Source organism: Ambystoma mexicanum, chromosome 8 (genome assembly GCF_040938575.1).
Source record: "Ambystoma mexicanum isolate Mex_15411 chromosome 8, UKY_AmexF1_1, whole genome shotgun sequence".
Lineage (NCBI taxonomy): Eukaryota > Metazoa > Chordata > Amphibia > Caudata > Ambystomatidae > Ambystoma > Ambystoma mexicanum.
Window position 1 is genome coordinate 918104770 of NC_090929.1, and position 144179 is coordinate 918248948.

A 144179-nucleotide genomic window follows, 5' to 3' on the forward strand; every position below is an offset into this window, starting at 1 on the left:
CCCCTCTCCCATCCCCCATCATGGAAAACTGACCCTTCAATGTGCATTAATGGTCTGGTATGGCACCACGGTATACTATGCCCTGTGGCTTTGGAACACTCTAATTTGCTGTGGGTGGTGAACAGTGGCTCCTCCCTTTTCGTGCCATGTTAATATTCTAATATTATATAGGGACTCATCACAGGCAGAAAATCCACTGAAATACTGCCCATCGCAATTGTTGTTACTGCCACTTGGCCTGGCGGTATTACCGCTGGATTACAAGTGGTGATGGCAGTGTAAATTGCAATTCTTTTGCAGTCCATTGGACTCAATGGGGCATTTTTGATGAAATTACTGCAGAAGTAATTCTGCTGTGGTAAAGGCACCAAAAAAGGGTGGACATTCCACGGATTTACCTCCAGCTCAGATCTGGAGTTAAGTCCTACAACTTTCCACCCAACTCACAGTTGGGCGGTGTGATAATACGGAGGTAATGCTATTACAGCTGCATTTTTACTGCCCCACCCAACTTGTGATGTGGCCTCTTTATTCTCCATCTTTGTGAGTTTCATATAATTGTCTGCATACACTTCCACCCCTTCATGTATCCATTGGACAGTAACTGTGTGTCCCTGGAAAAAACCTCATAATGCAAAATGCACCAAACAACCCCCCTCTTCTACTGACACAACCCTTGAGAGAGAAAGAGCATGTGTCATTGCCTCTCTTTCGCCCCACCATTCTCATATGGTCAAACCATACATTACTTGACCCCATGCCATGTCTGTCCCAGTTGCCATATTCGAACATTTAAGCATTAAACACTTCTCCTTTGATGCTAACTTCTTCATAATTGCTCCTACCAGCTGCAAACTAAAAACAAAGTACACATAAAACCAAAAAACAAAAATCGTACGCTTCAAAAATATAGTTTATCCAATCTCTTTCTTCCTCCTGCTACTTCAACTTATTGCAACTTCTTCAGACCATTCACAGGTCTTTTGTAAAGGCAGAAGAAAGATAAAAATGTCACAGTAAACTGAGCAATACTTCTCATCAATTGGCCCCACTCTCTTCTCCTGCGAGGGGAGCGCCAGCCTTGGCCCAGCGGACATCTGTAAGATGAATCCATGGTTGCCTCTTGGCCACCTTCACTGCTGCTGGGGTTCAGTGAAGTGCAGCTCCTTCCAGGACCTTGTGAAGTTGCAGATGAAGACATTGTTACTGGGATGAAGAGGAAGCTGTGTTGCAAAAGGCTCTGTTTCTTGTCCTGATTGCGTGTCTGTACTTGATGCTGAGTAGGCAGGTCTGCCTTGATGTGGTTGAATCTGGTGTGAGATGTATTTGAGAGATTTTGTGAGCTCATTTTAAATACTCCTTGAATATACCTCCCAGGAGTTCTGCCGTGCAATTAGCATCCAAAATTGTATGTACAGGTGTGAGAGGGGCATGCATTCTCCTGCCTGTGACATTTTTGTCTGGAGTTAAATGGTCTGGAGTTAAATGGTGATCTTCACCAGGGGAAATGCATAGTACAAAAAAATCAAGAGGCAGTCAATAGAGCCAGTTCTTGCCAAGTGTGTCTGGCAACTTGGCAATGCTTTCTTTAAGCAGGCCATTGAGGTGCTCAAAAAGTCAGTTGGCTTGGGAATGGTGTGCAGGGCACAATTTCTGCTTGATGCCTAGTAAGAAGCTTACCTCCTTAAAATGATGATTGGCAAAGTACTGTCAAGTGTCAGACCTCAACACGTCGCATATTCCCCACTTTGGGGAATACATAAAGTACTAAAAATGTGGCTGAAGATTTTGCATCATTATGAGCACATGGGCCAGACTCAAGCCAACATGAAAAAGACATGCAATAACGTTCATGGATAGCTCAGAGAGGAAGGATTATTCAAGAGAAACACGTTTTTTGTCTTGGAAGCAAGACAACACAGAGCAACACAGTTTTGAATCCCGATCTCACACTTAGAAACCACTCGCTGGAATTAAGCACACTATAAAATAACAATTATAATAATTATAATTAACTGTAAGAGCCACATCAATCCTGAATATTTACATAGTCAATACGCAAATGCCCGAATGGCAACTCCAGGCATGGTAATGTTGTATTAACAGTTTTGAGTGTGTTACCCATTGCAATCCTCTGGCATGCCACACAATTATTTATAAACTCAGTTACCAGTTATTTTAAATTGTGCACAAACCATTGTTCATTCATCTCTGGAACAACATGCTCTTTTGAGACATGTTCTGGCTAATGCAGCTGATCCAATGCCATTTTAAGCAGCCCCTGCGGCACCACCGGTTTCCCTGTACTGTTCTGTTACCACACCCAATCTGTGGGTGACAGTGAGCAGCCCTTCCTTTTCCACAACTCCTGCTCCTGCTGGGGTGCACCAATCTGTACCAATCACTTGGACAATGGGAAATGTATTGAATGCCTCTGCAAGTGTGGAGTGCTGCCTTTTTTAAAAGGCATGAATAGTGTTGTGTGTAGTGCCAAATGTGTTGCTTCTTTGTTGCGGAACAGCTTTGTCATTGCCTTTTGACATTAAATATGTGCCGTTGGTATGGATGGTGCATTGTATTACCACCGATTCTGCTAGGAGGTGCAGTACATCCATTAGTTGAGACAATAATTCTGCATGTTGCGCTGGGGAGCCATCGCTCCTCCGGAACTTCCTCCTTTTCCATTGGGAAAATCCTGAGTGCAAAGTGGGTGTGACATATCTGGTATCTGAGTATATGTTGACACCTTGCACTTCTGAACATTCTATGGCATTATCAGAGCTGGCAACTCAGCCACCTGTGCTGAACAATTTAGTGGCAACCTCATCTTAAATGTTCCTTCATGATTTCAAACCACTGCTGCACTCATATGTCGACAGCCGGTGCTTAAATCTACTGTTGATGACCCACCAATGAAGAGCATTTCTCCTCCTTCTATGGTCTCTTCATGTACTGTAGGGTAGCCCTAAAACGTATCCAGGTATGATGCATAATCGTGCACATACTTGCCTACCTCTGCTGGCGGTGCTATGAATGTCACTTGGTTGACAGCCCAACACCTTACTACCTCAGTTGATGGATTAGACAACAATATCACCTTGTACCCTGATGCTCTCTAAGTTGTTAATGAGGACTTTGATTTTTGTAGTATTTCAAAAAGCAAATGCTCCACATGGAGAGTGACTGCACAGCCTATGGTTTTTGATGCAGATTTCTCGATGGCAAATGCTGCTGCAGGATGACGTGTTTGCATGGGAAATGGCCAGGCATTACTAGGCCTAGGAGATCACTGCAATAGGCCAAAGGCTTGTGCCCTTGTGACTTCTTTTGAGTGAGGACAACCGTAATCACTGAGCCATCAGAATGCAAAAACCAAAATAATTTCTCTTTGTAGTATAGGGTTGCTAAATCTGGTGCGTGTGCTAACGCTTCCTTGAGTTTTAAAAATGAGCCAATCATTTCAGATGTCCATTTTATGGGGTCCTTTACCTTCTGCACTTCTTTAAGTCCCTGAAGGAGGGGCTTTGTAAATGTGGAATAGTCAAAGACCCAGGCCTTGCAATAATTGCACACACCTAAGAACTGCTGCACCTACATCTGCTAGTGTTTGGCTGTGGTGTGCTGGTTTGTATTGCATCTGCTATCTCTGGAGTAATCTTCCTGTTGTCTACTGATATTATCTGTCGTAGGTACACTAATTCTTTTTTTGGCAGTACTGCAATTTCTCCTTGTCCACCTTGTACCCTTTCTCTGCTAGTAATGCCATAAGTGTAGCAGAAACATTGTGGCACTGGTCCTCCATTGTTCTGCACACCAGGAGGTCATACACGTAATAAATGACTGCACTGTGCATTTGCAACTTACTTATGTCCATCTGGATCACACTGGGCTACTCACAATACCCTTGAGGCAAACAAGTGTGTTGGAACCTGGTCACAAAATACATGAACACAGTGAGATATTGTGAACCTTGGTGCAATGGGATAGAAAAGAACACATTCTTCAAATCAATAACTGTAAAACCTGCCAATTGTGAAGGGATGTTACATAATATGGTGGGTGGATTTGGTATGAGTGGAAACTCTGCTTCCACTACATTCTTCAGAGGGCAGAGATCTTGAATGTACCTCCACGTCCCTCCCTTTGACTTCTTGACAGGGTAAATGGCCATATTACATGGAGATGTGTATTAGGTCCTGTCACCATAGTGCAAGGAGTGTGTTATATATACCCTTGGCAGCTTCTTGCGATAGTGGTATTATTTAATGCTGGGCAGCAGTTCCCCTTCCTTCAAATTTATGCGGACCACCCAATCTCCCTTCAGCAACCCTACATCATGGTACCTTTTTCAAATCATCCTTCAGGTGAGCTAATAATGTGCTCGCTATCTGCATCCTCTCAGAGACCTGTCTCTCCTTTATGTTCACCTGATATGGGATGCATATCTGAACTACTAGCTCCCCCTCCTCGTCATCTTCTAAAAACAGTTGTTTATCTGTCAGGTCTTTCCATTACAACAACCCCAGAAAATCCCCCTCTGTCCATTATTTTGTTCAACATGGGAAATTTGGATGCTCACGTGTCGACCAAATATGAGAAATAATTTTGTTCAATCTTAACTGCTACCTCGAGTTGCTTGTCAGGTCTTCAATTACTGAAAGGATTGGGCACATATGTGTCTTCTGTTCTTTGGCTTATTGGGCATTTTGGCCATGTACTGGAAATGTGAATGGGTTACCTCCAAATACGGTTACTCCTGTGTATTATGGCACTGTGATTTGAGCTAACAATGTGTTGTCCTCCTGGGAATACATTTGTGATTGAGCCTATAAAGTGTTCTGTGGTACTGCCGCCTGCGGCTGGGTGTTTGCCTGCAGGGTATGGGCAACTATGAGCCCTGGAGGTTGCATTGTCTGTGTGAGGGGCACCTGCTATGTTGGCATCTGTGCTTGTAATGGCTGCATCTAGAATTGTGTGGGGTGTATCTGTGGCTGCATGGGTCGAACAGATACCTCGGTTCCCCTTTGGCCATACTGCTGCTGTTGTCAGTGTGAGCACGTGTGTTCAAATTTTCCACTTTGCCCAAAAAACATGGTGCTCCAAACCTGGGTCCCTCTCCTCCATTTCCATGTCCCTTACCCTCTGTGAGTATTCTCTGCCCTGTTGGTAATACCCATCTGTGGGCAATACCCCCCCTTGTTGATAATATCCTTGTTGATGAAATCCTCCCTGCTGTTAGAACCATCCTCCTTACTGTGGATATTTTCCTCCCGGTTGCACGCCCCCTCCAGGATCCCCCCTTGTTGGGGTGGGGTGCTACTTCAAGCTGTTCTGGAAAAAATATTTGTAAGCATCCTTTTTTCCCTCCAATTTCGCCTCTGCCTTAACTGCATTATCTGCCATGTCTTTCACCCTTCCCTGTTTCCACTTCCAAAAATTTACAATGTTCATCTATATCTCTGGCCACCCCTTGCTTCAATCCCAACCACCTTCTCTAGAGATGTTTGCAAATCCGAGGGGATGTTAGGCCCCGAGTACTATGTGATAATATATGGGTATGTTCATGTCCCATTCCTGTCGTGTCTCTAATTTCCACATCTCCTGTATTTGTTGTATGTATTTTGCATTGTCTTCATCTGGTTTCATTTTGCATGCCAAAATGGCCTGCATGTCTGATGTGTCTGGGTACATAGTCCTTAATACTTTCCACACGTGTGCGTGACAGTTATTGTAAGGTGCACCATCATGAATGTTACTACTCAATTTTACTTTGGCACAACCTGGTTGGTCCCATATTTTGTCCCCTCACTCACTCACTAAAGCTGCAAATAGGCTGTCCATATTGCTGATCATCAGGGTAATCCCTTCTGTCTCTTTCTCAAGAGTATATGTCCATTTGCCTGTCCATGCTACAAAGGATGGCAAGCTATGCATCAAATTGTCTCTGTCCATGCTCTGCCATGGTACATACTGCACTCCTTTGCTGCTTTTCTGCAACAGGGGCAGCAGGGTTTGCAGCACTGGGGCAGCACCACCACCCTTTGCAGCGCTAGTCACCACCATTCTACCTGTCCTGTTTCGGAGGGTCTGGCACCAGTCCTACTGCTCTCCCAAAGTATCTCCCTTTCTTTCTCCTTCTCTCTCTTTTTCTTTCCTCTGCCTTCCCTCTTCCACCATTTTGTTTTCTTTGTCTTTGTCCAATTCCCGCTTGTCACACATCCCCCCCTGTCAGGCCCTGCTCATCCACCCTCGTCACTCAGGGTTTGCTTTGGACCCAAGAGAGCCCTCTTCCTCCTCCTCCGAAGTCTTTTTATCTGATTTGAACATTATATTTCTGGACATCCCGCCACCCAGTGATCCGCCGCCCCTCGGTCCTTGTGCTCTTCCCAGACTGCCTACTCCATCTAATCATCTGCTGCTTTGAACACAGTTTTTAACTGCCTCTGTACACTTTTCTTTATGTCAACTATGTACTTCTTGCTACTTGCTGCTGTTCTCTCAGTAGTATTGCTTATAGCCTCTGGCTTTCCCTTCCCTGTTTCTGTCTTATCCATACTTGGCCCTTAGGGAGGGGGCTCTGCGGTGGGCGGCATCACTGTGTCTCTAACTTTCCCCACCTTTTTGGCGGGTTCCACTTTTTTCTCTTCACATAGCTTCCATGGGCCTAAAATATTTTGCCTACTCTTCAATTTGGTGCCTTTATATGTAATTTGAAAACATTTTGTGTATTATGTCACTATCAAATATTCCTTCCCCTGACCATTCTCGAAAACACTGCCCTACTGAGTTCTGCACCCGTTGGCGCAATTTATTACACAGGTGGTCCAGGGGGGTTGTCCATAATCCCATTAAATCCCATTTTTCCCATGCATGTTCACTCCAACTCAACTACCCCACTCATGAGTTCTTCCCTCCTGCCCTCGTGAAATGTGGCTTCCCTCCTAATTCATATATATAAATAAAAAGCCTAATCACAATTGCTTCACTTGCACAGGGCTCCAAATCATGAACAAACAATAAACATTACACACAACCATATATTCACAATCAACACTCCATTTCCCCCACACACACTATAGCTCCCACGTACCTCATACCCACTCCATCCCTCCACCCATTCACACCTTCAATCCAATACCAATTACAAAAAACACATCTCAATGGCCCTCTTCACAGGCCCACACAATTCTAGCTTCCAATTAATCTATTATTTTCTACAACCACTTCACCCTTCTACTTGGGCCACCAAACTAATTAGTCACTAAACACAACAATTTACAGCAATACTCTTGTGCCAGCCCTTCCACCCATGCTGACACAACATACCACAAGTTTTATAATCTACTGCATGCGCTCCTGAACAATAATGAATACTTCTCTCAATTCCCCCTTCTCTCAATCCCAATACAAAAAGGGAAAATGGTGCAACTATACAATCGCCTGCACTACGCACTACATCTAATGGAAGTCTGCCACTGTCTACGCAATCATCTATCCTACTATTGATGTGCCCACGAGACACCCTCTCGCTATTAGAGGGGTGGAACTAATATCTACAACTATTACAGCCGATCGTCCTCCCCCTGTAGGATGTGTCCTATGCACCATAAAAACCGACACTGCATGCGTGAATTCGCAGTATTGAGCATTCATGCAAGGGAACACTCACATGCTTTAGCGATCCCCAATTACTCTCAGTGCTGAGTCTTTCCCATGGCGTGCAGCTCCCCTTGAGCGCATATGGTGCTCGGGACGAGGCAGACCTTTGCAAACTCGACGTCTGCAGGTGCTCCTCATTAGTGCGTTTCAAACTGATCTCAGCCCGCCTTCCCCGTGCCCCCAGGAATGCAGCAAGAATACCCTCAGCTCATGGAGGGCACTGAGGATTTTGCTTGAGCCTCCACAATGTACAAGGGGACCTCTGCCAGAACTAATCCCAAAGAAGAAAAGGTAATTAAAAAAAATGAGTGTACACCAAGCAAGAAGCAATGCAAATGTATTGAACCCAAACAGCTGGGAGACACGGTTCACAGAGCTCTGTGGAACTGAACTGAATGAAATGAGCTCGAAGGACCGCTCTCTGCAGCTGAACGTTTTATACACAAATTGCAGCATTACTGTACAACATTTTAGTTACATTTGTAGGGCAGGTTACAGGGGCTGATTGATGAACCTACGTCAGGCCCCTATAGGAATATGTACCTTATGTAACCCTTATTGGGTGAAACATTTCTTGGACCAAATTCACATTGCCTCCCCACTTGACATCACAAATGTTCACACACCACCCCATAATTATGTGATGATGCCTATCAGTCAAAAAACACTTATTTGCCATTGGTTGGCAATGCCCAATATACAAATGTATAAACTGCTGCATACTGATTGGACAGAACATCTTGAGATGGCAAGGGGCAAGACATTCACACCGAGTTTGACAAATGATGTGCCACGCGGACATCAGTGAGAGCACTTTACAATGTTGCACCCTAGGGACACTGATTATCTCCCTGTCACATGCCCCACCACCCTACCCCAGCGCTCTGGCCACCCAGCTCTGCTTGTCACACATAGCTGCCAAATATAGTATAAAAAAATATACTGCACCATGTCTGGATTGTAATTAACTGTATTTGATTTCCATTTCTCTGCCAGTTTTTCTCGGACACTCAGGTGCCAAGCTCATTGGCCTCAAAATTATCTCTTAAAGCGATTTTGGAACATTTTTGCACAGTCTTTCCTGTGAATGTTCAAAAAATACATACTGCTGTCACCAAAACCTGCAGCCGTTTTATTATGAGCTGTCTGCAGAAATTTGTTCCTAGCATGGAACTACCAAAAGATGGATTCTCTACTGTTCCCTTGTTGCACAAAACCCCCCTTACTGTGTTACCCCCCTAAGGCGCCATACACCCTCACCCACTGCCCATGCTGTGCAAATGACCCCATTAGTATGACAAATCACCCATCCCCTTCCATGGCATTCCCCTGTGGGACTTATCATGCTGTGCCTGCTTCCATGTTATAACACACTACACTATGCCTATGCAACCTGTGCCGCGTTCAATGACATTCCCACTCCCAATGTCACCCACCTTGTCATTCTCGATGTCACCACACTACTTGCACAACTGGTACGTCTGCCCTTTTGGCAGTGTTGAACCTGGACCCTTACAACAGCTCAATGCCAAAGTTGACCTCTCATACACATTAATGACGCAATATTTAAACTTCTCCATTACAAAATTCACTATCTGCCAGTGTCTCCTTGGTATATGTAGGAAAACGTATGTGTACCTGGGTAATTGATGCGAGTGCCGGGTAAATGCATATTTATCAGCCAACACTATTTGCTTGGTCAATGATTTTTATACTTTTGGGTGAATTTGTCTGCAGGATGAATTGGTTTCTGCTTTTTCAGATCTTAGGTTCCTGATATAAGCAGAGCATCTGTGAGTTTGTTTATGTTTGTTTTTAGTGATTTTCTTTCACCATTTTTTTTTCTCATTTGTCATCGCTTAAAGCAATCCCTTTTGTTACATTAGTCTTGTTATACTAGAAAAGATAAAACCAGAAAATACAACAGTGTCAGACTGGGCCATAAAATTGTCTAGGGCACCAATCAAAAAGTGTCCCTCTGTAGCAAATGGCGATTCATTCCTTTTGTGATGCTGTTTGAATAGTAACCAAGAGGGAGTTTTGGGACAAAATGTGATGCAAATTTTGCATTTGAATAAATATTTATTTGCTCAGCAACACTGGTCAAAACTTCTAGCACATAGTGAAGTAAATCATCAAACTGGCCCACATTGTTTGCTTATTTATATAGTGCACAAAGCCCTGAGGTATCTAGGCACTTAAATTTAAGAGATTAGTTTCAGTGCTTGAGGTTACAGAAAAGGAAGTATAAGAGGTGAATTACAACATCGTGGAACGTGCAAAGGGAATACATCACATGCAAAGTGCAAAAGAGAAGTCCATGGTGATCACATCCATTGAGCCTGACCCCATGTTGCAGGGCGGCAGCAGCACACAGATGTAAAGTCAAATCAATGGGCAAATACACAGTGCCTACCTCCTGTTGCAAGGGTGCAGCAGCACACAGATGCAAAAGTCCAGCATTGGGCAAATACATGGTTCCTACCCCATGTTGCAGGGCGGCAGAAACACACAGATGCGAAAGTCCAGCAATGGGCAAATACATGATGCTTACCCCATGTTACAGGGCGGCAGCAGCACACAGATGCTAATGTCCAACAATGGGAAAATACATGGTTCCTACCCCATATGCAGGGCGGCAACAGCACAGAGATGCAAACTTCAATCAGTGGGCAAATACACAGTGCCTACCTCCTGTTGCAAGGGTGCAGCAGCACACAGATGCAAAAGTCCAGCATTGGGCAAATACATGGTTCCTACCCCATGTTGCAGGGCGGCAGAAACACACAGATGCGAAAGTCCAGCAATGGGCAAATACATGATGCTTACCCCATGTTACAGGGCGGCAGCAGCACACAGATGCTAATGTCCAACAATGGGAAAATACATGGTTCCTACCCCATATGTAGGGCGGCAGCAGCACACAGATGTAAAGTCAAATCAGTGGGCAAATACACAGTGCCTACCTCCTGTTGCAAGGGTGCAGCAGCACACAGATGCAAAAGTCCAGCATTGGGCAAATACATGGTTCCTACCCCATGTTGCAGGGCGGCAGAAACACACAGATGCGAAAGTCCAGCAATGGGCAAATACATGATGCTTACCTCATGTTGCAGGGTGTCAGCAGCACACAGATGTGAAAGTCAAACAATGGGCAAATACATGGCTCCTACCCCATATGCAGGGCGGCAACAGCACAGAGATGCAAACTTCAATCAGTGGACAAATACATGGTGCCAACCTCATGTTGCAGGGTGGCAGCAGCACACAGATGTGAATGTCAAATCAGTGGGCAAATATGTGGTGCCTACCCCATGTTGCAGGGTGGCAGCAGCACGCAGATGCGAACTTGAAATCAGTGGGCAAATACATGGCGCTTACCCCATATGCTGGGTGGCAACAGCACACAGATGTGAACATCAAATTAGTGGGCAAATACATGGTGCCAACCCCATGTTGCAGGGTGGCAGCAGAACACAGATGCAAAAGTCAAATCAGTGGGCAAATACGTGGTGCCTACCCCATGTTGCAGGGTGGCAGCAGCATGCAAATGCAAAACATTTTTGGGGGGCACTATAGGCTTGGAAGAATGGGATGCAGGGAGGGGTAGGACATCAGGGCAAGAAAGGGGGGGTGGGTGGCACACAGCATCAAAGGCAACTAGAGGTTCAAGGGGGGCACACACAGCACCACCAGCAACTGGGGTGGTTTGGGGGGGCACACACAGCACTACAGGCAAACAGGGGGTTGGGGGACACACAGTACCACAGGCGACCAGCCGGGGGCAAGGGGCAAACACAGCACCACAGACTACCATGGGAGAGTGGGGGGCACACACAGCACCACGAGTGACCTGGGGTAGAGGTGGGGGCATAGACTGCACCACAGGTGACCAGGGGAGCGGGGGGCACACACAGCACCACAGGTGACCAGGGGGAGGGTGGGCAGCACACACAGCATGACGGGGCGACCGGGCGGGTGGGTGTCACACACAGCACCACGGGCGACCAGGGGGGATGGGAGCACACACAGCACCGCAGGCAATCGCGGTTGGGGGGGGCACATTGTCCCAAAAAGTGGCCCACTTGGACCAAAAAAACGGGCCCACATCAGCATTTTGCGTTTTTGGTTCAGCCATGGGCCTATTGCCCTATAGGCCAGTGGGAGGCTACTATCAATATGATTTGTTAGGATTTCACTTTGCTACGACGTCAGGTGTGGACGGCAAATCCATTGAGGTGGGGTGTTCTCATTTCTGATTCATCTATGCTTTGCCTGAGCTTCGTACAGCAATGCTCATATCCTGATGCATATGATTATGTTCTACGTTGTTTCCATCTCAGTTAGATATAGGCATACCATATGCAACGTGAAAAAAAGCAACATTTCCTACGAAGGACCCCACATTAGTGATCATCTGAGATACACCAACGGTGGGAGGGAAGAGAGCCTGCAAACATAAGAAAGCTTCTGACTCACCAATTGTGTGTTTTTTGGGAATCAATGCATGTATAAATATCAGGTTCAAGGGCATCTTCTTATTTTTGTTGAGCTGACGGGCATGCAGAGATACACCTCCTGAATGGATCTCACCATAGAGTGGTAATAAGAACCTTGTTCCTTTGCATATTTCAGGTCACGTGAAAGTTGTAAACCGAGTATAGATGTGAACTAGTCTTTGTGGGCTGGACCATCAGACTGCATACACTACACGGTCTGCATCATCCATTTAGTGTAACCAGGCACAAACAATACAGGTAAGCAGTCTGTGAGCAGGGGCATGGGAGCTAGAGGCTTAAAGTGCCTTAGCTGAGCTCCCATAATGCCCTACCCAGACGTTCACAGGCCAAGGCGATTCAATAAGCCTGTTTGTGGTATTTCTGGCTCACCTATGTTAGTGTAGGCCGGACTCAAATGTTTTTCCCTGCCAGATATGCAGTGGAATTCACAGATAACAAGTTCAGAATGGAATACAGTTAGGAAGGAACAAACACACGTTACCATGCACATATTGCAATTTTCCTAACGAATTACCTCTAGACATATTATAATTAAAAATGTAGAATAAATAGCAAACATAGATGGGTCAGTTTTTAAATCAACTCAATGGGCCTCATTACGACCCAGGCGGTAAGGGGTTTACGGCAGCGTAAACAGCGCCGACCCTTACCGCCTGAGTACGAGGTCCCTTAGCGCCATGGCGGACTTAACACCTGCTTTTAGCAGGTGTTAAAATCCATGGCGCTAAGGGACCATGGAGTTAATTACGCCACCGTAATTTACCATGGCGTAGTTAACGCCTTCCCCACTCCCATTATGCCCTATGGGGCAAAAATGGGAATGGGGAAGGGTAAATGGGGATTGGGGACTTACCGCCCCGCCAAGGTCGGAATGGGGCGGTAAGTCCGCCAACCACCATGGCGTAAACATAGTTTACGCCATGGTGGTAAAGTCATGGCCTAGGCGGTAACTTACCGCCTGGGTCGTAATGAGGCCCAATGAGATTTACTGTGATAATCAATATTAATAAGTCAAGCAAAATAATTGACGTCAATGGATGATGTTCTCGCTCTATAGCAGAGGTCTTCAAACTGTGGGGCGCCTTGTTAAAAAAAATGGGGTTTTTTTTGTTTGTTTTTTTAGTTTGAAGGAAATGGACAGGTGTGGCTCACATAGTCGGACTGGACCATAACACTGTTTCAGTCACCAGTTAAAAAGTGGCCCACAGTTGCAAATGGATATTTATTCATAGTCACAGACTGTTTGAATAGTACCTAAGGGTATTTCTTTGTTAAAATGTAAGAACATTGTGATATTACAGATCATTTATTCAGCAACAATGCTCAAAACTACTAGCTGCATAGTGAAGTAACTCATCAACTGGCCCACATTAGCCAAAAATGTGGCCCATTTTGACTGGCCTACACTAGCATTTTGTATTTCGGGTATGGGCATTGCCTTATTGCCCCATAGGCCAGTCCGAGCATACCGCCTCATCCATAATGGGCAAGGGGGCGTCCACCCAGTGGCCCACTCACCCATAATGGAGGAGCATAGGAGCCAGGCCAGTGACTGAGCACTCCTGCAGCTGCTTTTTTCCAGTTGAGGGAGTGCTCCTGGGCTGGCTGAGCTGTCAAAGGGAAACACTGTTTCCATTTGAAAGTTCAGTTCCCCAGCCGCACATGCTCACTCAGCCATGCAAGGCTGGGGCGTTTCTCTTCGTCAGCCTTGCATAGCTCATTGGAAACGGTGGCTGGTGCACTGCATATCTGTATATGTGAGGGGGAGCTCCTGCGCCTCCTCGCACATACGGACAGAGCAACCTGGAGCGGGGCATTTCAGCACCCATGCGCAGGCCCCTGCAGAAGGAACGTTTATGTTAATTTATTATTTATTTAAATATGTGTATTGATGCGTGTATGCCTGTATTATGAGTGAGTGTATGGTGAAGGGTACTTGTATGAATGATAGAGTGATTGCTGTGTGAATTAGTGTGTGTTTGTTTTTGTCCGTTAAGCTAATTTTGGTGAGTGGGGGAGTTGAGGGGGGGGGGGTTGTACAACAAAGGTATTTTAAAAATGACTTTGTTGCACAATCCCCCTACCCATCTGCCAAAATCAGCTCTCCTTCTGGGGATCTGGAGAGCCCAGGGGACAGGGATGGTATTTTCTTTGCTGGATATCTATCATGGATGTCCAGTCAAAAATTCCATGCTTTCCCCCTTGGCCCCCCAGCGCCAATTGCAAACTGTTTGGCTTTTTTTATCCATTTAGTTGTAAAAGTATACTGTAAAATGCAACATTTTAACCCATTATTTTTTTTTAAATCGAGGGGGAACCCCCTCCCCCCACGAACTCCCCTTGATTGATTCCGGCTTTCTCGCTGCGCTCGGTCGCTATGACATTTTTGTGGGAAATATTTATGCCCCTCCACTTGAAATATTCACCAGCTCCCACTGGCCCTCGGACTGTGTTGGGAATGTGGTGGGGGGCGCCCAGGTACTGTGGTGGGAGCAGGATGGGTGGGAGCACTTGGATAGTAGTGGGAGCAGGGTGGGGAGAGCCAGGGGTCTGTGATGGGGTGAGGAGAGCCCAGGGACAGGGTAAGAGTAGGGTGAGGGAGCCCAGCGACTGTGATGGGTCTATACTGGGAGTAGGGTGCAGTGACGGCACGCAATAGTTCATAGCCATTTGTATATACTGTCCAGTATTTTTGGGGGGGCCCGGCCTGCCCAAATTTTGCTCAGGGGGGGCCAGGCCTAAAAAGTTTGAGGACCAATGCTCTAGAGAGAACAGTACCATATCTGAAAGTATTCTAACAGCTCATTCAAATTTCCCCAGTCAATCTGCATGCACACAGATTATCTTGGGGAGAAAATCCAGTACATACCGGGTAATCCAGTACATACCAGGTAGCACCAGAAGCATTACAAGCAGGCTGCTATGCACACTCAGGTCAGGTAGGTAAAAAACAAACTTAAAAATTACTAGGTTTAATCATTCAAAATTCCTGTGCTGCACGCACTGTTCATGCTGGAAGCAAAGTGCTCTCCTGTGTTTCTCTGCTCCACAACTGTTGTGACTTGAATGTCGTGTAGACCGAAGAGACCTCCGTCCCCAAGTACCACACAGGAAGAATCTAAATCACTCCCTGTGCAGTCCTTGAGGCCACAGGTGGGAGAAGATGACACCGGAACCACGAACGTCTGGAGACCCCAAGTACCAGGAAAGGGCAGAAAGGGTGTTGCTAACCCTTGGTGGTCAGGGTTCCGGGACTCACGTGGACAGCGGTCCCAATGCTGTAGTGGATGATGGTAAGAATCCACAGAGTTGAGTAAACTGGTCCCACCTGACAAGAGACCAAAGCCAGATAATCATAGAGGGGAACCGTGGAGCGGTTCCCCAGGATCCGATGAGCAAGACTCTAATGTAAGGTAATCCAAAGGCAATCCTGGAGCAGTCCGAGATCAAGTACCAGTTTATCAATCAAAGAGTCAATAGCCAGCAAGGATGATCCAATAGAAGTCAGTGAAAGCAAAGCCGAGGTCAAGTAATCCAGGGACAGGTATGTGACGCCAAACAGAGTAACGGGAAACAGCTGTGAAGCGGTGCTCGAACGGAAGTGCCGCGTTTAAATTGGGCTACTTCCTGTTCACATGACGCATGACGGCATCACGTGATAGGGTTCATAAGTCATGTGAGCGAGATCCGCGCGACGCGGAAGCGTCTGAGTGTTTCTTCTGTCTCTCAGTCACCATGGAAGCTGCCAATGAGTAAATGGGCGCAATCGGGAATGCACAGTATTATTAGTGGCAACCCGTACTCGAACGTTAGGGGCAGCTCGCTGTAAACGTGAGTCCCGCAACACAAGTGGGGAGTGGGAGGAGGATGTAGAGCAAGGACGGGCCAATGGAACCCCAGGGCTGCTAGCTGTGGAACGTGTGCGTGTTGTGGAGTGTCCGCGAGATGTGAGGTGCATGACAGAGTCCCCCCAAAGGCCCACAACCTCATGGGCAAGACAGATAGTCCCGATGAAAGCTGGCCACCAATCGTGGAGCCGAACATCAGAAGCAGATGCCCAAGAGTGCTCCTCTGCGCCGTAGCCTGACCAGTCCACCAGATATTGCAAATGGCCCCTAAACAGACGAGAACCCAATATACCAGAAACCTCAAACACATTGGGTGCATCCAGGGAAACCGGTGGCACAGGGGCACAGAATCGGGAGGCATCGGGGCATAGCTTGAGCAAGGAAGCGTGAAAGACCGGCTGAACCCGCCACGACCCCGGGAGCACCAGGCGATAAGCCACAGGGTTGATCATTTGAGACACCAGGTAAGGACCCACAAATCACGGCAGAAGCTTGCGACAACCAACTAACTGCAAATGCCGGGTATACAGCCAGACACGAGAACCCACAGCGTGGACCGGGGCCGCGGAACACTTCTCGTCCGCCAAAGACTTCATGGAGGCCTGAACTTCACGGAGATGAGTGGTGGTCTGGGCATGGATAGCGGAGAGGTCCCGAACACAATCACGTGCAGCGGGATTAACAGAAAGAGAGAGATCAGGAATGGGCATGATACGAGGATGTTGTCCATAGAGGGCATAGAAGGGGAAAACCCAGTGGAAGAGTGAACTGCATTGTTATAGGCGAACTCAGCGAAGTGTAAGACGCGAAGCCAAGATGCCTGCTGCTACAGCGTAAGACAACGTATGTATTGTTCCATTGTCTGGTTAACCGTCTCGGTCTGACCATCCGTCTCCGGGTGGTAGGCTGAGGAGAACGGAACGTCAATCCCAAGCAGATTGGTCAATGCCCGCCAAATGCGGGAAGTAAACTGAGATCCACGGTCAGAGATGAGAACAGATGGCAGCCCGAACAGGCAAAAAACGGACTCAAAGAACAATCTGGCCAACACAGGGGCAGAGGGGATCCCCTTACAGGGTATGAAGCAAGCCAATTTTGTGAAGGAATCCACAACTACCCAAATAGTATCGAACCCTTGTACTCGGGGTAGATCCGTCACAAAATCCATGGTCAAAGTGTGCCAAGGTCTTGGGGGTACGGGGAGAGGCTGCAGCAGACCTACAGGACGTCCCCTGCAATGTTTGCACTGAGCGCAAATGGTACACGTGTTCACATAACAGTCCACGTTCCGTTTCATGGATGGCCACCAACACCATCGTTGTAATAATGCTTAAGTCCGGCGTTGGCCAGGGTGACCGTTGACAGCAGCGTCATGGGATGAAGAGTTACCCAGCTACGTATATGGCGTCCAGTAATGGTAAGGATGGTGTACATAGGCAGAAAACATTAGCCTTGTTTAGGAGAGTGCCAGGAAAGACAGGCAAAGCAACCCCCCCACGGGAACGAGATAAGGCATCGGCCTTACCATGGGCAGAACCAGAGCAATGTTTGATCTGGAAATCAAATGTTGCGAAGAACAAATGCCATCTGACCTGTCTGCTATTAATACATTTGAGGGAAGCCATATCCATTAGGTTCTGGTGGTCCGAGAAGACAGTAATCCGATGTCTGGCACGTAAGAGGTGGTGTCTCCAAACGCAAAATGCATCCATTATTGCCAACAGTTCCTTCTCGGTCACCGTGTAATGAGTCTTGGTGGCGCTAAATTTGCGGGAATGGAAGGCTACAGGATGTAAGCGCCCCGTGGTAGGACAGGTTTGTGAAAGCACTGCCCCTAATGCGAAGGAGGAGGCATCTGCTTCAACAACGAAAGGGCGGTCTGGGTCAGGGTGCTGTAGAACCGGGGCTGTGGTGAAGGCAGTTTTTAGTGTATCAAGGCGTTCTGGTGTTCCTTGAGCCAGTGATAGGGCACGTGGGGACTGGTTAAAGCCGTGAGGGGAGCCACAATCGAGGAGAAACCATAGATGAAACGCCTATAGAAATTTGCAAAACCCAAAAAGGATTGCAGAGTCTTAAGAGAAGTAGGATTGGGCCAATCAAAGACTGATCTAACCTTGGAACTGTTCATAGCCAACCCCCAGGGTTTGATATGGAACCCTAGAAAGTCTACGCTGTGAACATGTAAACGGCATTTTTCAGGTTTTGCAAACAAAAAGTGTTTCTGTAAACCGGAGAGTACTTCTTTGACATGCCGGACGTGTTCCTCTAGATTCTGAGAGAAAACCAGGATATCATCTAGGTAAACAGCCACAAACACATCCAGAATGTCACTGAAGACGTCATTCATAAATCTTTGGAATGTAGCAGGGGCATTGCACAGGCCTAACGGCATGACTGTGTACTCATACATTCCATATCGGGTACAGAAGGCAGTCTTCCATTCGTCTCCACTGCGGACACGAACTAGGTTATATGCCCCACGGAGATCTAACTTGGTATATACGGAGGCATGCGTCAATCGATCAAGCAGTGGTGTGATGAGGGGAATCGGGTAGCGATTCTTTTTAGTGATCGCATTCAACCGGTGATACTCTGCACACGGTCGCAGATCACCCTCTTTTTTGGGAACGAAGAAGATGGGGCAAGCCGCCGGTGAGATGGACGGGCGTATGTGACCTAGTCGGAGGGATTTCTGGACGTAGTTATTCTTTCAACGCTAGCTCTTCTGAGGGGGACAGCGAATAGATTCTGCCTGTAGGGAAGATGGAGTCAGGGACCAGGTCAATTGGACAATCATAGGGACGGTGTGGAGGAAGAGTCTCAGACGACCCACGATCATACACTGTAGCGTAACTTTGATACTCAGGAGGAACGCCCGTGGCAAGCAGCCCCACTACATGAGATATGTTTGGATCGGATTCTATCTCTCCCACATTCTCACCCAGGGTCAAGTGAGCGATTGCCCCTAAAGCTTGGGCAGGTGTTTTGGCTCCGGTGGGGTGGGAAGACAGTAGTTCTGACATATCTCAGACTCGAAATGGACTTGCCCCAACTTCCAATCTATAAGCGGGTTGTGTTGTTGTAGCCATGCAATCCCCAAGATCAGACCAAACTGTGGCATAGTAATGATGTCAAAGCTTATCATTTCTTTATGTATTGTTTGGATGGTCAAGAGCAATGGCACTGTCTGTTGTTTGATGGGACCTGAGACTACGGCAGTACCATCCACTGTTTGCACGGGTTCTGGTCGGGTCTTGGTCAACAGAGGCAGATTCATGGAATGGGCCAAGGAGATATCAATGTAATTGCCCGTGGCCCCGGAATCGATTATAAGGGTTACAGGGTGAGGGGTTCCGGATGTGGGTTGTAAGACCGCCTGTACATGGATAGGTCTGATGCGGCCAAAAGCAGGAAATGGATTCAGGGAATAACATGAAGTGCTCGATCCAACCCCCGGTTCTAGAATTGAGCAGTCCGAAAAACCTGTGGTTTGGGCTTGGGACGACGGGGACACTCTTTGACAAAATGACAGGTCAGCCAGCAATAAAAGCAGGCATTGTCCACCCTTCTCTGTTCTCTCTCAGCGGATGTGATAGGGCTCCTTATCCCCCTTATCTGCATAGGTTCACTTGAAGACTCGGAAGAAGAAGGAGAGGCAGACAAGGCTGTAGACTGGGTGACCACAGCCTCTGCTTTGCGTTCTGAGCGCGGGCATCTACCTGATTGGCCAAATCAACCAACTCCTGAAACTGTGTGGGAAGTGAGGGCACAACAGAAAGGGCATCCTTCATGGTGTTGTTTAGACCTCTATAGAAGACCACTGCCATCTTACTTTCGGGCCACAATGTTTCTGCAGCTAGCTGATTGAAGCGTGTAATGTACTCAATCAGAGGCCACCTCCCTTGGTTTAGGTCCAGGAGTTCAAGGTCCTGGGATTGCGCTTTATGTCTTGTGTCAAACACCCATGACATCTCTGTTACAAGCAGATCAAAATCATAGAGAGTAGGACTATCATTCTCCAATAGCGGATTAGCCCATGCTGCGGCCGTGCCAGCTAAGTGGGATAACATAAATGCTGCCTTAGTAGTGAAATCATGAAAGGCCAAATGCCTGCACAAGAAGTGCAACTTGCAGTGATTAAGGAATGTTCGGAACTTTCTAGGATCCCTGTGATACCTCTCGGGGCTGCAGAGGGAAATGGAGAGGGGAGCACCACAGGGGCAGGGATCTGAGGGTTCGGAACAGGGGGTGGACGAGGTTGGGCAGGAGCAGCGTCCCCAAATTCTGGATCGGCAGGTAAGGGATGTCAGACACTTTGTATAGTGTCTAGGCGCTGATGGATAGCTGTGTTAGCCGCAGCCATATCAGCCCTTAATACTGTTATGGCCTGGACCATAGAGGTCATGGGGTCGTCCGCGGCTCCCTCCATGGTCTACAGGACAACACGGCTTCACAGTCTGTTGTGACTTGAATGTCATGTAGCCCGAAGAGACCTCCGTCCCCAAGTACCACACAGGGAGATTCTAGATAACTCCTTGTGCAGTCCTTGAGGTCATAGGTGGGAGAAGATGACACCGGAACCACGAACGTCTGGAAATTCCAAGTACTGCTGTAAAGGAAACAGTGGTTAAACACCAGGCAACAACAGTTGACACTAATACAAAGGAACCAGAAAAGGGCTTACCAGGAAAGGGCAGAAAGGGTGCTGCTAACCCTTGGGGGTCAGGGTCCAGGGACTCACATGGACAGCGGTCCCAGCACTGTAGTGGATGATGGTAAGAATCCACGGAGTTGAGTAAACTGGTCCCACCTGACAAGAGACCAAAGCCAGATAATCGTAGAGCAGAACCGTGGAGCGGTTCCCCAGAATCCGATGAGCAAGACCCTAATGCAAGGTAATCCAAAGGCAATCCAGGAGCAGTCCGAGATCAAGTACCAGTATATCAATCAAAGAGTCAATAGCCAGCAAGTATGATCCAAAAGAAGTCTGTGAAAGCAAAGCCGAGGTCGAGTAATCCAGATTCCAGAGACAGGTACGTGACGCCCAACAGAGTAATGGGAAACAGCTGTGAAGCGGTGCTTGAACGGAAGCGCCGCAGAAGTACTGAAAAAGTACTGTTTGCTGGGTATTTTGACCGCGCCGCGCTGCTACAACGTTTCCTGGAATTGGAAGTGTGAGCTGTGCCTTTCCTTCGTCCGCACTTGTGGAGTACGTCTTTGCCTGCTGCACGGACTTTTGCCTGACTTCCCCCTCATTGAGGTGACTGTTACTCTTTGCCCTCCCTCCCCTCCATTTTTCAATTGCACACGCAGCGTTGGTGTCCTTTCTCAGAACTTATATCTTGTGTGCCCAACGCTGTGTGCCCTACGCTGTGTGCCCAATCCTGTATGGTGTGCCCACTTGCTCTGGCACTATTTTGTCACAAAATCTGATTTGCATTGTGTGGGTGGGGAATTTTTAAGTTAATTTTTATTACATTTTTCCTCAAAATACGGCATTCTCAAGCATTTTTTTTTCTTTGCTTACAGGGCAATTCCTCTTTCTGGAGCTCCTCCCCTCCTGGTTGACGTGCTCTTCACTGCCTATTTCAACCCAATCGACTGCGCACCGCGCGCGCACCGCAGAAGTACCGAAAAAGTACAGTTTGCTGTTCGCTGCTCGCGGTGCTGCGGTCTGTGGGTAGGTCTAAGCTGCATTTTCTTCTTTTATATTTAACATCATGTACCTTTGAGTCCACAGGATAATTCCCATTAAGGTAATGTCTAGTGGACTACGCAGTGGAGCCAAATTACATTCCCCTGCTCCAGCAAAACGTTCAAAAAGAAATCGCTCTCTGCTATCCAACGTTAAGAGGGGTATTGTGATCGATTCCTCTGTCATGGAGGCTATAGATATCTTGTCTAAAATTAAGCCTGATACTGAGTTGACTCCTCTTGATGCTATGGAGTTTAAACTTTCTGAGAACCTAACCCCACAGAAGAGTTGTAAGGAGATGCTTGACGATATGGTGTCTGGCGACTCTAGCGCTTCACTTCCTACCTCAAAGCACACTGTTGAATTAAATACATTAGGAGTCACCCAACATGATTTGGGCAACCAATCTGGCGAACAGGATACTAACTCTGAGCTGAAGCAAAGAGAGCCTGCAATTCAAAACAAAAAACAGGAGCTTGCTCCGTTACCGGCTCTGACAGTGAACTCAGTAAAATTGAGTGCGGTATCCACAATAGCCCCTGGCTGGATGGACGACAGTGCAAATTTGGAGGATAGTATTGTGCGTGCTGCTGTTAAAAAGAAAATGGGGATTGAGAGTTTTCACCATCATATGACTGATTTTTCCACTCTTCCCTTTACGATTGAAACTGATTTGGGTAGGCAAATCAGATTATCACATGAACCTCCCTCACCAATCTCGCAAAGAAGCTTTAAGGGGGGCCTGTTACACTTTCCCACTCAGGACCCATTCTATCCTCTGTCTGCTCCCTCTCAAGTATCTGTATCGCAAGGGAGGGTTGCAAATAGAGGTATTTCTTCTGTATCTGATCCTTTGAATCGCTATGTCCTGATCAACTGACAAAGCCCCCTATGGTAACAAAACCACAATCGGAAATACCCCATGCTACTTTCTTACATGAGGATTTTCATTTACATCCAATAGGGGATGTAGGTCATGATCATGACTCCACTCATACTCAGAATTCAGACCCCCAAAAGGATTTTCCATTTAATCCAGAGGCATTTCCTATTATCACACGTATTCTGAATTTACTTGATAAGGGACACGAACGCACGCATGAAGAAGTTAGGTTTCTTCATTTACAAAATACTGAAATATCCTCAAAAATTAACAAGATTGAAGGCCTGCTATTTGCGTGCAATGCAATTTCTAAACCTACTATTCTTCCCAATGTCAGTGACAAAGGTACTCAGACGAAAACCTTTGCAGAAATTGTCTCCGATACTCCGCCAGCACTGTTTTCTTCTTCTGATTCCCCGATTAGCAAAATAGAACAACTAGTAGCATCCAATGATGCAAATATTGAGAAATTATTGTCTGCATTTAAAGAAATTCAGTCAACAACAATGCTTGTGACTATGCCAAATCTTGATCGGGAGCTTACCTCAATGGAACGCCCAATGTTATCCACCCCTGATAGCCCTACTGCCCTCATTAATCTGCTTGAAACCTCAGATAATGCTTCTAATTTGAACCCGGCATGCGACAAATCTATCGCTGCAACCCATCCTTGTGAAGCTCCACCTATTGTGCTTACGAGAAAACAAAAAAGACCACAATTAAGGGTCGAAAAGCGGAAAGGAGCAGATTAAAGATTGAAACAAAAAGCGGAAAAAAAATCTAAGAACCAGAGTGCTCCCAAACTGGATCATCACAACTCTAACATAAAAGAGATCTGTAATTTGTCCGGTGGGGAGGATACCATAGATTTGAATCAACTAAATGCAGAATCTAAAGCAGTGCTTAACCTTTCTGTTCCACTTCCATCTATCGCTAACTCAATAGAATTATGCTCAAAAGATGAGCGTCCAAGAGGTGACAAATCAATGTGTAACCAGCCTCCCAAAAAGAAAAAAAAACTGTAGTAACTCGTGTGTGGAAACTGAATCCATAATTGCATCACCCACATCCAATGAGGGACACTTGGCTGCTAAACAAGCGATGCTATCAAAATTTTATCCACTGTTAGCCACAAAAAAAACCGACAGAGTTATTCGTGGTTTATGCAATGATGTGCCCCCGAAAAGCCAGCCAATTCCACAAGCACAAATAACAAAAGCAGCTGCTCCTATTCCTACTACAAATTCGTGCAATAATGTTGCAATTTCAGAAGAAAAAAGTGCCCAAAACATTGCCCTTGGAGGTGAATCAGGCTATACCAAATGCCAACCCAACTCTGACTATTACAACTGCTCATTGCTCTGCGCTAGAGTCAGCACCGAATTTAGAGCTATAAATAACATAGCTGATGAACTAAAATCAGCTGTCGTGATGGGTTGGGAAAGTGACATTGAACTCCATGGCAAAGCTAGGCTGAATCGCTCATATTTTATCTCAACCCTGCAAGCGATTCCAGCCTTAAGAATGATAAGATCTAATGACATTGATTGGGTAAAACCTGCATTAACGAATAACAACAAAATGATCTGCAGATACAATTCCCCTTTGATTTTGAAGTTGATCTGGGAACAAAAGGTGGACTTAATTTCTATAGGCTTAGTACCGACACTATTTTCCACCATTGATGACGCAGAAAGTTTTGTTAATACCCAGGTCCCAGTAGTTCAAAGCCCTTCTGCACTGAAAAACCAAGGAGGAGCTCTGGACCTTGATACTAATACACTCACGCAATTGTTAGCAATTATATCTGCTCTTGAGGGTATTCAAGCAATAGGTACCACTGCAGCTGCCTCGAGTCCAAAAAACGGGTTGTTAGGACATTCTTAGCTCTGGGAATTTACTAGTCCTGTCCTGGAACTCATGCGGCCTTAATAACTTCCGGACCTGGACGAATAAAGAGAATCGTCCTCAGCCGGACGTTGTTTTTTTACAGGAAACCATGTGTCGACTACCATTCACAATCGAGGGTTTCCATGTTTTCTCACATGTTTTCTCACATGAGGCTTCGCATGGTTCTTTGGGGCGACCCTCTGGAGGGATCGCTATTTTAATTAATACCGTAATTAATACCGTAACCAAAGGTGTCGCCAAATACATATGCAGTACGCAAGGTTTACTGGCTGTTGAGTTAACCCCGGAGAACTCGCCTAATACTGTTCTGTTGTTAATCTGTATCTATTGGAACAAATTGTCCTCTACTCTTGACACTATCATTGATGAGTTGAACTCACTTCTGGTAGCAGCTTTTGCACGCAATCCATCTCTCCACATAATTGTGGGGGATGACTTTAATGCATTATGCTATGATGTATTACAATGCAAAAATAATTTGATTCCTAGCCATTCTATTTCTTCTGTACATAATGGGCAACTCTGGCTCAAATTCTTTTTGGAATGGGACATCCAGCCAGCACCTGTAACACTAAACCCAAACAATTACTCTTGGCACAGAGGAAAATCTAAATCTTTGTTTGATTTCTTTTTTGTCTCTTCATGCTTGTACTCCTCCGTTAAGCCGTTTATCATTTTGGACCCTGGCCTTGGTGATCATATGTTCATTTGTTTATCCATTAATCTACCTTTTATCAGATTTGAAGCTGTTCCGAGCCTAACTTTAATTGAATCAGATCGTCATTTATTATCAGTTCGATGGAATCCGAATGTCTGCCGTAAGTTGTTGCAAATGATCGCGGCAGACCCATTTGTTATTACTGACCTTAGTAGCACCTCCCTCTCCCTATGTGAAGTTGAGGTAAATAATATGAAGCGTATCCAATTTCATCTATTAGAAATTGCTTTGATTAAACCATCTATTTTTCAACCAAATGTAAGTAATGTTCATAAATACAATACATCTGTTGCTAAAGCAAAGAAAGAGAAGAACCAACTAATCAGGGAGATGATAAGATCTATGCCTTACTGTTTATCTAGATCAATAATGCTAAATCGAATCAAGCAAAACTTCAAAAACAGAATGAAATTCCTTAAAATCTCTATGTATATCGCTGACAGTCAAAATATGATGTATCACTTACTAAAACATAACACTAGGCATTCTTGGTCGCTATTGCGCACTATAAAATCAGGCCCACAAGTTGATTTTCAATGTGTAATTTCTGCTGACGAGTGGACCAACTTCATAAAATTGAAATTTAAATTGCCCGATCGTTTCCTTTCTATTAAAAATCACCACCCAACATTTATTTGCTATACAAATTCCAGATGGACGATTAATGACATCATAGATGCAATCGATAAGCTCAACAATTCTAAGGCCCCTGGCCCGGACGGACTTCCCCCGTGTGTATATAAATCAGATCCTCTTTTCTGGGCACATATTTTGAAGATCCAATTTGATCTGATTCTACAAACGGAGGTAATTCCATCTTCATGGCATTCAGCACACATTATTCCCATCTACAAAAAGGGCCCTCCTGAGTTACCTTTCAATTATCGTCCTATCGCCCTTACTGATGCTTCATCCAAGATATTTTCTCTCCTACTTTTGCAGGAGCTTCAAACGTTTATTGCACAAAACAATTTATTCTCAATTTTCCAGGTGGGATTTAGAAAGCAAATTGGCTGCCCATTGAATGCAACCATCTTAGCACATCTTCAGGCTCAAATCACCAAAGCACATATGGGGCCCGTGTACATGGCTAGCTTGGACTTAACGGCTGCATTCGATAGTGTTATCCGAGAAATTCTATGGGCCAAAATGATTGAGATAGGAATTTCTCATTCTTTGGTCGCCTTGATTGCCATGCTGCACCTTAAGACGTCATATCGAATTCCACTAAATCGAAATGGTGCATTAACGAATTCTATCATTACTGAAACGGAGGTTAAACAAGGCTGCAATATGGCGGCAGTCCTTTTTAACCTGTATTTACACGGGATAGATTCACTTTGGGAAGAGCAAATTGTATTTCCAGCTAAACTAGGGTCAATTAGGCTCAATTGGATTGGCTTTGCAGATGATCTGCTACTATTTGATCGCACCCCGTATGGCCTCCAGAAAAAACTAGATCTATTTGCAGATTTTGCTCAAAAACGCAATCTCACAGTCAACCCAACCAAATCTTCTATTCTTATCGTCTACGATGGGCGATGCAAAGTGAATAAATTCTCATGGTTTCTACAGGGAATTGCACTTCCTTATTCCTCATCCATTCGTTAGTTAGGTTATCCGCTGGCTGACTCCTATTCCCTAAGTATGTGGCAAACATTTCTTAATAATAAGGCAAAAACATTAGCGTCGCAGATGAAAATCATTTTTCATAAATGTTGTTTATTTTCTTTGTTACCTCTTATCCATTTTTATTTACTTAAAGTTGAACCCTGCTTGTTATATCCATTGAACATATGTTTGCATGAAATTGATTCCTTTCTTGATACACTTCAGGGAAAAATGTGGAAATCTGCTTTGGGACTTGCTTATTCCATCCCGAATGTATTCATTTGTCATGAATTGAATCTATTACCTCTTTCCGTAAAAAGAAACTCGCGCAATATAAAGAATTACATTAAGATGGTAGATCCCCCGACAAACACCTTATATTCTGAGCTACATAAATTGATAGACAACACTAGTATTCAATCTTTGAAAGCTGCCACCAACAAACCTAACACAATTCTAAATGCTATCAATGAAACGCCAAACAGTAGGCCTATGCAGCTTCCTGCTCAAAAAAAAAATACGAGCGTTATTTTTGGTGCATATTGACGGACAAAATGGGTACTTATCCGTCTTACTTGGAATATAATAAATTTCGAACAAAATGGGGTGATCGCTCATTTTATCTAATTCAATTTTCTTCTGCAATTGGTAGAAATCTTTTGATTCGCTTCCGTTTAAACCAATTTCATACTCTGTCCAAAACTAAAAATTGGAACAGAGTACCACCAATAAACTGTTCAATTTCATGTCGTTTTTGCGAGGATGACGAAATAGATGAAACACTCAAACATGTGGTCATCTACTGTCCTTTTTTTTCATCACTTCGGAACAAAATGTTTGATCTTAATGCTCAGAACCAAACTGGAAATTATATGGAATCACTTTGGAATCGTTGCATGAGTAGTTCTAGCCTCTCCTTTAATCTGAAATTAATCGAATTACTGTCAAGTATCGAAACAAACTTAAATGAATTTTCCATGCGTTTATTGTGAAGAAAAGAAAAAAAATTCAGAATTGGTAATAATATTCTGCTGTATAGAAATGTCACCTTTTATAAGCTGTCTGTTCTTTTTAAATTGTTTAAATGTTGTAATGTGGTCGTTACTTTGCTCATTTTTTTGTACTTTTTTTTATGATTGTAAAGGTTTGTACAAACCAAACACAATAAAAAAAAATAAAAAAAAAAGAAGCGCCGCGTTTAAATCAGGCTACTTCCTGGTCACATGACGAGTGACCGCATCACGTGATCGGGTTCCTAAGTCATGTGAGCGAGATCCTGCGATCACGCGACGCGGAAGCGTCCTAGTGTTTCTTCTGTCTCTCAGTCGCCATGGAAGCTGCCAATGAGTAAACGGGCGCAATCGGGAATGCACAGTATTATTAGTGGCAACCCGTACTCGAACATTAGGGGCAGCTCGCTGTAAACGTGTGTCCCCCAACACAAGTGGGGAGTGGGAGGAGGATGTAGGGCAAGGACGGGCCAAAGGAACCCCAGGGCTGCTAGTTGTGGAAAGTGTGCGTGTTGTGGAGTGTCCGCGAGATGTGAGGTGCATGACAACAACAACCAACTCTGTGTGTCACTCTCTCACTTCGTAGTTGATGAAGCTTATAGGCTTATGCTTGCAACTTGATCCATTGAAATGATTGTTCTGAAACTCTTTGTGTCCCAGAATTGCTTCCCCCTCTACTGGACTTTTTCCTTGCTATGCTAATTGTGCCTGACCTGGTCCCACCTCTGCCTGAACACTCCTCAGCCACTGGTTCTCCAAAATACAAATTCTCGATGAAGACATGATATTACTATCAGGTGACAATGTGAAAGAGAAGATAACATTCATTTCCCCCCTCATGATCAACACTATATCAGAAGGGTGCTACTGAAGACAATCTGTCCACATGTCAACATAATTCCATTGCATCCCAACCCCCATGCCTGCAAAATGTGGTGGAACACCCTGAAATTTGCTTAAAACAATGATTCCTCACCACATGAGAAGGTCTACCCTCATCCTGGAGTTGAGGCTATACAAGAAAAGGTATATGTCAAACTTTATGGTGCAAGATCTTGAGGTAGTAGGAAGCCTGAAGACTGTACGAGGTGAGTTTCATCTCACATACCCACACAGCTTGCAAATCAATCAATGACTGCAAACTGAATGCCCAGACATATGTAGACTCAGGCACACCAACACATATGCATCCAGCCCATAACAGGGCAATCTTGAGCAGGCAATAATGAGGCAGAAAAACCTGGTCAACCTGCTGAGAAATAGAACAAAAAGAGAATATTGTCTAGCACCACTCTTTACTCCAGTAAACCCCTCTTCGTTCCTCCTAGTACCATCCTCACTATAGATTTACAGGTGCTGCAAGGAGTAAGGCTAAGGATGTACCAATGGTGCTTTTCACAACTTCAGACAGGCTTATAAAGCAATGTTGTCTCCCCCAAATCACCAAAACACAAGAGAAATTCAATGGTACCTCAATCCTAGCTCTCCATCATATCATGCCAATAGCTACAGAATACTTATCTGGCCTCCGGGACATGTCTAAAGACATGGAGCTGAATAGTCACAGATAGATAAAGATTCCAGGGATCCTAAGGGGCCATGTTCCGGGTGACCCTGGTGTTACAGCAGATGCAAAATCGATGGCAGACAGCCAACATCTCATAGTTGTCTGCATGCCTTTTAGGCATGCAAGTGGACAACAGAGGTGAAGTACGAGGCACCTTTAGCCAGGGCTGAGATTTGATATAGCTGCTACCCAAGAACAGGAGCAGAGGAATGAACATTTCACTTGTAGGCATATCTCAAGTCTAAATGCTTCCATCATCAATGTCTCATAGACAAAGGCACAAGTCTATGAGCCTCATCACGAGTTTGGCGTTAGCCCTTAAATCCGGCCGTAGCGCTGTTACCGGCGGATTTAAGGGTCCGCCAAATCACGGCTTCGGCTGATTTCCCCCAGCTCTGAGCCCAATGGGAAATGGGGAATTCCCGAATGGGCTCAATGGGGATTTCCCGTTCCACGAAACCCGTGATCTGGCACTGATAACGCCGGTGGGTTTGGCAGTAGGGCTAATAACGCCAGCGCTATTAGCGCCAGTGTTACCGCCCAACTCGTGATGAGGCCCTAAGTTTGGATTAAAGCCTGCAACCTTTTTCTCTGCAAGCAGATGGCCTTCAAAAATGCATGCTTTCCTTCTCAATCATTGCTCTCTAATGTGGAAGAGGTCATGAAATCATTCAAACCCACTGTGAAGTCCTCTTCCTACCAATTCTACCTACAAATGTCCTTAGAGATGAAGATAAGTGCCCACCATGGTGCACCATTGCTTATACCTCTCTTGCTTCACCCCCAAAAAGTAAATGCACTTGGGCTTTGATGAGTGTTTGTTGTCGTGTACAAGAGTTCTACTTCCCATACCAGAGAAGAGTTCAAAGTTACCTACAGGAACACTGTTCGATGTAGGGCAGTAGAATGTCACGCTCAAAGGTTCATTGAGCGAGGCAAGCTTCAGATTTCTTCCAGATGTCGTCTCTCTGTTTCTCAGAGTGTATTAAGGAGAGTCACCTCTCTCCTCTTATGAAGGTCTTCACCTCTATGGAAGGGGACTTTGAGCTGTGAACATTTCCAACGGGAGTCAGAGTGGTGGATAATGTGATGAAGTTACTTGAAACCGACTAGGAGTCAAGGCAGATGCCAGGGGCTGACGGCCGCCACCCCAATGCAGACAGCAGATGCAGTTATATGGCAATTTCTCCATGGCCTCCATCCAATCGCAGGCCTTTTATGCTGTATTCCTAAGAATGACAAGGAATCATTATCATCTTCCCAGAACACATGTAACCTGCAGAAATAAAAGGGGGCATGGTGGTCTTGGGAAGTCTTACTTGAGCGACTCTGCTCTTGGGACTCCATGAGCTATTAGTGATCCTGAACAAAACAAAAACAGTTGAGTAACTGATGCGTGCACCTGATTCCGGAAGAACAACTTGAACCAAAACCACACTGGGAAGGGGGAGCTTATGGTCCAAGCAACAAGGCAGAGGATTGTACCACAGAGAATCTCAGTAGCAATGTGTACATGCTGCACCATCCTTTGGTAGGGCAGCAGAATACACTAAGCAATCTGAATACAATACATGATGGTGAATTGCCCTTTTATGCTTTTGGTGCACAGAGCTGTGTCCAGCTCAAGAGACCAAGTTGAAAAAACAAGAGGAATTATAAGCCAATAGGTGGCCCGTCAATGAAAGGGATCACTCGCAATTAACCTGCAGAGTTCCATTGGGGGAGGGATGTAAAAGGTATCTAAGTAGAAGTAGTAGTATCACACATGGGATAATGTGAGAGGACATGGAGGAAAGAGGACAGATAGTACGGAATGGTGCGAGAAGAATGAGTAGGATAGCAGGAACAAGAGCACCATAGGAGAAATGGAGGAGAGCAGGACGAGGAGGAATAGGGGGAGAAACATTAAGGGATTTTGGAAGGAGAGAAAATATCACATGAGAGTAAGAGTAGAAAAAGAAGAGGAATCTCATAACAAGCAGAGAGGAGAGGAACATGCTGGAGAGGAGCGATGGATAGAGAGAGGAGAAAAGGAGCAAAGACACTGGAAAGAAGAAGATTAAAACTAGCAAGATGATAGGAGTACAATGAATATAACGAGGAACAGGGGTAGTAGAGTGCTGTGTTAGATTTAGACCCAGGCTTCGTGCAGAACTTGTGGAGCAATTGACAATCAAAGTGCCAGAGACATGTGGCACAAGGAGATTAGGGGATGCAATTTGTAGTACAGCCATACGATTTAAAAGACATAGTGAATGGGTCCAAGTGTTCTTGAAGAGGTTACACTTGACCACTTTTAGATGACATACAATGCTTTAGTGGCACTACCCAATAGCAGAGTGCAGAAAGATCAATGCAACATCCTGACGTATCCTGTGCCAGACAATAATGACCCATATCAAAAAGGGACTGCTTAGGAGCAATGCATAATGCCAGGACGAGTCCGCATATTTGTGTAACGACAAGCTGCTTCACATGAATATGTGTTATATCAATTTGTGATTGTACTAGGACATTACAACCAGGTGAGCCTTGATGCAATCCTGATTGCTGTTTATTTATTGCCCCCATAGTCATTATGATGCCGAGATAAGCAGACTAGAACACTCATCACTGGTTTTGAGTCACACGTTGATCTCCTGGCCAGCACCTCTACCAATCTATTTATAGTATTATCCTAGGAGTATATTTGTGCATTTTGAAAATTTCTTCTAGAATTCAATAAGGATAACTTCTTACGAAAGTGCCCACCCTCTTTTCCTGCATGGCCCAGAACACTCAGTCCTCTGGAAGTCAACTGAGTCAGAGCAAATGATGCATGGATTGTATCCAAATGTACAGACATTGTTTTCACATGTAACATAACTCTGTTTTCCTTTAATCCTACCACTGCCTGTCTCCGGAAGAAGAAATTATCTCTGTTAGTAAGTATGTACCTCTTGCCCACTCACACCCTACTAATAGGCCCCATTGAAATTGTTTTGCTTCGGGCAAGCCTTAGACATCTACTCCTCCTTAGGTGGCTGTATGAGGCTAGCACACTATAAAACAGGAGCGTGTTTGGAATGCCTATGAATGTTAGGGATTCATATTTGTGTTGTAGTTTATAGTTGTAGAGGCGCCAATAGACACCTGTACATTATTAACTCTGTATCCCTTGGGCTAGTGGACTTCTAATGGGAATTGACATGAACACATCTTTATATTTGTTTGTACACTAGAACAAACAACCTACATAATAGATTTTTCGTCATCGTTAACTTTATTCGGAAAATAGATCTCCATCAAAGCGCAATTTTCACAGTACAAAGCATTACAAACAAAATGTAAATTAATATCTGCATTGTTCTCGGTATCTTAAAATCGTTGTGCATAGAATATCAGAAATCAGCTTATATAGATCCCAACCTTGGTACGCGCATCCCACCCAACCTATTGCTCTGCCAATATAGTGCTTATTCTAGTCTCGAGCATTCTCTTCTTAAATGTAGATTATAGAAATATTGAGACTGCTAGCACATATACAGGTTGGGTGCAATATTTCAATGCTCAGATAGCTTATGGGATTGGGAGCTGGGCTAAATGTCTTCAAACCGGGGCAATCCAATGCCCTCTTACCCAGTTATCAACCATCATACTCCATGCCCATTCTCTGAAATTATTCTTGACCACCACCTTATAGGCACTGCCCAACCATAGATCCCCCAGCCCAATGTTAAAAAGCATGGTTCTTACATAAATGAACCAAGAACATTTCCTACCTCCTGGCATCAAGAGGAGCTCCTCCAGACCTTCCCTAAGCAAAACTAAGGCTTTAATATTCCGAATCCACCTCATAATAGCATATTGAATCCTAATAAGGCCAAATTTGCATGCCACTGGAATGGACGGCGCATTAAGGTTTAAACCTAACAATGATTTCAAAAATCTGTTTTCCGCTATCTGAATGGCAGAGCAATCCTTTGTACCCCATAGATCAGCACCATGGGCTATCCCTGGGATTGTCTGTGCCTGGTAGATTTTGAGAGGTACCGAAAGGGCGTCACCACCCAATCTTGGCACCAGATTACTAATGAGGCTGCACTGACACAAGTGCAATAGTGAACACCTTGCTATCTGGTCCTGCCATTTTAGTTTATTCGAAAAGATCAACCCCAAATATGTGTATGAGTCCACCGACTCCAGGGGCTGGCCATTTAAGTTGAAATTTGTCTGTACTCAGGACTTTTTCCCAATGCCAACATACTGCATGGTTTTAGTTTTGGAGAAGTTGATTCTAGGGCCTTTTGCAGAGCAAAGTTTATCAAAAACATCCATTTGGTTTTGCAGGCCAACCGGAGTCTTTGACAGCTTCATCAGCAAACAACAGTAGGCTCCATTTTCTATTACCCAACATTGGGGCGTCCCTTGCTGCTTCTAAAAATCCAGGGACTAGACTGTTGATAAATTATAATAGCAAAGGTGCTGCAACGCAACGCAACCCTGCCTAACCCCAACATCATCGGCAAGACCCCCAACGTATCCGTGCCGTATTACCAGAATATAGTGACTTAATAGCATTACCCAGGGATGATGGGATGCCTAGTTCCTTTAGCACGGACCACAGAGAATCCCTCGGGACTGTGTCAAAGGCCGACTGTAGGTCCACAAACGCCATATGCAAACATTGTGAGTTAAGAAGCGCGCATTTCCGGCATAAGAGGTCCAGCCTCATAGCCTGGTCTACCGTGGAAATACCTTCTCTAAATCCCGCTTGCACATCGGAAAGGATACCTTCACTGGCGACCCAGTCCTCCAGACAGTGCAAAAGTACCCTGGCGTAAAGTTTTGCCAGTGAGTCAATCAACGATATTGGCCTATAATTGCTCAGGGAATCCCGGTCGCCTTTCTTGTATAGTGGATGTTTGGCGGAATCCTGTGCAGTTCCCTTAGGGAGCACTACAGACGATTAGGACTACAGGTGAGAGCAATAAATCCCCTTTTGTATCAGTCTGTACCACAGAGATTTAGTTGGTAGCTGTAGCTGAGCAGACAGACTTATCTTACCTCTAGTCGGTTAAAACATCCTAGAGAGACCATCAGCATTTTGGTGGTGACATCCTGACCTGTGCTCAATGGTAAAATCAAAGGTTTTCCTTTGTAAGCTTTATGACCTACAAACACTTTGAGAAACATCTTTCTTTTTAAATCTATAGGGGATCTGGTTGACCAGTCCGTCCCTCGGAAGTTGGTACAACTCCTGAACATGTGAAAGGCTTTTTCAAGGGGTCTTTATAAAGGATTCCCTTAGATATAGAGGGGCCTCCAGGGTTACTCACCACCTCTCTGTTGGAGCAGGTTGGGTCTTAGGCCTCTTAGGTGGAGGGGTTGGGGTTAGGCAATGTACCTGCTTCCTATTCCTCATAGATCTAACCTTGCCTACTTTACGAGTTTCCCTCCTAATACTAGGATTGGGGTTGGAGTCTTCTGTAGAAGGTCCAACAGTCTAAAGGCTTTTGGACTTAGACTTTTCTTTCCTGGTTTTCCACCAGCACTGAGAATTACCAGTTCTCTTAGGCCTAGAGAGGGGCCCAGTTGGTCTATCCACCTCTTCCTCAGAAGCAGGGGGAGTCAGGGACTTCAAAACTGGGGGAACAATCATGGAGCTTGGTTGGGCTCCCATTTCCCTAACATACTAGCCTGAAATCTGCATGGGTTAGAGGTCAACTTACTAACACCAGAGCTTGTAGTGGGGTTTTCTGTAGAGGTTCCCACAGGCTTAGAGTGGTTCCTTAAGGTGGCCTCTCTAGCCAATTTGGTTTGGTTCTGCTTTTCCATACTGGGAGGCCTGGGGGTACTGGATACTACTCATAGATTTTTTAGATCATTCCCCAACAGGACTCTCCCAGGCACCTCTGTCTGCACACTGACAGGAATCCTCACTGTCAAGTTAGTACAGTGAATGAGGGCTGGTAGAATAGGAACCAACTGGACAGGACCTCCAGAAAATGTAGTGAGCCCTTTGGGTGCCTTAGCAACATCCCCAGGCTTGAAAAAGCTTTAATCCACTACTGTTCTGCTGGCCCCAGTGTCTCTCCTGGCTGGAGTATCCTGGCCAATGAAAAGAACACTGTCCATGTAATATACTTTAGAGTTTTCTGGAAGGGAGTCATACACACCCCTATTCTGTTTGCTAACCAGACCCATGGACTCTAAGGATACAGTTGATTGAAGACTGACGGGTTCTTCAGCAAAAAAATCAAAGTGAGCACTAGCAATTTGTACTTCTTCCTCTGGGGAGAAGGCAAAGGAGGCAGTGCTGATCCCTGCAGGTTTACCCTTGCACCTGGGATCTCCTTTGATATGGTCAGTAGACCCACAGACATAGCATTTTCTAAATGCTCTCTGGAATGGGGACTTCTGCTGACCTCCTTCTGGTTGAACACCAGAGGACTCACTAGCCCTATTTGGTTTCCCTTGGGGCTTACCCTGGTTATGTTGTTGTTTGTGGCCCTCTTTGGTAACGGAGGTATTAGAATTCTCTTGGTTCTCTTTGGGTGTCTGCTTTCCCTCATCCTTTTTCTGAGTGACCCCAGATTCCTTGTGAGTAGCACTGTTGGCAACCCACAGGTCAGCAGCCTTGCCTAACTTTCTAGGATCCATTTCCTTAGAATCAGCCAAGTCCTGTCTGAGCTCAGGACAGCAGGCATCATAGATAGACTACAACATTACAAGATTTCTCATTCCTTCATAAGTGTTAACTCTGTAACCCTTAATCCATCCCTCTAACTTCTTCAAACACTCATTCACCCAAGTAGCCCAATGGGGTACTATCATGCTTTTTGAGGATCCTAAACCTCTTAAGGTACTGGGAAGGAGTCTTCCGAAATAAATCTAGCTATCAAAGATAGTTCCACACATTCATAATCCATCCTATCCACCTCCCCCAACCCCATTACAACATCAGATGCAACAGAGGGGAGCCTAGAGAATAACCAGGAGATCAACTGCTTCCCTGTGATATCCTGGAGCCCTTGATTGTATTCAAACATAGCTAACCAATATAATACATCCAACTTAGGTTCATACATACCCACAATCTGTTTAGGCATCCAGGGGCTTTTTGGACTGGAAGATCTAGAGGATTCGGGGAGAGAAGCATTTTCCAAAGAAAATTTCTTCACCTGAAGCTCATGATTGAACTCCATTTCTTTGAGCCTTAGTTCTTGATGTCTGTTCAGTTTGGGCACTAATTCTTTTGAATTCTAGTTCTAGTCTCATTTTTTCTAGAGAGATAAATTCAGGATGTAATGTGGGACCTGGTAAAGGTCCAGTAGCCACAGGCTGAGGCCTTTGAGCAAGTAGAGGGCCAGAAGGGGGGACATTGTTATCCTCTTCTTCCTCATCTGTTTCAGCAATAACATTTTCAACATTATCCTCCTCAATGTTTGCTGCATTTGCTGGGTAGTGGGCACTACAGCACCACTATCCAGACTTTGTTTCTCTAACAGTCTAGTAATCATTTTCTAATGTATTGCCTTTGACAGGAAGACCTTTCTCCCTACACAGATCCCTTAAATAATCACCAGTATTAGTAAGGAGGGTCTCCCGGCTGTAACTTTCCATATTTTTGCCTTTGTTTAAAATAAACTTTTTGTGATAGTTAGCCTTGTGGTTATTTGAACCAAGGTGCTTGCAAAACTCTCAAATGTGAATCCAATACTGTTATCCTCACCACTGTACACCAGTGTTAGGCAGATTCCTGTGCAGTTCAATAAGAGCAATAAATCCCCTTTGATATCAGTCTGTACCACAAAGATTTAGTTGGTAGCTATGGCTGAGCAATCAGACTTATCTCAAGAAGAGGGAGATGAGCAGTATTCAGGGTTTACACAATAGGCCTTTAGCACTTTGGAACAAGGAAACACTGACCTAAGCTTTGTATTAAAAAGGAATACATATTTATTTTATACACTACTAATAAAACACATTTATCACAGTTCTTAAGCAAGTTAAATTCAGTCAAAGAAAGTGTACACAACTCCCTGGTTAAATGGTAGACAAGTTTGAGCAAGAGTGAAAACTGAGCAAAATGGCACAGTGAAAACCAAACACAAATGGCATTCTAGCAATTTCTTACAAGGGAGGGAAAACACAAGTCATATAGAAATTTCTTCTTATAGGCCCCAGCAACACTTCCCATGAGTTTTTGAACCAGTTTAGGCAAGGCACTACATCAGTATAGCAAATACTTAAATGAAAACTGAGCAAAATGGCACTTCACAAGGTTTAAAAGTGGGAAGGAAGGGGTGGTTACAAGAAATAGGTGCACCAGCACAGTTCTAGTTGAGAAGCAATCTAGTGAAGGCAGTTCTAACAAATTTAGCCAGAGTCAGTAGGCCTGTGCCAGAGTCAGTGTACAGGGCAAGGGCCCAGGAGTAAAATGTTTTTGTAGCTGCAGTAAAGTCTTTGGTTAAGGATTTTGAAAAGGTGGATGCAGAAGGTGAAAGACAATGTTAAGAGAGAGGGGCGGCCAACCCAACAGTTAGGTAAAGGATTTAAAACACCTTTAGCTCTACCACACAGAAAGGGCGGCCTGGCGGAACAATGTACCTTATAAATGAAGAAGGGGCTCCTGCGGTGGCGGTTGTTCCTGGTAGTTCCTGCAGTGCGGGGTATCCAGCAGAGGAAGAAAGGCTCTTGTCGTGGAGGAAGGTTCGAGTTACTGCACTACCCAGGGAGGAAACCAGCTGCGGTGCTGCCCGACGAATAAAAGGTACGCTCCTTTAAATCACGGTCCGGGTGACGGGTGTCTGGCTATCCGGTCTCCGAGTACAGGGTACTGGTGATTCGACCAGGGCAGGTCCAGGAAGGCGATTGGCAAACTGGTTGGCCCCACCAGCTCAAGGGAAGAAGGCTCTTACGGATGAAGATCTTCTCTCGTCATTTGGAGTAAAGTGGTGAGACGCTGCAGCAGGGCTTCACCGGTGGTTCAGTCATTGCAGATGTCTTTGGCTTTTCTCCACTTTGGCTTCTTAGTTCCATTGACGACGTGGGTCCTACTCCCCTTCCCACACAATGGACCCAACCCAGACTCACTGGCGCTGAAAGGAGGGCTTTTTGGCAGAAGCCTGCCAAAAGGACGAACATAGGATCCCCGACCTGGGTTAGGAGTTCAGAGAAAGACACGAGAAAGAAGTTATATTAAAGTTCTGGCAAATAAAACCTACCGGAGTAAAGTTAATATTAAAATACACTAGCGGTATGTTAGAGGCTGTCAGAAAATGTGGTAGCCTCCAACAATGGGAAAATCCCATAGGAAAATATTTGCGGTCGAATATTTACGGTAGTAACCACTGCCACCAGCCAAAAACCTTTGAGAGATGGACTGTACGGTACCCTCTCGAAAATGAACATAAGGGAAAAACTATTAACCCTTCCCAGTACCTCCATAGTAAGATGGGCTGTACTGGTTTAGTTCTTGAAAATTGACTGGTAAAGTCAATGGGGACTTTACATGCCCTGGGAGACACTAGTCAGTCTATGTACATAAATAAATTGGAAAATCAGTAACGCTATGAGACACGTGTCTCATGTCTGTAAATCTAACAGTTCTCCTGCAATGGTGGTTAGTTAACATAAAGCTTTTCCAAAGTAAAATGACAAATGCTGAAAGCATTTGCTGAAAATGCTGAAAAACAGTGTGATGAATCTTGTTTGGAATGCACCATCATATATACATGATAATTGGATAATGAATTGCTTGTTTCTTACAGCATTCTACTTTTTCCATAGTACAACGTTGATGCATGTAAATTAAACAGGCAGACTGATAAATATAGACTCACCATCAGAATCAGCGTACCAACCATTAGCTGTCTTTGATCTTAAGACCTACTTTAGATGAATTGGCGCTCACACAATTGCCCAAGCATATTAATTATCTGTGTAACACCGAAACAGGATTTGCTTAGAAACAAAAAACAGACTTCATTATTTTTGCTAGTCCGGCAGATTTACAGGGTAATTCATAGAATTTCGCAGAAAAGTGTCGCAAGCGGCTGGCGCAGAGTGTCCGCGTGCGATTGTCTGCGCCAGGCGCGTGCGCTAAAACCGATATCCGCGCACAGCGTATTCATGGATTTTAGGCTCCCAAACCAGCCGTGTCGCAGAGTATCGCAGCGACCCTGCAGCAGCGCCAGTAACGCCCCCAAGAACGCCCTCGCGCAAGGAAAAGCCATCAAAATCGCTAAATCATCGCAAAGGGCTGCGCTAACCCTGGACCAGTTTACAGGGCTGCCAAACAAGGAACGCAAAGCGGGTAACGTTTATATCAGGGGTACGCGGGAAGTTTTACACGCGATTAGCCAGGGTACGTGTATTACAGGGGTACGCGGGAAGTTTTACACGCGATTGGCCAGGGTACGTGTATTACAGGGGTACGCGTGCAGTTTTACACGCGATTAGCCAGGGTACGTGTATTACAGAGGTACGCGGGAATTATCACACGCGATTTGGCTGGGTACGTGTATTACAGGGGTACGCGGGAAGTTTCACACGCGATTTGGCTGGGTACGTGTATTACAGGGGTGCGCGGGAATTATCACACACGATTTGGCCAGGTACGTGTATTACAGGGGTGCGCGGGAATTATCACACGCGATTTGGCTGGGTACGTGTATTACAGGGGTGCGTGGGAAGTTACACACGCGATTAGGCTGGGTGGGTCCTCACAGGTGTTCCCTGTACACCCTCCACGGCCCCTGCAGGCAGCCCACAAAACAGGGGACTACCCTGCACACCTGCTCATGTCCCCCAGCACCCCCACCCCCCAGCAGTGCAGGGGCACCCTCCACCAGGCTCCCACCCATGTCTCCCACCACCCCCAGCCACCAGGGGCAGCCTCCACCAGGCCCCCACTCATGTCTCCCACCATCCCCACCCCCCAGCACTGTGGGGCACCCTCCAACAGGCTCCCACCCATGTCTCCCACCACCCCCACACCCCAGCCACCAGGGGCAGCCTCCACCAGGCCCCCACTCATGTCTCCCACCACCCCCACCCCCCAGCACTGTGGGGCACCCTCCACCAGGCCCCCACCCATGTCTACCATCACCCCCACCCCCCAGCAGTGCAGGGGCAGCCTCCACCAGGCCCCCACTCATGTCCCCTATCACCCCCACCCCCCAGCCACCATGGGCAGCCTCCACCAGGCCCCCACTCATGTCCCCTTGCACCCCCACCCCACAGCAGTCATGGGGCACCCTCCACCAGGCCCCCACTCATGTCCCCTATCACCCCCACCCCCAGCAGTGCAGGGGCAGCCTCCACCAGCCCCCCACTCATGTCTCCCACCACCCCCACCCCCCCAGCAGTGTGGGGTAGCCTCCACCAGGCCCCCACTCATGTCTCCCACCACCCCCACCCCCAGCATCCAGGGGCACCCTCCACCAGGCCCCCACTCATGTCTCCCACCACCCCCACCCCCCAGCACTGTGGGGCACCCTCCACCAGGCTCCCACCCATGTCTCCCACCACCCCCACCCCCCAGCCACCAGGGGCAGCCTCCACCAGGCCCCCACTCATGTCTCCCACCACCCCCACCCCCCAGCACTGTGGGGCACCCTCCACCAGGCCCCCACCCATGTTTACCACCACCCCCACCCCCCAGCAGTGCAGGGGCAGCCTCCACCAGGCCCCCACTCATGTCCCCTATCACCCCCACCCCCCAGCCACCATGGGCAGCCTCCACCAGGCCCCCACTCATGTCCCCTTGCACCCCCACCCCCCAGCAGTCATGGGGCACCCTCCACCAGGCCCCCACTCATGTCCCCTATCACCCCCACCCCCCAGCCACCAGGGGCAGCCTCCACCAGGCACCCACTCATGTCCCCTATCACCCCCACCCCCCAGCAGTGCAGGGGCAGCCTCCACCAGGCCCCCACTCCTGTCTCCCACCACCCCACCCCCCAGCCACCAGGGGCAGCCTCCACCAGGCCCCCACTCATGTCTCCCACCACCCCCACCCCCCAGCAGTGCAGGGGAAGCCTCCACCAGGCCCCCACTCATGTCTCCCACCACCCCCACCCCCCAGCATCCAGGGGCACCCTCCACCAGGCCCCCACTCATGTCTCCCACCATCCCCACCCCCCAGCAGTGTGGGACAGCCTCCACCAGGCTCCCACCCATGTCTCCCACCACCCCCACCCCCCAGCCACCAGGGGCAGCCTCCACCAGGCCCCCACTCATGTATCCCACCACCCCCACCCCCCAGCACTGTGGGGCACCCTCCACCAGGCCCCCACCCATGTCTACAACCACCCCCACCCCCAGCAGTGCAGGGGCCGCCTCCACCAGGCCCCCACTCATGTCCCCTATCACCCCCACCCCCCAGCCACCATGGGCAGCCTCCACCAGGCCCCCACTCATGTCCCCTTGCACCCCCACCCCCCAGCAGTCATGGGGCACCCTCCACCAAGCCCCCACTCATGCCCCCTATCACCCCCACCCCCCAGCCACCAGGGGCAGCCTCCACCAGGCACCCACTCATGTCCCCTATCACACCCACCCCCCAGCAGTGCAGGGGCAGCCTCCACCAGGCCCCCACTCATGTCTCCCACCACCCCCACCCCCCAGCAGTGCAGGGGCAGCCTCCACCAGGCCCCCAGTCATGTCTCCCACCACCCCCACCCCCCAGCCACCAGGGGCAGCCTCCACCAGGCACCCACTCATGTCCCCCTGCACCCCCACCCCCAGCAGTGCAGGGGCACCCTCCACCAGGCCCCCACTCATGTCCCCCTGCACCCCCACCCCCCAGCAGTGCAGGGGTACCCTCCACCAGGCCCCCACTCATGTCTCCCACCACCCCCACCCCCCAGCAGTGCAGGGGCAGCCTCCACCAGGCCCCCACTCATGTCTCCCACCACCCCCACCCCCCAGCATCCAGGGGCACCCTCCACCAGGCCCCCACTCATGTCTCCCACCACCCCCACCCCCCCAGCAGTGTGGGGCAGCCTCCACCAGGCTCCCACCCATGTCTCCCACCACCCCCACCCCCCAGCCACCAGGGGCAGCCTCCACCAGGCCCCCACTCATGTCTCCCACCACTCCCACCCCCCAGCACTGTGGGGCACCCTCCACCAGGCCCCCACCCATGTCTACCACCACCCCCACCCCCCAGAAGTGCAGGGGCCGCCTCCACCAGGCCCCCACTCATGTCCCCTATCACAACCACCCCCCAGCCACCATGGGCAGCCTCCACCAGGCCCCCACTCATGTCCCCTTGCACCCCCACCCCCCAGCAGTCATGGGGCACCCTCCACCAGGCCCCCACTCATGTCCCCTATCACCCCACCCCCCAGCCACCAGGGGCAGCCTCCACCAGGCACCCACTCATGTCCCCTATCACCCCCACCCCCCAGCAGTGCAGGGGCAGCCTCCACCAGGCCCCCACTCATGTCTCGCACCACCCCAACCCCCCAGCAGTGCAGGGGCAGCCTCCACCAGGCCCCCACTCATGTCTCCCACCACCCCCAACCCCAGCCACCAGGGGCAGCCTCCACCAGGCACCCACTCATGTCCCCCTGCACCCCCACCCCCCAGCAGTGCAGGGGCACCCTCCACCAGGCCCCCACTCATGTCCCCCTGCACCCCCACCCCCCAGCAGTGCAGGGGTACCCTCCACCAGGCCCCCATTCATATCTCCCACCACCCCCACCCCCCAGCATCCAGGGGCACCCTCCACCAGGCCCCCACTCATGTCTCCCACCACCCCCACCCCCCCAGCAGTGTGGGGCAGCCTCCACCAGGCCCCCACTCATGTCCCCTTGCACCCCCACACCCCAGCAGTCATGGGGCACCCTCCACCAGGCCCCCACTCATGTCTCCCACCCCCCACCCCCCCAGCAGTGTGGGGCAGCCTCCACCAGGCCCCCACTCATGTCTCCCACCACCCCCACCACCCAGAATCCAGGGGCACCCTCCACCAGGCCCCCACTCATGTCTCCCACCACCCCCACCCCCCCAGCAGTGTGGGGTAGCCTCCACCAGGCTCCCACCCATGTCTCCCACCACCCCACCCCCCAGCCACCAGGGGCAGCCTCCACCAGGCTCCCACTCATGTCTCCCACCACCCCCACCCCCCAGCACTGTGGGGCACCCTCCACCAGGCCCCCACCCATGTCTCCTACCACCCCCACCCCCCAGCCACCAGCCTCCACCAGGCCCCCACCCATGTCTCCCACCATCCCCACCCCCCAGCAGTGCAGGGGCAGCCTCCACCAGGCCCCCACTCATGTCTCCCACCACCCCCACCCCCCAGAATCCAGGGGCAGCCTCCACCAGGCACCCACTCATGTCTCCCACCACCCCCACCCCCCCAGCAGTGTGGGGCACCCTCCACCAGGCTCCCACCCATGTCTCCCACCACCCCCACCCCCCAGCCACCAGGGGCAGCCTCCACCAGGCCCCCACTCATGTCTCCCACCACCCCCACCCCCCAGCACTGTGGGGCACCCTCCACCAGGCCCCCAGCCATGTCTCCCACCACCCCCACCCCCCAGCCACCAGGGGCAGCCTCCACCAGGCCCCCACTCATGTCTCCCACCACCCCCACCCCCAGCACTGTGGGGCACCCTCCACCAGGCCCCCACCCATGTCTACCACCACCCCACCCCCCAGCAATGTGGGGCACCCTCCACCAGGCCCCCACTCATGTCCCCTATCACCCCCACCCCCCAGCCACCAGGGGCAGCCTCCACCAGGCACCCACTCATGTCCCCTATCACCCCCACCCTCCAGCAGTGCAGGGGCAGCCTCCACCAGGCCCCCACTCATGTCCCCCTGCACCCCCACCCCCCAGCAGTGCAGGGGCACCCTCCACCAGGCCCCCACTCATGTCTCCCACCACCCCCACCCCCCAGCCACCAGGGGCAGCCTCCACCAGGCCCCCACTCATGTCTCCCACCACCCCCACCCCCAGCAGTGCAGGGGCAACCTCCACCAGGCCCCCACTCATGTCTCCCACCACCCCCGCCCCCCAGCACTGTGGGGCACCCTCCACCAGGCCCCCACTCATGTCCCCTATCACCCCCACCCCCCAGCCACCAGGGGCAGCCTCCACCAGGCACCCACTCATGTCCCCTATCACCCCCACCCCCCAGCAGTGCAGGGGCAGCCTCCACCAGGCCCCCACTCATGTCCCCCTGCACCCCCACCCCCCAGCAGTGCAGGGGCACCCTCCACCAGGCCCCCACTCATGTCTCCCACCACCCCCACCCCCCAGCCACCAGGGGCAGCCTCCACCAGGCCCCCACTCATGTCTCCCACCACCCCACTCCCCAGCAGTGCAGGGGCAGCCTCCACCAGGCCCCCACTCATGTCTCCCACCACCCCCACCCCCCAGCCACCAGGGGCAGCCTCCACCAGGCACCCACTCATGTCCCCCTGCACCTCCACCCCCAGCACTGAGGGGCACCCTTCGCCAGGCCCCCACTCATGTCCCCCTGCCCACAGGCCCTGACAATCCTCAAGCATGTGCCTCATGGCCAGCCACCACAGCCCAAAGACACAACCAAGTATTACATGTGCCCATGATACTACTCCAATGGAAACAATGTAAATCAACACATGTGTCTCACACACACACAATGGTTGCAAGTGAACCTGAAAACCCATATCATGACATGCATGAAAACAATGAGATGAAACCACACATTGAAGAATGAAAAAGTCCAAATAATGTATTAAAAACAACAGCAATGGCAATCAAAATTAACCAAAATACACAAGTAAAAAAATAACAAAATTAAGCTGGCTGTCCCTTTTCAAATTAAAATCAATAAATGATAATCCAAAAAAATATCTTCCAAAGTTCAAGTCCATGAAAAGGAAATGAAGGGAAAAAAGAAGTAGAAAACCATTGCTCCATGGGAAAAAATATTCATAGTAAAAAAAATATCCAAATCCAAAGTCCAACTATGTACAAAGTATTCAGGGTCCATGATCCCAAGAGAAGAAATGAAACCTACCAAAAAACCTATCTAAAATGGATATATATACAAAAGGTGGAGCAGTGTCCGTCGACTCCAAATAAAAATAAACTACAAAGGAAACCTATCACTAAATAACTATATACAATGGCGGCGGGCCAGTCCAGCGGCTCACTTATTGATGTTCCGGGCCAGGGCATCATCGAACTCCTCGTCTATGTCCCGGAGGCGGTCCTGTTCCATGGCCCCGAGGGTCCGCAGGGACGCCGACATGTTCACCTCCAACTCCCTGCGGATTGCCTCGAGGCACTCGGCCCGCCTCAGGGCCCTCCGCATGGAGTTCTCCGCCCTGACCATCGTGAGCTGTGCCTCTTCCGCCTGCCGCCGCTCCGCATCTATGGCGTGGCCCAACCGCTGCCACACGGAAGACACTTCCCGTCCAGGGTCCTCCTGCCCTCCGGCCGATGCCTGCCCCTCCGATGTTGAAGGCCCCGAGCTATCGTGGCTCCCACCTACAGCCTCCTGCTGCTGCAGCTGCAGCTGCTGCTGTCCATGTGCCCTGTCCGATGATGCCTGCACATCCTCCTCCAGCTGGGGTGCAGTCGTTGATGTGGCCACTCCTGCTGGACGTCCGACTCCCGACTGTGGCAGGGATCTGTTGTCCACCAGCCTGGCCGCACGGTCGGAGGCAGCTCCACAGGGCACCCAGGTGACACATGGGTGGGAAGATGGCATGGAGGACGACTGGGGCATAGGGGGTTCTGTGGAGAAGTGGGTCGGAACAAGGTCCAGGAAACGGAGGAATCCAGCCCTGGTGAACTGTCCCAGTGGGTCAACGCGGTCAACGAGCCATGCGAGAAGACGTGCAGACTCATCATGAAAAGACTGCAGGTCAGCTCGCATGGCCCGTTGACGCAACGCCACCCCACCCTGGATAGGCTCAACCTGGTGCAGGATAGCCACATCTGCAGGGAGAGGAGGGCCAGGTGTTGTAAGCCAATCCTCTCCCTGAGAACGGGTCTGGAGGTAGGCATCCCCGCTGGTGCAAGATGATGCAGTGACAGGAGCAGGGACAGGATTGCACACAGGCACCTCCGCGGCGGCCTGTGCTGCCTCCTGTCCCTGATCCTGCACTGCACCACTAGCACCAGTGGAATCCCCACCTCCAGACCCCGCCACTGTCGCTTGCACGGCCTCCTCCTCCACCAAACCCCCCACCAACCTGGATGACTCCATGCCATCTTCCTCCGTTGGGCCCTGTATGGTCCCAGCTGCCCCTCCTGCTGCCGAGGAGTCCAACTCCAACCTCCGCCTCTTGGACCTCCCCTCGGCAGCTGCGGCCTGGGACGCGGCACCGGACTCCTCACTCCCCGACGAGATCACAACCTGGGAAGGGATCCGGGCCTTGCGTCTCCGGCTGGTGGTGCGACCCCTGCCGCTGTGCTCCACAGCACCTTCTCCGCCCTCTTCATCAGTTGACGCTGCAGACAGGGAGAAAGAAAACACATGCATCAGGGCACTGTAAAATGGACTCATACACACATGACAGTTATACATGAGTGGCATTGGTAAACCTCAGACATGGCATCACAATCCCCAACACACATGTCATTTCAACTTGCACACATGAGCCATACCACAGCCATATTGCAACAGCCAGCACCATCCATTCACATACAACAGCATGAGCAGCCAAAGGTCATCCACACATCACATGCAACATAGGGAGTACACTACACATGCACACACAAACCAAACTTGCATGCATGTGTACACCTCTGCCAACTGTCGCAGTGTTTTGATCGACATCCATGTCACACCTGACAATCATTCCTCCACATCCTGTGCCATGCAAGCCCACACACACAAGCACCATCCATGTGTCACACCTGAGACCCCTCGCATGTGTCACCCTCACGGCCCTGTACACCCCGCCTACTTGGCCACATAAAAATACATGTTCAACCTGCACACTCCTGGCCCACCACCACACGCACAGCTTACAATCAGTATGCATGTACACTTACCGCTCGACTCCAGACGGGTCTGCTTCTCAAGGACCTGGATGCGGAGCGCTGGGGATATGCATTCCAAGACCCTCATCTGATCTTCCGACAAGTGGCCCCGACGCCCCTTAGCATCCGCTGCCTTCAGGAGGCGCCAGGCCTTGTTGAGGGTCCTGGACCTGAAGTCCTCCCAGCGCTTCCTGACATGTTCGTAGTCGCGGACTGCCACCTCCTCCGCGTTGATGGCAGTCACGATGTCCATCCAGATCTGAGTCCGTCCTTCCTTGTCGGCGCGCAACCTTCCGAAGAGGGCATCATACTGCCCCAGGACATGCTCCACCAGGACACCAACTTCGGTGGCAGTGAAGCTGGTGCCCCTCTGCCTCCTTGGCCGGGGGTTGCCACTGGTGCCAGATGTTGCAGTGCCGGACATGGAAACCCCAGAGGCAGGTGTGGGTGGGCAACTGGGTCCTGGGGCTGGGCTGTGGGGCGATGGAAAAGCAGTCGGGAGTCTTCGGTTCCAGCAGGGGTGGTCACAGCAACAGCACCCCTGGCTGATGTGCAGGCAGCCAATGGCAGGGCACGTGGGCAGCAGGCAGTCAGGCAGCAGCAGATGGCAGGTGGGAGCGTGCTCAGGGCTCTGGGGGGCAGTAATTTGGCCTTCTGGGCAGGAGCGTGGTCTTCCGTGTGTGAACGCGTGGCCAGCTTGATACGGAGTGATTTTGCACGTGAAAATCCAACACGTCTGCGTGTAATTCGAGGAAAGGCCCTTAGCGCGTAAACGCGTCACCAGCGATTGCGCGTCTATGAAGTCACGTGCACGTTGAATAGGGCACACGTTGGAAATGTTGCGTGTTAAAAAAATGAAAGACACGTCCGAGTGTCAAAGCGTGTAATTGGTGGAAATGGCCTTAGCGCGTACACGCGGAAGTGACAAAGCGTGTAATTGGTGGAAATGGCCCTACACACAGAAGTGACAAAGCGTGTAATTGGTGGAAATGGCCTTAGCGCGTACACGCGGCAGTGACAAAGCATGTAATTGGTGAAAATGGCCCTACACGCAGAAGTGACAAAGCGTGTAATTGGTGGAAATGGCCTTAGCGCGTACACGCGGCAGTGACAAAGCGTGTAATTGGTGAAAATGGCCCTACACGCAGAAGTGACAAAGCGTGCAATTAGTGGAAATGGCCTTAGCGCGTACACGCCACGTAAGTGACGCTGGACGTGTGGGCCTGCATAAAAGGTACGTGTAGAACACCATTTCCTTGTACGTGCTTTTCGTGGAGAGCGAGTGGGTGAATTCTGTACTTCTTGTCGTTTCACACGTGATTTACTTCACGGCGTTTCAAGTTCGTACTCCCTGTTACCTCTGACAGCTTTTTCTCTTTTTTCTCTTTTTCTGGTTTTCCTGGGCCTGTTCCCTCAAACAGTGTTCCCTTCTACTGTTGTCCTGTCTCCTCAGACAGCGTACAAATCTTCTTTTGGCGGGGGTGTTGCCAACCAAACGCGCTTCTTTTTCACGCTCTTTTTCCTGGCAGACGGTGAGTCACGCACGTATCTAACATCTGTGCTTGCCCCGTGTGTAGCCTACCCCTTCAGAGGTCATTCTAGGCTGCGTGTGACACGCATACGTTCATTCTTGTGTTACTGGGTGCCACAGCGTAGTGCAGGTTTTTTCTTCCGCACAAGTGGTCTAGGAGGGGTTGCGTGCACGTCATCTCCCTTTTTTGGGCTTCCTGTGCGTTGCGTGACCCGTCATCTTTCCCCAGGGGTCACATTCAGCCTTGCTAGAGCACTAGGGTACAATTACCATCTGGTACCCAACCCCTTTGACCCTCAATTGCCCAGGACAATAGTTTACAGCCACTCCCATACGCACATTAACATCAGTGCCATGGTTGGGAGGCGAGGAATCCGTAAGGGTGGCAAAGGTGGACGAGCCACAAGTGGTGGCCGTGGTGGATCCGGTAGGGGACGTGGTCGTTACTTGCAGGGTGACCCTGTCCCCCCATGTGTGGAGGACCAGTCAATGGCACCCATAATCCCCCCCCCCCCTGGTTGAGGCTGATGTGGCTGACACCATCCATGCTCAGCCCTTGTTGGACCAGCCCATTGTGGCACCAGACCTGGCTGACTCCATGGCTGACTTCCAGGTCAGCAGGCCTATGACACGTGCGCCGGTGCACGTTGATGTCATCAGGCCACGTGGATCAGGGGCAGCAAGGTCATCTGCTGCCCCAAGTAGGCAGGGTGTAGAGGCTGCAGGGGCAGCTGCGGCTCCATCCACCCCAGCTCTCACACACCCAGCCAGGACAGTGTCGGTCCTAGTCCATCCTGCTGACATTCCCCCTGACACCATTACACTTGAGACAATGCCTGCACCAACTCCCATGCTGAGTGTGCAATCCTACACTCCTGATACAGAGTCCACCAGGGCAACTGCCCCTAGTGTCCAGAGCGGCGTAGGACACTCAGGATCACCACCACCTTCCAAGCGGAAGAGGAAGAGTGCTCGTCCGGCACAGGCTGATGCCCCAGACACGGCTACACAGTCCGGCCCGTGGAGGAAGCCCAGCTTCACGGATGCCGAACTGAATGCACTTGTCGAGTATGTGTCCGCACATGATAACGAGATGGTCATTGTTGCAGGATCCAAGACCACACCTGCACAACGCCAGGCACACTGGCAGACCGTTGCGGACATCGTAAGTGCCCTTGGAATCGTGAGGCGCACAGCCAATGATTGCTATAAGCGCTGGAATTACCTAAAGCGCAGGGCAAAGAATAAGCTGGCCTCAAGTCATGCCGCAACTCTAGGGACTGGAGGTGGGTCTCCAGTAGAAGACATGGAACTCACTCCACATGAGTCAGTCGCTGGGACCTACGTCACGGAGGAACAGATCCAAGGCGTGGGAGATCTGCCTGATTATGAGGCATTGTCTGGTGAGTGCACATGCATGTGTGTGTCATCCATGTGCATGGTGTGTGTGTGAGGGCTTCTGTTTGTGTGCCAGGTGAGGGTGTGTACGCCTGAGTCGTTTGGGTCACCCATGTGCTTCATGCAATACATTCTGCGCAGCAGCATTTGGCCATAGCAGTATCCCTTCTGCCAACAGTAGACATATAGCCCAACAGCACGCCAGTTGCCCTTGAAGTGTCACCTTGCACCAACATTGTTGCTTATTTTTCACTGTTCATTCAGGCAGATTGTTTGCATTCCACCACTTTTACTAGGCATTTCTCAGTGCTCTAGTCACATGTCTGACATGGCTATGGTAAAGTGGAGTGACTTTGTTACCTGGATATCATTTGTTTAGACATGTCCCTGTGCAATCGGACCATTTTGGACTGGCAGCTCCAGGTGAAAAATCAGACCTGTTTGAATTAGAAAAGCTATTACATGAGGGAACTGGACTGAATGAATAGGTGCTGCCCTCCTCTCCATCTTCACTCAATAGCAATGGTACATGCCATCTGTGTGATGGCATGTGTATTTCACCTGGCAATCACAGGCCAATGTGTGATGCCACTGCTAGGCAGCATGCAGCAAATGTGTTCATCTTCCATCTTGGTGTCATCAATGTGTGCCATTTGCCTCCCCTTCATACGCAGTGAGGGTGCATGCATGGGAGGGTTTTAGTCATGTGGGACATGTGTCAATCAAGTACTGGTTCTGTTGCTTCTCAGCCCTCATTGTGTGCCATGGTGCTAATGCCTGTTTCTATTTGTTTGCTTATATGTCTTAGCAGGGGAATACGCACCTGATACTGCTGGGGTTGTGGAGATGGTGCAGACCCAGGAGGGGTCCGAGGGCTGACCGACCACCAGTGAGGGACGTGGTGTGGTGGTGGGTGAGAACCCACAACTGCTGCAGGTCGTGCTCTCAAGGGGTGTCTCTGGCTGCACCTCCCCCGAGCTGTACTCAGGTGTTGATTCGGATGATGAGACCTACGTGCCGTCGCAGGTGAGTGTTCCTGGGAGGGATTCTGTTCTGTCCCACCCACCTGCACCAGGGTCAGAACCCTCAATGGGGATGTCAGTGTTGGCAGCTACGCCTTTGGTGGTTACGGATGCAGGGTCACACTCCGCGACATCTGATCCTGTTGCTGGGCCAGCAGATCAGAGGGGGAATGCAGTCCTGCAGCCTCAGGCAGTGCCGGCACAGCAAGGCGCAGTTCGCCTTGCCCCAGACAGGTGTGGTGCCCGCCGACGTGGTGGCCGTACGCCACCTGGCAATACCGCATGGGAGCAATCCATTTACCGTATGGCAACCCAACAGGCAGCATCATCAGAGATGATGGCTCAGGCCATGGATAGGGTGGCCACTTCCATTGTACCCCCCGAAAGGCTGATGGAGCGACTACAGCAGGCAACCGACTCCATCTGCCAGTCACACAGGGAGGACATGTTGGCGTCCAACAGGGACAGGCGGGCGGCACTGGCGACTCTGCAGGAAGCCATCTCCATAGAGTCCCAGGGCCACAGGGAAGCCCTGAGGCTGGAACTCCTTCACCTCAGGACGACTCTTGTTGAGCTTGAGGCTTCAACAAACCGAAGGACAGAACAGCAGCTGGAGCGTCTCACCCGTACGCTCTCAGCTGAGATGCAGGCAACGAGGGCGGAGGTCCGGGCATCCCGTGAGTTGTTGCATGGGGACCTCCGCACACTCATCCTCCAGAACGAGACCTACCACACCTGCATGCTTGCAGCCATGGAGGAAGCGTGGGCTGCCTGCCATAGTGCAACCACCTCCGGATGCAGCTGCACAGGGTGATATTAGCGACAGCAGTGATACTCCCACAATAGGGTAGCCGTGTGGGCCATGAGCCCATGGAGGTGTTTTTTTTCCGCAAGATCCACACAGGTGGGTTTTGGTGTGCACCCTGTCCTCGGACCTCCTGGATGGCCTCCCCAACCCCCCCCCACCGGCCCATTAATGGCCATTTTTGATTTTTTTTTTTGGGACAATGTGTTGCCTTGTGTGTCTCCCGTGGGCATACGCTGCATTGTGGCTGGGCACATGCAGGCTTGTCATGTATTTGGTTCAGATGCTTGGGTTTATGTCACACACACCCCTCCTGCTTCCCGTTTCCATGCGCTTGCAAAGGGTGTGCCCAAGTGACATTGACGTACATGGTGACATTGGACTCTCACTACATGTGTGGGCAGTCTAGTCAATACTGTGTATACATTCCTAGTGCATATTGCTGTTGTGTTGTACACTGCAAGTTGCATTGATGTGTAACTCATCATCCGTGTCTACCTCCTAATTTGCAGGTCCTTTCCTCATGTCTACACAAGGCCCTCTACTTTGGAGATGGGGTCCATGTTGGCAGCAGTGCACCTACAACTCTACATGGCGGCAACACCATACAGTTGGAAGTGGTGGGAGTGCAGGCATTTCCAGGTGGTGAGACTACTAATTCCTTACATTCGTAATGTCATGTTAATGGTAGTTTTGAGGGTCAGTAGATGATAAGTGTTTTTGCTAACTATCTGCTTAAGTGTGTTGTTGGTCCTGCATTACTGTGAGCATTTCAGGTGTCGCGAGTTGCAATTAGGGACACTGTACATTGTGACACTTGTGTCATGTTGTGGGGATTACTTTGTTTACCTGCACATAGCATGACATGGCACGGTGTGTCGTGTGGCGGTGCTGGGGATGGGTTGGGTGACATGGCACGGTCCTCATGTTGCATTTTGCAAGTGGGTGTTCATTTTAGCTGCATTAATGTGTTTTTTCACGAAACTGCATTGGTGGTGTCTGTGTAGGTAGGAATGCACACATTGTAACACTTCCAGGTGAACAATCTCAGGCTGATATGGTTTTGACGGTTGATTCTCCAGACATTCAGGATCAGTGTCAGGTTGAGTCATCATTGATTGTCAGATGGTATGTGCCAGGGCAGTGTGCACTCCACAGGGGTGTGATTTCTATGTGAAGTAATTAGCCACTAGCTGTGTACGGGCTGCCTCCCCCCCGTGCCCTTTCCCCTCCCATGCGCAGCGGGCGTGCATGTGGTTGGGGATGTGGGGGCACCACCATGTCCACAGGCAGGCCCCGGCGTGTTGCAACGTTGTGCAGGACACATGCTGCCACTATGATCCTGCACACTACTGGGGGAGCGTATAACAGCTGCCCGCCAGAACGTTCAAGGGAGCGAAAGCGTGACTTAAGCACTCCGAATGTGCGCTCCACTATGCCCCGGGTTGCAATGTGGGCTGTGTTATATCTTACCTCGGGTGGCGTGGTGGGGTTCCGAATTGGCGTCATCATGTGGGGGCTGAGAGGGTAGGCACTGTCCCCTGTGGAGGTGGTGATTGGTATCATTAGTGGGGTTGTGACCTTGCTCAGTATCTGACATGCATGCATGTGCAGTGGCATTCATACTCACCAAGCAGCCATGTATCGCCATGCCGCCCAGCTTCTAGGTCCCGGCTTAGGGTGGACATTCGGTAAATGAAGCTGTCGTGGGTGGACCCGGGATAGTTGGCATATACTGAGGTGATGATTCCCTTGGCATTACATACTACCTGCACGTTGATGGAATGCCAGTGCTTGCGGTTCCTATAGATGTGCTCAGATGCCCTGGGGGGACGTAGAGCCACATGGGTGCAGTCGATGGCACCTAGCACTTTTAGGAATCGTGCCACACCGTAAAAATCCAGGGCGGCAGCATGCCTTTCTGCATGTGTTCTGGGCAGGTATATGTGCCTGCGGACTGATGGGCGTGCAGTGATGATGTTCAAGACCTGGTGTAGGCAGCGTGACTGCGTGGCCTGTGACACCCCACCCACTATGGCACTTGTCCGCTGAAATGATCCAGTGGCTAAGAAGCGCAGTACATTGAGGACCTTCTCCAGGGGGCTGAGTGCTTGGGAGCACAGGGTGGGTGATGTGAGGTCATCCTCCCACTCACTCACCAGGTCCAGTATTATGTGTGGTGGAAACCTGTACCTCCCATACACCTGGTCATCAGGCATCCCGAAAAGGCTGGTTCTGGGTGTGAATATTCTGGCCCTGACTATCCTCCTCCTCCTCCTTTGGTAGCCCACGGCCACTGCTGCTAGGAACGGTATATTCATCCTGGCGTCTGAGCTTGTTTTTTTTTTTGCGCGCAAATTTATGCGTCGGGGGTCGACGTATGCCTGCTTCCTACTGGCGTACGTGTTTCTTTGCGCGTGTTGTAGGCGAGTGTGTGAAACTTCCTGCGCACCCCTGAAATCCAGTACCCAGGCCAATAGCGTGTGGAAATTCCCGCGCACCCCGAAATACACGTGCGCTGATGTACTCAGGTGTGAAACTTCCAGCGCACCCCTGAAATCCAGTACCCAGGCCAATAGCGTGTGGAAATTCCCGCGCACCCCGGAATACACGTGCGCTGATGAACTCGCATGTGTAAGTGCCCGCGCACCCCTGAAATACACGTACATAGGCCAATCGCGTGTACGCGCACTTTTGTCCAATTACACGCGATGACACTCTGACGTGCAGTCTTTCCACGTGTGCTCCGTCATCACGTGCTATGAGGGAAACACCCGTGCGGGTCACGTCACAGACGCGCTTACGCGCTGAGGGCCTTTGGTCCAATAGAATTGCGTATGCATGCTGACGCGCTTACGCGCTAAGGGCCTTTCCTCGAATTTCATGCTGACGTGCAGGATTTTCACGTGCCAAATCACTCCGTATCAAGCTGGCCACGCAAAAACACACGGAAGACCACGCTCCTGCCCAGAAGGCCGAATTACTGCCCCCCAGTGCCCCGAGCAGTCTCCCACGTGCCATCTGCTGCTGCTGCCTGCCTGCCTGCCTGCTGCCACCGTGCCCTGCCATTTGGTGCCTGCACATCAGCCATCTGCAGGGGTCCAGTTGCTGTGTCCACCCCTGCTGGAACTGAAGACTCCCGACTGGGATAACATCGCTCCACAGCCCAGCCCCAGGACCCAGTTGCCCACCCACTCCTGCCTCTGGGGTTGCCATGTCGGGCACTTCCACATCTGGCACCAGTGGCAACCCCAGGCCAGAGGGGCAGAGGGGCACCAACTTCACTGCCACCGAAGTTGGTGTCCTGGTGGAGCATGTCCTGGGGCAGTATGATGCCCTCTTTGGATCGTCCCGCGCCAGCAAGGAAGGACGGGAGAGGATCTGGGCCGACTGTGTGGTTGCCATCAACGCGGAGGGGTGGCAACCCGCGACGTCCAGAAGATCAAGAAGCACTGGGAGGACTTGAGGTCCAGGACCCTCGTGAAGGCCCGGCGCCTCGTGGAGGAGGGCCGGGGCCGCATGAGTTCCATCCAGATGAGGGTCCTGGAACGCGTACGCCCAGCGCTCCACGCCCAGATCCTTGAGAGGGAGACCCGTCTGGAGTTGAGCGGTAAGTGGCCAAGCATTGCTGTGTGAGAAAGGGCATGTTGCGGTGTGCTGGTTGTCTGATACTTGCCTGTATGTGTGACATAGGCCATGTATGCATGTATGTGTGCAGGGACATCATGGTAATGCATGTGCGACCAGTGATGTGTGAACCACATGGTTGTTGCATGTGTTTAAATGCGACATGGGGAGCCCGATGCAGATTTTACACATGAGGGCATGCCAGTCTCTGTTCCTGGACATGGGTGGGGGTGAGGGATGGGTGCTGATGCCAGGTACATATATGGTAGCCATGTCTGTGTGCCTGACCTGCGTGTCTGTGACTTGTGAATGCCATGGATGCATGACACATGTGTATGACAATGCACAGATTCACTGATGCAGCCTAGTTATCCTTGTATCCACTGTGTTTGGGGTGTATGAGGCCAGATGGATGTGACTGAGGTGTACTGTGTGCATGTGATAGGCATGACCCATGATGCATGTGAGTTCCATATCATTGTATGTTTCAAGAGTCCTTTGGACATGTATGGAAATGTCCATGGCATGCACCATGCCTGTTACTGTGTGTGTTTTGCCTGGACTGACCCATGTGTTGTGGAGGGACATGATGGAAGTGTACTTTGACAGTGGTACTCATCTGCTATTGCTTCCTGTCTAGGGGACCATTGAACAGTACCCTGATGCTTGTGTTCTATGTCTCCCTCTACGCAGCGGCTAGTAAAGAAGAGGGCGGAGACGGCGCTGTGGAGCAAGGCGGCGGGGATGCCCCCACGGCTGCAGCGGAAGGGGTGGGTGAGCCCCCACAGGGGCCTGCTATGGCGGAAGACGGTGAGGAGCCATCCAGGTTGGTGGTTTCCACAGAGGAGGAGGAGGCCGCCACTGAGGCACACATGGGGCCTGGTGGGGGCATCCCTGCTGGTGCAAGTGGTGCAGTCCAGGGGCAGGGGCAGGAGGCAGCACAGGTCACCGTGGAGGGGCCTGTGCATGTCGCTGTCCCTGACCCTGTGAGTGCACCACCATGCACCAGCAGGGATGCCCCGTCCCAGGCCCGTCCGCAGGTAGAGGGGATGTCCATGTCACCTGACTCCCCTCCACCTACGGACGAGGGGACACGTGGCCGTATGGAGAAGGTCCTGATTGGGGTTGCGATGCACGCGGGTGCAATTCGTGATGACGTGCATGCTTCCCGGGAGGAGCACGCACGTCATCACGAAGAGCACTGTGCCGACGTGGCCCAATTGGGATCTTCCATGTGCGGGGGTTTCCTGCATGTGTCGGCCAATCTGGCGGCCCTCTCCTCCTCTGTGGAGGCTATACGCCGGTCGTTCTCCTTGCCGTCTTCCGGCCCAGATGCCAACAGGGCCCCCTGTGGACCTGCCCTGACCAATGCAGCCAGCTCGGTGGGGATCCCATCCCTGCCACAGTCGGGAGTCGGAGGTCCAGCAGGGGTGGACACCACAGCAACTGTACCCCAGCAGATGGAGGATGTGCCGGCATCATCAGGCAGGGCACGTGCACGACGGCGTCGGTGTATTCCATCAGCCTGGATGCCGTCGTGCTGGCAGAGGCAGTTGCGTCAGAGGCAGCAGCAGAGTCAACGTGGGAGGCATCATGGCTCGGGGCCATCAACATCGGATGGGCAGGCATCGGCTGGAGGGCAGGAGGACCCAGGACAGGAAGTGTCTTCCGTGTGGCTGCGGTTGGGCCAGCAGATAGGTGCGGAGCGGCGGCGGGCGGAAGAGGCGCGGCTCACGATGGTCAGGGCGGAGAACTCCATGCGGAGGGCCCTGAGGCGGGCCGAGTGCCTCGAGGCAATCCGCAGGGGGTTGGAGGAGCAGATGGCGTCGTCCCTGCGGACCCCCGGGGCCATGGAACAGGACCGCCTCCGGGACATAGACGAGGAGTTTGATGATGCCCTGGCCCGGAACACCACGGAGTGAGCCGCTGGACTTGCCCGCCGCCTTTGTATATAGTTCTTTAGTTTTAGGTTTCCTTTGTTTCTTCTTATGATTTGGAGTCGACGGACACTACTCCACTTTTTGTATATAGTTGCATTTTAGTTAGGGTTTTTTGTAGGTTTCCTTTGTTCAGTTGGGCTCATGGACCCTTGGATGTTTTGTACATAGTTCTTCATTGGATTGTTTGATTATTTATTTTTTTATTTATTCACCATGGAGCAATGGTCTTTGCATTTATTTTTCTCTCTCTGATTGATTTTATTTTTCATGTGACTTTGGACAACATTTTTTTGGATTTGGATTTGTATTTTTTATTTTTTTGGATGGACATGCAGCTTATCTTTTTTTCATTGCCATTGTAGTTTGTTTCATTTCATTTGCATTCAATTTTTTTTAATACAAATTTTTGTTTTTATACTTCACTGTGTGGTATCATCTCATTGGTTTCATGCATTTCATGTTGGGTGTTTTCCCATTCAATTGCAACCATTGTGTGTGACGGACATGGGTTCATTTGCTTTATGAACAATGGGGGTGTAACATGTAATTTCCATTTCAATGTGGGTGAATGGGTTACTTGGTAGGGCCTTTTGGCTGTGGAGGCTGACCATAACGCACATGATTGGGGATTGTGAGGACCTGGGTGCAGGGGGACATGAGTGGGGGCCTGGTGGAGGGTGCCCCTGCACTGCTGGGGGGTGGGGGTGCAGGGGGACATGAGTGGGGGACTGGTGGAGGCTGCCCCTGGTGGCTGGGGGGTGGGGGTGGTGGGAGACATGAGTGGGGGCCTGGTGGAGGGTGCCCCTGCACTGCTGGGGGGTGGGGGTACAGGGGGACATGAATGGGGCCTGGGGGAGGCTGCCCCTGCACTGCTGTGGGGTGGGGGTGGTGGGAGACATGAGTGGGGCCCTGGTGGAGGGTGCCCCTGGATGCTGGGGGGTGGGGGTGGTGGGAGACATGAGTGGGGGCCTGGTGGAGGGTGCCCCACACTGCTGGGGGGGTGGGGGTGGTGGGAGACAAGAGTGGGGGCCTGGTGGAGGGTGCCCCTGCACTGCTGGGAGGTGAGGGTGCAGGGGGACATGAGTGGGGGCCTGGTGGAGGGTGCCCCTGCACTGCTGGGGGGTGGGGGTGGTGGGAGACATGTGTTGGACATGAGTGGGGCCCTGGTGGTGCTGCCCCTTCACTGCTGGGGGTGGGGGTGCAAGGGGAACATGAGTGGGTGCCTGTTGGAGGGTGCCCCTGGATGCTGGGGGGTGGGGGTGGTGGGAGACATGAGTGGGGGCCTGGTGGAGGCAGCCCCTGCACTGCTGGGGGGTGGGGGTGGTGGGAGACATGAGTGGGGCACTGGTGGAGGGTGCCCCTGGATGCTGGGGGGTGGGGGTGGTGGGAGACATGAGTGGGGGCCTGGTGGAGGCTGCCCCTGCACTGCGGTGGGGTGGGGGTGGTGGTAGACATGAGTGGTGGCCTGGTGGAGGGTGCCCCTGGATGCTGGGGGGTGGGGGTGGTGGGAGACATGAGTGGGGCCCTGGTGGAGGGTGCCCCTGGATGCTGGGGGGTGGAGGTGGTGGGAGACATGAGTTGGACATGAATGGGGGCCTGGTGGAGGGTGCCCCTGGATGCTGGGGGGTGGGGGTGGGGGTGGTGGGAGACATGAGTGGGGGCCTGGTGGAGGGTGCCCCTGCACTGCTGGGGGGTGAGGGTGGTGGAAGACATGAGTTGGACATGAGTGGGGGCCTGGTGGAGGGTGCCCCTGGATGCTGGGGGGTGGGGGTGGTGGGAGACATGAGTGGGGGCCTGGTGGAGGGTGCCCCACACTGCTGGGGGGGTGGGGGTGGTGGGAGACATGAGTGGGGGCCTGGTGGAGGGTGCCCCTGCACTGCTGGGGGGTGGGGGTGCAGGGGGACATGAGTGGGGGCCTGGTGGAGGGTGCCCCTGCACTGCTGGGGGGTTGGGGTGGTGGGAGACATGATTGGGGGCCTGGTGGAGGCTGCCCCTGCAGTGCTGGGGGGTGGGGGGGGTGGGAGACATGAGTGGGGCCCTGGTGGAGGGTGCCCCTGGATGCTGGGGGGTGGGGGTGGTGGGAGACATGAGTGGGGGCCTGGTGGAGGGTGCCCCTGCACTGCTGGGGGGTGGGGGTGGTGGGAGACATGAGTTGGACATGAGTGGGGCCCTGGTGGTGCTGCCTCTGCACTGCTGGGGGGTGGGGGTGCAGGGGGACATGAGTGGGTGCCTGTTGGAGGGTGCCCCTGGATGCTGGGGGGTGGGGGTGGTGGGAGACATGAGTGGGGGCCTGGTGGAGGGTGCCCCTGCACTGCTGGGGGGTGGGGGTGGTGGGAGACATGAGTGGGGGCCTGGTGGAGGGTGCCTCTGCAATGCTGGGGGGTGGGGGTGCAGGGGGACATGAGTGGGGGCCTGGTGGAGGCTGCCCCTGGTGGCTGGGGGTGGGGGTGGTGGGAGACATGAGTGGGGGCCTGGTGGAGGCTGCCCCTGGTGGCTGGGGGGTGGGGGTTGGGGGTTGTGGGAGACAAGAGTGGGGCCCTGGTGGAGGGTGCCCCTGGATGCTGGGGGGTGGGAGTGGAGGGAGACATGAGTGGGGGCCTGGTGGAGGGTGGCCCTGTACTGCTGGGGGGTGGGGGTGGTGGGAGACATGAGTGGGTGCCTGCTGGAGGGTGCCCCTGGATGCTGGGGGGTGGGGGTGGTGGGAGACATGAGTGGGGGCCTGGTGGAGGGTGCCCCTGGATGCTGGGGGGTGGGGGTGGTGGGAGACATGAGTGGGGGCCTGGTGGAGGCTGCCCCTGCACTGCTGGGGGGTGGGGGTGGTGGGAGACATGAGTGGGGGCCTGGTGGAAGGTGCCCGTGGATGCTGGGGGGTGGGGGTGCAGGGGGCCATGAGTGGGGGCCTGGTGGAGGGTGCCCCTGGATGCTGGGGGGTGGGGGTGCTGGGTGACATGAGCAGGTGTGCAGGGTAGTCCCCTGTGGTGTCGGCTGCCTGCAGGGGCCGTGGAGGGTGTACAGGGAATACCTGCGAGCACACAGCCAAATCGCGTGTAGAATTTCCTGCGTACCCCTGTCATACACGTACCCAGCCCAATCGCGTGTGGAAATTCACGCACACGTACCCTGCCAAATCGCGTGTGGAAATTCCCGCGCACGTACCGGGCCAAATCGCGTGTGGTACTTCCCGCGCACCCCTGAAATCCACGTACCCTGCCAAATCGCGTGTGAGACTTCCCGCGCACCCCTGAGATCCACGTACCCAGACAAATCGCGTGTGGAAATTCCCGCGCACGTACCCGGCCAAATCGCGTGTGGAACTTCCCGCGCACCCCTGAAATCCACGTACCCTGCCAAATCGCGTGTGAGACTTCCCGCGCACCCCTGAGATCCACGTACCCTGCCAAATCGCGTGTGGAAATTCCCGCGCACGTACCCGGCCAAATCGCGTGTGGAACTTCCCGCGCACCCCTGAAATCCACGTACCCTGCCAAATCGCGTGTGAGACTTCCCGCGCACCCCTGAGATCCACGTACCCAGACAAATCGCGTGTGGAAATTCCCGCGCACGTACCCGGCCAAATCGCGTGTGGAACTTCCCGCGCACCCCTGAAATCCACGTACCCTGCCAAATCGCGTGTGTGACTTCCCGCGCACCCCTGAGATCCACGTACCCAGACAAATAGCGTGTGGAAATTCCCACGCACGTACCCGGCCAAATCGCGTGTGGAACTTCCCGCGCACCCCTGAAATCCACGTACCCTGCCAAATAACGTGTGAGACTTCCCGCGCACCCCTGAGATCCACATACCCAGACAAATCGCGTGTGGAAATTCCCGCGCACGTACCCGTCCAAATCGCGTGTGGAACTTCCCGCGCACCCCTGAAATCCACATACCCTGCCAAATCGCGTGTGAGACTTCCTGCGCACCCCTGAGATCCACGTACCCAGACAAATCGCGTGTGGAAATTCCCACGCACGTACCCGGCCAAATCGCGTGTGGAACTTCCCGCGCACCCCTGAAATCCACGTACCCTGCCAAATCGCGTGTGTGACTTCCCGCGCACCCCTGAGAACCACGTACCCAGACAAATCGCATGTGGAAATTCCCACGCACGTACCCAGCCAAATCGCGTGTGGAACTTCCCGCGCACCCCTGAAATCCACATACCCTGCCAAATCGTGTGTGAGACTTCCCGCGCACCCCGGAATACATGCACATGTTATTTTTCAGTCAGCGGGTGTCCGTGTTTGTGGGTACCCCTTTGCACGTCATTTGTCCTGGAGGGCCACAGTATAGGACATTCATCATGGCTGTATATAGGTGCTATTTGTTGGCGCACCTTTTGGCGCACATTTATTACAGGCGCAGAGACGCTACCGCCTGCTTTCTTGTGGCGGTCGTTTTTGTGCCTGTGCGCTGGTTTGACCGTGCGCTTTTTTGCCCTATTGGATTCCATGAACACGGGTTGTAGGCGAGCGTGTGGGCGTTCCGCGCACTTGCACCCTGTACTTCCCCGTGACGCCCACATTTTGGCAAGTTGTTCCCCATTCCGAGTGTTACGCCCCGTGTTACGCCTACTTTTGTTGTGTGCGCTGCGCTATGTGCGATTTTCGCTGTGGCCTGTGCGATTTTCGCTGTGACCTGGCGCACGCCGTTAGATGGCCTGTGCGCCAACGTGCGCCGCACACTTTTTTAGCGCACATCCGATGGTTTTCTCGCGCACGGCCTTCCATGAATCGATGTGCGCTGCTTTTCGTGCAATTTTCGCACTTGCACTGCGATTTTCGCTATTCCACTGCGAATCGCACGTTTTTGGCCACTTGCGCCGCGCTAATTATTCCATGAATCGGCCTGTAAGTTGTCATACATAGCAAATGTTGTGTGTGACCAACCGACACAAATTTAGAAATTGTCACTATATTTTTCACATGAGACAGTACAGGCGAACTAGAGAATAAAATATTATCCTCAATAGATAACGGGTATGTACAATATCCATTATTCAATAATCACAACCATCGATGTCTTACAAATATGAGGACACAACATCAGTTAAGGTGATGAATTAAACTAACCTATTTGCTTTTAATCAAATATAACTCTATATAGATTAGTTAATACTCGTATTGGATTATCTACAGTAAGGAATGTCATTTTGAAACACACTACACGTTATTTTGGTGCCCAAAACATGGCGCCCACTCTGAGTTGTGGCCACTGACAGCAACAAGGGAGTACGGTTGCCACCAACACAAAATCATAGCGCATCCACATTGAAATTGTTGCCGACGCTTGAAAGACACTGAAGATACTTTCCAGGTAAGCCCTAGGTCGTACGCGGCCAACAACTGCACAACTCAGTGCATTAATAGTGATACGTGCGCATTATGACTATAATCAAAACGCAGATGTTTGCATTGGCGCTTTCAGCATTTGTCATTTTACTTTGGAAAAGGTTGATGTTAACTAACCACCATTTCAGGAGAACTGTTAGTTTTACAGACATAAGACACATGTCTCATAGCGTTACTGATTTTCGGATGTATTAATGCGCAGAGACTATTTATGATGCTTATCATTGACTATTGGATCTAAGTCAAGTAACTATTTTTCAAGTAAAACTAATACCTAGAAGAGAGAAGACTGAACTTTGGGTGGGCATGTTTCAAATTACTAGTCACAAACCATCACTAACTAACAAAACGAACTGAAGCAACAACGTGTACTTGTATATATGACCTTATCTGATTAAAATATATTTCCCGTAGGTGGGATTTAACCCGTTAATAGGGCAACCATTTGAATTGCAAACTTAAAAGACAAGATACACCTATCATGTAAGGACTACACCTCAATCTTAACTGACTGCGCACTAAAACTAAGACAACCAAATAATACCTTTCTACTTATGACAAATGTGTATAATTTGTGTTCTTTTATTTTTTTTGCTTCTCTCCTCTGTTTCCTTAAAACATCCACCCCTTTCCTCCCCTCCCAAATCTCTGTGGTACCAACGCATATCTATAAATTGTAAAAATGCATTTTCTGATGCAACTCATTTACATTTTCAACTTTTGGCTTTTATCTGTATTTTGCACAACCACTATTTATATTGCCATTATAATTCCTTATAACTCATAAATGTCCATAGCCCTGATTGAAAAAGGCAAAGAAATTGCCGAAACACGTGTCTCACAAAGGGCATAAAAATACACGTTTACTATAACTTTATCTCATGTTGACTATTTATTAATGGCGCTGCCTACTATGTGAAGAACGATCTGCCTTTCTTTCAAGTGGTTCAGATGAAGCTTTGTCCTATAACTGCTCTAACGATGATGTATACTTGTTGTGTTTGTCCTTGTCCGTGTATGTATGTATGATATGTATAACTAGTTGCATTTATTTCATAGTTTTATGTCTGTTTAAGAAACGCAAATAAAGGGCATGTAAAGAGGAAATTATTTCCTAATTTCTGATCTACGTGTACGTTATTGCCTTCCTGAGTCCAAGAACTTTTAGTCTCTGTACTAGGGTGAGGAATTCTGAGGTTTGTACATGTGTCTGAGAAGCAAAACATTCTGCCGGCAGTGTCGGATTGGCCCCTTGGCCTTTCGGCCTGTGGCCGGGCCAAAATCGTCCCTGGGGAGTGGGGCCGGTTTCTGGCCATGCCTGGGCCGGTTTGGAAGGAAAAGCGAAAAAAATAGAAAAAGAATTTTTAAAAAAAAAAAATATGTTACATTTTTTTTTTTCAACAAGCCTTTCATCCTTCTTAGTCTATACATGAGTACCAACACAGGTTGGGTGATATTGCATGCATATATGTTCTATAAAAAAAGAGCTTAAGCGTAAGTGCTGTACAATAACATATTATCATTTGGCCTTGGACATCTGCTTGCATTCACAGTAATTTAGTGTACTTAGGAGCAATGCTATTTGATACCACTTCTTATTGTGTCAAGGGGTCAAAGGTTGTGTTTCATCACTTCCCAGGATGTCACTTTGGGGTGGGGTCTGTGATCATATGTCAAGGGTCATGAGGCCAGGGGTGGGCCACTTTTTTAAGGCGAGGGATGGGCCACTTTCTTTTGGGTGACCGGACCTATTTCTTGTCCCAGTCCGACCATGGCTGGCAGTAAGAAATTTGTTGCAATTAGATGGATTGCTGGGGGTAGGAAAAATGTTGCACTTAGATGGATTCCTGGGGGTAGGAAATTCGTTGCACTTAGATGAATTGCTGGGGTTAGGAAATCTGTTGCACTTAGCAGGATTGTTGGAGGAAGGAAATGAGTTACACTCAGATGAATTTCTGGGGGAGGAGCTGTGTTGCACTTGAATGGATTTTGCGCTTAGGAATAAGTTGTAGTTCGAAGAATTCTGGGGGTATGAAAAGTGAGGCACTTTGATGGATTGTTGGGGTTGTCAAGGGTGGCACACCTAGATGGCTTTTTCAGGGGGGTACAAATGGTGCTGCATGCTTTTGTTATCCTGGTCCATTTACGCAGATGTTTATGATGATGTCCTGTCCCCAGCACGCTGAAAATCATAGGGAAAACAAGCCAATGCACCTTAATGTCACAGTCTCAAGAATCAACAGTGGATGAAACTACCTGAACAAACAGGTGAATCTACAACAAATCCCCATCCAAGTTTCTAGATACATATAAATGCACCACTCCGACGGTCACTGGCCACAGGCTAGGCTACACATACATATGAGAATACAGCAACAACTACGACAAATTAGTTCTTGCTGGTCACATAATTGTTCCGCCTACTTGCACCACAAACCTCAACACCTCTGCCGTTAGAATTCACGAAGACCTCTGACAAATTTGGGCCAGCTGGATACATAACAAGTTTCTTGCAGTCATGGTTTCTCCTGACCACTCTCAGCACCCATTCACATGCCTGACCTCATGAGATTCTTTTTATTGGAGCCCGGCCAGCCCTCCTATGCCTTACAGTGGCCAAATGCACAGACTCATTCTAATACTACTCTGTGATCTCCAACTCTATGGACTTGGGTCCCAGAGGGCGTTCCCACCACTAGCCCATTGAGACTATAATAAGGTAAAAGGCACTATATAAATGACAACTACCATACAATAAAATACAATAACACTTTAATATTCCAGGAAAGGTTGCTGAAAATTCAATGGGCAGACATGAAATGCTCAGAACCTTGAAGAAACAAATTGAGGTCAACACCCCGTTCATCACAAAAAACTGGCTAGACCCAGAGAATGATCAACACAACCAGCTAGACATCCCGAAAGAAAATATGAATGCAAAAGGCGACCTCCTAGACCGTCTCAATAAAAAAACAGAAACAAACCCCAATGCAGAACCGATACGAAAAACTGACCTACACCAAAACAAATTACAAACCCCACCCCAAAAAGACAAAAACAGGATCCATTATGGGGGACATTTTGGGGCAGAAGTGCATTGCAATGCACATTAAACCAGTTTCATTCTTCAAAACTAGCTCTACAGAATCATTTTTTTGAAAAAACCTTGATGGTCCCACATTGTGTGCAAATAAATCAGGTCTAACATTTTAAGAAGAATAACTGGGTTTGACCTCAGGGGCTATGAAGGGGCACATGTGGATTGAGAACATTTCTAGTCGTAGGCAGCTTTCAGAGAGACTGGAGGTTGTTGCTGGAGGAAGGCAAAGGTTAAAAATGGAGTGAAAATAAAGTAATTGCATATATAGTAGTGTGGGGAATGGTAGTGCGTGACTGGGAACTAAGGGGGTAATTCATAGAATTCAGCGCACAAGTGGCGCACGCGGCTGGCGCACAGTGTGCACGTGCGAATCACTGCGCCAGCCGCGTGCGCTAAAATACATTTCCGCGCACAGCGTATTCATGGATTCCAGCCACCAAAACCAGCCGTGGCGCACAGTGGCGCAGCGACCCTGCAGCAGCGCCAGTTTCGCCCCCAAGAACGCCCCTTGCGCAGGGAAAAGCCATCAAAATCCCCAATCCAGCACAAAAGGCTGCGCTAACCTTGTACCAGCACGGCAAGCGGGGTACGTGTATCACTGGGGTGCGCGGGAAGTTCCTCACGTTATTTCAGCTGGTTACGTGTATTTCAGGGGTGCGTGGGAAGTTCCACACGCAATTCCATCAGGGTACGTGTACATCAGGGGTGCGCGGGAAGTTTCACACGCAATTTCAGCTGGGTATGTGTATTCCAGGGGTGCGCTGGAAGTTCCAGACGCGAATGTCCTGGGTATGTGTATTTCGGGGTGCGCAGGAAGTTACACACGTGAATTCAGCAGGGTACGTGTATTTCAGGGGTGCGAGGGAAGTTTCACACGCGATTTCAGCTGGGTACGTGTATATCAGGGGTGCGCTGGAAGTTCCACACGCAAATGTGCTGGGTACGTGTATTTCGGGGTGTGCGGGAAGTTAAACACGTGAATTCAGCAGAATACGTGCATTAGTGGGGTGCGCAGGAAGTTTCACACGCGATTGGGCCTGTGGGAGCGTGGTACGTGTATTACTGGGGTGCACGGGAAGTTTCACATGCGAATTCAGCAGGGTACGTGTATTTCAGGGGTGCGCGGGAAGTTTCACACGCGATTCCATCAGGGTACATGTAAATCAGGGGTTCCGTGGAGTACTACACGTGAATTGGCCGTGTGGGTCCTCCCAGGTGTTCGCTCCACAACCTCCACGGCCCCTGCAGGCAGCCCACACCACGGGGGACTACCCTGCACCCCCACTCATGTCCCCCTGCACCCCCACCCCACAGCACTGTGGGGCACCCTCCACCAGGCCCCCACACATGTCCCCCTGCACCCCCACCCCCCAGCAGTGCAGGGCACCCTCCACCAGGCCCCCAACTCATGTCCCCCTGCACTCCCAGACCCCAGCACTGTGGGGCACCCTCCACCAGGCCCCCACACATGTCCCCCTGCACCCCCACCCCCCAGCAGTGCAGGGCAGCCTCCACCAGGCCCCCAACTTATGTCCCCCTTCACCCCCACCCCCCAGCACTGTGGGGCACCTGGCAGCAGGCCCCCACTCATGTCCAACTCATGTCCCCCTGCACCCCCACCCGCCAGCAGTGCAGGGCACCCTCCACCAGGCCCCCAACTCATGTCCCCCTGCACCCCCACCCCCCAGCACTGTGGGGCACCCTCCACCAGGCCCCCACACATGTCCCCGTGCACCCCCACCCCCCAGCAGTGCAGGGCACCCTCCACCAGTGCCCCAACTCATGTCCCCTGCACCCCCACCCCCCAGCACTGTGGGGCACCCTTCAGCAGGCCCCCACACATGTCCCCCTGCACCCCCACCCCCCAGCAGTGCAGGGCACCCTCCACAAGGCCCCCAACTCATGTCCCCCTGCACCCCCACCCCCCAGCACTGTGGGGCACCTGCCAGCAGGCCCCCACTCATGTCCAACACATGTCCCCCTGCACCCCCACCCACCAGCACTGAGGGGCACCTGCCAGCAGGCCCCCACTCATGTCCAACTCATGTCCCCCTGCACCCCCACCCCCAGCAGTGCAGGGCACCCTCCACCAGGCTCCCAACTCATGTCCCCCTGCACCCCCACCCCACAGCACTGTGGGGCACCCTCCACCAGACCCCCACAATGTGCCCCTGCACCCCCACACCCCAGCAGTGCAGGGCACCCTCCACCAGCCCCCCAACTCATGTCCCCCTGCACCCCCACCCCCCAGCACTGTGGGGCACCTGCCAGCAGGCCCCCACTCATGTCCAACTCATGTCCCCCTGCACCCCCACCCCCCAGCACTGTGGGGCACCCTCCACCGGGCCCCCAACTCATGTCCCCCTGCACCCCCACCCCCCAACACTGTGGGGCACCCTCCACCAGGCCCCCACACATGTCCCCCTGCACCCCCACCCCCCAGCAGTGCAGGGCACCCTCCACCAGGCCCCCAACTCATGTCCCCCTGCACCCCCACCCCCCAGCACTGTGGGGCACCTGCCAGCAGGCCCCCACTCATGTCCAACTCATGTCCCCCTGCACCCCCACCCCCCAGCACTGTGGGGCACCTGCCAGCGGGCCCCCACTCATGTCCAACTCATGTCCCCCTGCACCCCACCCCCCAGCACTGTGGGGAACCCTCCACCAGGCCCCCAACTCATGTCCCCCTGCACCCCCACCCCCCAGCACTGTGGGGCACCTGCCAGCAGGCCCACACACGTCCCCCTGCACCCCCACCCCCCAGTAGTGCAGGGCACCCTCCACCAGGTCCCCACACATGTCCCCCTGCACCCCCACCCCCCAGCAGTGCAGGGCACCCTCCACCAGGCCCCCAACTCATGTCCCCCTGCACCCCCACCTCCCAGCACTGTGGGGCACCTGCCAGCAGGCCCCCACTCATGTCCAACTCATGTCCCCCTGCACCCCCACACCCCAGCACTGTGGGGCACCCTCCACCAGGCACCCAACTCATGTCACCCTGCACCGCCACACCCCAGCACTGTGGGGCACCTGCTAGCAGGCCCCCACACATGTTCCCCTGCACCCCCACCCCCCATCAGTGCAGGGCACCCTCCACCAGGCCCCCAACTCATATCCCCCTGCACCCCCACCACCCAGCACTGTGGGGCACCTGCCAGCAGGCCCACACACATGTCCCCCTGCACCCCCACCCCCCAGCAGTGCAGGGCACCCTCCACCAGGCCCCCAACTCATGTCCCCCTGCACCCCCGCCCCCCAGCACTGTGGGGCACCTGCCAGCAGGCCCCCATTCATGTCCAACTCATGTCCCCCTGTACCCCCACGCCCCAGCACTGTGCGGCACCCTCCACCAGGCCCCCAACTCATGTCCCCCTGCACCCCCACACCCCAGCACTGTGGGGCACCTGCCAGCAGGCCCCCACTCATGTCCAACTCATGTCCCCCTGCACCCCCACACCCCAGCACTGTGGGGCACCCTCCACCAGGCACCCAACTCATGTCACCCTGCACCGCCACACCCCAGCACTGTGGGGCACCTGCCAGCAGGCCCCCACACATGTTCCCCTGCACCCCCACCCCCCAGCAGTGCAGGGCACCCTCCACCAGGCCCCCAACTCATGTCCCCCTGCACCCCCACCCCCCAGTACTGTGGGGCATCCTCCACCAGGCCCCCACACATGTCTCCCTGCACCCCCACCCCTCAGCAGTGCAGGGCACCCTCCTCCAGGCCCCCAACTCATGTCCCCTTGCACCCCCACCCCCCAGCACTGTGGGGCACCTGCCAGCAGGCCCCCACTCATGTCCAACTCATTTCCCCCTGCACCCCCATCCCCCAGCACTGTGGGGCACCTGCCAGCAGGCCCCCACTCATGTCCCACTCATGTCCCCCTGCACCCCCACCCCCAGCAGTGCAGGGCACCCTCCACCAGGCCCCCAACTCATGTCCCCCTGCACCCCCACCCCCCAGCACTGTGGGGCACCCTCCACCAGGCCCCCACACATGTCCCCCTGCACCCACACCCCCCAGCAATGCAGGGCACCCTCCACCGGGCCCCCAACTCATGTTCCCCTGCACCCCCACCCCCCAGCACTGTGGGGCACCCTCCACCAGGCCCCCACACATGTCCCCCTGCACCTCCACCCCCCAGCAGTGCAGGGCACCCTCCACCAGGCCCCCAACACATGTCCCCCTGCACCCCGGTCGACCAGCACTGTGGGGGACCTGCCAGCAGGCCCCCACACATGTCCCCCTGCACCCCCACCCCCCAACAGTGCAGGGCACCCTCCACCAGGCCCCCAACTCATGTCCCCCTGCACCCCCACCCCCAGCACTGTGTGGTACCCTCCACCAGGCCCCCACACATGTCCCCCTGCACTCCCACCCCCCAGCAGTGCAGGGCACCCTCCACCAGGCCCCAACTCATGTCCCCCTGAACCCCCACCCCCCAGCACTGTGGGGCACCTGCCAGCAAGCCCCCACTCATGTCCCCCTGCACCCCCACCCCACAGCACTGTGGGGCACCTGACAGCAGGCCCCCACTCATGTCCAACTAATGTCCCCCTGCACCCCCACCCCCCAGAAGTGCAGGGCACCCTCCACCAGGCCCCCAACTCATGTCCCCCTGCACCCCCACCCCCCAGCACTGTGGGGCACCTGCCAGCAGGCCCCCACACATGCCCCCCTGCACCCCCACCCCCCCAGCAGTGCAGGGCACCCTCCACCAGGCCCCCAACTCATGTCCCCCTGCACCCACACCCCCCAGCACTGTGGGGCACCTGCCAGCAGGCCCCCACTCATGTCCAACTCATGTCCCCCTGCACCCCTACCCCCCAGCACTGTGGGGCACCCTCCACCAGGCCCCCAACTCATGTCCCCCTGCACCCCCACCCCCCAGCACTGTGGGGCACCTGCCAGCAGGCCCCCACACATGTCCCCCTGCACCCCCACCCCCCAGCACTGTGGGGCACCTGCCAGCAGGCCCCCACTCATGTCCAACTTATGTCCCCCTGCACCCCCACCTCCCAGCACTGGGGGGCACCCTCCACCAGGCCCCCAACTCATGTCCCCCTACACCCCCACCCCCCAGCACTGTGGGGCACCTCCCAGCAGGCCCCCACACATGTCCCCCTGCACCCCCACCCCCCAGCAGTGCAGGGCACCCTCCACCAGGCCCCCAACTCATGTCCCCCTGCACCACCGTCCCCCAGCACTGTGGGGCACCTGCCAGCAGGCCCCCACACATGTCCCCCTGCACCCCCACCCCCCAGCAGTGCAGGGCACCCTCCATCAGGCCCCCAACTCATGTCCCCCTGCACCCCCACCCCCCAGCACTGTGTGGTACCCTCCACCAGGCCCCCACACATGTCCCCCTGCACTCCCACCCCCCAGCAGTGCAGGGCACCCTCCACCAGGCCCCCAACTCATGTCCCCCTGCACCCCCACCCCCCAGCACTGTGGGGCACCTGCCAGCAAGCCCCCACTCATGTCCAACTCATGTCCCCATGCACCCCCACCCCACATCACTGTGGGGCACCTGCCAGCAGGCCCCCACTCATGTCCAACTCATTTCCCCCTGCACCCCCATCCCCCAGCACTGTGGGGCACCTGCCAGCAGGCCCCCACTCATGTCCCACTCATGTCCCCCTGCACCCCCACCCCCAGCAGTGCAGGGCACCCTCCACCAGGCCCCCAACTCATGTCCCCCTGCACCCCCACCCCCCAGCACTGTGGGGCACCCTCCACCAGGCCCCCACACATGTCCCCCTGCACCCACACCCCCCAGCAATGCAGGGCACCCTCCACCAGGCCCCCAACTCATGTTCCCCTGCACCCCCACCCCCCAGCACTGTGGGGCACCCTCCACCAGGCCCCCACACATGTCCCCCTGCACCTCCACCCCCCAGCAGTGCAGGGCACCCTCCACCAGGCCCCCAACACATGTCCCCCTGCACCCCGGTCGACCAGCACTGTGGGGGACCTGCCAGCAGGCCCCCACACATGTCCCCCTGCACCCCCACCCCCCAACAGTGCAGGGCACCCTCCACCAGGCCCCCAACTCATGTCCCCCTGCACCCCCACCCCCAGCACTGTGTGGTACCCTCCACCAGGCCCCCACACATGTCCCCCTGCACTCCCACCCCCCAGCAGTGCAGGGCACCCTCCACCAGGCCCCAACTCATGTCCCCCTGAACCCCCACCCCCCAGCACTGTGGGGCACCTGCCAGCAAGCCCCCACTCATGTCCCCCTGCACCCCCACCCCACAGCACTGTGGGGCACCTGACAGCAGGCCCCCACTCATGTCCAACTAATGTCCCCCTGCACCCCCACCCCCCAGAAGTGCAGGGCACCCTCCACCAGGCCCCCAACTCATGTCCCCCTGCACCCCCACCCCCCAGCACTGTGGGGCACCTGCCAGCAGGCCCCCACACATGCCCCCCTGCACCCCCACCCCCCAGCAGTGCAGGGCACCCTCCACCAGGCCCCCAACTCATGTCCCCCTGCACCCACACCCCCCAGCACTGTGGGGCACCTGCCAGCAGGCCCCCACTCATGTCCAACTCATGTCCCCCTGCACCCCTACCCCCCAGCACTGTGGGGCACCCTCCACCAGGCCCCCAACTCATGTCCCCCTGCACCCCCACCCCCCAGCACTGTGGGGCACCTGCCAGCAGGCCCCCACACATGTCCCCCTGCACCCCCACCCCCCAGCACTGTGGGGCACCTGCCAGCAGGCCCCCACTCATGTCCAACTTATGTCCCCCTGCACCCCCACCTCCCAGCACTGGGGGGCACCCTCCACCAGGCCCCCAACTCATGTCCCCCTACACCCCCACCCCCCAGCACTGTGGGGCACCTCCCAGCAGGCCCCCACACATGTCCCCCTGCACCCCCACCCCCCAGCAGTGCAGGGCACCCTCCACCAGGCCCCCAACTCATGTCCCCCTGCACCACCGTCCCCCAGCACTGTGGGGCACCTGCCAGCAGGCCCCCACACATGTCCCCCTGCACCCCCACCCCCCAGCAGTGCAGGGCACCCTCCATCAGGCCCCCAACTCATGTCCCCCTGCACCCCCACCCCCCAGCACTGTGTGGTACCCTCCACCAGGCCCCCACACATGTCCCCCTGCACTCCCACCCCCCAGCAGTGCAGGGCACCCTCCACCAGGCCCCCAACTCATGTCCCCCTGCACCCCCACCCCCCAGCACTGTGGGGCACCTGCCAGCAAGCCCCCACTCATGTCCAACTCATGTCCCCATGCACCCCCACCCCACATCACTGTGGGGCACCTGACAGCAGGTCCCCACTCATGTCCAACTAATGTCCCCCTGCACCCCCACCCCCCAGCAGTGCAGGGCACCCTCCACCAGGCCCCCAACTCATGTCCCCCTGCACCCCCACCGCCCAGCACTGTGGGGCACCTGCCAGCAGGCCCCCACTCATGTCTAACTCATGTCTCCCTGCACCCCCACCCCCCAGCACTGTGGGACACCCTCCACCAGGCCCCCACACATGTCCCCCTGCACCCCCACCCCCCAGCAGTGCAGGGCACCCTCCACCAGGCCCCCAACTCATGTCCCCCTGCACCCCCACCCCCCAGCACTGTGGGGCACCTGCCAGCAGGCCCCCACACATGCCCCCCTGCACCCCCACCCCCCAGCAGTGCAGGGCACCCTCCACCAGGCCCCCAACTCATGTCCCCCTGCACCCACACCCCCCAGCACTGTGGGGCACCTGCCAGCAGGCCCCCACTCATGTCCAACTCATGTCCCCCTGCACCCCCCCCCAGCACTGTGGGGCACCCTCCACCAGGCCCCCAACTCATGTCCCCCTGCACCCCCACCCCCCAGCACTGTGGGGCACCTGCCAGCAGGCCCCCACACATGTCCCCCTGCACCCCCACCCCCCAGCAGTGTGGGGCACCTGCCAGCAGGCCCCCACTCATGTCCAACTTATGTCCCCCTGCACCCCCACCTCCCAGCACTGTGGGGCACCCTCCACCAGGCCCCCAACTCATGTCCCCCTACACCCCCACCCCCCAGCACTGTGGGGCACCTCCCAGCAGGCCCCCACACATGTCCCCCTGCACCCCCACCCCCCAGCAGTGCAGGGCACCCTCCACCAGGCCCCCAACTCATGTCCCCCTGCACCCCCGTCCCCCAGCACTGTGGGGCACCTGCCAGCAGGCCCTCACACATGTCCCCCTGCACCCCCACCCCCCAGCAGTGCAGGGCACCCTCCACCAGGCCCCAGACTCATGTCCCCCTGCACCCCCACCACCCAGCACTGTGTGGTACCCTCCACCAGGCCCCCACACATGTCCCCCTGCACTCCCACCCCCCAGCAGTGCAGGGCACCCTCCACCAGGCCCCCAACTCATGTCCCCCTGCACCCCCACCCCCCAGCACTGTGGGGCACCTGCCAGCAAGCCCCCACTCATGTCCAACTCATGTCCCCCTGCACCCCCACCCCACATCACTGTGGGGCACCTGACAGCAGGCCCCCACTCATGTCCAACTAATGTCCCCCTGCACCCCCACCCCCCAGCAGTGCAGGGCACCCTCCACCAGGCCCCCAACTCATGTCCCCCTGCACCCCCACCCCCCAGCACTGTGGGGCACCTGCCAGCAGGCCCCCACTCATGTCCAACTCATGTCTCCCTGCACCCCCACCCCCCAGCACTGTGGGGCACCCTCCACCAGGCCCCCACACATGTCCCCCTGCACCCCCACCCCCCAGCAGTGCAGGGCACCCTCCACCAGGCCCCCAACTCATGTCCCCCTGCACCCCCATCCCCCAGCACTGTGGGGCACCTGCCAGCAGGCCCCCACTCATGTCCAACTCATGTCCCCCTGCACCCCCACCCCCCAGCAGTGCAGGGACCCTCCACCAGGCCCCCAACTCATGTCACCCTGCACCCCCCCCTCAGCACTGTGGGGCACCATCCACCAGGCCCCCACACATGTCCCCCTGCACCCCCACCCCCCAGCAGTGCAGGGCACCCTCCACCAGGCCCCCAACTCATGTCCCCCTGCACCCCCACCCCCCAGCACTGTTGGGCACCCTCCACTAGGCCCCCACACATGTCCCCCTGCACCCCCACCCCCCAGCAGTGCAGGGAACCCTCCACAAGGCCCCCAACTCATGTCCCCCTGCACCCCCACCCCCCAGCACTGTGGGGCACCTGCCAGCAGGCCCCCACTCAGGTCCAACTCATGTCCCCCTGCAACCCCACCCCCCAGCACTGTGGGGCACCCTCCACCAGGCCACCAACTCATGTCCCCCTGCACCCCCACCCCCCAGCACTGTGGGGCACCTGCCAGCAGGCCCCCACTCATGTCCAACTCATGTCCCCCTGCACCCCCACCCCCCAGCAGTGCAGGGCACCCTCCACCAGGCCCCCAACTCATGTCCCCCTGCACCCCCACCCCCCAGCACTGTGGGGCACCCTCCACCAGGCCCCCACACATGTCCCCCTGCACCCCCACCCCCCAACAGTGCAGGGCACCCTCCACCAGGCCCCCAACTCATGTCCCCCTGCACCCCCACCCCCCAGCACTGTGGGGCACCTGCCAGAAGGCCCCCACTCATGTCCAACTCATGTCCCCCTGCACCCCCACCCCCCAGCACTGTGGGGCACCTGTCAGCAGGCCCCCACTCATGTCCAACTCATGTCCCCCTGCACCTCCACCCCCCAGCAGTGCAGGGCACCCTCCAACAGGCCCCCAACTCATGTCCCCCTGCACCCCCACCCCCCAGCACTGTGGGGCACCCTCCACCAGGCCCCCACACATGTCCTCCTGCACCCCCACCCCCAGCAGTGCAGGGCACCCTCCACCAAGCCCCCAACTCATGTCCCCCTGCACCTCCACCCCCCAGTACTGTGGGGCACCTGCCAGCAGGCCCCCACTCATGTCCAACTCATGTCCCCCTGGACCCCCACCCCCCCAGCACTGTGGGGGACCCTCCGCCAGGCCCCCAACTCATGTCCCCCTGCACCCCCACCCCCCAGCACTGTGGGGCACCTGCCAGCAGGCCCCCACTCATGTCCAACTCATGTCCCCCTGCACCCCCACCCCCAGCAGTGCAGGGCACCCTCCACCAGGCCCCCAACTCATGTCCCCCTGGACCCCCACCACCCAGCACTGTGGGGCACCTGCCAGCAGGCCCCCACTCATGTCCAACTCATGTCCCCCTGCACCCCCACCCCCCAGCACTGTGGGGCACCCTCCACCAGGCCCCCAACTCATGTCCCCCTGCACCCCCACCCCCCAGCAGTGCAGGGCACCCTCCACCAGGCCCCCAACTCATGTCCCCCTGCACCCCCACCCCCCAGCACTGTGGGGCACCCTCCACCAGGCCCCCACACATGTCCCCCTGCACCCCCACCCCCCAGCAGTGCAGGGCACCCTCCACCAGGCCCCCAACTCATGTCCCCCTGCACCCCCACCCCCCAGCACTGTGGGGCACCTGCCAGCAGGCCCCCACTCATGTCCAACTCATGTCCCCCTCTACCCCCACCCCCCAGCACTGTGGGGCACCCTCCACCAGGCCCCCAACTCATGTCCCCCTGCACCCCCACCCCCCAGCACTGTGGGGCACCCTCCACAAGGTCCCTACACATGTCCCCCTGCACCCCACCCCCCAGCAGTGCAGGGCACCCTCCACCAGGCCCCCAACTCATGTCCCCCTGCACCCCCACCCCCAAGTACCGTGGGGCACCTGCCAGCAGGCCCCCACTCATGTCCAACTCATGTCCCCCTGCACCCCCACCCCTTAGCACTGTTGTGCACCTGTCAGCAGGCCCCCACTCATGTCCAACTCATGTCCCCCTGCACCCCCACCCCCCAGCAGTGCAGGGCACCCTCCACCAGGCACCCAACTCATGTCCCCCTGCACCCCCACCCCCAGCACTGTGGGGCACCCTCCAACAGGCCCCCACACATGTCCCCCTGCACCCCCACCCCCCAGCAGTGCAGGGCACCCTTCACCAGGCCCCCAACTCATGTCCCCCTGCACCCCCACCCCCCAGCACTGTGGGGCACCTGCCATCAGGCCCCCACTCATGTCCAACTCATGTCCCCCTGCACCCCCACCCCCCAGCACTGTGGGGCACCCTCCACCAGGCCCCCAACTCATGTCCCCCTGCACCCCCACCCCCCAGCACTGTGGGGCACCCTCCACCAGGCCCCTACACATGTCCCCCTGCACCCCCACCCCCCAGCAGTGCAGGGCACCCTCCACCAGGCCCCCAACTCATGTCCCCCTGCACCCCCACCCCCCAGCACTGTGGGGCACCTGCCAGCAGGCCCCCACTCATGTCCAACTCATGTCCCCCTGCACCCCCACCCCTTAGCACTGTTGGGCACCTGTCAGCAGGCCCCCACTCATGTCCAACTCATGTCCCCCTGCACCCCCACCCCCCAGCAGTGCAGGGCACCCTCCACCAGGCCCTCAACTCATGTCCCCCTGCACCCCCACCCCCCAGCACTGTGGGGCACCCTCCACCAGGCCCCCACACATGTCCCCCTGCACCCCCACCCCCCAGCAGTGCAGGGCACCCTCCACCAGGCCCCCAACTCATGTCCCCCTGCACCCCCACCCCCCAGTACTGTGGGGCACCTGCCAGCAGGCCCCCACTCATGTCCAACTCATGTCCCCCTGCACCCCCACCCCCCCAGCACTGTGGGGCACCCTCCGCCAGGCCCCCAACTCATGTCCCCCTGCACCCCCACCCCCCAGCACTGTGGGGCACCTGCCAGCAGGCCCCCACTCATGTCCAACTCATGTCCCCCTGCACCCCCACCCCCCAGCAGTGCAGGACACCCTCCACCAGGCCCCCAACTCATGTCCCCCTGCACCCCCACCCCCCAGCACTGTGGGACACCTGCCAGCAGGCCCCCACTCATGTCCAACTCATGTCCCCCTGCACCTCCACCCCCAGCAGTGCAGGGCACCCTCCACCAGGCCCCCAACTCATGTCCTTCTGCACCCCCACCCCCCAGCACTGTGGGGCACCTGCCAGCAGGCCCCCACTCATGTCCAACTTATGTCCCCCTGCACCCCCACCCCCCAGCACTGTGGGGCACCCTCCACCAGGCCCCCAACTCATGTCCCCCTGCACCCCCAGCATTGTGGGGCACCTGCCAGCAGGCCCCCACACATGTCCCCCTGCACCCCCATCCCCCAGCATCCAGGGGCACCCTCCACCAGGCCCCCACACATGTCCCCTAGCCAACATGTCATCACAATCTAGATCCCTGGCCCTTATGGTCAGCCTCCAAATGCCAAACACCCACCCGAGTATTGCATCCACCCACTTAGAAATGGCAATAACATGATAGAACCCCAAGTGCAAGTTTGGAAATGAAAACATGTCCCTCACATACACCCAATGGGTGTCAGTGAATCTCAAAACCCATATCATGATATGCATGAAACCAATGAAATGATACTACACATTGAAGTTTGAACAAAAAATATTTATTAAAAGCAACATAAATTGATTAAAAAATAAACAAACATAAATGGGAATTTAAAAAAATAAAAACCAGCATGTCCGTGAAATAATGCAAAACCACAAATCATAATCCAAAGGAAAGGTGTCCAAAGTCACAGTCCACAAAAGTAAATCCAATGGAAAATTAAAATCGAAAACCATTGCTCCATGGGTAAATCATTAAAAAAAATTAAAATCCAACAGTCAACTATATACAGATAACCAATCCAGCGTCCATGATCCCAACAGAAGAAATGAAACCTATGTAATAACACTACCTAATAAAAAAAACTATATACAAAAATGTGGCCCATTGTCCAAAAGGTCCAAAAAAAATGCAAAACCAAAGGAAACCTAACACTAACTACAGAACTATTTACAAAGGCAGCGGGCTAGTCCGACGGCTCAATTTTGGATGTCCCGGGCCAGGGCATCATCGAACTCCTGCTCAATGTCCCGGAGGCGGTCCTCATCCTTGGCCCCGAGGGTCCGCAGGGCCGTCGACGTGTCCACCTCCAACTCCCTGCGGATTGCCTCGCGGCACTCGGCCCGCCTCAGGGCCCTCCGCATGGAGTTCTCCGCCCTGACCATCGTGAGCCGTGCCTTTTCAGCCTGCCGCCGCTCCGCATCTATGGCGTGGCCCAACCGCTGCCACACGGAAGACACTTCCCGTCCAGGGTCCTCCTGCCCTCCGGCCGATGCCTGCCCCTCCGATGTCGAAGGCCCCAAGCCATCATGGCTCCCACCACGTTGCTGCTGCTGCTGCGCCTCTGCCCGTGCACTGCCTCCTGCTGCCTGCACATCCTCCGCTGGCTGGGGTGCAGCCTTTGATGTGGCCACCCCTGCTGGACGTCCGACTCCTGACTGTGTCAGGGAGGCCTCCTCCACCAGCCTGGCCGCACCGTCAGAGGCAGCTCCGCAGGGCACCCAGTTGACTGATGGGTGGGAAGATGGCACGGAGGACAACTGGCGCATAGGGGGTTCAGTTGAGGAGGGCGGCGTAGCAAGCCCCATCAAACGGAGGAATCTGGCCTGGGTGACCTGTCCCAGTATGCCGACGCGGTCAACGAGCCATTCGAGATGACGTGCAGTCTCCTCATGAAAAGACTGCAGGTCACCTCGCATGGCCCGTTGACGCAACGCCACACCAGTCAGGACAGGCTCAACCCGGAACTGGATAGCCACGTCCGCAGCCAGAGGAAGGCCAGTTGTTGTGAGCTCATCCCCTGCCTGAAAACGGGTCTGGAAGTAGGCATCCCTGCTGGTTCAAGATGATGCAGTGACAGGATCAGGGACAGCATTGCACACAGGCACCTCCGCGGCGGCCTGTGCTGCCTCCTGTCCCTGGTCCTGCACTGCACCACTAGCACCAGTGGAATCCCCACCTGCAGACCCTGTCTCTGTTGCTTGCACGTCCTCCTCCTCCACCAAACCCCCCACCAACCTGGATGACTCTGTGCCATCTTCCCCCGTTGGACCCTGTGGGGTCCCAGCTGCCCCTTCTGCTGCCGAAGAGTCCAACTCCAACCTCCGCCTCTTGGACCTCCCCGCAGCAGCTGCGGCCTGGGACGCGGCACCGGACTCCTCACTCCCCGACGAGATCACAACCTGGGAGGGGAGCCGGGCCTTGCGTCTCCGGCTGGCGGTGCGATCCCCGCCGCTGTGCTCCAGAGCACCTTCTCCGCCCTCTTCATCAGTTGACGCTGCAGACAGGGAGAAATAAAACACAGGCATCAGGGCACTGTACAATGGATACATACACACATGACAGTTGTACATGAGTGGCATTGGCAAACCTCAGACATGCCATCACAATCCCCAACACACATGTCATTTCAACTTGCACACATGAGCCATACCACAGCCATATCGCAACTGCCAGCACCATCCATACACATACAACAGCATGAGCAGGCAACGGTGAGCCAGACATCACATGCAACACAGGGAGTGCACTACACATGCACGCACACCACCACGCTTGCATGCATGTATACACCTTTGTCAACTGTCGCAGTGTTCAGATGGGCATCCATGTCACATCTGCCAATCAGGCTTCCACATCCCGCTGTCACATGCATCCATGTTGCATCACTGTTGCACCCTTGTCAAATACACACACATGCACATGTACACAGTGCTTATACATACGGCTGAAAACAACATACATGTGTGACATCACGAACATGACTACTTACATACACATTCATCCAAACATGTGTGCCCACACAACTGCATTTGGCATGCAAGCCTACACACACAAGCACCATCCATGTCTCACACATGACAGTCCTCGCATGTGTTAGCCTCACGGCCCTGTACACCCCCACCCATACTCGGCCCCATACAAACACATGTGCAACCTGCAGACTACTGGCACATCACCACACGCACAGCTTACAATCAAGATGCATGTACACTTACCGCTCGACTCCAGACAGGTCTGCCTCTCAAGGAGCGCTGGGGATATGCGTTTCAGGATCTGAAATCCTCCCAGCGCTTCTTGACATGTTGGAAGTCGCGGACTGCCACCCCCTCCACGTTGATGGCAGTCACGATGTCCGTCCAGATATGAGTCCATCCTTCCTTGTCGGCGCGCACACTTCCGAAGAGGGCATTATACTGCCCCAGGACTTGCTCCACCAGGACACCAACTTCCCTGGCACTGAAGCTGGTGCCCTCTGCCTCTCTGGCCGGGGGTTGTCAGTGGTGCCAGATGTTGCAGTGCCCGACATGACAACCCCAGAGGCAGGAGTGGGTGGGCAACTGGGTCCTGGGGCTGGGCTGTGGAGCGATGGAATCCCAGTTGGGAGTCTTCGGTTCCAGCAGGGGTGGTCACAGCAACAGCATCCCTGGCTGATGTGCAGGCAGCAAATGGCAGGGCACGTGGGCAGCAGGCAGTCAGGCAGCAGCAGATGGCAGGTGGGAGCGTGCTCAGGCTCTGGGGGGCAGTAATTCGGCCTTCTGGGCAGGAGCGTGGTCTTCCGTGTGCTTACGCGTGGCCAGCTTGATACGGAGTGATTTTGCACTTGAAAATTCTGCACATCAGCGTGTAATTCGAGGAAAGTCCCTTAGCGCGTAAGTGCGTCTGCACGCATACGCAATTTCATTGGACAGAAGGCCCTTCACGCGCAAGCGCCTCTGTGACATGACGCGCGCAGGCGTGCATGGGCGTTTCAGTGCGCGTGAAAAACTGCACGTCCGCATGTAATCCGAGGAAAGGGCCCATGCGCGTAAGTGACGTGATGCGCGCGGGCGTTTCCCTCAGCACGGGTTAAAGGTGAGCGGGGCCAGCAGTTCGCTGTACGTGCCTTTCGTGGAGACCGACGTGTGTTGCTGCTTCCTGTTGTTTCACGCGCCATCACAACTTCACAGCTATCAAGGACGTATCTCTTCTTTTGGTGGGGGTATTGGCTACGCGTGTTTTTCTGCATCGCGCTAGTCAGACGGTGAGTCGCACACGCTATTTTTCCCACTGCGGGTGCCCCTGTGTATCGCACCCATTTTCGATGTCATAGTAGCCTGCGTGTCCCACGCATACGTGTTATTCGTGTTACTGGGTGCCACCGCGTACTCCAGGAGGTTGAATCCACGCACGTAGGCTGCAGGGTTGCATGCACGGTTTTACTGCAGTTTTGGGGTGCCTGAGCATTGCGTGACCCGTCACTACATCACTGGGGTCACATACAGCCTTGCAGGTGCAGGGGGGCTGTTAACATCTTGCTTCCCACCCCCTTCACCCCAATTGCCCATGTCAATTGTGGTGTACACCTCCCATTGGCACTACTCCATCTGTGCCGGCACTACTACATCTGTGCCATGGTTGGGAGGACACCAAAGGTGAGGCGCGCCTCAGCTGGGCGTACTCCTCGTGGTGGGCGTTGTCGGGGACGTGGCCATGGTGACCAGGGAGTAGGGGGACTCCAGGGTGTCCAGGGCGGCCACAGAGGGGGAAGAGGCAGGGGTGCGCCACTTGAGCACAATGTTGTGCCATGTGTCGGTGCAGTCATGCCACCACCCCCTGTGGTTCCGGGGGATGCAGCTTCTGCATCTGGCACTGGCGCCCATGTGACCCGGCAGTCCGTTCCATCGACTGCCACAGGCCCAAGGGTAGTGGTAGCTGCAGGTGCAGCTGTGGACACCGCTACCCAGGCTCAGGGTCTGCCAGCGCAGGCTGCGTTGGCACTTGAGGAGCCCTTGGTAGATTTCCAACAGGCCAGGAGGGAAACCATAGGGGCAGGCCGGGCTGCTCAGACCAAGACACGTGTCCCTGGGGCAGTCATGTCATCTGCTGCCCCGAACAGCCGGGTGTTGGCAAGTGCAGGGGCAGATGCACCCAATAACACCCCGGTTGTGAGTCTGCCAACTAGGACCGTTGCGGTCAATGACCCTGCCACAGCTGATGTTGCTGCGCAGGGTCCATTAGAGGGCACCCAGATGCCACTGACACAAGTCAGGCCTTTGGTCGTCCCTCCACCTGCCACTCCCTTGGCTCAATCCACCGAGCCCACTGGCCATACTGGTCAGGGCGGCATTAGCCAGCCAGGGTCTGCGCCACAGTCCAAGAGGAGGAAGGTTGCACCTGCAGCACAGGCTGGGACCCCACACACAGCCACGACCTCCTGCACGTCGAGGAAGAAGCCTTTCTGCAAGCAGGAACTGGACTTCCTCGTGGGCTAGGTGCGGGGCCACATCCGTGACATGCTAGTGGGTGCCAATAGTCAGACTACGGCTGCCCAACATGACACCCACTGGAAGCATGTTGCGGAACATGTCAGTTCATTCGGCCATGAGGTGCGCACGGCGCAAGAGTGCAAAAAGCATTGGAATGACATCAAACGCAGCACTAACGCTAAGCGTGCCTCTAATTACAACTTGACTCTGGTGACTGGCAGTGGGCCTGCACCAGAGGAGGAAGAGCTCACTCCGCATGAGGCACTCGTTGCGGAGTTCATACCACCTGAATTGGTCGAAGGAGTGGGAGAGATGCTGGACTTTGATGCCCAGTCCAGTGAGTGTTGATGCGTGTTTGTTGAGGACGTGTGTGTTTCACTTGTGGGATGTGTTGTGCATGATTGCCACTACATGTGACATGTACATGGTTCTGATGTGTAAGTAATGCAATGCTTCCGTGATGCATGTCTGCTCTGCTGGATGGTGGACATGTGGAGGAGACGGGGACTGTCTGCATCACCACTATTGCACCCTACTGACATGCTGGTTACAAGTATGCCCCTCCGGTCCATGTTCCAGCTCACTGGCCCTTCTGCATGTGTGACCTTCCTCTCAGCCCAGGCACAATGTCATTGCATGACTGACGTGCATGTCTCCTCTGCTTGCATGCGGGACTCCATGTAGGCATGCTCCCTTGCCCCTCCTCCGCCACTCTGCACCCCAGTTCCACCTTTGCACTGGTCTTCTTCAATCTTGCCAATGTGTACTTTCCTGTTCATGCGTCCTGTGTAGATGCTAACTTTCAGCGTACAATCTGCCAAACATATGCCGTGTGGTACAGGCTTACTACTTGATGCAGGGTATCTCACTTGTACTGTGCATAGGTCAGATGTCCCGCAGGCACATGAGTGCCCATTCATGCTCCATGTGCATTGCACGCATGCCCCTATGTGTCCTTGACTGGATGATCACTGTAATATAAGTCCTGGGTGAGATACATTGCATGGCATCTCATCAGCCTTCCCATGTCAACTGTGGCTCAGTACTGCGTTGCACACATGTTTAGGGTCTGACAATCTGTGTGGCTCACAGGCCTCAGCCTGTTCAATGGCCAATGACTCTGTCCAACTGTTGTTGTGTCTTCTTCACACGTGGGCGGCCTCCAGAGTTTTCATCATGTGTCCTGCTTACTGTCCCATCATCATTTGCAGTGTTGTCACTTGAATCACATTAAGCTGTTGATGCCAGTCAACACTGCCTGTCAATACACAGGTGTATGATCAGCCTTTTGATACCATGCTAGGCATCCCTGCTTTTGTACTGGGGTGGAGGGGTGCTTGGCTTCTAGATATGGTACACATTGAATGCACAATGCACGTGATGCCTGAATTTGACCTTGCACTGCCTTCACATTTCCTGGCACACACCATGGAGTCCTTGTACATGTAGGTAGTGAGTGGCGTACACATTTTCTGCACTGCATAGACCCACTTCCATGGAAACTGCCACCTTTCAACAGGTCTGATCACAGAAGCAATTCAAAGTTGACCCAGCATGCATGCCAGGTTATATGTTGTGTGTCACATATCTGCCTGATGCGTTTGTTGTCGGTGTCTGTGTGTGTTGTGTGCTTCTGACATGTGTAGTGACCTTTTTTCTCTCTATTTTTCAGGTGATGACACAATGGAGGCGGAGGATGGTGTTGTCATGCCAGACACAGGGTTGTTACCACTACATCAACCCGGCACAAGTGGGGCTCGTGGGGTGGTAGGCCACGAAAACCCCCAAGTGCTACAGTCCATCTTGTCTCTGGCTGCCTATGAGTCCAGCCTTGATGACGACTCTGACGTCCATGTTGAGTTGGATGAGCATCAAGTCCATGTGTCAGGGGTGAGTGATTCTGATGTGGACACTCCTCTGTCTGCGACACCTGCACTGAGGGATCAGACAGTCTTGGTTCCTCCGCCTGTGGTGGATCGGGACGCAGGGTCACCCTCCACACCAGTCACTGTTGTGCCTGGGACATCACGTCGACGGGGGCATGTAGTCGTGCAACCGCGGGCGATGCCAACACAGCGAGGACCCCCGGACCTTGGGTCCCGCAGGGGTCAAGCCCGGCAACGCGGTCGCAGCGCGCAACCACAGTATACTGAGTGGGAGCAAGACATGACTGCCAATTCAGAACGGCAGGGGGCAGCAATGGAGAACATCGCTGAGAGCATGGAGGGTGTTGCCCGATCTGTGCTCCCCCCTGCTAGCAGGTGCTTCTCCAGCAGCAGGCGGCACGGTCCACGGCCCGCTCGCTCAGGCTGGGCATGGCGGCCTCAGACAGGGCACGCCAGGCTGAAATGTCGTCTCTGCATCAAGCAATTTCTGCTCACGCAGAGGCGCACATGGATGCCCTGAGGGAGGAGTATGCTTCCCTCAAATCCACTCTGGGTGTCCTTATGATGTCCCAGAGGCAGCGCGCAGAGGAGAGGTTTGCACAGCTTGAGCGTACCATCTCGGCTGAGCTACAGGCTTGCCGGGAGGTGCAGTGGTTGTCCAGCCAGGCCTTGCAGGAGGAACTCTGTGTTACACGTGCTACCTTGCAAGAGGAAGCACGTGTATCACGTGAGGTACTGCATGCAGACCTACATCACATCGCCGCACAGAACCAGGCTCACCCGTCCAGCAGACTTGCTGCCGACGAGGGGCAAGCTGCAGCTAGGCGTGGCCAGGCTACTGTGCCACGTCCTCTTTCCAGGATGAGCCAGACTCGGACGACCATCTATCTCCCACATAGGTCAGGCTGTGCAGGCGTTGAGCCCATGGAGGTTTTTTTTTTTGGCTCAGCATCATCGCATGTGGGTGTTGAGCTGCACCCTGTCCCTCCCCCCTCCTGGGTGCCTCCCCTCCCCCCCCCGGGTCATATGTGGCCATTTTTTATTTTTCTTTTAGTTTAATTAGTTAAGTTTCTGTTTGATCGTTAGTTTAATTAGGTAATGTAGGTTTTTCATAGTTAGTGTAATTAGTTAATATAGTTTAAAATTGCTTGTCTATTGTGCTTTCATGTGACGGTGCAGTGCTTTGTGGCTTTTGAAGGCATCCACTGTCTGTTCCAGCTGGGCCCTTCAGGCTTGTCTTGTGTATGTGTTTGCTGCTTGGGGTCCTTGACTCACATATGCCACTCCTGCCTCCCTTATCCATGGGCTCGCAAGGATGGTTCGGTGTGACAGCCTATTACACAAGGGCTTTGGACTGTCATATCTGTGGCATGTCTGGTGAGGTATAACTTGTGTTGACACCCCTAGTGGGGATGATTGCGGTGTTATTGACCACTGTTCAGCTTTTGCTAGATGGGGTGTTTCATGATTAATGTGTACATTCATTGCTAAGCATTGTGTAGTATGCTTCTTATCTTTACTGTAAACGTGCTTGTTGCAATTCATGCCGTAGATAGTGTGTTCCACACTTTGGATGTGAAAGATGGACTGATGGTGTGATTTCTGATGTAAGTCTCTGACATGGTCCAGTAATGAGATGCATGAAGAGACATACACAGATGACTTTAAGGCATTAATCATGTGTTTCATGCCCTTTCTGCAGGGGGATGAGCCTCCAGAGCAACTTTGCCAGCAGACATGGCCCATTGGACGTCTGAATTCTGGACATGTTTGTTGGTGACCACATGCACATGTGTGCACAAGCAGAGGCACAGAGATTGCAGACCTACATCCTAGAACTACTGACGCGTTCCAAGGAACTCCAGGCAAGGTGAGCAGCACAGGGGGGCCACAACACAGCAAAGCTTGCACCAGGCGAGTTGCACATGCAGGCTTAGTCACAGCACTGAGGGTGAGCTTGGACGAATATTGGTGTTGAAGCACACAATACAGCTCAGATGTGTTGGTGGACTGATGGCTGTTGATTGTAAGGTTGTCTGTGACACCTGCCGGGGCAGTGGCACATACCCTCCGGTACACCAAGGTCCATTTAGGCACTTGTATCAACCATGTAGCCTTCCGAGACATGGAAAGGGGCAGCTCACAGGCACATACAGCAAGGGACATACTCGGGTGCAGTGCATTTCATTTCCATGTACATTTTGGTACATGCACTGCCAACTTTGTTTCGGTCATGGTGGAACACGACTTGTTCTGAAGTCATGCCTTGCTATATGGGTCTGTCTGCTTACCCAGGGAACATTGCATGTTGTGTGAATTGTGACACATTGGTGTTCCATTTGCCACGCACCCACCGGAGGCTGACTTACTGCATTGACTGTGTATGACCCATCACAGGGGTAATGTTACATATGGGTACGAAGCATCTACACCAGATTGTCTGTTTGTAGAGTAGTTTGTTGCTATGGGGCATGTTTGGTGGTGTGTTTTTGTGTAATGGGCATGTACAGATTATTAACTGTGGCTCTCTTTGCAGCATTGCAGTGCTCCTGTAACCGGACCTGAGAGTGCGCAGGCAGGAGGCCAGCACTCAAAGCCAGAGCTAAGTGTCTTGTTGTTTTTCTTTCAAACTGCTCTGCATAGGCTTGCTGGGGGGTGCACTAATGCATGGATGAATGTGTAATTCAATTTGGTATGTTTGTTTCCCCCTAATCACCCGGAGTCCTATCCAATTTTAAACCCTGTACCCTCTACCCGGTGTTCCTGCTTCCCGTACCTATCCAAGCAACGTTCCTTAACCCTCTTTCCCCGCTGGGGTTGCGGATGCCTGTGTAAGCCCCAAATTTGCATGCGCCAAAACCCTAGAGGGGGTGGTTGGTTCGTGCCACTCCTAAGCCTGGACTACAGAAGGCCATGACAATGATGTCCAAGTTTGTTCGGATTGTGTACGTGTTTATGCAGGTAGTACATTTTCGTGCATTCCCTACTTTCATGTGTCATTCCTCCTCCCCTCTCCTGCCACTCATTCCAGTTATCCAGTGTGCCAACACCTGTCCCGACTGCATATCCCTGACCCTCCTTCCCCACCAGGGTCTCAGAGGCCTGTGTGAGTTTGACCTTGCAGGCACCCGGGTGTTAGGCGGAAACCTGTGCAGTTCCCTCTGGGACCACTGCAAAAGATTTAGGACTACAGGTGTTTGGCAGTAAACCCACTTGGTAGCAGTCTGTACCACACAGATTCACTTGGTAGCTGTGGCTGAGCAGTCAGACTTCCCTCAAGAAGAGTTAAGCAGTATGTGGAGTATACAATATAGGGCAATTCTTCACAGTAAGACAAGCAAACACGCAACGAGACTCAGTGTAATGATATTAAGGTGTTTATTTATAACGGAACATCTATGGAAAACACTATGACACTATCACGGCAAACACTTCAATCACAATTACTCTACGAAGAAGAACCGATCAATCCCTCTAACAATATTTCGACAAGTCTAGGTTCTACCAGCATCACTTATTTGCAGACAGAGGTGTATGCCTCAACCTAGATGGCACTCTAATATTAGTTAGGACGGGAGAGAAAAATAAGCAGGTTACGAAATCAACACAGTTCAATACTTCACGGGAAAAATGCAAGGCAAGAAGGCAAGAACCACAATAGATCATAAAGTTCAGAGGCCAGGCCCACTCGGAGAGAGGCAAGGCGATATGTCCCAAAAAGTCTCTAGTGGGAAGGCGTTCGAGTCTTTGTAGCAAATTGTTATCGGCAGATTGAACCAGTTCAGAACAATACGTGAGAAAGCTTGGAGGCGACCCAACGGAAAGGAGAGGATTAAGACACCTCACTCGAACCGATCGAAAGGGAAGCCAGGCGGACACGGTACCTTGTTTGTGGAGAGACAGCTCCGGCGGGGGCAGTTGTTCCTGGTGGTGGGTGCACGTCGGGTCTTTGCCAAGAGAAGAGATGATCTTGTCGTCGAAGAAAAGTGAAGTCCGGTGCACCACCAGGGAAGATACCAGCCGCGGAGTGCTCCGTCACAAGGCACCACCTTTTGGTCGCGGTACAGGGGTAGTGGCTATCCGGTTGCCGAGGTGCTCTGCACGGGCAATTCGACCACTGCGTCCTGAGGTGAAGAAAAAGCAAAGGGGACTGGTTGTTCCCACCAGTCAGGGGAAGAGACTCTCCGGCAGGGAGATCTCCTCTGTTGTCGGGAAGTGGTGAGTCGGTTCCGCAGGGCTCCACCGGAGGTGTCGTCGTGCAGGTCGGCTCAGTGTTACCCTCGTCGGATTCTTAGGTCCTGTGGCGACTTCTGAAGATCCAGTCCCAAAAGCCCTGCTTTTATGCAGAAAACCCCCATTCATTCAGCCTTGCTGTCAATCAACACATGCTAAGTGGTGAGCGGGGAGGCTCACCACTTGGGCCAATCACACCAGAGTGTGACCGGAGTTGGCAAGGCAACTCGGTCCAGGGTGCCTAAACCCTCTCCCACACCCCTGTGGTAACCCAGACAGAATGGCACCACTTTGGAGGGTCTCTGTACAGAGGCCCGCCAAAAGTGGAACAAAGGGCTCAACCTTTGGTTTAGGAGTCACAGAGACGAACACAGACGCCATTTTAAAAACCGAGTTCTGGCAGAAAATACCATCCGATAAACTTATTTAAGATAAGTAGACCGGTGGTACGTTAGAGATTAACGAGAAACAGTATCAATCTCTAACAATGGGACGAATCCCATAGGTTTATGTTCGGGGTCGAACATAACAAGTAGTTTCCACTGCCACCAGCCAAAACTCGACAAGGGGGGACGGGACAGTGCCCCCTCGAGTAACAGATCCAGGAGTAATCGAATTACCCCTACTAGTACGTCCACAATAAGATGGTTTGTACTAGTCCTGTTAGTAAATTTAGGTCTAGTAAAGCCAATGGTGACTTTAAATGCCCGGGTAGACAGTAGTCAGTCCCCGGGTATGGAGTCTATGGTGGAGGTCCGCTAGGACGCCCCAGTGTTACGGCACGTAGGGTGCGGTGTAACTCACATAGAAAAACATATGAGACCCTATGGAGTAAAAGACCCCATAGCCCATAGAACACATTGATATTCAAAGGAATTACACACATTCATGTCCAAGAGTGGGAGGAAAAGGAGTCTCACTCTTGGCAGGATGGAAAAAACAACTCCAGAAATCCAGCAAAGCTGCTGGGGGACTCACTAGGTTAGGAAATTCAGCCTAAACAGAGAATTCTCCCTAACACTCGCCCCCGCCAGAATAAGGGACAGGAGGATTTAATCCACTCCTGGATGAATCTCATACCTCTAGTCGATGACATACATCCTAGAGAGACCATCAGCATTTTGGTGGTGACATCCTGACCTGTGCTCAATCGTGAAATCAAACCCTTGCAGGCAGATCGACCATCTCAATAGTTTTGGGTTTTCCCCTTTCATTTGCATTAACCATCTCAAGGGTTGGTGGTCAGTCTGAATGACAAAAGTAGAACCATACAAGTACGGCCTAAACTTCTTCAGAGCCCACACGATAGCAAAGCACTCTCTTTCGATTGTTGCCCACCTTGTTTCAGGATCCTTCAGCTTGCGGCTGATGAAGCAAACGGGGTGCTCCCTACCTTTCCCATCTAGTTGACTGAGTATGGCACCTATCCCTACATTTGAAGCATCTGTCTGCACAATGAAGTGTTGGCGGTAATCATGAGCTCTGAGTACTGGGGCTTGGCAAAGAGCCTTTTTTAGGTTTTCAAAAGCCTGATTGCACTCCTCGTTCCATTTTACCTTTTTAGGAAATTTGGGCGAGGAGATGACATTCAGTGGAGAAGCTATGGTCCCATAGTTCTCTATGAAATTCCTGTAATACCCAGTGAGGCCTAGGGAGGCTCTCACTTGGGTTTGAGTAGTAGGTGTTGTCCAATTTTGCACAGCTTCAATCTTACTGAGCAAAGGCCTTATTTCTCCACCTCCTACCTCATGTCCAAGATAGACTACCTTACTCTGTCCAATTTGGCATTTACTCGCCTTTATGGTCAGATTGGCTCGTCCAAGAGCCTGCAAAACATCTCTCAGGTGGGTTACATGTTCTTCCCAGGAATTGCTGAACACTGCGATGTCATCCAAGTATGCCATGCAGAAGTCCTCCATCGCATTCAGAACCTGGTTTACCATCTGTTGAAACGTAGCAGGTGCATTCTTCAATCCGAAAGGCATTACCTTAAACTGGTATAAGCCAACGGGGCTAGAAAATGCAGTTTTCTGCTTGGCATGGTCTGTCAGGGCTATTTGCCAATAGCCTGACGTCACGTCAAATGTGCTGAGGAACTTTGCTGCGCCAAGTTTATCCACCAACTCATCTGTTCTTGGCAAAGGGTGGGCATCAGTCTTGGTGACTGCATTAAGAGCTCTATAATCCACGCAGAATCTAAGTTCTTTAGATCCGGCCTTTGGTACTAACACAACTGGGCTAGACCATGGACTAGAAGAAGGCTCTATTACCCCGAGATCAAGCATCTTGCTGACCTCACCCTTGATGTGGGTTCATACGTTTTCTGACATTCTGTATCCTCTGCTTTTGACTGGCAGACAGTCACCAGTGAGTATGTCATGCTGGCCCCAAGGGGTCGAGCCTGGTGAAAGCGAGAACCGAGAGGCAAACTGATTCAACATGGATTTGCACTCTTCTTGTTGCTTGGGTGTCAGATTGGAGGAGAGATTTACTCCTTCAATTTGTTCGTCTAAAGGTAAGCCTCTGAGGAGATCCGGAAGAGCTTCACTCTCTTCTTCTTCCTCGGATGATGCTAGAAGCAACGCACCTACATCAGGTCGTGAGACATACGCTTTGAGGCGGTTGGTGTGGAAGACTGTCGGAGACTCCTTGGGATTGCCCAAGTCCACCAGATAGTTACCCTCTCCGAGTTTACCCACAACTCGGAAGGGTCCCATCCACTTATCTTGCAAGGCCCTCTGCCTTGTTGGGATCATAACGAGAACGAGCTGGTATGAGCAAACTCAACCATGTTAGCCTTTTGATCGTGCCAGTGCTTGATCAATGCTTGTCTAGCTTTCAAGTTATCGCTTGCTTACGTCATCATGTGCGACATTCTCCTCCGGAGACCTATCACGTAGTCAGTCACTCTGACTGGCTTGGGGGAAGGAGCACTCTCCAACCCCTCCTTAATCAGGGCCAATGGACCTCTGACGGGATGACCATAGAGAAGTTCGAAGGGAGAGTAACCTACTCCCTCCTGATGGACTTCTCTATAAGCAAAGAGAAGGCATGGCAGTAGAAGGTCCCACTTACGCTTAAGGGGTTCTTCTAAGGCACCTATCATGCTCTTCATGGTTCGGTTGAACCGTTCTGCCAACCCATTGGTTTGTGGGTGGTAAGCTGTTGAGAACTTGTAAGTAACTCCACAGGTTTTCCACATGGCCTTCATGTAGTGGGACATAAAGTTTGACCCCCTGTCATAGATTACTTCCTTAGGAAACCCGACCCTAGTAAAAATACCAAGGAGGGCCTTAGCCACAGCCGGAGCTGTAACAGTCCTCATAGGAATTGCCTCAGGATACCTAGTAGCATGGTCTACTACAACAAGTATAAACCTGTTGCCTGAGGAGGTTGGAGGATCAAGGGGACCAACAATGTCAATCCCTACTCTCTCAAACGGGACTCCCACAACTGGCAGAGGCACTAAAGGTGCCACGTTCTTGGAGCCAACCTTACCAGAGGTCTGACAGGTGTGGCAGCTCCTGCAGTGTTTTTCTACTTCGGCCCCCATCTTTGGCCAATAGCAGTAGAGAGAGAGCCTTTCCTTAGTCTTCTTGAAACTCAAGTGACCAGCCAAAGGAATCTATTGGGCTAACTGCAAGAACTGTGGTCTGTTCTCTTGGAGTACTACAAGTCGTTTGTAGTCTCCAGGTGCAGACTCGGTCGGTTCGCTGTATAAGAGGCCATCTTCCCCGTGCAACCTGTATTTCCCAGGATCTTGCCCTTCAGCCTGAGCTTCTGCCTGGTGGGGAAGACCTTCCAGAGTTGGACATTCTCTCTGTCCCTTACTGAAATCTGCCGTACTGGGTCCACCTTCTGCCAGTAAAGACTGCAGCTCCGGATGGTCAACAGGATCCAGATCTCCAATGAGTTCCTGGCCTTCCATTAGCTCTTCCTCAGAGTCTAATTCTACCACACAGGGTTGTACCTCCCTCTCAGCCTCAGCTGGAGGTGGAGTTATGGGTGTAACTTTGGACAACCGCGGGGAAGTCCGTGTTGGCTGCACTGAAATGCTGGCTGCTGGTTTCGGGAGAGAAGTCTTAGGTTTCCCTTTCGCTTCTGTTTTCTTGGAGACAGCTGCCGACAATTCCAGTGGAGCAGGAGTGATTTCCTTCTTCATCATCTCCTGGAGAGTACCGCGCATGGTCCTCTCTCTTGCGGGTCTGGTTAGCTCCTGTAACCGTTTACTAGGAGGTCTGGGAGTATGCGATACAACTCCGAGAGTTTTCAAATCGTTACCCAACAGTACGCGTCCTGGTACCTCACTCTGTATGCTGACAGGTATCTTTACAGTCATGTCGTTACACTGGATGAGAACTGGTAATTGGGGAAGCATCTGCACAGGCCCTCCAGCTAACTTGGTGAGGCGTTTGGGTGCCTTAGCAACATCCTCAGCCTGAAAAAACGATGTATCCACCACAGTTATGCTGGCCCCAGTGTCCCTAATGGCAGGAGTCTCCTGACCATTCACCTGGACACTGTCCTTATAATACTCTTTAGTATTATCGGGGATAGAATTATAGACATCTAAATTTTGTTGTTCCCACAACCCCAGAGATACTAAAGAAATGCTGGCTGAGACTCCAATGGGTTCGTCAGCTAGCAGTAGAAAGTTTCCACTTGCCATTTGGACTTCCTCCTCTGGAGCGAAGGCTAAGGAGACAAGCTGGATCCCTGAAGGTTTACCCTTACATCTGGGATCTCCTTTCACGTGGTCAGTCGAGCCACAAACAAAGCATTTACCGAACGCTTTTTGGAATGGTGGCTTGTTCTGACCTCCTTCCGGTTTGGCACCAGAAGACATACTATTCTGCTTTGGTTTTCCCGGTGGCTTACCCTTCTGGTTTTGTTTGGGGCCCTCTTTGGAATTTGAGTTATTCGAATTCTCTTTTGAGTCTTTTTTAGGCTGTCTTCCCTCATCCTTTTTCTGAGTTGCCCCAGAATCCTTATGAGTAGCCCTGTTGGCAACCCATAAGTCAGCAGCCTTAGCTAGCGTCCGGGAATCCAATTCCTTCGAATCAGCCAAGTGCTGTCTGAGCTCAGGAGAACAGGCATCATAAATCGACTCCAACATAAAAAGATTCTTCATACCCTCATAAGTGTTCACTTTGTAACCCTTTATCCATCCCTCTAAGTTTTTCAACCCTTCACTCACCCAGGTAGCCCAAGGGGTACCATCATGCTTTTTGAGGGTTCTAAACCTCTTAAGATACTGGGAAGGGGTCTTCCCGAATCTAGCTATTAAAGCTAGTTTCACACTTTCGTAATCCGTCTTATCCGCCTCCCCCAACTCCATTACCACATCAGTCGCAACAGGAGGGAGCCTAGAGAACAACCAGGGAAGTAAATAATTCCCGGTGATGTCCTGGAGCCCATGATTGTACTCAAACAGTTTTAACCAATCCAACAAATCCAATCTCGGTTCATACATACCCACTAATTCCTTCGGCATCCAGTGTCTTTTGGGACTGGAGCTCCTAGAGGAACCAGAGGAGAGAGAAGCATTTTCGATAGACAACTTTTTCATCTCTAACTCGTGATTAAGTTCTATTTCCCTGAGTCTTAACTCAGCTTGCTTCTGCTCAGCCTGGGCATTCATCCGTCTGAACTCGAGCTCTTGGTTTCGTTCAGATTGAGCCAGGATCCGTTTGTATTCTAATTCAAGCTTAATTTTTTCAAGTTCAAAATAAGCAGGGTTACTTGTGGGACCTGGTATGGGCCCCGTAGGCACAGCGGGTAAGGCAGGTAGAGGAGCAGGGGAGACAGTTTCGTTAGCCTCTCCGTCCTCGTCAGCCTCTTCATCGCTATCATATCAGAATTACGATTCAGATCAACACCATCACTGTTATCTACATTTGCTGGAGAAATTGGTTCCTCTGAACCAGTACCCAGACTTTGGTTCGCCAGCAATCTCTCTATTAATTCTAACTTCTTGCCTCTTACAGAAAGATTCTCTTGCCTACAGAGAGCTCGCAAACTCTCAGTATTTTCACCTGACAAGGATTCTTGACTGTAAGTTTCCATCGTAGACATGTTTTTGAAAGTTGCTTTTTAGTGCTAAGTTTTGTGGTTATTTATCCTAAAGTGTCGAAAAGCACTCTAAACTGTATACTCAATACAAATCCCACCGCTGTACACCAGTGTTAGGCGGAAACCTGTGCAGTTCCCTCTGGGACCACTGCAAAAGATTTAGGACTACAGGTGTTTGGCAGTAAACCCACTTGGTAGCAGTCTGTACCACACAGATTCACTTGGTAGCTGTGGCTGAGCAGTCAGACTTCCCTCAAGAAGAGTTAAGCAGTATGTGGAGTATACAATATAGGGCAATTCTTCACAGTAAGACAAGCAAACACGCAACGAGACTCAATGTAAAGATATTAAGGTGTTTATTTATAACGGAACATCTATGGAAAACACTATGGCACTATCACGGCAAACACTTCAATCACAATTACTCTACGAAGAAGAAACAATCAATCCCTCTAACAATATTTCGACAAGTCTAGGTTCTACCAGCATCACTTATTTGCAGACAGAGGTGTATGCCTCAACCTAGATGGCACTCTAATATTAGTTAGGACCGGAGAGAAAAATAAGCAGGTTACGAAATCAACACAGTTCAATACTTCACGGGAAAAATGCAAGGCAAGAAGGCAAGAACCACAATAGATCATAAAGTTCAGAGGCCAGGGCCACTCGGAGAGAGGCAAGGCGATATGTCCCAAAAAGTCTCTAGTGGAAATGCGTTTGAGTCTTTGTAGCAAATTGTTATCGGCAGATTGAACCAGTTCAGAACAATACGTGAGAAAGCTTGGAGGCGACCCAATGGAAAGGAGAGGATTAAGACACCTCACTCGAACCGATCGAAAGGGAAGCCAGGCGGACACGGTACCTTGTTTGTGGAGAGACAGCTCCGGCGGGGGCAGTTGTTCCTGGTGGTGGATGCACGTCGGGTCTTTGCCAAGAGTAGAGATGATCTTGTCGTCGAAGAAAAGTGATGTCCGGTGCACCACCAGGGAAGAGACCAGCCGCGGAGTGCTCCGTCACAAGGCACCGCCTTTTGGTCGCGGTACAGGGGTAGTGGCTATCCGGTTGCCGAGGTGCTCTGCATGGGCAATTCGACCACTGCGTCCTGAGGCGAAGAAAAAGCAAAGGGGACTGGTTGTTCCCACCAGTCAGGGGAAGAGACTCTCCGGCAGGGAGATCTCCTCTGTCATCGGGAAATGGTGAGTCGGTTCCACAGGGCTCCACCGGAGGTGTCGTCGTGCAGGTCGGCTCAGCGTTACCCTCGTCGGATTCTTAGGTCCTGTGGCGACTTCTGAAGATCCAGTCCCAAAAGCCCTGCTTTTATGCAGAAAACCCCCATTCATTCAGCCTAGCTGTCAATCAACACATGCTAAGTGGTGAGCGGGAAGGCTCAACACTTGGGCCAATCACACCAGAGTGCGACCGGAGTTGGCAAGGCAACTCAGTCCAGGGTGCCTAAACCCCCTCCCACACCCCTGTGGTAACCCAGACAGAATGGCACCACTTTGGAGGGTCTCTGTACAGAGGCCCGCCAAAAGTGGAACAAAGGGCTCAACCTTTGGTTTAAGAGTCACAGAGACGAACACAGACGCCATTTTAAAAACCGAGTTCTGGCAGAAAATACCATCCGATAAACTTATTTAAGGTAAGTAGACCGGTGGTACGTTAGAGATTAACGAGAAACAGTATCAATCTCTAACAATGGGACGAATCCCATAGGGTTATGTTCGGGGTCGAACATAACAAGTAGTTTCCACTGCCACCAGCCAAAACTCGACGAGGGGGGACGGGGCAGTGCCCCCTCGAGTAACAGATCCAGGAGTAATCGAATTACCCCTACTAGTACGTCCACTATAAGATGGTTTGTACTAGTCCTGTTGGTAAATTTAGGTCTAGTAAAGCCAATGGTGACTTTACATGCCCGGGGAGACAGTAGTCAGTCCCCGGGTATTGAGTCTATGGTGGAGGTCCGCTAGGACACCCCACTGTTATGGCACGTAGGGTGTGGTGTAACACACATAGAAAAACATATGAGATCCTATGGAGTAAAAGACCCCATAGCCCATAGAACACATTGATATTCAAAGGAATTACACACATTCATGTCCAAGAGTGGGAGGAAAAGGAGTCTCACTCTTGGCAGGATGGAAAAAACAACTCCAGAAATCCAGCAAAGCTGCTGGGGGACTCACTAGGTTAGGAAATTCAGCCTAAACATAGAATTCTCCCTAACACCGGGACACGGTGGGGGTGGTTGTTTCGTGACACTCCCGCGCCTGTACACGGGACCTGTGACAGTACACATCCGTTCATGGTGCATCATTCTATGTTATGTACCACACATGGTTCACATCCTGTTGTGACATTGTTTTACTGTGCTACCTTGGTTGTTACATCATTGTGGTAGTACTTGGCCTTTGTGAGGTACTGCTATGTCAAGTCATCTACTGGAGGGTGTTCTGGTTCTTTTTTCTGGCTTGGATTTTGTGATTTTGCAAATGAGGGTGGACTCTGAGGGTGCAGGCACCTTTTTACACACAAGGTGGGAGATGGTGACGAAGGGGAAGGGTGATCCTGTGGCCAGGTGAAATTGAGGGTTGAAGGCTCCATGACCCAGGTGCAGTTGTTCAGTGGGTCATGGTCATTTGTGAGGGGGGGGTTGTTGTTGATAGCTGCCTTGCCCTGCAGTGTGATGGGAACCCTGACATTGTAATGGTGGTATCCTATGTACATGTTGTGTTCTGCTGATCAATGCCTGTTCATGTGTTGTGTTTACCTCTAAGGTGTGACGGGATAGTTGTGGTTTGATATGCTGGGGTGTACACATGGTGAATGTTCACATGTGATGTGTAGAGGACACTGATGGTCACTTGATTGCACATGCATATGTTGAGTGCATGTCCTTACTGACCCATACATTTGCACTATGATGCACTACATGTACAACCACCCTTGCATATCCACGTGTACACTCTGTTTGCCTTCTGGTGCCCACTATGTCCCTGCAGCACATGTTCTGTGACCAGTTATGGATCCTGTACATGCCTAATTTGCTTTTTGATGTGGTCTGTTGCTTAGATGTGATGCTCAGGGTGTGCATCACACAAAATGGCTGTTCACTGTGCTGTGCGCTGAGCAGTGTGTTGCAGGAGTTGGACACAGCACACAGAAGCTGCAGTGTTGATTTTGCAATGCACAATGTGCATGTAGACAGGCATTCATTGTTATGTTACGTCTACAACTCTTGTAATGCATTTGGAAATGACTTATTTTGGGTGGGAGGTTGTTGGTCAGTCATTTCATCTGATTCCATGTCAGGCATCATTGTCTGATGCCACTGTACATTTTTGACATGGCAATGTGTACCTTATTGGTACTGTGTTGGTCTATGGGTATTGCTTGCCATGTCATGTTGTGGTTTGGGAGGGTTTGAGGTACATAAGAGTGATGGCCCTGGCCTGTTTTGCAGGTGTGTGTGATTCACACCTTGCATGTCAGGGTCATCCGCTTCTCAAAGCAACTAGCTGGGGGTAGATCTCTCTCCGTGGCAGGGGCCTCCCTCTGGAACAGCCTTCCTGCCTCACTGGAACTTGAGGAGAACCATCTCCGGTTCCGGAAGCACCTCAAGACCTTCCTCTTTGCTTCTGCTTTCTCTCTGCCTCTCCCTTGCAAAATTCTTCACTGGAACTGCACTGGATCTGCAAGTGGGCCACTCTCACCGACCTCGGTCCCTGGCCCAGCCACTCTCCACTTGCACTGCCTCCCTGGCAACCCCTGCACTGCGGGACTGTCTCTCTATCCCTACAGCCCCCCCTTCCCAGCACTTGTCTGCACTTACCTTTGCAGTTGCCACCAGCTGCCCTATTTATTTGTTTTTTAGTCTACTTACCCTGTACTGCACTCCCCCCCACCCCTTCCCCTTGCACTATTCCCTTCCCCCTACCCTTGCACAATCTAAATGACACCTGGCCTAGTAGTATCGTTGTCTGTCTTCCCTTGTTCCCCCCTCCCTGCCTCATCGCACCTTGAAATACTTGTGTATAGGCACGTTACAAATGCCATATCATGTGTTGTCATATGTGTGCCTTTTGGTCACACAGGATAGCTTGCGTTTAAGTAGCTAGGGATGCAGACAATGTGGCACTTCAATGGCAACTATCTCAGGGTGGTAGGGTTGTGACAGTTGACTGTCTCTTTGTCATCATCGATTGTCACCTGGTATGTGCCAGGCCTGTGTGCACTCCGCAGGGGTGGGAGTTTAGGTGAAAAATGTGGCCACAAGCTGGGTCCGGGCTTCCTCGCCATGTGCCCTTATCCCCTCCCATGGGCAGCGCCTGTGCCTGTGGGTGGGGATGTTGGGGGCACCACCATGTCCACCGGTACGCCCTGCCGTGTTGCAACATTGTGCAGGACACATGCTGCCACAATGATCCTGCACACTACTGGGGGTGCATAGAGAGCTGCCCGCCAGCACGGTCAAGGGAGCGGAAACGGGACTTGAGCACTCCGAATGTGCGCTCCACTATGGCCCTGGTTGCAATATGGGCGGCGTTGTATCTTACCTGGGGTGGTGTGGTGGGGTTCCGGATTGGCGTCATCATGTGGTTGCTCAGAGGGTAGGCACTGTCCCCTGGGGAGGTGTAAATGGTTGTGATTATTGGGGTTTGTGTATTTGTGTGTGTGTGACATGCATGCATGTGCAAGGGCATTTGTACTCACCTAGGAGCCATGTGTCGCCATGCTGCCCAGCTTCCAGGGTCCGGCTCAGGGCGGACATTCTGTATATGAAACTGTAATGGGTGGAGCCAGGGTAGTTTGCATAGACAGAGGTGATGATTCCCTTTGCATCGCATACCACCTGTACATTGATGGAATGCCAGTGCTTGCGGTTTCGGTAGATGTGCTCAGTGGCCCTAGGTGGACGTAGGGCCACATGGGTGCAATCTATGACACCGAGCACTTTGGGGAAGTGTGCCACACTGAAAAAATCCAGGACAACGGCCTGCCTTTCTGTGGGTGTTCTCGGCATGTATATGTGCCTGCGGACTGAGGGGCGCGCTGTCATGATTGCCAGTACCTGGTGTAGGCAGCGTGACTGCGTGGCCTGTGAGACTCCCCCCACTATGGCAGTAGTCCACTGAAATGACCCAGTGGCCAAAAAATGCAGGACATTGAGCACCTTCTCCAAGGGGCTCAATGCTTGGGAGCAAAGGGTGGGGGATGTAAGGTCATCTTCCCACTCCCTGACCAGGTCTAGGATGATATGGGGTGGAAACCTATACCTGCCGTAGACCTGGTCGTCAGGCATCCCAAAAAGGCTTGTCCGTGGTGCGAAAATGCTTGCCCTGGCTATTCTCCTCCTCCTGCGGTGTCCCACGATCAGTGCTGCGACAAATGGGGCATTCATCGTAGCTGTATATACGTGTTAGTTGTTTGCGCGCACTTTTATACTGTGCGCGGGGACGCTTCCGCCTGCCTTCGTGTGGCGGACGCGTTGACGCCTGTGTGCGTCTTTTGCCGTGCGTGGGTTTCCCGTATTCGAATCCATGAATACGGGTTGTTCGCGTGCGTGTGGGCGTTCCATGTAGTTCCCTGCAGTACTTCCCCAGTTACGCCTTCTTTTTCACGCGTTATTCCCCATTCCTTGTGTTACGCCCACTTTTCCGCACACTTTGGTTGTGTGTGCCGCGCTATGTGCGCTTTTGCTGTGCGCGTAGCGCACGCCATGTGTGCCCGCGTGCGCCATGGCAGGATTTGGCGCACGGACAGCGGGAAACACGCGCAGCATCTTCCTTGAATCGCACGCGTGCGCTGGGTTTTTCACGCTTGCGCCACCTTTCGCCTGCTTGCGCTGGGATTTTCGGCGCACGTTTGCTCCATGAATCAACCCCTATGAGTTTCATTTAGGGTAGATTTCTTTTATGTTGAGTGACACATTCAGTGATTTGAAGTGGATGAACTAAACAAGTGCCTTCTGGAGGGCGTACAGTAAGGGAATCCCGCCAGTGAGTGATTGTGGAATGTGACTGTGGCATGTGCCTTCAGCTAACACCTAGGGAGAGAAGTTGATACTCCTTGAGGGCAGCTCATTCAGTGGAATTGAGATGTTCTCTATACTATACATGTCAAAGCCGATGGGCTGGGGAGTTGCTGGAGTAGGGGCTTTGGCCTTCTATGTCCTTTTTGTAAATAACAAGGTTCACCAGCTTATATCAGCTGGCCTACATTCCACTTCTGACGCCATATGTGGTGAGCCAGACGAAGGAGTCAGGCGAAGTAGTGCCATGGTTCAATGGTGTTCATTCAATATAAAAAGAAAAAAACGATCTAGCCCTATCGCTATGAGGGAAATTACCTACCCAACAAACTAAAAGTATGGGTGCTCGTCCTAGCCCAAAAGAAAATAGTGCTTAGTCCAAATCTTAATAAATAACTGGCCCTACCACTTAGGAAACCTTAACAAAAAGAAGGAACAAAGACTTTGATTGTTGGCTTCTGCCTGGCCCAACACTTAGGAAGGTATAAACTTTCATCAAGTTCTGTATTTCTCTATGCAAAGTTAATCAATTTCTTTACAGTACAGTTCTCAGTCTCTCTACAGGTTCTGTATGGCAAGTTCACGTGTTTACACACATTCCTCATGGTTCCCATTCTCATGAAAGACAAGTATTCCTTAATACATTTACACAGTTTCTTACTTGGTGCTTGACAGTGTTATTGTCTTGTTAAACAGTGTAACACTCCAGGATCTCTCTCCTCCCAGCTCTGTACATTAGGTTTCATAGTTACAGCACCCCCCAAAACCATCTGGTGCTCTTTCAGGTTTGCTAGGGCACTTGTGGGGTGTCTGCCCATTGTGGATTTTGTCTCTTGGTTTGCAGGGCTCCCAAAAGTCCTCTGGCCCTCGGATAGGTATGTTTTATAAGCGTCTCAATAGGATCTCAGTTTGTTCAGGTTTTCAGGGCTCTCATAACCCTTGTGGCTTCTCCAGCCTGTGGTATCACAGTTTGCACCTCTTGATGGCATTATTTCTTCTGGAGTGGTTGCTTCCCTGATTCTGCTCTATTCACCTGCAAACACGTTTCTTGTGTGGAAATGGGGAATCTGACTTCTCCACTGCAGTCTGCTCTCGGCATTAGTTTTCATGCAGTCATGCCACCAGGCAAGATGGCCGACTCACCATCTCTGTCTCTCTCCGCACCTTGGCACCTTGGCTTCTTGGTTGTTATGGCACCAGCCTTCCTGCATCCTGCTAGCTATTGGTTCACTCCCCACGCCACTGCAATCCAGCGTGGCTCCACCCCTCTAGGACGACTTCCCATCAGAGGCATGCCTCTGCATATAATTCTCTCTCACCAAATTACAGTTCCTTGTGGTTTTATGTATGACATCAGAAACAAAAGGGGTGTGTCTTTCCTCTTTGACTGTGGACTTCAGGTGAAACCCAGCATTACATGAAGAGAGAGAGATTGAAGACATGTCACTCTTTGGTGGATTCAAAACAGAAGTAACAACAGTCTTCCCAATTCCCTTGTAGGCAGACAAGGTACTCTTGACCGGGAGTTCTGTACCGGAATGGGAGTCCTTGCCCCAAAAGGGGAGTCACTCCCAGTGAGGTCTCAGTTGACCAGACCCCTAGGGAGGGTACTTGCTAAGCATGCTCATCTCCCTAGTCTCAAATGGGTTTGTGCCCCTCTGTGGAGAAGGGAAGAATATTTTGATTTGTCACACTGTACACACACAACACAGCATTGCATTGCATGCGAAGAGTAAATGGAAATAACATGACTAATCAATTACTAGCAGAGATGACTAGTTTAAAAAATGTAAAAAACATTCAAGGCATTCGACCTCATTACGAGGGTGGAGGTAGCCATGCCATTCATACCGGCATGGCTACCCCCAGACTCTGGTCCGGCTCCGGGTCTCATGAAATGGGAATTACCAGGCCATTCTAACCTCGGCAGGTCCGGTAATTCCCCTTGCACGGGACCCAGAGCCGGTACATCCCCATTTCCATTTGAGCCCCCGTAGGGCTCAATGGGAATGGGGAAGATGGTAACAGCGGTACCGTTCATAACAGTATCGTTGCTACCATCCAGTTCCGCTCGCAGGTGCCGCTCTGCACGCCTGGTCAGAGCGACACCCGCGAGCAGAACTTGTAATGTGGCACCATGGTAACAACGGCGCCGGTAGTACTACCGGCGCCGTTGTTGCCTTACCGCCACAATCGTAATGAGGCCCATTGTGTTCAGGTGCTATGATGACTGCTATATGAGTGGCTATGTGAGAGCTGGACCACATTTATCATGGGACTCAGCTGTATTCTATAGGTTCACATCACAAAAGGCGAATGGGTATTATACATATTCTGTCACCACCAGTAGTCTGTGAACAGATAAAAAAGAAAACAGCATTACATTGCATGAGAATAGTAATGAGAAATGAGGTGACTATTAAATTACTAGCAGAGATGACTAGATCAAACATAATAAAACATTCTAGAAGCCATGCAAGGTATTATTTTCAGGCACAGAGATGACTGCTATGTCATTGTCTATTTGACAGTTGGACTGAATATTTTTCTGGAACTCTGCTTCATTCTTTAAGTTCACAGCACAAATGGTGGATGGGTCTCTCGCTCTCTCTCTCCATAGGAAGAGCACTTTTTGGGCGGCTTATAACTTCGCTCTCCCTGGATGGATACTCACCAAACTTTGCAAAAAAAGTAGTTGGGTCACTCTGAATTTTTTTGCAAAGTTTGGTGAGGATTCGTCCAGGGGGGGGAAAGTTATAGGGGGGTCCCAAAACTTTTTTTTTTCCCATAGACTGAATGGGAAAAAACTTTGCAAACGGCTACAGCCCGAACCGCTGGACGGGTTTACAACAAATTTGCGGCAGGAGCGGCGGCCTGGTCCCAAAAGCGTGCTTTTGTAAATTTGGTGTAAATCTGTCCAGTAGTTTTTTTAAAAATGACCAAAATGTAAGGCAAAAAAATTAGTGATATCTGCGTTCGCTTCGCGGACCGACTTCCCTGTTCGCTCCGCGGACATCACCCCGATTGGCCCATGGGCTTGCGTCATGTCCGCGGACATGCGACTTGTTCACTGATTGGACGGTGAGGGGCGTGGAGTGCGTCAGATTTTCTGTGGCGCCCGCCATCTTGTATTCGCAGTCGACCGCGTACAGCGCAGTGAAACGTGGATAAAAAATTGTATTTAGTGCCGTGTGTTGGTGTGTAAGAGTGTTTGGGGAGGGTTGGGGAGTATGAGATAGGTTCAATGTTTTGTTTTTTTATGTGCTAGACCTTTTTGTTGCGTTCGATTTGTCCGCGGAGAACACGGCTGTTCTGACATTTTGTAAATAAAGTAAATGGTGGGGTGTCTAGAGGGCGGAGTATGTGTCATTTTTGTTCGCAAGGAAGGTAAAAATGAGCTATGAACACTCACGGTGTACTTAATTGTTCGTAAATACACAAACTGGGGGTGTCCTCAGGACGCTGTCCGTATTGTCATCTGTCTAGTTGAATGTGTTCTAAGAACACTCGCAGTGTCCCGAAATGGTTGCAATTACACAAAATGGGGGTGTTCTGAGAACGTTGTTTGTATTGTTCGTTGTCAGGGTGAAAGTGTTTTAAGAGCACTCCTTTTGTTCGCTAATAGTACAATTTCCTAGGGGCGTCAACCGACTTTTTGTCCACTAAAGAAACGATAAATCTGGCTGGTGTGCGCCGACATTATGTGATAATCCTATGACTGGCGCTATTGACCTGGCTGACTTGCTTTTGCGACACTAAATCATATCTCTCGCCCCTAAGCCTGATATTATCAAAGCATTCATATTCCCGCCTTTCTCTGTGACGTTACAGGGTGCGTAATGAAACGCGCCCAGTCGTCTCCAGTACTACGCGACTTTACACAGAACCCGGAAGACAACACACATTATGTCACAACACAGCGTGCCACAATTCGGAATATGAAACTGTGATTTAAAAGCAAAGAGCAAGATTGTAAATGTTGTAAAGTACATTTATTTGACATCAAATGTTTAGAGAATATTCAGCAATTTGCATTTGTCTTTGTTGTCGATCCGCAAAAGTTCATGTTGAGACACGCGATGTTCCTTTGCGGTACAGAGAGTGTTAGATCAGCTTACAACACAGTGCGCCACAATTCGGAATATGAAACTGTGGTTTAAAAGTAAACAGCAGGATTGTACATTTGGTAAAGTACATTTATTTCACATGAAATGTTTAGTGAATATTCAGCGATTTGCTATTGTCTCTGCTGTCGATCAGCAAAAGTATATTTGGAGCCACGCGTTGTTCCTTTGCGGTAGATAGGCTGTTGGTTTATGATAAAAGCCGTAAATGGTCGCTCTGATAATTGGAAGGTTGCTCCAACAACGAGCCATTAGACCACCCTATTGGTTGGTATGTTGTTTGTAGCCGCTAGTACTGCGTAAGGGCATATTGGTCCTTGGGGATTGTCCCATAAAATGGTGAGGGTCATGAAGTTGCATATTTGGACTTGAACCTGGCAGTTGAAGATCCCATCCGCTGGAGTCTGTAAATCGTTACATAGACAAAATGGGGCCAAGTACCTGTTTTAAAAAACATAAATTAGTCTCACCAGTCGATCTTCATTAAAAATCATCATTTTATTTATTAGGGCGTGAAACTATTTGCTATCGAAGATAGTGCAACAGAGTATGTTAATAATAAAATAATAATATTTTCCCATTCACATAGCGCTAAGAACTGTGAGGTATGTAAGTGGTGCTTATTATTAACCACGGTGTGTGGTGCTCATTTATCGACCACAGAGGGATGAAAGGCTGAGTTTCGCCTTGCCGGGATTCAAACTTGCGTTAGCAAGGTGTGCGGTGTGCACGGATGTCAAAGCGAGCGCTGTACTCGCTGTGCCACTTGACAGGCTACAGTGAAGTGGCACAGCGAGTAGAGCGCTTGACCGCCTATAGACCGGTTAAATTATTTCTATTAACCCACCCTGTGTCGTCTGCCTTTTTCAGAGCCCTCTAAACGACAGGGGATCAATTCGGCGGTGATAGTGCGCGGTAGAAAACATTATGCCACTTTCAACTAACAAGTTCAACTTCAGCGGTCTTTAATGCTACGCTATTGTAGTTATATTTGGTATAAAGTAATCTAAAGGGTTACTTACAGTACAATTGCAATTTCCATTGTCTACGAGTGGTGCAGTCCCAAAATACGACTCCGCGTGTGCCAACGATCTTTCGCATAGTGATATAATATGTAAAAGTGGTTTCGTTTCAGAAATTTCATCTTTATCTTCTCTTACGTTTTAGCAACACTCCTTCAAGAGAAGTCTTTCATCACAATCTCTGTCTGTCAAGGTCAAAACACAATACAACCTTATATTCTGCTTCGTGAGCCTCTCCGGGGCCCGAGAAAAAAATGGAAGCAGCTGACCTTCACTGTGAACAAGCATAAATTCTTACTTTGCAACATTCTGTGTAAAGCCATCTGTAGAAGTTGTTTTTTGCACGCCATGGTTGTATATTGTTTGAGTGATATTAAAAAAAGTTTGCTTAAAGGACGTTATGGTTCTTAGTACAGCCGAAAGACCCATGAAATTAGCAAGGTATGGTAAGCTATGAAAAATAACTCGCGCCACCACCATGCACTGCTAAGACTAACACCCAGGACATCAAAGATGACATCGCAAATGTCATTGATGAAATCACTGATGACATCACATGTGTATGTACTTTTCATGGAATTTGTGTACTAGGGATTTTTATTATAATGTTCCGAAAAAAGTGTCAAGGATATTGCAATAAATATCATACCGTTATTAGTGCTTTGAACGATGCATTGATATAAATAGCATTGTATTATGGGATTCTATGTAGTATACTGAGCTACTAATGGAGAAAGATAGCATTGTGTGCAGAGTACAAGATAAAAGTATAATATTTGTAATGTTAATATGTTGAATAATGAAATGATAATTGTCCTGAAATGTTCGAAAATTCACAAAATGGGGGTGTTCTGAGGACGTTATTCGTATTGTGTGATTGCTTAGCTGTATCCAATGAGGGAATGGTACAGAGAGTAAAGTGGACGCTGTCCACGGACACCGCGGCTGTTCGTGGACAGGGCGTGGTACATCCGGGTTTTTCCAGGAAATCCAACATGGAAAGAAGACTGTACGGATCAGCCAATCAGATGTCGAGGTTGTGGATTTGCGTTGAAAGAGACTGTGGCCCTCATTACGACCCTGGCGGAGATCGTGGTGCAATATGCACCATGGAGCACGGCGGAAAGCTGCCAATACCGCCATGGGGGTTGGCGGATTTACCGCCCCATTCCGACCTTGGCAGGGCGGTAAATCCCCAATCCCCATTTTACCCTTCCCCATTCCCATTTTTGCCCCATAGGGTATAATGGGAGTGGGGAAGGCGTTAATTACGCCACCGTAAAATACGGTGGCGTAATTAACAACAAGGTCCCGTAGCGCCATGGATTTCTCCGCCCGGAAAAACCAGGCGGAAAACGGCTCCATGGCGCTACGGGAACTCGTAGTAGGGCGGAAGGGTCCGCCGCGAATACCGCTGGCGTAAACCCACTCCGCCAGGGTCGTAATGAGGCCCTGTGTGTGGTGAAGATGGCAGAAGTGGAGAAAGTCAGGGTGTTGGTGCTCGGAGATATGTTTGTGCATGGTTTACAGCAGTACGCTGAATGCAGGCATGTTGCAAAGAACTTTGATGTGAAAGGAGTGGAGGTGGTGTGGAGCACTGTGCCTGATTGCAATGTACAGGCAATTGTACAAGTTTGTGCGGATATGGCCACGATGAACAGTCCGCATGTGGTAGTTTTGCACTATGGTGCTTTCCATTTGGGCAACGTCAGTGCCCCTACTTTGTTGGCTGATTTGGAACGCTTGGTTCAAGCCGTAATGAAGATCCTTCCAAATGCGAAAGTAATTTTTTCTGGATTACTACCTAGGGCAATATGGGACAATAGTTCAGTTTTTTGTCCTCAGCAAAACATTGCTAGGTGTGTCATCAACGGAGGCATGTGTGCCTTCATGCTTAGAGCTGGTATGTTCTTCTGTAACAATGAGAATATTGATGCCAGTAATGCTGTTAATTTTAAAGAAGATGGCATTTCTTTATCTTTTACCGGAAATGCCTTTCTATTTTGGAATGTAAGGGTTGCTTTGGAGAAGGTTATGTGAAGATTTTAGGAGTAAAGTAAGAAAAAAAAACAAGAAAAAAATATAAAATAACAGGTGTCTGTCAAGCATCTGTAAAAAAAAAAACGGCTTTTTTCAGAGCCAACTTCAAAGGGGAAATGGAGCACACTATTTAAATTTACATTCACCACGCTCAGATTTTCGATGTGTCCGCAGACATGGCGGTAGTCCGTGGACATGAAAATCACTACGAGGGATGTATGTTCTATGTTACATGTCAGGGATATTATGGTTAAGTTGTGCTTCTAAAAACCTATGAAATTCAGTGAAAAAACTTTGTTAAAGGGACGTTATGGTTAAGTTGCGCTACTAAAAACCTATGAAATTCAGTGAAAAAACTTTGTTAAAGGGACGTTATGGTTCCAAGTAAAACCGAAAAACCCTTGAAATTCGCCAGTTATGGTAACATAAGCAACCATAACTCGCGCCAGCGTGCACTGCTAACACTAACACCCAGGACATCAAAGATGACATCACAAATGTCATTGATGACATACCTGATGACATCACATGGCTGGCTCTCCCTTTTTATCCTTTACTGACATATCGAAGCCACATAGTTTTCTTCAGTAACAGTCAGGAAGTAAAAATTGAAAAGGTACTATATTTGTAGACTTAGGGTCCTGTCACATCATATGAAACATGTACATAGCGGAAGATACAGTCTTGAAAGAGAGCAATCCTTCCTGTGCATGAAGATAATCATTATGGTTATCAGCACTTTCTCATAGTTTTAGTTTTATTTTTATTACTCTACCTTCCCTCTATATGCTCATATTTGTATACATTATACTCACTCTCACTAGAGTGAATGGGAAAAAAATTTTGCTCGCGCATACAGCCTAAACCGCTGGACGGATTTCCACCAAATTTGGACCAGGAGCAGCGGCTTGGTCCCGAAAGCGTGCTTTTGCACATTTTGCAAATTTGGTGAAAATCCGTCCAGTAGTTTTTTTTAAAATGACCAAAAAGTAGGTCAAAAAAAATTAGTGATATCTGTGTTCGGTTTGCGGATACACTTCCCTGTTCGCTCCACGGAAAGTGTCCTGATTGGCCAATCGTCTTGCGTGATGTTCGCGGACATGCAAAGTGTTCGCTGATTGGATGGCGTGGAGCGTGAAGCGCGTCAGATTTTTCGGTGGCGCCTGCCATATTGGATTTGCGGACGTCCCCGGACAGCGCAGTGAAACTTTGTTCAAAATGTGTATTTTGTAGAGTGTGTTGGTGTGTAGGAGTGTTTGGGGAGGGTGGGAGTGTATGAGATAGGATGAAAGTTGTGTTTTTTATGTGTTAGACGTTCTTTTTGTGTTCGATTTGTTTGCGGCCATCACGGGTGTTCTGAAATGTTCTAAATAAACTGACTAGGGGGTGTTCTAAGGAGTCAATATGTGTCCGTTTTGTTCGCGAGCAAAGTGAAACTGTTCTAAGAACACTCGCGGTGTCCGGGGAGTGTTCATAGGTGGTGTCCTGAGGACGCTGTCCGTATTGTTCTCTGTCAAATTGAATGTGTTCTAAGAACATGCGCGGTGTCCTGAAATGTTCGCAAATAAACAAAATGGGGGTGTTCTGAAGACGTTTTTGAGAACACTCCCGGTGTCCTGAAATGTTTGTAGGGGTTGTTCTGAGGACGGTGTCTGTATTGTTCTCTGTCAAGTTGAATGTGTTCTAAGAACAAGATTTTTGTATGAATTTTGCAGTCCTTTGCGGCTTTGATTTCCTATAATTGGCGATTTCTTACTGTGCAGTAATGAATGATTTCTTTGTTACCTGGATGCTGCACCTGTTGGAGTGTATATTGCGGCTGCTGCAATATTAAACAAACAATTCTTTTTAACTGTACACTTCATTGGAGTGCGCTTCCGGTATTCCTTTTCTGAACTTTTAAATCATACAAAGATACATCTTTGATTGGTTATGCACATCTTTGTTTTTTTATTTCCTTTCAAACATAAACTTTCTTTTTCAAATAACCATATCCCTTTTGTCTCTCAACACGTGTTTCTCCACGTTTAACGCACGTGGTTCATCAGGAGAGTTTTCTAATATAAAACAAGAAAAACATTTTTTTGCTTAGCTATATCAACTCAAATACATTGTTTATGTACAACAAATTAGGTGGTAGAGCCAAACCACCAATTGAAATATTCATTTAACATACTCACCAATTTTTTCAAATTCGATAATATTCTCAACTTTTAAATCCTTTTGTTAAAGTTATTTTTTTCCATTTATAGCAAACATTTATCCTTTCTTATCTTCCAGAAAAAATATATGGGATTTTAAACTCTCTCAAGTTACTTTTCACTATATCAGCAATTCTTTTGAATTTAGTTAGACATTTTCACAACCCCCAAACAATTTTTAAATTTCAAACAGAATTTCAAAAAATAAATCATTACAACCAATAACTCATTTCATTATCTGAATTTAGCCCTGTATTGCAAGTGTCCAAAATACAGATCCAATTCACTTCTCTTCTCCTTAATTGTAGCTCTCTGTTGCCTCCTCTCTCCATGCTTTCAATTTTTTCTATACCCAGAAACTTGATACCCTTAATATCAGTTGCTTTATGTTCTTGATCAAAATGAATTGCCATAGGGTATCTTGTGTCCTTATTTTTAATGGCTCTAATATGTTCTTGTAATCTGATTTTCAGTACTCTGATAGTACTTCCCACGTATTTCTTATTACATATACATGTAATTGTATAAATCACATACTTAGTGTTACAATTAATGAATTGTTTTAGTTTGTGAATTTTTCCATTTGGTAGCCTTATCTCTTTTACACCATTTTCGATTTGGTCACAGATTCCACAACTCCCACACTTGTGGGTTCCTGTTGGTGCTGGTACTTGTAAAAATTGACTTAGCACTTCGGTTTTTTCTTCTTTCATATGGCTGGGGGTAATTTTTTGCTTTAAAGTTGGTGCCCTTCTATAAATTATCCTGGGTTTAGCTTCTATATACTGTTTTAGCATTTCATCGCTTTGCAAAATGTTCCAATGTTTTGTCAGGAATTTTTTCAAAAGGTGAGCTTCACTATTGAAAGTCGTTATGAAGTCTACCTTTTCTTCTCTATTCTTCACCATTCTTGGTTTGTCCTTTAGTAGTTCAGTTCTAGGTACTTTTCCAGCTTTGTAGATGGCTTTGTCCACATCTTGATTTTTGTAACCTCTCTGGATACATTTTTCTTTGAGCAATTTAACATGATTTTCGTATTTTTCATTTGAACTGCAGTTACGTTTTGTTCTCAGAATTTCACCATATGGTATATTTTTGATTATATGCTTCACGTGATTGTTTTCAGCATGTAGTACTTTATTTACTGAAGTTGGCTTTATATATAGATCTGTTAGGATCTTTTCCCCATCTGTATAGATTAGCAGATCCAAAAATTCAATTTTTTCAGAACTCATTTTTTCAGTAAATTTGATATTATAATCATTCACATTCAGATATCTGATGTAGTCAGAAAGTTCTTTTTTATCTCCATTCCATAGCATAAGAATATCATCGATATATCTTCCCCAATAGGTTATGTATCCATTTGTAAATGCTGTATGTTGCCATGCGTGGTTGATCTCAAAGTGTCCCATGAACAAGTTTGCATAGGACGGTGCTAACTTGGCCCCCATTGCTGTGCCTCGTTCTTGTCTGTAAATTTGTTTATTGAACAAAAAGATGTTGTTGGTTAAAGCAAAATGCAACATTTCTAGAATCATTGAATTTTGTTGGAGGAACGAAATTGATCTTGTTTTCAAAAAGAACTCTGTTGTTTCAAGCCCTTTTAAATGTTCAATACTGGTATATAAGGATACCACGTCCATAGTTACAAAAAGAAAACTTTCTTCCCAGGGTATTTCTTCCAGTTGTTGTATGACATGTTTACTGTCTCTCAGGTATGATGACAGATTAGTTGTTAAAGGCTGAAGGTGTAAATCAATATATTGGGAAACTCTTTCTGTTAATGAACCTATGCCATTGATGATTGGTCTACAGGTTGGAAATTGTTCAAATGTTTTATGGATCTTTGGCAAAAAATATATTATTGGCATAATTGGATGAGTGTTGTTCAGATAATGATATTCATCTTCAGAGAGTAAGCCGATTTCTTCCCAATTTTTGATCATGCTGTGCCATTCTGTCTGCAAATCCATAATTGGATTCTTCTGTACTAGACAATAACAATTCCTATCATTCAATTGTCTGTTTCCTTCAGTAATATAGTCTTTTCTTTGCATCAGGACAATATTGCCTCCGTTATCTGCACTCTTAATTATCCATTGTGTATTTTTTGATAAGGTCTCAATAGCCATCGATTCTTTTTGTGAAAGATTGTGTTTCATTTTCGTTTGTTTATTTTTGAGGAAATTTTGTCTCAGATCTGCACTCACCATTTTTTGAAAGACATCAATTACATTGTTTTCTGCCATTTTAGGAATGAACTTATATTTTAGTTTTAAGTTTCATTCTTCCGATAAACAAGGATCAATATTTTGTTCATCCAGGAACATTTCTGTAGTATAATTTTCTTCTGTGAGATTCATGATATTTATTGTCTTTTCTACAATTTCTACTGACAGAGGTGAGATATCCTGATTCGTCTTCTTTTGTTTCTCGAATATTGATTCAGCAAAGTATTTTTTCAATTTTAATTTTCTACAAAATTTGAATAGATCTACATTAGTGTGAAAATAATCTGCCTTATTTGATAGACTGAAATTTAGTCTTTTATTCAACACCTTGTTAATTGTTGTGTCGACTTCTTGTCCAGTTAGATTCATGACTAAATTTACTTCATCCTCTTGTCTTGTGATCTGGTTTGCATTCCCCCTTGTCCGCTTCCTTTGTTTTTGCGTTCCTCCTCTTTTTCCTCTCTTGTTTTTGGTAAGTTGATTGATATACCTTCGTTTATACCAGGTCTTGTGCCCCTTGTATTGATGGTACTTTGTTGAAAATTCGATTTCGTGATCGACTTGTGCCTTCTGAATTCTGCTAAAAAATTGAATTCACGTGTTTTACCTGATGTACTTGGTTCCATTTCTCTTTCTGCTTCACTAACCGTTTCTGTGTCAGAAGATTGAGTAGTTGAAGATGGTATATTCACATTTTTTGCCTTAGAATAAGGTTTTGAAATAGGAGTAGTTCTTCCTTTGATGTCATATTTTCTCTGATATGTGTATACTCTTCCAATTTTATAATCTATTTCGTCTCTTAGGAATGCTTTTTGTTTTTTAGATTTTAATTCTTCAGTGAATTTATTTAAATAATCATCTAATATTTGATAATTTTTAAACGTTATTTCAGGTAAGTTCAATTTTTCAATTGTTTCTTTTAGTATCTTAATTTCTTCGAATGCTTTCTCATGGGCTATTGCCGAATGGTTGATTATTCTGACCATCATATCTTTTGAAGTTTTTGCGAGGAGAGCCTCCCAATTTTTCAAGTCTTCTATATCTTCATCTTCAAAGGAAGGAAAAATACATATTCTAAGTCCTCGTGGAATTCTTTCCATATCCATATACATTCTCAGGGTTTTCATTTCCCACCACTTGGCTAATTCTTTTTTCGAAACTGTTTCCAATCTTTCAAATAGATTTCTCAATGACGTCGATGTCTGAGTTGAACGTACATCGCCAGGTGTCTGTCTGTGTCTCAGGAAAAGTTCTTCAGCTTCTGCCTCTCTTTTTTCGAATATATCGGACATTTTTGCTTTTTTTATCTTCTTTTTGATTTATTCTGATTTACTCTTGGGTTTAATTGATTCTATGCACGAAGTCAGCCTATTGGAAAGCCTATGAACAATATTTTTGTATAAATTTTGCAGTCCTTTGCGGCTTTGATTTCCTATAATTGGCGATTTCTTACTGTGCAGTAATGAATGATTTCTTTGTTTCCTGGATGCTGCACCTGTTGGAGTGTATATTGCGGCTGCTGCAATATTAAACAAACAATTCTTTTTAACTGTACACTTCATTGGAGTGCGCTTCCGGTATTCCTTTTCTGAACTTTTAAATCATACAAAGATACATCTTTGATTGGTTATGCACATCTTTGTTTTTTATTTCCTTTCAAACATAAACTCTCTTCTTCAAATAACCATATCCCTTTTGTCTCTCAACACGTGTTTCTCCACGTTTAACGCACGTGGTTCATCAGGAGAGTTTTCTAATATAAAACAAGAAAAACATTTTTTTGCTTAGCTATATCAACTCAAATACATTGTTTATGTACAACAAATTAGGTGGTAGAGGCAAACCACCAATTGAAATATTCATTTAACATACTCACCAATTTTTTCAAATTCGATAATATTCTCAACTTTTAAATCCTTTTGTTAAAGTTATTTTTTTCCATTTATAGCAAACATTTATCCTTTCTTATCTTCCAGAAAAAATATATGGGATTTTAAACTCTCTCAAGTTACTTTTCACTATATCAGCAATTCTTTTGAATTTAGTTAGACATTTTCACAACCCCCAAACAATTTTTAAATTTCAAACAGAATTTCAAAAAATAAATCATTACAACCAATAACTCATTTCATTATCTGAATTTAGCCCTGTATTGCAAGTGTCCAAAATACAGATCCATTTCACTTCTCTTCTCCTTAATTGTAGCTCTCTGTTGCCTCCTCTCTCCATGCTTTCAATTTTTTCTATACCCAGAAACTTGATACCCTTAATATCAGTTGCTTTATGTTCTTGATCAAAATGAATTGCCATAGGGTATCTTGTGTCCTTATTTTTAATGGCTCTTATATGTTCTTGTAATCTGATTTTCAGTACTCTGATAGTACTTCCCACGTATTTCTTATTACATATACATGTAATTGTATAAATCACATACTTAGTGTTACAATTAATGAATTGTTTTAGTTTGTGAATTTTTCCATTTGGTAGCCTTATCTCTTTTACACCATTTTCGATTTGGTCACAGATTCCACAACTCCCACACTTGTGGGTTCCTGTTGGTGCTGGTACTTGTAAAAATTGACTTAGCACTTCGGTTTTTTCTTCTTTCATATGGCTGGGGCTAATTTTTTGCTTTAAAGTTGGTGCCCTTCTATAAATTATCCTGGGTTTAGCTTCTATATACTGTTTTAGCATTTCATCGCTTTGCAAAATGTTCCAATGTTTTGTCAGGAATTTTTTCATCAAAAAATATCAGGATATCAAAAAATTAGCCCCAGCCATATGAAAGAAGAAAAAACCGAAGTGCTAAGTCAATTTTTACAAGTACCAGCACCAACAGGAACCCACAAGTGTGGGAGTTGTGGAATCTGTGACCAAATCGAAAATGGTGTAAAAGAGATAAGGCTACCAAATGGAAAAATTCACAAACTAAAACAATTCATTAATTGTATCACTAAGTATGTGATTTATACAATTACATGTATATATAATAAGAAATACGTGGGAAGTACTATCAGAGTACTGAAAATCAGATTACAAGAACATATTAGAGCCATTAAAAATAAGGACACAAGATACCCTATGGCAATTCATTTTGATCAAGAACATAAAGCAACTGATATTAAGGGTATCAAGTTTCTGGGTATAGAAAAAAATGAAAGCATGGAGAGAGGAGGCAACAGAGAGCTACAATTAAGGAGAAGAGAAGTGAAATGGATCTGTATTTTGGACACTTGCAATACAGGGCTAAATTCAGATAATGAAATGAGTTATTGGTTGTAATGATTTATTTTTTGAAATTCTGTTTGAAATTTAAAAATTGTTTGGGGGTTGTGAAAATGTCTAACTAAATTCAAAAGAATTGCTGATATAGTGAAAAGTAACTTGAGAGAGTTTAAAATCCCATATATTTTTTCTGGAAGATAAGAAAGGATAAATGTTTGCTATAAATGAAAAAAATAACTTTAACAAAAGGATTTAAAAGTTGAGAATATTATCGAATTTGAAAAAATTGGTGAGTATGTTAAATGAATATTTCAATTGGTGGTTTGCCTCTACCACCTAATTTGTTGTACATAAACAATGTATTTGAGTTGATATAGATAAGCAAAAAAATGTTTTTCTTGTTTTATATTAGAAAACTCTCGTGATGAACCACGTGCGTTAAACGTGGAGAAACACGTGTTGAGAGACAAAAGGGATATGGTTATTTGAAGAAGAGAGTTTATGTTTGAAAGGAAATAAAAAACAAAGATGTGCATAACCAATCAAAGATGTATCTTTGTATGATTTAAAAGTTCAGAAAAGGAATACCGGAAGCGCACTCCAATGAAGTGTACAGTTAAAAAGAATTATGTGTTCTGAGAACACTCGCGGTGTCCTGAAATGTTCGCAAATAAACAAAATGGGGGTGTTCTGAAGACGCTTCTAAGAACACTCGCGGTGTCCGGGGAGTGTTCGTAGGGGGTGTCCTGAGGACGCTGTCCGTATTGTTCTCTGTCTAGTTGAATGTGTCCTGAGAACACTCGCGGTGTCCTGAAATGTTCGCAAATAAACAAAATGGGGGTGTTCTGAAGACGCTTCTAAGAACACTCGCGGTGTCCGGGGAGTGTTCGTAGGGGGTGTCCTGAGGACGTTGTCCGTATTGTTCTCTGTCAAGTTGAATGTGTCCTAAGAACACTTGCGGTGTACTGAAATGTTCGCAAATAAACAAGATGGTGGTGTTCTGAAGAGGCTTCTAAGAACACTCGCAGTGTCCGGGGAGTGTTCGTAGGGGGTGTCCTGAGGACGCTGTTCGTATTGTTCTCTATCAAGTTGAATGTGTCCTAAGAACACTCGCGGTGTCCTGAAATGTTCGTAAATAAACAAAATCGGGGTGTTCTGAAGACGCTTCTAAGAACACTCGCGGTGTCCGGGGAGTGTTCGTAGGGGGTGTCCTGAGGACGCTGTCCGTATTGTTCTTTGTCAAGTTCAATGTGTCTTAAGAACACTCGCGGTGTCCTGAAATGTTCGCAAATAAACAAGATGGTGGTGTTCTGAAGACGCTTCTAAGAACACTCCCGGTGTCCGGGGAGTGTTCGTAGGGGTTGTCCTGAGGACGCTGTCTGTATTGTTCTTTGTCAAGTTGAATGTGTCCTAAGAACACTCGCGGTGTCCTGAAATGTTCGCAAATAAACAAGATGGTGGTGTTCTGAAGACGCTTCTAAGAACACTCCCGGTGTCCTGGAATGTTCGTAGGGGGTGTCCTTAGGACGCTGTCCGTATTGTTCGTTGTTAAGTTGAAAGTGTTGTAATAACTATCGCGTTGTTCTGAAATGTTCGTAGGGGGTGTCCTGAAAACGGTATCCGTATTGTTCGCTGGCAAGTTCAAAGTGTTCTAAGAACACTCACATTGTTCGCGGACATTAAATGTTTCCCATAGATCATAGTTGAAATATTTGACTCTATGGATGTGATATGCTGCGGTGTTTGTTGCCAGGGCATAGAGTCTTGGGTGCATGGCCGTTTGGAGTCTTGGGTGCATGGCCGTTTGGCCGTTTGGCCATGCACCCAAGACTCTATGCCCTGGCAACAAACACCGCAGCATATCACATTCATATTTGCTTATAACTTTGGGTGAAAAACAAATGTATAAGGAACAAAGGTATTAGATACTATGGATGTGATATGCTGCTATGGTTGTCCTTATTATTGTATACTTACTGTTTGGTCTAGTAATGGGAGTCCATGTTTTTCTTCTTCATTTCTGTGATAAAAGAAAATAGCATGTTAGTATAAGTATTTTGTAATGACTTATTACATTGTATAAGCAATATACTTTTATTTTTATCGACCCTCATATTTAGTAGAGTACAAATCAGAGTACTGTGCAATTTGCTCAGTTTCTGTATTTGTTGCTAAAATCATTGGGTCTGTGGGAGAAAAAAAAATCCATGTTGGATTAAAAAAAAAAACCTTTTTCTGTTATGCTACAGTTTATTTGTTTGTTTGTTTTCAGTGTTCACTTGTTGTTTCTGGCTAATGCTTTATACTTTGCTTTGTTGTATTTTTTTTGGAGCAGTAACAGATTCTTCATTTGTTTTGATATTATAAAATTTTGGAGCAGTTAGATACCAATTGGCATATTCTAACTGTATTAATTTTTTAATATATTTTAGTGGTTTTGATTTACCTATTTGGATATTGTTAAATTTTGGGACAGTTAGATACCAATTGGCGTATTCTAACTGTGTATTTTTTGGCCTAATTTAGTGGTATTCATTCATCTGATTAGTTGTTGTAGAATCTTTGAGCTGTTAGATAGCTTTTGGAGTATTCTAACAGTTTATATTATTTTAACACGAATTTATAATTTTGGGACAGTTAGATACCAATTGGCGTATTCTAACTGTGTATTTTTTGGTCTAATTTAGTGGTATTCATTTATCTGATTAGTTGTTGTAGAATCTTTGAGCAGTTGGATAGCTTTTGGAGTATTCTAACAGTTTATATTTTTGTAACACACATTTACTTAAAGGTTTAAATACAGTTTATTTATCAAATTTTGGTTTTAAGAACATCAAATAAGCGTTTGTAAGATTTGCTGGTAATCTCTGCTTTAGAGTAATGGTGCTATCGTTACATTCAAACCATCCACATTTCTTTTTTATGTATGCAGTGTAGTGCCCTGAATTGGTTGTGGCTCCTGCGTGGTAGATTATACCTATTGTTGTGAAGGTTTTCTTACCAAGTGATATTTGACCATGTGTGAATCCAGTCAGCTTGCAGTTGTTTTTGGTACCATCTGCATTGTAACGTAGAAGCATTAGTATTACGTATTTACTATGTGTTTGTATTACTAACGTGGAGCGATTATCTGAATTGCAGGTAGAGAATAATATACCATGGTTTGCATTTTGTACAAGTTGCTGAAATGGAATGGATTCACAATTTGGTATTGATATATATATGAAGCGTTCATTGGGGATTTCTTCTTGTGTCACATTATTGCAGAGAGTGCATGTATGTTTCCACATGTATGAAATCTGAAAGATTTCATTTATAGGTATGTTTTTGTTTTCCAGTACTTGTAGTAAGTACATTAGAAATTCTTGTGGATCTTCCTCTGAGTTTATAGTGAATTTCACCATTCCAGCACAGTAGTCCAATTGTCGTCTTATTCCAAAAACACTATATGTGTTGTCAGGATTGTTTGCTGCATTTCTGTGAAGTACTAACATTTGCAAACACAATGGGTCTGTACTGTGTGAGTAAATGTTGTCAACAATTGGTGGTAATTGAAATAGAATATTCATTGCTACATTTGCATAGCAACTTACACCAACTATATTTGAGAATTTAAATGGTCCAGGTAGTTCTGTATCTAACTGCTTTTTTTGCAGTTTGTCTTCCTTCTTTAAAGAAGTACCTGGTTTACTTTCTCTAATTGATTCTTTTTTGTTTGTGGTACTTGATGAAGTATTCGTTTCTTTTACTCTCTTTGGAGGATTTTCAGTGACGTTCTGTTGCATTTCTGTTTGATTTAGTTTTCTTTTACAACGTTTTAGTTTTTGTGGAACAGAATATGTGTTTAGATGGGGAGTGTATAGTGAGCGAAGTCTATTATATTCTAAAATGCAAGGAATATCAGCGTTTACTTTACTTGCATCAAAGTTGATTAGAAATAGACCGTCAAGTGTACGTAAGCGTGATAGTGCTATGTAGCTCATGCCTTCTTTAAAGACTGTGTTACCAATATCTATCATTGCTTTGTCTAGGGTAAAACCTTGTGATTTATGAATTGTGACTGCGTATGCAAGAGTTAGAGAAAATTGTTCTCTGCGTACATACATATCTTTGAAGAGAAGGAATCTAGCTGTTGAGTCTCCTATCCGTTTTACTTCTGAAAGTTTGTCAAAGAGTATATTGACAAACTGAATTTTGTTGTCACGTGGGTATGTTTGAAAGCCAACAACTGTACCCAGTGCTCCATTAACTAGTCCTTGGTCCACGTCAAGGTTACGTTTAAGCATTACTCTGCAATTTAAGGATAATTTTAACATATTTTCTAAGCCTGCTGTGTTTGAGATTGATTTTTCCAAATTATTTAGTCTTGTTGTGGCTTGGTCACACATGGGTAGTGTCATACCATGTACATCTAGTTTGTCTGTGGCGCTAATTTCCATTATTGGTTGCATTTCTTTACTTAGCATGATTTCATTGAATTTGAAACAGCTTGCAAGAGTTGGCATTAAGGCCATACAATTGATATTTTTGTGGGCTAATTGTTCCATAACATCTGTAGCACATGCATTATCGCCATAAAGTGCATTAATGTGCCGGGTTTTCAATGTTGCTTCTGCTTCTTTAGAAAGTATACCAACTCTCAAACTTTTCAAAATGTTGGCATAAGTTAGATCTGCAGATTGGCACATGTTTTCTGTTAATTCTCTGTATTGGAAATGTTGCCAAAGGTTGACATTTCCAATGCTGCCAACAGTTTTACGGCAGAGTTTGTGCCCTAATGTTTTAAAAATAGGTTCACCTTTTACTGGTGTTAATTGAAGCAGATCTCCAAAAACAATAATGTGTTTTACTGCAAAGAGCTCTTCATATTCTGTTTTGAGTACTTCTTGTAATCTGAGGTGAATCAAAGCTAACATCAGGTTGGAGACCATGCTCACTTCATCTATTAGTAGCATTTTCATTTGTTTCAATACTCTGCGTAATTCCATTGCAGCTTCTGCAGAAAGTTTGTAATAGTCTAATTTGTTCTGGTGTTCTACTGGTAATAGTAGTAATCGGTGTAATGTAACACCACCTATGTTGTAGGCAGCTAAACCTGTGGGGGCAGTGACAACAGCTGACAGTTTGTTGTTTGTCAGTTGTTTAAGGAACTTACTAATGATTTTGATTAGGAATGTTTTGCCAGAACCAGCTTCACCACTGACGTACAGTAGTATAGGTTTATAATTATGGCAGGAACATTCTTTATTTTCATGTTTTACACCATGTGCAATTTGTTTTGTTACTTCTTGAAAAATGCTACTTTGGTCATTGTTTAGTTTTGATTGTAGTATAGTTAAGTCTTCCTTATCTTCATACTGACACATGGTGTTTTCTACTTCTATCATAGCTAATTCTGCCTCATTTGTTATTAGTGGTTCTCCAAGTGGTTCTTGGCTTCCTGTTACAGAAGGTTGACTACTGTCAGGAGTATCCTTATCTAGTTGGGCTTGGAGTTCTTCTTCATGTTGCTGTTCATTGTGCAGCATTGTTTTGTACTGTGTAAAGTTTACATCAGTTATAGTGCTTTCATTTGCTTTGAAAGCATCCTCATACGAGTCATAGTTATCTAGTAATTGTTCTTCTTTTCTCCATGGTTTGAAGAGTTGTAGCAGGGACATGTAATATACTTCTTTATGTTGAGGAGTCTTCAATGACAATTTGATATGATTAATTAAATTTGGTTTAGTGAGTTTAACTAAGCTGCCTTCACAGTCTGTCACTCTATATTTACCTTTTTTTTCATCGGGTTTTATATTATTTTTGTATGTGTAGTTTTGGGCTATTTGGTATAGACACATGTTTTCCAAAGTATTACTTCTGTTTGGGTAGTATGTGCCCAATAAATTGTTTTTTTAAAATGTCTTGGCTGTTGGGATCATGTTTGGCTATTGTTTCTATATCTTCATATGATTTTAGAACTATTTTTCTAGATTTAGCTGGACCAAGGCTTAGCCATACTATATTTTCAGATGTACCATACAATGAAGTACCAGTTAAAGGATCAGCTGCTTCATAAGATCCACATTCTCTATGGGTGAGCATTTTTATGCCCAAGCTGTATAATTTCTGAGATACTGTTTTATCTGATGACAGGTCATTCCAGAGGTCTTGGAGCTCTGTCTTTTCTGCTTTAGTTAAGTATGCTGTGACATATCGTGCAACTGCAGTAGAATTGTCTGCAATGTACTGCACCTCTATGTTTGCATTCCATAAGTGGGCAATGATTGCATTATAATCATTGATATATTTTTCTTCTTCTTTTCTTTTTATGTAATATGTATTTTTAGGTGACTTTCCTTTAACAGTATGTCTAACTGAAGACATGAGGTTGTTTACTTGACCTGTATTTGTACCTGGTCTAGGGAAGCCAAATCGGCATTTGGTGTAGTATTTGCCTTTGTTTTTGTATTTGCGACGACAATATTTTCCACATTTGTGTCTTTGAAATTGTAAAATTTGTGCACAAAGATCACTATTTGTGGCTTCTGATGGAATTTGACAAGTGACATATTTTTCAATAAACTGTAAAACAGTGGCATCACTGTCTTGACCAAATTTAGGAGCATCTTTAATCCATAAAAGCATGTGGATATGTGGTGCTCCTCTGGCTTGGTATTCTTTTCTCCAAAAGAAGTGTTGCACTTCTCCAAGGGGAGGAACAGTTTTATTACAAATAAAATGTAGCATAGCAATGAAGCGATGGCGAAAATATCTTGAAACAATAACAGGATCCAAAGAACAAAGTTCTCCAGGTGTTAGAATATCTATGTTTGTTTTGTTTTTATTTGATATGCGTAGGAAATCATGTAAATCTTCCCATGCATATTCTGCACAACTTAATGTAACAAACCAAGTGGGTGGGTCAAGGTTTCTGATCATACAACGTACATCTCCATGACGTCGAAACCAGTACTCTTTAGTACCACGCATATTTGCTAATAGATTTGTAATATTTGATTGTAAAACCTCATCCTTTTGTTGCACTTTCTCTAATAATTGTGTAGCTGTCATATTTTGAAAGTGTGATCCTGATTTTAATATGTGTGCAACTCCGTAACATAAAGTTGCTAGTTCACTTTCAAAGAGTAGGTGGAATATGTATTCCACATTTTGTCTAAATCTGGGATCTTCAGAATACATCTGTAATGAGCGGTATTCTGAAGCTGATATTTGAATAGGTCTATTATCATACCTTCCTCCTTTGCCAGTTGGAAAGAGTAGAGGAAAAGCACGTGCTTCTATACTTTTTTCCCATATACTGATTGGCGATCCTTTTGTTTGACGCGTTTGGTAAGTTGCTAGTACATCTTGTACGGTGTCATTACAGTGCAAAGGATGAATTGTATAATGGTCTAAAGTATTTGATATTGTAGCAGGATCTAGTAGCTCAAATTGACCAGCTTCTTGTGTTTCTTGAATTATTTCAGTTTTATCTTTCAAGTTTTCTTCAATATTAATTTCTTTGTAATATTCATTATTCTCTTTAAGATATTGGAAGGCTTGTCTAACTTTATATAAATCTACCAGCTGTTGCCATATTTTTTTGTCTTTTGTAGGTACTCCATTTACTAATATAATTAAAGATTGCTGCATTGGACGTTGCACTCCTAGAGTATGCACATTTTCTTTTAGATTTAATGGTAAATAAACTACTTTTCCACGAATGCCTTTTACCAATTCAGAGGGAGGTAATTTTGCTGTTTTTGGTTGAAGGCGTATTATTGCTTGAAATGGGTGTACTGTTTGAATTATGATGCTCTCATATAAATTAAGTTGTTGTAGAGATTTTGGTACTGGGTATAATTCCAAATTATTTGTGATAGAACGTGAAGGAGTTTGGTTGTTGTCAAGTTTTGTAGTGCAATAACTGCAAAGTATTAAGCGCTCAGTTATTTCATATTTGTTTTCTGCTAGAAGGTAGAGAGCTAATTCAAACCATTTAGAATCTTCATTGTCTTCTATTTTGTATGATAGGTCCACAGTTTTTGTGTTACTTTTATAAAAAATGCTACGGCAACATACACATACATGGTTTGGTACTTCAGCTGATGTACTTTTAAATTTTAGTATTTCTTTTTTGTATGTGTTTAGCAAAAGGTTGCCATGTGTAGAATTGTTGCTTAATTGGTTTAAAGCTATTTCATTCTGTAAATGGCTTTCACTTCCAAAATATTTTTTCGGGATATGGTGAATTTCTTCAAGTAGGTCTTTTGCTGTACCATGTAGAAGGATGTTATTTAACTTTGCTAGTGCTAAAGCAGGACTTTTAGCATAGTACAGTTTATAGACTAAATTTCTTATAGTTGAATGATGTGTTGATATCCTTTTGATATCATGGAAAGTGGTTTTACAAGTAGGTCCTGTAATGCAGGCCAATGAATGTCCTTGTAGTCCTGTGTACTTGCGCACTGGACAGGTATCTATATTTTGCAGTGATTTAAATTTGATTTTGTCTTTGCTTTTTACATATTTATTGAGGAATTGGTGTAAAGATTTGAAACATTGTTTGGGAATGTTACACGTTGACGTGCATGGCCATTTGTACACTAGACGTTCTGATTCAGTTGAATGGAGGGGTAATTCTAAGTTTTCAGGGCATATATTTGTAAGGAGTACTTCTTGTTCCATTATGGTATTATTCACTTTTTCATAACCTCGACCACTGCTATTTATGGCAATTGTATTTGTTTGCTTTTGTTTGTACGCTTCCTCATTAAAATATGGTTCTGTGCTCGTAGTGTGATTCCATTCACCTCCGCAGATACTTAAGAAGTTCTTTCTGTTGACATTTCGCTTATTGAGAAGTCTTTTTTGTAATTTAGTTATTAGTTTTGTTAGTGGTTTCATTTTGTTTAACAGTAAAATAAATACATTTCTTTTGAGAAGAATTGCACTGTCCATCAATGCTTCTAAGATGAATTTCCTATGATAGGTTTTAAGCTTTGAACCTGATTTCTCTCCTGTTTTTATAAGATTTTGAAGGACTTTGTGACGGTATATTTTGGCTAAAATACTTTTCTTGGTATGCTTACTTTGCACTATATTAAAATTTGAAGAAGTAGTTTTATCTATACTAATAACTGATTTTCTGTTAATTGTTTTTTTGGTTTGTTTTACATTTTGATAGAGGAAGCGAAGTTGTTGTACTTGAAACTTCTTGTGTTTCCCTAAATGATTGTATTAGCTGTTTTGTTTCAACTTTTTTTTACAAATTCTGCTAGAGATGGATGCTTAGGTTGGACACCTTTATTTTCATTTGCTCTAATTTTGTGTTGCTTTCTACGGAGTTGTCTTTTGGTAGGCATTCTTTAGGGTCTGTTGAAAAAAATAAAGAAGATATGGGTTGGGGTGTTCTGGAATGTATGTGTGCTGTGTGCATGAGTGTTTGAGTAAGATGATAAAGATGTATGTAATGGTGTGTGATTGTGCATTGGGAACTAAAACTAGTAGGGATAGGTATTCTTGAATTTATGTGTCACTAAACTGGGGTTCAGATGACAAAAAAAAGTAAGCTAGTGGTGTGGAAAAGTACAAATAGTAAATCTAATGTATACAATTAAAACAGTTGTTTGTTCTATAATATGAACATTGTAGTGGTTCAGTTGGCTAATTTGTGTGTCCAAAAATAGAAATTTGTGGGCCATTCTGGTTGTAAATCGCTGTTTACGACATGGAAATTTTTGGACAAAATGGTACAAAATCTCTATTTTAAGAAACCAAAATAGCTGGTATTAATGTTATAGTATATTTGATTAATATTATAAATATTATGGTGATATTTTACTTCCTTTTTTTTTTTAATTAACAGGTAACTTCTTAGTTTTTCTTTCTTCTTCGAATTCGGCTGCTTCTTTTCAGGAAACTGGTCTTCACTGCAACTGTAAAAGCTTCAAATTAGTAACTTTGTTTGTATATAGCACTGTTTTTAATTTAGATATTGATTTTTTTAATTGAAATCCTCAGTGCCTTCTGTAAAACCATTAAACTAATTTATTTACATAAGATACATTGCATCAGTTCAGTACATATGATATGTTCTTAATGAACAAATTGTATTGAATGACTAACTGTAGCAAAAATAAAATATCTTTACTATGTCTTGTGAAATTTATAATATATTAGTGAATACCACTATTTCTGTAAGTAAACTGTTCTAGGTAATAGCGCCTCAATGTCATGTCTAATTTAAAGTAATTAAGTAAATAAATAAATAAAAACAAAAAATATGAAATTGTATAAGTATTTTTATAAAGGTTTAAACATAGATTGTGTTTGCATGCAATTTTGTTTGAATATATGTAGTCTATATATTTCATTTAAAAAATGTTAGTTTAACATGATTTGAGTGTGTGTGTATAAAGAAAGTAAAAAGTATAAAGGTGTATAAGTGATAGTTGATTTTAGGAAATTGAAAAAGTACAGTAAATTCATTTTACAGATTTTACAAGGTAAAAGTCTGTTTGAAAATGTGTTCATCTACCATAGCTCTCAGCTCACACGCTTTTGGCGGGTGTCACACGCCTTGTAAAGGGCAGACTCACCTGCCAAGCCTCCTGCACGCCCATTCATTCCAATGGGCGTCTCACTCGCTAAAAACAAAATCGGGTGATTTCACCCGCCTGTAAAACAAAAATGGTTGAGAGCTATGTCATCTACTATACAGAAAATATGCATACCTGAAGTTTGTGTTCATGCATATGGATATGCATGGAGCTGCAAGTAGAAATCTTGAAGACTTGTACAGTATTTGTGGTAGATGCTGCTTGCCAATGATATGACACTTGTACTCAGAGAGATTCAGAGTACATTTGCAGTGCTGATCTATGATGATGCAGTTAGATGTAGAGGACATGGCGGTAGTTCCCAGACATCGGGAGTTACATCCGGGGATTTTTGGGTTCAGAAGTCATGCAAATGAGAATAAGCACTGAAAGGGATTGGTCAGGAAAGTTTGGTGGGTGTGTTGTGCCAGGAGAGATTTTCTGAGATACTCTTTTTGCTGAGAGAACAAAAGATAGCTATGGCTGTGTGTTTCAGAAAACAGATTGTTTGGATTTTAGGAGATTCGTGGATACATTGGTTGAAGGTGCATGCAGAAAGCTGTGGAGTAGCTGTAGATCTTGGATTCCCACATGTGGAAGTACACTGGCATGGAGTACGTGGAATGAGGTGGTTGGATTTGCTACCTCTTTGTGCTACTTTGGAGACAGAGCAACATCCAGACATAATTGTAATTCATTGTGGAGGGAACAGTTTAGGGCATGTGACTGAAATTTTTTTGCAATTTTGCAATTTGATATGAAAGAAGGACTGAGGAAGGTTATGGACATGTTTCCTAATTCTCAAGTGATATTTTCACGGATTGCGCAGAGACACATGTGGCTTCGTTCTTCTTCATTTGGTCCACAAATGGAAAAAGTAAGGCGCAATGTTAATAAGGCTGTTTGTGGCTTTCTAAGAGATTTTGGCATGTCTTCTTTTCACAATGAAAATATTATGTTTTGTAGTACATACATTTTTCGCAGAGATGGAGTCCATTTTACTTATGCTGGCAATCAGATTTTTTTGAGAAATGTACAAAATGCATTGCGACCTTTTTTGGAATTACAACAACGATTTTGAAGTAGTTGTTAAGCATTTACAATTTTTGACTTACAAACACCACCCAAAGGCTCTTTTCAGAGCCACCACTTCTTTCCAAAGAAAATTACAATGTTCGTGATGGAGTAGTAACCCAATTTTTTTAATGTTCGCGAACTGTTCGCGGACTTCTAAAAAATACAAAGAGCCCTGCTTCATTTATTTTCACTTCTATTTTTTAACTGGGAAAGGCGGCTCTGAAAAGAGCCTTATTTTTTTTGATTTTTGTAATTTTGTATTTTTTTTGGTTTTTCAGACACGACACACTAGGAGAGGAGGGTAAAGGAGGGTAAAGGGGGGGACACCAACCACAGGGATAAGATAGGGCGAGCTGAGAGAGGAAGATGTAGAGTGGGTTTTATTTGGGTAGTGAGCAGGTCTTCTCGTGCTCTGAGACGATAGTCTCAAAAGCACTCCGAAGTCGCTCCCCCCTGCAGAGTACTGTGTCACAGTACATACATACAACTGTGACCCTCGAAAGGTAAGGGTCATCAGCATTCTGTATGGCCTGTGAGGCAGCTTGAGAAAGATGCTGTCCCACAGAGGTGGTCCTTGTGGTGACAGGATCAGAAACAGAGGATGAAGTAGAGGAAATCAACCTGCTACGTTCTTCGCAAGGTACAACCCTGCGAATAGCCCCAGAGTGAAATGACCTCAGGTGTCGCTTCATAGTAGTGGTCCAAAGCTGTAGTTACCGTGCTTCCCGCGACTGAGTATCATTTTGCACTCATTGCAGGTAACATGGTTCGCACGAGCCTTAGGAACATTCCCATGAATGGTAAATAACCGCCACACCCAAGACTCACGCCTAGTGCGGGTAGTAGGGATTTCCTCTACCTCATTCTCATCATCCTCTTCTTCCTCCTCCGCATCCTCAGTCCTGTTCCCCTCTTCAGGCCCTTGGAGAGGTGGTGGTGGTGGAGGGGGTGGTGGTGGTGCTGAAGCAGGTGCAGCAGCAAGTGGCAGTTCAGCAGCCAAGGATGCCATGTCGATGATGCTGTAGTCTGCAGGTGGCAGCAAAAATCACTGTGTTCTGAAGAATAGCCAGAAGCACAATGGGAATAAGCTCTTGGGCGTGATCTTTTATAGGGGTGCTTGTGCGCGGTCCGCGGACATGCGCACTGTGCGCGGACAGATCGAACACAAAAAAAGGATCGGAAAGTTTCAAAAGGTATATAGAAACTCAAGATTGCTATGTGGGACTTGTGGCATGGTGAGATTTTATTGAAAAATATTATAGATTAACTGAAAATGTACTTTTAAATTGTTCGGGGACAAGAACAGTGTCCGCATTTCAGGACACACGATGAGCGTGGGCGTGGTCATATGATCTGTTTGCGAACTAGTCTGCGAAGGAAGCGCCTGTCCGCAGGACACCAAGTGCACGGAGATTGGTTAGCGCATGCGCATTGATGTCCTACGGACACTGTTCGGGTTCTGAAGTAATTAAAAGTGCTTCACACGTGAAACGAACATTTCAGGACACCACGTGTGTTCTTAGAACAGTTTAAACTTGGTAGCGAACAGTAAGGACAGATATATTGTTCTTCAGGACACGTGTAATTTAGTTTATGTACGAACATTTCAGGACACCAATTGTGTTCTTAGAACACTTTCAATTGGGTAGCGAACACTACGAACAGTTGTACTGTTGTTCAGGACACATCATTTTTGTTTATTTACGAACATTTCAGGACACCAACTGTGTTCTTAGGACAGTTTTAAGTTGATAGCGAACATTACTGACAGATATAGTGTTCTTTAGAACACTTTAATTTTTGTTTCTTTACGAACATTTCAGGACACCACGTGTGTTCTTAGAACAGTTTTAACTTGCTAGCGAACAGTACGAACAGGTGTGGTGTTCTTCAGGACACCTCCATTTTCGTTTATGTACAAACATTTCAGAACACTCGCACTGTCCGCGGACACTTTTATTGTTTTAAAAAAAAAAACGGAAACTGTTCACAATACAATATAAAAATTAAACTTTATTTAACATATATTAATAATTTATGACAGAGAAGGTGAGGCAGAAACAGAAACAAAAACAGGAGAATTTGGGGTTTCAACATGATTGGTATTAGGTGAGGAAGGGATGGAAATCTCATCAAAACGTTTTGGATTATGGAGAGGGTTTGGGGATAATTGACTGGGATATGGTGAGGAGGGACAAGTACATGTGGGGCAATGGTATGACGTTTTTGTTTTAAAATGATCTTCAACAAAAGTTTTCAAATTATTAAAATTGGTCAACAGTAAATCAATTTTTTCTTTTATGTTGTCAAGCGTGTTTTCCATAACATCTTCTTCAGAGGTAGTTTCTATTTTGTTACGCTCTGTATAAAAAAAAATATATATGTTAAATGTATACAAAATAATAATATTTAAATGGTTTATATTATAAAGTGTTTACCATTAGTTTCACTATCTTGTGACATTTCTTCATGTGGGAAATTGTCCTCTAGCCATTCCAGAGTACTAGACATTTCTGTGAGAAAAAAAAAGAAAAGATAATATATTTTTTAATCTAATACAGAAAGTTTATAAATATATGAGTAAAATGAAGTACACTTACTATTTCTGGAAAGATAAGTCCTATGTATTCGGTGGGTCTGGTCTTGTTCTCAGTTCTGTTGTGTCTGTGAGGTAATTATGTTGGAAGCCAATTTATGTTGTTGTGGTATATTCCATTTCAGAACATATTGTATTTAAATGAATGGTTAGTGTGTTACATATATGGGTTACATTTCTTATGTATTATATACAGGGTAATTCATAGAATTTCGCAGAAAAGTGTCGCAAGCGGCTGGCGCAGAGTGTCCGCGTGCGATTGTCTGCGCCAGGCACGTGCGCAAAAACCGATTTCCGCGCACAGCGTATTCATGGATTTTAGGCTCCCAAACCAGCCGTGGCGCAGAGTATCGCAGCGACCCTGCAGCAGCGCCAGTAACGCCCCCAAGAACGCCCTCGCGCAAGGAAAAGCCATCAAAATCGCTAAATCATCGCAAAGGGCTGCGCTAACCCTGGACCAGTTTACAGGGCTGCCAAACAAGGAACGCAAAGCGGGTAACGTGCATATCAGGGGTACGCGGGAAGTTATACACGCGATTAGCCTGGGTACGTGTATTACAGGGGTACGCGGGAAGTTTTACACGCGATTCGGCTGGGTACGTGTATTACAGGGGTGCGCGTGAATTCTCACATGCGATTTGGCCAGGTACGTGTATCACAGGGGTGCGCGGGAAGTTCCACACGCGAATAGCCTGGGCGCGTGTATTTCAGGGGTGCGCGGGAAGTTCCACACGCGAATAGCCTGGGCGCGTGTATTTCAGGGGTGCGCGGGAAGTTCCACACGCGAATAGCCTGGGCGCGTGTATTACAGGGGTGCGCGGGAAGTTTTACACGCGATTTCAGCAGAGTACGTGTATTACAGGGGTGCGCGGGAATTCTCACATGCGATTTGGCCAGGTACGTGTATTACAGGAGTGCGCGGGAATTCTCACACGCGATTTGGCTTGGTACGTGTATTACAGGGGTGCGTGGGAAGTTACACACGCGATTAGGCTGGGTGGGTCCTCACAGGTGTTCCCTGTACACCCTTGACGGCCCCTGCAGGCAGCCCACAAAACAGGGGACTACCCTGCACACCTGCTCATGTCCCCCTGCACCCCCACGCCCCAGCAGTGCAGGGGCAGCCTCCACCAGGCCCCCACCCATGTCTCCCACCACCCCCACCCCCCAGCAGTGCAGGGGCAGCCTCCACCAGGCCCACACTCATGTCCCCTATCACCCCCACCTCCCAGCAGTGCAGGGGCAGCAGGCAGTCAGGCAGCAGCAGATGGCAGGTGGGAGCGTGCTCGGGGCTCTGGGGGGCAGTAGTTCAGCCTTCCGGGCAGGAGCGTGGTATTCCGTGTGCTTACGCGTGGCCAGCTTGGTACGGAGTGATTTGGCACGTGAAAATCCTGCACGTCAGCGTGAAAACCGAGGAAAGGCCCTCAGCGCATAAGCGCGTCTGTGACGTGACCCGCACGGGTGTTTCCCACACAGCACGTGATGACAGAGCACACGTGGAAAGACTGCACGTCAGAGTGTAATCGCGTGTGATTGGTGGAAATGGCCCTACACGCAGAAGTGACAAAGCGTGTGATTGGTGGAAATGGCCCTACACTCAGAAGTGACAAAGCGTGTAATTGGTGGAAATGGCCCTACACGCAGAAGTGACAAAGCGTGTAATTGGTGGAAATGGCCCTAGCGCGTACACGCCGCGTAAGTGACGCTGGATGTGTGGGCCTGTATAAAAGGTACGTGTAGAACACGTTTTCCTTGTACGTGCTTTTCGTGGAGAGCGAGTGGGTGAATTCTGTACTTCTTGTTGTTTCACACGCGATTTACTTCACGGCGTTTCAAGTTCGTATTCCCTGTTACCTCTGACAGCTTTTTCTCTTTTTTCGCTTTTACTGGTTTATCTGGGCCTGTTCCCTCAAACAGTGTTCCCTTCTACTGTTGTCCTGTCTCCTCAGACAGCGTACAAATCTTCTTTTGGCGGGGGTGTTGCCAACCAAACGTGCTCCTTTTACACGCTCGTTTACCAGGCAGACGGTGAGTTACGCACGTATCTAACATCTGTGCTTGCCCCGTGTGTAGCCTACCCCTTCAGAGGTCATTCTAGGCTGCGTGTGACACGCATACGTTCATTCTTGTGTTACTGGGTGCCACAGCGTAGTGCAGGTTTTTCTTTCTGCACACGTGGTCTAGGAGGGGTTGCGTGCACGTCATCTCCCTTTTTTGGGGCTCCTGTGCGTAGCTTGACCCGTCATCTTTCCGCAGGGGTTAAAATCAGCCTTGCAAGAGCACTAGGGTACAATTACCATCTGGTACCCAACCCCTTTGACCCCCAATTGCCCAGGACAATAGTTTACAGCCACTCCCATACGCACATTTACATCAGTGCCATGGCTGGGAGGCGAGGATTCCGTAAGGGTGGCAAAGGTGGAAGAGCCACAAGTGGTGGCCGTGGTGGATCCGGTAGGGGACGTGGTCGTTACTTGCAGGGTGAGCCTGTCCCCCCATGTGTGGAGGACCAGTCAAGGGCACCCATAATCCCCCCCCCTCCCATTGAGGCTGATGTGGCTGACACCATCCATGCTCAGCCTTTGTTGGACCAGCCCATTGTGGCACCAGATCTGGCTGACTCCATGGCTGACTTCCAGGTCAGCAGGCCTATGACACGTGCGCTGGTGCACGTTGATGTCACCATGCCACGTGCATCTGGGCCAGCAAGATCATCTGCTGCACCAAGGAGGCAGGGCGGAGAGGCTGCAGGGGCAGCTGCGACTCCATCCACCCCAGCCCTCACACACCCAGCCAGGACAATGTCGGTCCTAGTCCATGCTGCTGACATTCCCCCTGACACCATCACACTAGAGCCAATGCCTGCACCAACTCCCATGCTGAGTGTGCAATCCCACACTCCTGATACAGAGTCCACCAGGGCTCCTGCCCCTAGTGTCCAGAGCGGCGCAGGACACTCAGGATCACCACCACCTTCCAAGCGGAAGAGGAAGAGTGCTCGTCCGGCACAGGCTGATGCCCAAGACACGGCTACACAGTCCGGCCCATCCAGGAAGCCCAGCTTCACGGATGACGAACTGAATGCACATGTCGAGTATGTGTCCGCACATGACAACGAGATGGTCATTGTTGCAGGATCCAAGACCACACCTGCACAACGCCAGGCACACTGGCAGACCGTTGCGGACATCGTAAGTGCCCTTGGAATCGTGAGGCGCACAGCCAATGATTGCTATAAGCGCTGGAATGACCTAAAGCGCAGGGCAAAGAGTAAGCTGGCCTCAAGTCATGCCGCAACTCTAGTGACTGGAGGTGGGTCTCCAGTAGTAGACATGGAACTCACTCCACATGAGTCAGTCGCTGGGACCTACGTCACGGAGGAACAGATCCAAGGCGTGGGAGATCTGGCTGATTACGAGGCATTGTCCGGTGAGTGCACATGCATGTGTGTATCATCCATGTGCATGGTGTGTGTGTGAGGGCTTCTGTTTGTGTGCCAGGTGAGAGTGTGTGCGCCTGAGTCGTATGGGTCAGCCATGTGCTTCATGCAATACTTCCTGCGCAGCTGCATTTGGCCATAGCAGTATCCCGTCTGCCAACAGTAGACATCTAGCCCAACTGCTCGCCAGTTGCCCTTGAAGTGTCACCTTGCCACAACATAGTTGCTTATTTTTCACTGTTCATTCAGTCAGATTGTTTGCATTCCCCCACTTTTACTAGGCATGTTGCTGTCCACTAGTCACATGTCTGACATGGCTATGGTAAAGTGGAGTGACTTTGTTACCTGGATATCATTTGTACACACATGTCCCTGTGCAATTGGACCATTTCAGACTGGCAGCTCCAGGTGAAAAATCTGACCTGTTAGAATTAGAAAAACAATTACATGCGGGAACTGGACTGAATGAATAGGTGCTGCCCTCCTCTCCATCTTCACTCAATAGCAATGGTACATGCCATCTGTGTGATGGCATGTGTGTTTCACCTGGCAATCACAGGCCAATGTGTGATGCCACTGCCAGGCAGCATGCAGAAAATGTGTTCATCTTCCATCTTGGTGTCATCAGTGTGTGCCATTTGCCTGCCCTTCATACGCAGTGAGGGTGCATGCATGGGAGGGTTTTAGTCATGTGGGACATGTGTCAATCAAGTACTGGTTCTCTTGCTTCTCAGCCCTCATTGTGTGCCATGGTGCTAATGCCTGTTTCCATTTCTTTGTTTTTATGTCTTTGCAGGGGAAGACGCACCTGATACTGCTGGGGTTGTGGAGATGGTGCAGACCCAGGAGGGGTCCGAGGGCCGACCAACCACCAGTGAGGGACGTGGTGTGGTGGTGGGGGAGAACCCACAAGTGCTGCAGGTCGTGCTCTCAAGGGGTGTCTCTGGCTGCACCTCCCCCGAGCTGTACTCAGGTGTTGATTCGGATGAGACCTACGTGCCGTCGCAGGTGAGTGTTCCAGGGAGGGATTCTGTTCTGTCTCACCCACCTGCACCAGGGTCAGAACCCTCAATGGGGATGTCAGTGTTGGCAGCTACACCTTTGGTGGTTACGGATGCAGGGTCACACTCCGCGACATCTGATCCTGTTCCTGGGCCAGCAGATCAGAGGGGGAATGCAGTCCTGCAGCCTCAGGCAGTGCCGGCACAGCAAGGCGCAGTTCGCCTTGCCCCAGACAGGTGTGGTGCCCGCCGACGTGGTGGCCGTACGCCACCTGGCAATACCGCATGGGAGCAATCCATTTACCGTATGGCAACCCAACAGGCTGCATCATCCGAGATGATGGCTCAGGCCATGGATAGGGTGGCCACTTCCATTGTCCCCCCAGAAAGGCTGATGGAGCGACTAGAGCAGGCAACCGACTCCATCTGCCAGTCACACAGGGAGGACATGTTGGGGTCCAACAGGGACAGGCGGGCGGCACTGGCGACTCTTCAGGAGGCCATCTCCATTGAGTCCCAGGGCCACAGGGAAGCCCTGAGGCAGGAGCTCCTTCACCTCAGGACGACTCTTGTTGAGCTTGAGGCTTCAACACACCAAAGGACAGAACAGCAGCTGGAGCGTCTCACCCGTACGCTCTCAGCTGAGATGCAGGCAACGAGGGCGGAGGTCCGGGCATCCCGTGAGTTGTTGCATGGGGACCTCCGCACACTCATCCTCCAGAACCAGACCTACCACACCTGCATGCTTGCAGCCATGGAGGAGCAGACTAGGGCCTTGCGTGGGCTGCCTCCCATAGTGCAACCACCTCCGGATGCAGCTGCACAGGGTGATAATAGCGACAGCAGTGATACTCCCACAATAGGGTAGCCGTGTGGGCCATGAGCCCATGGAGGTGTTTTATTTTCCCAGGATCCACGCAGGTGGGTTCTGGTGTGCATCCTGTCCTCGGACCTCCTGGGTGGCCTCCCCAACCCCCCCCCCCGGCCCATCAATGGCCATTTTTGATTGTTTCTTATTTTTATTTTTATTTTTATTTATTTTATTCCCTATTTTTTTGGGACGATTTGTTGGCTTCCGTGGTTCCTGTGGGCATACGCTGCATTGTGGCTGGGCACATGCAGGCTTGTAATGTATTTGGTTCAGATGCTTGGGTTTGAGTCACACACACCCCTCCTGCTTCCCGTTTCCATGGGCTTGCAAAGGGTGTGCCCAAGTGACAGTGAATTACACAGTGACGTTGGACTCCCATGAGCTGTGTGGGCAGTCTGTAGTCAATACTGTGTATACATTCCTAGTGCATTTTGCTGTTGTGTTGTACACTGCATGTTGCATTGATGTGTAACTCATCTTCTGTGTCTACCTCCCAATTTGCAGGTCCCTTCCTCATGTCTACACAAGGACCTCTAGTCTGGAGATGGGGTCCATGTTGGCAGCAGTGCACCTACAACTCTACATGGCGCCAACACTGCACAGTTGGTAGTGGTGGGAGTGCAGGCATTTCCAGGTGGTGAGACTACTAATATGTAACATTTGTGATGTCATGTTAATGGTAGTACGTGCTCAAGTATGTTGTTGGTCCGGCATTGCTGTGAGCATTTCAGGTGTTGCAGGTTTCTAATAGGGACACTGTACATAGTGACACTAGTGTCATGTTGTGGGGATTACTTTGTTTACCTGCAAATAGCATGACATGGCACGGTGTGTCATGTGGCAGTGCTGGGGTTGGGTTGGCTGACATGGCACTGTCCTCTTGTTGCATTTTGCAAGTGGGTATTCATTTTAGCTGCTTGAATGTGTAACTTCACAAAACTGCATTGGTGGTGTCTGTGTGGGTAGGGATGCACACATTGTGACACTTCCAGGTGAACAATCTCAGGCTGATATGGTATTCACGGTTCATTCTCCAGACATTCAGGATCAGTGTCAGGTTGAGTCATCATTGATTGTCAGATGGAATGTGCCAGGGCAGTGTGCACTCCACAGGGGTGTGATTTCTATGTGAAGTAATTAGCCACTAGCTGTGTACGGGCTGCCTCCCCCCGTGCCCTTTCCCCTCCCATGCGCAGCGGCTGTGCATGTGGTTGGGGATGTGGGGCCACCACCATGTCCACGGCCAGGCCCCGGCGTGTTGCAACGTTGTGCAGGACACATGCTGCCACTATGATCCTGCACACTACTGGGGGAGCGTACAACAGCTGGCCGCCAGAACGGTCAAGGGAGCGAAAGCGTGACTTTAGCACTCCAAATGTGCGCTCCACTATGCCCCGGGTTGTAATGTGGGCTGTGTTATATCTTACCTGGGGTGGCGTGGTGGGGTTCCGAATTGGCGTCATCATGTGGGGGCTGAGAGGGTAGGCACTGTCCCCTGTGGAGGTGGTGATTGGTATCATTGGTGTGGTTATGACCTTGCTCAGTATCTGACATGCATGCATGTGCAGTGGCATTCATACTCACCAAGCAGCCATGTATCGCCATGCCGCCCAGCTTCTAGGTCCCGGCTTAGGGTGGACATTCGGTAAATGAAGCTGTCGTGGGTTGACCCGGGATAGTTGGCATATACTGAGGTGATGATTCCCTTGGCATTACATACTACCTGCACGTTGATGGAATGCCAGTGCTTGCGGTTCCTATAGATGTGCTCTGATGCCCTGGGGGGACGTAGAGCCACATGGGTGCAGTCGATGGCACCTAGCACTTTGGGGAATCGTGCCACACCGTAAAAATCCAGGGCGGCAGCATGCCTTTCTGCAGGTGTTCTGGGCAGGTATATGTGCCTGCGGACTGATGGCCGTGCAGTGATGATGTTCAAGACCTGGTGTAGGCAGCGTGACTGGGTGGCCTGTGATACACCACCCACAATGGCACTTGTCCGCTGAAATGATCCAGTGGCTAAGAAGTGCAGTACATTGAGGACCTTCTCCAGGGGGCTGAGTGCTTGGGAGCACAGGGTGGGTGATGTGAGGTCATCCTCCCACTCACTCACCAGGTCCAGTATAATGTGTGGTGGAAACCTGTACCTCCCATGCACCTGGTCATCAGGCATCCCGAAAAGGCTGGTTCTGGGTGTGAATATTCTGGCCCTGACTATCCTCCTCCTCCTCCTTTGGTAGCCCACGCCCACTGCTGCTAGGAACGGTATGTTCATCCTGGGTCTGAGCTTGTTCTTTTGTTAGCGCGCAAATTTATGCGTTGCGCGTGTTGTAGGCGAGCGTGTGACCCGCGCACCCCTGAAATCCAGTACCCAGTCCAATAGCGTGTGGAAATTCCCGCGCACCCCGGGATACAGGTGCGCTGACGTACTTGCATGTGTAAGTGTCCGCGCACCCTTGATATAACGTACATAGGCCAATCGCGTGTACGCGCACTTTTGTCCAATTACACGTGATGACACTCTGACGTGCAGTCTTTCCACGTGTGCTCTGTCATCACGTGCTGTGTGGGAAACACCCGTGCGGGTCACCTCACAGACGCGCTTAAGCGCTAAGGGCCTTTCCTCGGTTTTCACGCTGACGTGCAGGATTTTCACGTGCCAAATCACTCCGTACCAAGCTGGCCACGCGTAAGCACACGGAAGACCACGCTCCTGCCCAGTGGCCGAACTACTGCCCCCCAGAGCCACGAGCACGCTCCCACCTGCCATCTGCTGCTGCCTGACTGCCTGCTGCCCACGTGCACTGCCATTTCCTGCCTGCACATCAGCCAGGGGTGCTGTTGCTGTGACCACCCCTGCTGGAACCGAAGACTCCCGACTGGAATTCCATCGCTCCACAGCCCAGCCCCAGGACCCAGTTGCCCACCCACTCCTGCCTCTGGGGTTGTCATGTCGGGGCAAACACCATCTGTGACCACTGACAACCCCCGGCCAGAGAGGCAGAGGGGCACCAGCTTCAGTGCCACCGAAGTTGGTGTCCTGGTGGAGCAAGTCCTGGGGCAGTATGATGCCCTCTTCGGAAGTTCCAGCGCCGACAAGGAAGGACGGACTCGGATCTGGACTGACATCGTGACTGCCATCAACGCGGAGGGGGTGGCAGTCCGGGACTTCCAACATGTCAGGAAGCGCTGGGAGGACTTCAGGTCCAGGACCCTGAACAAGGCCCGGCGCCTCTTGAAGGCAGCGGATGCCAAGGGGCGCCGGGGCCACTTGTCGGAAGAACAGATGGGGGTCCTGGAACGCATATCCCCAGCGCTCCACGTCCAGGTCCTGGAGAAGCAGACCCGTCTGGAGTCGAGCGGTGAGTGTACATGCATCCTGATTGTGAGCAGTGCGTGTGGTGATTATTCGGTATTGTGCAGGTTGCACATCTGTTTGTATGGGGTCGAGTATGGGTGGGGGTGTACAGGGCCGTGGGGCTGATACATGCGAGGGCTGTGATGTGCGAGACATGGATGGTGCTTGTGTGTGTAGGCTTGCATGGCAAATGCAGTTGTGCGTGCACACATGTTTGGATGAATGTGTATGTAAGTAGACATGTCCCTGATGTCAGGTATGTATGTTGTTTTGGGCTGCATGTACGTGCACTGTGTACATGTGCATGTGTGTGTATTTGACAAGGGTGCAACAGTGATGCAACATGGATGCATGTGACTGCGGTATGTGTAAGCCTGATTGGCAGATGTGACATGGATGCCCGTCTGAACAGTGCAACACTTGGCAGAGGTGTACACATGCATGCAAGTGTGGTGGTGTGTGTACATGTGTGGTGCACTTCCTGTGTTGCATGTGATGTCTGGCTCCTCTTTGGCTGCTCATGCTGTTGTATGTGTAGGGATGGTGCTGGCAGTTGCGATATGGCTGTGGTATGGCTCTTGTGTGCGAGTTGCAATGACATGTGTGTTGGTGATTGTGATGACATGTCTGAAGTTTGCCATTGCCACTCATGTGCAACTGTCATGTGTGTATGTGTCCATTTTACAGTGCCCTGATGCCTGTGTTTTGTTTCTCCCTGTCTGCAGCGTCAACTGATGAAGAGGGCGGCGAAGGTGCTGTGGAGCACAGCGGCGGGGATCCGACCGCCAGCCGGAGACGCAAGGCCCAGCTCCCCTCCCGTGTTGTCATCTCGTCGGGGAGTGAGGAGTCCGGTGCCGCGTCCCAGGCCACAGCTGCGGGGGGGAGGTCCAAGAGGCGGAGGTTGCAGTTGGACTCCTCGGCAGCAGAAGGGGCAGCTGGGACCCCACAGGGCCCGACAGGGGAAGATGGCACGGAGTCATCCAGGTTGGTGGGGGGTTTGGTGGAGGAGGAGGCCGTGCAAGCACCAGAGACGGGGTCTGGAGGTGGGGATCCCACTGGTGCTAGTGGTGCAGTGCAGGACCAGGGACAGGAGGCAGCACAGGTGGCCGCGGAGGTGCCTGTGTGCAATCCTGTCCCCGATCCTGTCCCTGCATCATCTTGCACCAGCAGGGATGCCTACGTCCAGACCTGTTTTCAGGCAGGGGATGAGCTGACGTCAACTGGCCTTCCTTTGCCTGCGGACGTGGCCATCCAGGTCCGGGTTGAGCCTGTCCTGGCTGGTGTGGCGTTGCGTCAACGGGCCATGCGAGGTGACCTGCAGTCTTTTCATGGAGAGACTGCACGTCATCTCGAATGGCTCGTTGACCACGTCAGCCTGCTGGGACAGGTCACCCAGGCCGGATTCCGCCGTCTGATGGGGCTTGCTCCGACCCCCTCCTCAACTGGACACCCTACGCGCCAGTCGTCCTCTGTGCCATCAGTCACCTGGGTGCCCTGTGGAGCTGCCTCTGACGGTGCGGCCAGGCTGGTGGAGGAGGCATCCCTGCCACAGTCGGGAGTCGGAGGTCCAGCGGGGGTGGCCACATCAACAACTGCACCCCAGCCGGCGGAGGATGTGCAGGCAGCAGGAGGCAGTGCACGGGCAGATGCAGAGCAGCAGCAGCAACATGGTGGGAGCCATGAAGTCTCGGGGCCTTCGACATCGGAGGGGCAGGCATCGGCCGGAGGGCAGGAGGACCCAGGACAGAGAGTGTCTTCCGTGTGGCAGCTGTTGGGCCACGCCATAGGTGCGGAGCGGCGGCGGGCGGAAGAGGCGCGGCTCACAATGGTCAGGGCGGAGAACTCCATGCGGAGGGCCCTGAGGCGGGCCGAGTGCCTCGAGGCAATCTGCAGGGGGTTGGAGGAGGACACGGCGTCGTCCCTGCGGACCCTCGGGGCCATGGAACTGGACCGCCTCCGGGACATCGAACAGGATTTCGATGATGCCCTGGGCCGGGACACCACGGAGTGAGCCGCTGGACTTGCCCGCCGCCTTTGTATATAGTTCTTTAGTTTTAGGTTTCCTTTGTTTCTTATTATGATTTGGAGTCGACGGACACTGCTCCACTTTTTGTATATAGTTGATTTTTAGTTAGGTTTTTTAGTAGGTTTCCTTAGTTCAGTTGGGCTCATGGACCCTTGGTAGTTTTTTACATAGTTCTTTCTTGCATAGAGATTTTTTTACAATAGACTTTGGACGAAATTTTTTGGGATTCTGATTTGCAGTTTTTTATTTTTATACGGACATGCAGCTTATTTTTTCTCATTCCCATTGTAGTTTGTTTCCTTTCTTTAGCATTCTTTGATTTTTTTCTATACATTTTTGTTTTCATACTTCACTGTGTGGTATCATCTCATTGGTTTCATGCATGTCATGTTGGGTGTTTTCCCATTCAATTGCAACCATTGTGTGTGACGGACATGGGTTCATTAGCTTCATGAACATTGGGGGTGTAACATGTAATTTCCATTTCCATGGGGGTGAATGGGTTACTTGGTAGGGCTTTTTGGCTGTGGAGGCTGACCATGACGCACAGGATTGGGGATTGTGAGGACCTGGTGGAGGGTGCCCCTGGATGCTGGGGGGTGGGGGTGGTGGGAGACATGAGTGGGGGCCTGGTGGAGGGTGCCCATGCACTGCTGGGGGGTGGGGGTGGTGGGAGACATGAGTGGGGGCCTGGTGGGGGCTGCCCCTGCACTGCTGGGGGGTGGGGGTGGTGGGAGACATGGGTGGGGGCCTGGTGGAGGCTGCCCCTGCACTGCTGGGGGGTGGGGGTGGTGGGAGACATGAGTGGGGGCCTGGTGGAGGGTGCCCCTGGATGGTGGGGGGTGGGGGTGGTGGGAGACATGAGTGGGGGCCTGGTGGAGGGTGCCCCTGGATGGTGGGGGGTGGGGGTGGTGGGAGACATGAGTGGGGGCCTGGTGGAGGGTGCCCCTGGTGACTGGGGGAGTGGGGGTGGTGGGAGACATGAGTGGGGGCCTGGTGGAGGGTGCCCCTGGATGGTGGGGGGTGGGGGTGGTGGGAGACATGAGTGGGGGCCTGGTGGAGGGTGCCCCTGGTGACTGGGGGGGTGGGGGTGGTGGGAGACATGGGTGGGGGCCTGGTGGAGGCTGCCCCTGGATGCTGGGGGGTGGGGGTGGTGGGAGACATGAGTGGGGGCCTGGTGGAGGGTGCCCATGCACTGCTGGGGGGTGGGGGTGGTGGGAGACATGAGTGGGGGCCTGGTGGGGGCTGCCCCTGGATGCTGGGGGGTGGGGGTGGTGGGAGACATGAGTGGGGGCCTGGTGGAGGGTGCCCATGCACTGCTGGGGGGTGGGGGTGGTGGGAGACATGAGTGGGGGCCTGGTGGGGGCTGCCCCTGCACTGCTGGGGGGTGGGGGTGGTGGGAGACATGAGTGGGGGCCTGGTGGAGGCTGCCCCTGCACTGCTGGGGGGTGGGGGTGGTGGAAGCCATGAGTGGGGGCCTGGTGGAGGGTGCCCATGGTGGCAGGGGGGTGGGGGTGGTGGGAGACATGAGTGGGGGCCTGGTGGAGGCTGCCCCTGGTGGCTGGGGGGTGGGGGTGGTGGGAGACATGAGTGGGGGCCTGGTGGAGGGTGCCCCTGGATGGTGGGGGGTGGGGGTGGGGGGAGACATGAGTGGGGGCCTGGTGGAGGGTGCCCCTGGTGACTGGGGGGGTGGGGGTGGTGGGAGACATGAGTGGGGGCCTGGTGGAGGGTGCCCCTGGTGGCGGGGGGGTGGGGGTGATAGGGGACATGAGTGGGGGCCTGGTGGAGGCTGCCCCTGCACTGCTGGGGGGTGGGGGTGGTGGGAGACATGAGTGGGGGCCTGGTGGAGGGTGCCCCTGGATGGTGGGGGGTGGGGGTGGTGGGAGACATGAGTGGGGGCCTGGTGGAGGGTGCCCCTGGTGACTGGGGGGGTGGGGGTGATAGGGGACATGAGTGGGGGCCTGGTGGGGGCTGCCCCTGGATGCTGGGGGGTGGTGGTGGTGGGAGACATGAGTGGGGGCCTGGTGGAGGGTGCCCCTGGTGACTGGGGGGGTGGGGGTGGTGGGAGACATGAGTGGGGGCCTGGTGGAGGGTGCCCCTGGTGGCGGGGGGGTGGGGGTGATAGGGGACATGAGTGGGGGCCTGGCGGAGGCTGCCCCTGCACTGCTAGGTGGTGGGGGTGGTGGGAGACATGAGTGGGGGCCTGGTGGAGGGTGCCCCTGGATGGCGGGGGTGGGGGTGGTGGGAGACATGAGTGGGGGCCTGGTGGAGGGTGCCCCTGGTGACTGGGGGGGTGGGGGTGGTGGGAGACATGAGTGGGGGCCTGGTGGAGGGTGCCCCTGGTGGCGGGGGGGTGGGGGTGATAGGGGACATGAGTGGGGGCCTGGTGGAGGCTGCCCCTGCACTGCTGGCGGGTGGGGGTGGTGGGAGACATGAGTGGGGGCCTGGTGGAGGGTGCCCCTGGATGGTGGGGGATGGGGGTGGTGGGAGACATGAGTGGGGGCCTGGTGGAGGGTGCCCCTGGTGACTGGGGGGGTGGGGGTGGTGGGAGACATGAGTGGGGGCCTGGTGGAGGGTGCCCCTGGATGGTGGGGGGTGGGGGTGGTGGGAGACATGAGTGGGGGCCTGGTGGAGGGTGCCCCTGGTGACTGGGGGGGTGGGGGTGGTGGGAGATATGAGTGGGGGCCTGGTGGAGGGTGCCCCTGGATGGTGGGGGGTGGGGGTGGTGGGAGACATGAGTGGGGGCCTGGTGGAGGGTGCCCATGCACTGCTGGGGGGTGGGGGTGCAGGGGGACATGAGCAGG